Below are 121,896 nucleotides of genomic sequence, written 5' to 3'. Positions count from 1 at the left end.
AAGATATTCCCATCTGAATGCAGAGTTCCAAAGAATAGCAAGGAGAGATTAAAAAAGCCTTCCTCAGCGATCAGTGCAAAGAAATAGAGGAAAACAACAGAATGGGAAAGACTAGAGATCTCTTCAAGAAAATTAGAGATACCAAGGGAACATTTCATGCAAAGATGGGCTCGATAAAGGACAGAAATGGTATGGACCTAACAGAAGCAGAAGATATTAAGAAGAGGTTGCAAGAATACAAAGAGGAACTGTACAAAAAAGATCTTCATGACCCAGATGATCATGATGGTGTGATTACTCACCTAGAGCCAGACATCCTGGGATGTGAAGTCAAGTGGGCCTTAGGAAGCATCACTGCGATCAAAGCTAGTGGAGGTGATGGAATTCCAGTTGAGCTATTTCAAATCCTGAAAGATGATGATGTCAAAGTGCTGCACTCAATATGCCAGCAAATTTGGAAAACTCAGCAGTGGCCACAGGACTGGAAAAGGTCAGTTTTCATTCCAATCCCAAAGAAAGGCAATGCCAAAGAATGCTCAAACTACTGCACAATTGCACTCATTTCACACGCTAGTAAAGTAATGCTTAAAATTCTCCAAGCCAGGCTTCAGCAATACGTGAACCGAAAACTTCCAGATGTTCAAGCTGGTTTTAGAAAAGGCAGAGGAACCAGAGATCAAATTGCCAACATCCGCTGGATCATTGAAAAAGCAAGAGTTCCAGAAAAACATCTATTTCTGCTTTATTGACTATGCCAAAGCCGAATGTGTGGATCACAATAAACTGTGGAAAATTCTGAAAGTGATGGGAATACCAGACCACCTGACCTGCCTCTTGAGAAACCTATATGCAGGTCAAGAAGCAACAGTTAGTACTGGACATGGAACAACAGACTGGTTCCAAATAGGAAAAGGAGTACATCAAGGCTGTATATTGCCACCATGCTTATTTAACTTATATGCAGAGTACATCATGAGAAATGCTGGGCTGGATGAAGCACAAGCTGGAATCCAGATTGCTGGGAGAAATATCAATAACCTCAGATATGCAGACGACACCACCCATATGGCAGAAAGTGAAGAACTAAAAAGCCTGTTGATGAAAGTGAAGGAGGAGAGCTAAAAGTTGGCTTAAAGCTCAACATTAAGAAAACTAAGATCATGGCATCTGGTCCCATCTCTTCATGGCAAATAGATGCGGAAACAGTGGAAATAGTGCCAGACTATTTTGGGGGGCTCCAAAATCACTGCAGATGGTGATTGCAGCCATGAAATTAAAAGACGCTTACTCCTTGGAAGGAAAGTTATGACCAACGTAGACAGCATGTTTAAAAGTAGAGACATTACTTTGCCAACAAAGGTCCATCTAGTTAAGGCTATGGTTTTTCCAGTAGTCATGTATGGATGTGAGAGTTGGACTGTGAAGAAAGCTGAGTGCCAAAGAATTGATGCTTTTGAACTGTGGTGTTGGAGAAGACTCTTGAGAGTCCCTTGGACTGCAAGGAGATCCAACCAGTCCATCCTAAAGGAGATCAGTCCTGGGTGTGCTTTGGAAGGACTGATGTTGAAGCTGAAACTCCAATACTTTGGCTACCTCATGCAAAGAGTTGACTCATTGGAAAAGACCCTAATGTTGGGAAGGACTGGTGGAGGAGGAGAAGGAGACGACAGATGATGAGATGATTGGATGGCATCACTGACTCGATGGACATGGGTTTGGGTAGACTCTGGGAGTTGGTGATGGACAGGGAGGCCTGGCATGCTGCAATTCATGGGGTCACAAAGAGTCGGACACGACTGAGCGACTGAACTGAACCGAAGTTTTCTTAACTAGTCACATAGTAAAAACGTTCTCTTTTACTTGAGAATGGGAACAAAGATTCCTAAGAACTGTCTTAAAACTGTAATGGTGGATCCATTTTTGAATTCTTGTTTCCTCCCTTCATAAGTTCCACACAAGTGATGTGAAAGTGTGATGCAGGCACAGGTAGGGAGATGTGGCTGAAGCCTCTTTGACCTGGGACTAAGCGGCACTTTAGTATGAAATTTTCCTTGTCATGGATGCTTGAAACAAATGCCTTCATTCTTGGCCCTTTCTGCTACAAGACCATGGCTATAAGGACTGTAATAGCCATCTGGCCCAGATATCTTGTTGGATGTTCCTTATGGCCAGTCTATGCCAACTGCAACAATCTTTCTAGGAAGGAGATTCCACAGAGGCTGAGGAATACTGTTTCAAATGACTAACAGCCCATATTTAAAGAAAATTTCATTTCCTCTATTTTGCAGAAATGAAAAATCATGGGAAAGGATATGGCATGCTCAAAGTAGTTTCAGCCAAAGAGGCTTTTATCTGCCTACAGCTCTGTTATTAAGTTTGGATCATGGACAGGTCCCTCTAAGGTCCTTACTTCTTCTTCTTCTTTTCATTTTTTAAAATATTTATTCATTTGGTTGTAACGGGTCATAGTTGTGGCAAGCAGGATCTTCAGTCTTTGTTGTGGCTTGCAGGATCTTTAATTGCAGCATGTAACTCTCAGGTGTGGCCTGTGGGATCAAACCTAGACCCACCTGCGTTGGAAGCTTAAGTCTTAGCCACTAGACCACCAGGGAAGTCCCAGGCCCTCCCTTCTTATATTTCATTTTCTCTCTACTGATGGAGAAGAGAAGTGCCTGGTCCTCACAACTGACTGTGACTCAGTTGTGTGTTCTCCTGTCTCCAAATAGACTGGGAGATTTGGGATAGCAGAGACCACACTGTGTGTAGCTCAGCCACTAACTTGTTGGGTAATTCTTCTTCTTTTTCTTTATTTTTTAATTTGAGTAATTCTTTAAAATTAAGGCTGCTAGAAGATAGGCTAGAGAAATGTTGTGACCACAAAATTTCAGCCAAATCTCTTATAATAGCCTTTCAAATATTGGAGTATGAGCTGGGTGAGGTACTCCATCATGCCAGAGGATTCTGATTGATGGGATCTATGTGAGTCCAGAGGGAAGACTCTATCAGGCTCTGTCCTGGTCAGAATTTTGTCCATGAATTGGATGAGTACAGATGACAACCTGATGAATCTGCAGTGGACATGAAACCAAACTGGTGTAGTTCATGAAACCTACATATTAAACAATTTTTTGATAATTATTATTTTTGCTTGTTTAATTTATTTAGCTGTGCCAGGTCCTAGTTGTGGCATGTGGGATCTTAGCTGTGGCATATGGGATCTAGTTCCCCAATCAGGGACTGAACCTGGGCCCCCTGCATTGGGAGTGCGGAGTCTTAGCCTCTGAACCACCAGGAAAGATACACTTTTTTGAAATAGTGGTGAACATTTAAGACTTGAGGGGCTTTCACATTAAAGCTCATATTTCTGGCTTCTCTTAGAAGATTTGGCTTCACTGAGCCTTTCTGGCAAGAGTTTGTTGGAATGGAGTAGTACACGTCTCTTAAGATGGAGCATGTACTCTCCACTTACTATCCCCACCTGGCCTACTGCATTCATTTATCTGACCCTGTCCTGTGTCTATGACTCTTGTCAACTAAACAAACCAAAAAAAAAGAAAGAAAGGAACCTGTTACTCTCTACTCTGCAGAGTCATCACAAAATTCCCCCTTAATAGCAAGATACATACAATTACAAGTGTGATATTTTCTTTGCCTTTTGTTCAACCAGCAAAGCCTATATCATGTTTGGCTCTTTGGATCTTGATGAAAAACTGAGCATGAAACAGTATGTTGCCCTGAGAAAGGATCATAGAAGCCTGAAGACCTTGGGCTTGGGAGGACTGGATACAGATTAGAGGACTACCTGACCTTGGCCTCTGGAAGCCTGACCAGACACTTCAAATAATTAGCAGCTTGGCCTGCCAACAGTACTGCTTTGGCAATGGGGTACCTTAAATTGCCGAGAACAACCAGGAATCGTTGCTGCAATCCCTCCAGGATTGAAAGCGCGTCGAATCAGACAGCTGGAATGACTGAGGACACTGTCTCTCTGCTATGCTTGAGATGAACTGATACTATTGGACTGTGGTCTTTGTGAAATGCCTTTACCTGTTCTGTTCTGAGAACAGATGAGAACTTGGTTTAAGCTCTGATCAATTAAAATCTAAAACTGAATGGTTCAGAAGAGCTAAAATAGGTTTTGTTGCAGGTGAAAGTCATGGACAACTCTAATTGCCATTAAAAGTACAGCTTATGACGAAGCTAGAGTTGCTTTGGAAGATGGAAAGAAGGAGCAGAATGTCCCTGATGCTGCTGAGCAACTTCTCACAAGGTTGTGTGGTTGCCCAGGACTACTTGAAAATCTGTAGACACCTCAGGGGAGAAGAAAGGAACAACTAGGAGAGGACTCACTTGCCTTTTTCTGGGCAAATGAGAGTCAGGAAATCAAGAAATGCAAACAGGTGGTAAAAGATCCATCACTTAACTCTCTCAGACATTTCAGGAAGAAGACATCCTTGCTGGAAGTTTCTCTCTGTATGTTATGGCTTGCAAGACCTGGCAGTGGAGCCAGGTGTCATTTTTCTACTTAAAATCCAGCAATGAGTGGGCACAGACGTTTTCCTGAGAACCTAATTCAGGTAAGAGTATACTTAGGTCCAAAAGAAGCTAAGTCTAGAAAGAATGTCATTCTATATTAGACAATCTAAATCTCCTCATGTAATTAATTCCTTTGCTTAGAATCATTCAGTGACACTTCTTGTGTTTAGGAAAAAGTCTAAATTCCTTGGCGTGGCATATGATCCCTCTCTGCCTCCCTAGACTCATGTTCTGTTATACTCCTTTTGAGACCTGGCCATCCTGGCCTTTAAGTTTCTCATATCTCTTCTTTCTCATCTTTGAACATGTTTTTCCTTCTGCCCAGGATATTGCCTCACTCTGTCCTCAACTCACGCTTCTAGTTTTAAGCTTAAATATCACTTTTCTCAAGAAGGCTTCTCTGATTGCTCCAATAGGTTAAAAAACCACCCATACACCCACAAACCTATTTCTCCTCAGGCTCCATACTGTATCTATCTTGACACTTCTCACACTTATTTTTTTGTTTAAGATCTGTCTTAAACAGATCTTAATGTTTTTGTTTAAGATCTGTCTTCCTAGCTCTATACATAGACTTTGAATCCAGAAACTATGTCTTATTTATGGTTGTTACCTTTGCAACTAGTAGAAACCTAGCATTTAATTCATGTGCAATAAATACTTGTTCAGTTAATGACTACAGTGAAGGCTTTCAAAGAAGAAATAAGAAACAGTATTCATTGGCTTTGAAAATCTGAGATCATCTTATCTCCTTTTCTCTAGGTAGACTTCAAGTCAAAAAATAAGGAAAAGGAGAAATCATAACTCCCTTGATAGTTCATCTTTGGGCTTCATGTAGGCAACCTTTGAATAAATCTGACAATTACATTCTCTCCATAATCTTACCTTTTCATACTGACTATGCATGTTACCAAACCTAGCCCTTTGCCCGTAAACTTATTATAGAAAGTGACTTTCTACATCACTAATCAGTTGATCTTGCCTCTTTGTTCCCACCCCAGATAGCCATTTTCCATTTCCTGAACAACAAGCAACTCTTCATTGAAACATTCTACTCTACTAGTTTGATATTTAAAAAAATGAAAGTAATTATCAGCAGAGTGCTGGTGGCTTATGCGCAAAATCAGGATTTGATCTCCAGGCCCTGTGTGAGTGACAACCTCATGTGCTATTTATCTATTTTACTCACATTAGTGCATGCTAAGTCTATTTAGTCATGTTTTTCCCCAACCCCGCAGACTGCAACCCACCCGGCTCCTCTATTCATGGTATTCTCCAGGCAAGAATACTGGAGTGGGTTGCCATGCTCTCCTTCAGGGAATCTTCCCAACCTAGGGATGGAACTGTGTCTTTTTTGTCTCCTGAATTTGCAAATGGGTTCTTTACCACTAGCACCACCTGGGAAGCTATATCACAGTAGGTAATCTGCCCTGGAGGTGCTCACAGCCTGGGGTAGTGGTGGGATTGAAAAAGTTCTTAAATGAAAGATATTACTTCTGTTCTTGCTTATCAAAGATTTACATAAAAAATTACATGTAAATGCAAACATAGCTGCACAGAGACCTTAAGTGTAGAATCCATAATAGTTATTCAGACTAAAAGACTGAAGAAAAAAAGGAAGACTGAAAAAGACAAAAAAAAGAGGGCAAAACCATCAAATAAGCAATCCACTATCCACTTAGCCAAAGCAGGTCCAATTCCCTGTTGCCCCAGGCCTGTCATCAACGGGCTGATAACACTGGGAGTTCACTCAGTCCTGTCCAACTCTTTTGACCCCATGGACTGCAGCACACCGGGCTTCCCTGTCCATCACCAACTCCCAAAGCTTGCTCAAACTCATGCCATCCAGCCATCTCATCCTTTTATCCCCTTCTCCTCCTGCCTTCACTCTTGCCCAGCATCAGGGTATTTTCCAATGAGTCAGTTCTTCCCATCAGGTGGCCAAAGTATTGGAGCTTCAACTTCAGCATCAGTCCATCCAATGAATATTCAGGACTGACTTCCTTTAGAATTGACTGGTTTTATCACTTTGCAGTCCAAGGGACTCTCAAGAGTCTTCTGCAACACCACAGTTCAAAAGCATCAATTCTTTGGCGCTCAGCTTTCTTTATGATCCAACTCTCACATGCATACATGACTACTTTGACTAGACGGACCTTTGTTGGCAAAGTCTCTGCTTTTTAATATGCTGTCTAGGTTGGTCATAGCTTTTCTTCCAAGGAGTAAGCGTCTTTTAATTTCATGGCTGCAGTCACCATCTGCAGTGATTTTGGAGTCCAAGAAAATAAAGTGTGTCACTGTTCCCATTGTTTCTCCATCCATTTGCCATGAAGTGATTGGACCGGATGCCATGATCTTAGTTTTCTGAATGTTGAGTTTTAAGCCAATTTTTTCACTGTCTTCTTTCACTTTCATCAAGAGGCCTGTTGTACCCGGATCGTGGAATCCCACCAAACACCACAGGAGCCTGCGGATGGATACAAAAACAGTGAGGAACTTTATTACAAGCTGGAGCAGGCACTCTCTTCACACAACGGCGAAGGAGCCCCGAGTGAAAGCGGGGAATCTTTTTTATACTGTATAGCAGGGGAAGCGGGAAGGGAAGCTTAAGGGGATTGGTTAACTCTTCAACTAAGGATGTCTCGTTAGCTACTGATTGGTGGGTTAGAGTAAGGGGTGGGGGGGGGTGGAGTGAGAGACTTTCCTGTCCTCCCCTGATTGGTTCGTTGAGTTTTTTTCTCTCCTCGGGAGGGGGTTTTACTCAAAATGGGGGTGCTATCCTAAAATGGAGTCGTTTGGGTTTCACATTTCACAGGCCCTTTAGTTCTTCTTCACTTTCTGCCATAAGGGTGGTGTCATCTGTGTTTCTGAGGTTATTGATATTTCTTCTGGTAATCTTGATTCCAGCTTGTGCTTCATTCAACCTGGCATTTTGTGTGATGTGCTCTGCATATAAGTTAAATAAGCAGGGTGACAATATGCAGCCTTGACATATTCCTTTTCCTATTTGGAATCAGTCTATTGTTTCATATCTGGTTCTAACTGTTTCTTCCTGACCTGCATACAGATTTCTCAAGAGAGAGGTCAGATGGTCTGGTATTCCCATTTCTTTCAGAATTTTCCACAGTTTATTGTGATCCCTACAATCAAAGGCTTTGGCATAGTCAATAAAGCAGATGTTTTTCTGGAATGCTTCTGATTTTTCTGTGATCCAACAGATGTTGGCAATTTGATCTCTGGTTCCCCTGCCTTTTCTAAATCCAGCCTGAATATTTGGAAGTTCACAGTTCACATATTGCTGAAGCCTGGCTTGGAGAATTTTGAGCATTACTTTGCAAGTGTGTGAGATGAGTGCAATTGTGCGGTAGTTTGAGCATTCTTTGACATTGCCTTTCTTTGGGATTAGAAAGAAAACCGACCTTTTCCAGGTCGGTTTTCTGATACCCCTAACTCCCTTCTTGTTGCATGCTTTCTACTACTTCACCTCTCTGAGTCTCCTCTCATAGATGGGAAAGAGATTGAACTAAGTTCGTTTGTAACAGGGTACTAGTATGGGAGTCCTTAGGATCCCCCCTCTCCCAGACAAGAGAGCATCTCTCCAGGGCAGTGCTGGGCCACTCAGTGAGCAAAGTAGGTAGCTGCTTGGCTTTCAGTAAAGCTCTGCTCTTCCAAGTCTTTCCAGAGTTTGCTGGGGAAATCCAAACTTTGTTGGACTCCTTTTCATTTGTTTCACATGTTGGTATTAGTTTTATTTGGAATCACATATGAGAAACACCATCTTTTCAATGCTTAGGGCCTTGAAGTTGCAACTCCGTCCCTGATAGGGGCTTTATGGGCATATCTGAGGCCTTGATCCTAACATCATCATCCAGGGAAGCTACTTTTATGGTAAGAATTCTGAGCTGTGCAGAATCAGAGGAGGTTGTAGGGATAGATGATGCTAAAACTTGCAAAATAAGGTGAATTTAATCTGGGTGGGTTTCCTCATAAAATTCTACTTGCTTTCTAGGGGTATCACCAATCTATAAACTTCGTGGACATCTGGGAGATGTTCTATGTAAAAGGAGTTCTATGGCCAAATAATTTGGGGGAAATAGTGCACTTTCTGTCTCCCTTTAAAAAATATATGATGTACATTAATATATTAGATCCTCCAAGAAGTCCTGCAATAAAGGAACTGGTATAAGTTAAATGTATATAATCACAGCAAGAAAAAATTTAAATCAAGTAACACCTGTTAATATCCTGCAATATTGTGTGGCACACGTATTGAAAAATGCTACCCAAGTATTTGTTTCTTTTGTGGGGGGGGAGGTTGGTGGGTGACACAGTATTTTCAAAAGAGACTTTTGCACATATCCAGTCAGGTAAATCAATGTTCTCTTGTCAACTGGGCAAAATGAAATGCCAACCCACTCCAGTGTTCTTGCTTGGGAAATCTCATGGACAGAGGAGCCTAGCAGGCTACAGTTCATGGGGTCACAAAAAGTCACACATGACTGAGCGACTGACACTTTCCTTTCTTTCTTGTCAACTGACTTATTTGATGGGAACAATAAATTTATGTGCTGATCCCCAGAATATACACCCATGTGATTTCATGATAAAGCGTTAGTTGGCATGCTTTAAAACATCAGTTAGCATTTCTTTCTCTCCCTTCCCAGGGTATTCATCAGTAGATGATGGCAAGGTCAAGTGACTTCTGTTGACGGTGCATTTTTATGGGCTTCTGTCAGCAAAACATTACCTGTACTAGCCAATGAGTCTAAAAATGGACAAGCTGAACACATCATATTGAAAGAACATATGTTCTCACTTTATAACACAGCTTGAAGAGCTAATTTTACTGTCTACTGGTTATTTAAAAAAAAAAAAACTTTCAGGTTCAATAAGGATTCAGGGGAGAGGTACTGGGAGAAGCAAAAAAAGGGAGGGGAAAAAAAAAAGTCATCTTACCAAGACTGATCACTGCTCCACTCTTTCTTCCCCAAACAAAATCTCTGAGTGTGTCTGCTTCTTTAACTCCCACCAGGAGCTTGCCAGGGGAATGTTTCCACTTTAATGCTCCCTACTTAGAGCCCTTCATCAGAATCACCCCCATTGGACTGGGAAACTGATAAAGATTTCAGTCTAAGCTGGAGGCAGGGAGGATGGGGCTCCTGGTTAATCAAAACTCTGTTTCACCAAAGTAGTAGTAACATCTGTTGTGAACGTGAACATTATGTCCTCTCAGAATTGCTCTTTTTTTCTCTTTTCCTTCCTTCATTAATATGTGTGTGTGTGTGTGTGTGTGTGTATACATATACTTCTTTATTTGGCTGCATCTGGTCTTAGTTGAGGTGTGTGGGATCTAGTTCCCTGATCAGGGATGGAGCTTAGGCCCCATGTGCTTTAGGAGTGCAGAGTCTTAGCCACTGGGTCACCAGGGAAGTCCCCTTCATTTTTAAAGAAACAGAAATTTCGGGTCCACAGCCTTATTCTCACAGTGGCTCTCATGGGATTATTACTGCTCCCTGTTCCTCTGCTCCCCAATCCCCTCCTATCCTGTTTCTCTGAGGCCTGTCAATCTCCTTATTCCAGCTGCTGAAGCTGCCACAGCCAGCTGCGGGCTCAAGGAAAAAGAAGGCCTCCTGTACTTCTGGGAAATAAATTACCCTTCCCTCCGCTGCACACCAGGGTGAGAGAAAAAATGTGGCCAGCATTGGTTCAGTGCTTACTAGGTGCCAGGCCCTGTGCTAATAAGCACTTTCTGTATATTTTCTTATTTCATCCTATTTCGATTTTATAGATGAGGAAACTCAGGTTCACAAAGGTAGTAACTTGCCCAAGATTACATGCTGTAAGTGACAAAGCCAAGATTTGAAGGCTGATGCCAATTTTGTATTCCTAACCACTGTTGTAAATTCATTCATTCAACAAATGTTCCAGGCAGTGTTCCAGTACTGGGGATGCAGAGGTGGGAAAAAAAGAATTGACTCTTTCCTCATGCAGCATACATTTTAATGAGCAGACAGAAAATGCACAACAGAACATATAATTTTAGGTGCTTGTAAGAAAATGAAAGCAGGGTAAAAGGCTGGAAAAATGGAGAGGGGCTGCTGCTCTGTACCGACTGAGTGGTCAAGGAAGGCCTCTGTGAGGGGGTGACACTGAAGCAGGGATCACCTGGTGCACCTGCCTTTTCACCCAGACACCCACAAGCTGGTGATTCCAGGTAATGTCCTTAGGAGTATTCATCTACGTACCCTGACAAGTCTCTTTTGATACTTCTGGAAAACTTCATTTCAGCTGGGAGACAAAGTTGGTATTCTCCCATAGAAATATTTGGATGTCTTCAGAAATATGCTGGTTCGTGTGTCTTCAGAGCTGTCCAGGAGATAGGTGCCCTCGCCAAACAAAGTCATTCACTGTATTTGGCAAGGAAACCCTATTCTTATAGTAACAATGGCTAACAGTTGCTAAGCACTTACCAAGTCATGTGTCAGATTTTGCATGTGTCATTTCATTTAATGCTGATAACCACTCAAAAGGGAGATTGTCTTAACTTCAGCTGTCATAACAAAATATAGTATCTGAAAGTTAGAGGTCCAAGCTCAAACTCACCAGTTTCTGGTGAGAACTGTCTTCATGGCCTGTAGATGGCCTCTTTCTCCCTGTGTCTTCACACAGGAGTCGGAGGCAGGCGGGTGAGGAGTGGGGACAGAGAGAAAGCATTCTGGTGTGTCTTCTTAAAAAGGTGCTAATCTCATCATGTGGAGAGGGCAATGGCAACCCACTCCAGTATTCTTGCCAGGAAAATCCCATGGACGGAGGAGCCTGGTAGGCTGCAGTCTATGGGGTCACTAAGAGTCAGACATGACTGAGCGACTTCACTTTCACTTTTCACTTTCACGCATTGGAGAAGGAAATGGCAACCCACTCCAGTGTTCTTGCCTGGAGAGTCCCAGGGATAGCGGAGCCTGGTGGGCTGCCGTCTATGGGGTCGCACAGAGTCGGACACGACTGAAGCGACTTAGCAGCAGCAGCAGCAGCAGTCTCATCATGGGGACACCAAGCTAATGACCTCATCAAAACCTAATTAACTCATAAGGTTCCTTCTCTACACATTGACAATTAGATGAATTTTCAGGAGGCACAATTTAATCCATAGCAGAAAGGTTATTACTCCCATTTTCAGGCAAGGAACAAGTACAAAGAATTTAGGTAACTCACCCAATATCACATGCATGCAATCAGTAGTCAATCATGGTCAGTCTGACATATAAGCACATGTTCTTGACCACTTTCCACGTACAAGGATGCACTGTTCCATCATCACCCACCTGGAATCAGGGGAATGTACCTTAAACTCTTCAAAAAGATGAACATATCCTTCTTTGAAGGCATTTTAAAAAGTGCCTTTCTTTATCTTCTTTGTTCAGATCATATGCCCTCTTTTCTCCTTAGACATTAAATGAAAGTCAGACTCAAACCCTATTGTACAACAACAAAAAATTTTTGCTCAAAAAATAATAAAACACATATGAATCAACTCTCCTGGTTCTGATTCCATGAGCATCATGTAACCTTCTGTTAATAATGTAGCTTATCCCATTGATTGTCTTTCATAGAAAGTGCTGATACCAAACTTGAGTACTTTGTACTGTATTTTTCATTGTTAAATAACACATCTTTCCAGTTGCTACACATCCATTTGTTGTTCATTTGGTTAGCCTGGGCTAGTCCCCAAGTCTCATCACCATTGGAAGCAACAACAAAATAGTTTATGGGTCTCAAAAGTTGAAACCTTTTCCAGACTCCCGTGCTCCTGCTCAGTCTCCATGTTGTCCCTTATTCTTGTTGCTGCATATATTAGCATTCCATTTCTTTAATGGCCAAGTAATATTGCATTGTGTGGATATACCACATTTTACATTTCCACTATCAGAGTATGAGGATTCTAATTTCGCCACATCCCTCATCAACACTGGTTGGCTTATTCTCTATCTTTTAGATATGTATATATTTTTTCGGCCACACTGCACAGCTTATAGGATCTTAGTTCCCCAACCAGGGATTAAACCTGTACCCTTGGCAGTGAAAGCATGGAGTTCTAACCACTGAACTGCCAGAGATGTCCCTCATTGTGTGTGTTTAATATTGTTTTATTTTATCTGTTTATTCACTGATGGTTGCACTGGTTCTTTGTTGCTGTGCACAGGCTTTCTCCAGATGTGGTGAAAGGCTTTCTCCAGATGTGGTGAGAAGAGGCTACCCTCTGCGGTGCACCAGTTTCCTATTGTGGTGGCTTCTCTTACTGTGGAGCACAGACCCGAGGCACTCGGGCTTCAGCAGTGGTGGCTGGGCTGCTCTAAAGCACAGACTTAGCTGTTGTGGTGCATAGGCTTAGTTGCCCTCTGGCATGTGGGATCTTCCTGCACCAGTGATCGAACTAGTGTCCCTTGCATTGCAAGGTGGCTTCTTATCCATTGGACCACAAGGGAAGCCCTGCTCACTGTGGTTATGATCTGTTTCCTTGGTTAGTAACGATGTTGAGAGCTTCTTAATGTAGTTATTGATAATTGCTATATCTTCTTTGAATAAATGTTCCATTGCTTTGTCCATTTAAAAATATGGTTATTTGTATTTTTATTAATGAGTTGTAAGAGCTCTTTGTATATTCTGGATATAAGTCCCTTATATATATGGTTTGTAGATATTTCCCCCCCATTTTGTGGGTTGCCTTTTTACTTCCTTGATGGTATTGTTTGCAAAACAAATGTTTTTAATTTTCATGAAGTCCAATCTATTTTTTCTTTCGTCACTTATGCTTTGATGTTGTAGTCAAAAGGCTTTGCCCGACCTCCGGTTGTGGAGATTTACACCTTATTTTCATTTAAGAGTGTTAATATTTTAGCTTTTACATTTGTGTCTTTGATACATTTTGAGTTAACTTTTGTATATTGTGTGTAGGGTCCAATTTTATTCTTTTGTATGTGAATATCCAGTGTTCTAGGACCATCTGCTGAAAAGACTAGAGAAATGGTTTAAAAACATAAGGCAAATCACAATCCTCCTTTATTAAAAGTTTCAGTGACTTTCCATTGCATTTAAAATCCAAATTTCTCTGCCTATCTCTTCACTTTCACTTCACACCACTTTTTATTCACTGAGATCCAGGGTCCCAGGTCTCTCATTTCCCAAAATAAGTAAAGCTTGCTTTCCCCTTAGCTTCCTCCCCTTTCTTTATTCTCTCACTTTAAATGCCACCTCGTCATAGATGACTTTTCCTCAATTGTTCTTCCTAAAAGTAAGTTCTCTATTCCATCGTGCTTATTTTCTACATCAGCTCCTTTTATTTTCTTCATGGCTTTAATTATCTGTATAACTATATCTATATTACTACTTCATTTACTTTTTTGCTTTGAGACATCACCAGATGGTCAATACTGAAATCAGATTGATTATGTTCTTTGCAGCCAAAGATGGAGGAGCTTTATACAGTTAGAAAAGCAATACCTGGAGCTGACTGTGGCTCAGATCATGACTTCCTTATTGCAAAATTCAGGCTTAAGTTGAAGAAAGTAGGGAAAGCCACTAGGTCATTCAGGTATGACCTAAATCAAATCCCTTATGATTATACAGTGGAGCTGATGAATGAATTAAGGGATCAGATCTGGTAGACAAGAGTGCCTGAAGAACTATGGGTGGAGGTTTATAACAGTGTACAGAAGGCAGTGACCAAAATCATCCCAAAGAAAAAGAAATGCAAGAAGGCAAAGTGGTTGTCTGAGGAGGCTTTACAAATAGCTGAGGAAAGAAGAGACATGAAAGGCAAGGGAGAAAGTGAGTTATACCCAACTGAATGCAGAGTTCCAGAGAATAGCTAGGAGAGGTAAAAAGGCCTTCTTGAAAGAACAATGCAGGGAAATAGAAGAAAACAATAGAATGGGAAAGACTAGAGATCTCTTCAAGAAAATTGGAGATACAAGGGAACATTTCATGCAAAGATGGGCACAATACAGGACAGAAACTGTAAGGACCTAACAGAAGTAGAAGAGATTAAGACGTGGCAAGAATTCACAGAAGAACTATACAAGAAAGGTCTTAATGACCCAGATAACCATGATGGAGTGACCACTCATACAGTACTGGGAAACCTGGAGTGTGAAGTCAAGTGGGCCTTAGGAAGCATTACTACAAACAAAGCTAGTGGAGGTGATGGAATTCCAGCTGAGCTATTTCAAATCCTAAAAGATGATGCTGTTAAAGTGCTGCACTCAACATGCCAGCAAATTTGGAAAACTCAGCAGTGGACACAGGACTGGAAAAGTCACTTTTCATTCCAATCCCAAAGAAGAGCAATGACAAAGAATGTTCAAAGTACTGTACAATTGCACTCATTTCACATGCTAGCAAGGTTATACTGAAAATCTTTCAAGCTAGGCTTCAATAATACATGAACTGAAAACTTCCAGATGTACAAGCTGGGTTTTGAAGAGGCAGAGGACCCACAGATCAAATTGCCAACATTTGTTGGATAATGGAGAAAGCAAGGGAATTCCAGAAAAATATCTGTTTCACTATGATAAGACTTTGTGTGCATCAAAACAAACTGTGGAAAGAGATGGGAGTACAAGACCACCTTATTTGTCTCCTTAGATACCTTTATGCAGGTCAAGAAGCAACAGTTAGAACTGGACCTGGGACAGCAGACTGGTTCAAAATTGGGAAAGGAGTATGACAAGTTTTTTGTCATACCGTATATGTCACTCTGCTTATTTAATGTATATGCAGAGTACACCATGTGAAATGCCAGGTTGGATGAAGCACAAGCTGGAATCAAGCTTGCTGGGAGAAATCATCAACATCATATATGCAGATGATACCACTCCATTGGCAGAAAGCAAAGAGGATCTAAAGAGCCTCTTGATGACGGTGAAAGAGGAGAGTGAAAAAGCTGGCTTGAAACTCAACATTCAAAAAACTAAGACCATTGCTGAAGCTGAAGCTCCAATACTTTGGCCACCTGATATGAAGAGCTAACTCATTGGAAAAGACCCTGATGCTGGGAATGATTGAAAGCAACAGAAGAAGACATCAGAGGAATGAAGATAACTTAACCGACTCAATGGACATGAATTTGAGCAAACTGTGGGAGATAGTGGAGTATAGAGGAGCCTAGAGTGCTGCAGTCCATGGGGTGGCAAAGAGTCGGAGACAACTTAGCAACTGAACAACAACAATACTTCTAGTGTTTCACACATGGTATACATTCAAAAGTGATGTTAGAAACTGGAATTTACAATTAGAAAGAAAGGAAAATTTAGTTGCTCAGTCATGTCTGACTCTTTGGGAACCCATGGACTGTAGCCTACAAGGTTCCTCTGTCCATGGGATTTTCCAGGCAAGAGTATTGGAGTGGGTGGCCATTTCCTTCTCCAGAGGATCTTCCCAGCCCAGGGACCGAACGCGGGTCTCCCACATTGTAAGCAGACGCTTTACCGTCTGAGCCACCAGGGAAGTCCTAGAAAGGACTTTATAAATCACCTAAACATTCTGATTTCACAGGTACAAAAGTCTAGGCCTAAGGAGGGTGAAAGAATTGTCTGAGGTCAGAAAAAACAGTGTCCTTAGTCCCTAAGTTGTGTCTGACTGGACTCTTTTGAGATCCCATGGACTGTAGCCTGCCAGGCTCCTCTGTCCAGGGGATTTCCCAGGCAAGAATACTGGAGCGGGCTGCCATTTCCTACTCAAGGCAGCCTTGGAGACCCAGGGATCAAAGCAGCATCTCCTGCATTGGCAGGCGTATTCCTTACTGCTGAGCCACCAGGGCAGATCCTCAGAATAACTAGTTTTGATTCTGAGAGCTCTAATTTACATGATAATTTCTTTTTCATTTATAATACTGATTTGCCTTATGCCAATACGGCTTTTTTTTTTTTTTTTTTACTAAAATGAATTATTTTTTAAAAATTCCTTACAGAAATGACATTTTTCTAAGCTTTCTTCCTAAAATGCCTGGAATGGGCCCTCAGATAGAAGGCCCTTGCCGGGGATAGGAAGGTCGCAAGACACCTTCATTAGGGCGCTAACTCCTTTTTTTCTGCCTTGTGGCTGACCCACCGCTCCTCCCTCCGCTGCCTGCCCCCTCCCTTTCCTCGGAGTCCACCGCCCCAGCACCTCGATCCCTGAGGCTCCGCCCCGTTCAGGGCCGCGCGCCCTTCTCCAAGATGGCGCCAGTGGCCTCTCCTCTGGGGGAAGTGAGCTCACGCTACTCCGGAAGGGAAGGCGGGGAGAGAGCGAGCGGGCGGGTGACCGGCTGTGGGGCTCTAGGGCTGTGGGTGGGGCGGTGGCCGCAGTTGAGGGTTTCACGTTTGGGCTGTAGCGAGGGTAAGGGACTCGTCCGCCTCTGGGAACCGGGTCGAGGGCCCAGGGCCGGGGGCGTTGGAGGAAATCGCCCCAAGCTGTTCGCCTCTGACTGGAGGCGAGGCGACCCTGGGAGCCGGCGTCCCGCCCCCGGCGGCCTCCTTCCCCGACCCTCCTCCCGGGCTGAGCTCGAGCCGCTCCAGCTCTGCCTCGAGAGCTGCTGTGGGAACCGCCGAGCGGGCTGGACTGAACCTTCCCGCTGAGGACCAGCTTGAGAAGAGGGAGCGAGGCGGGTCAGTCCGTCAGCCCAGAGGTCAGGCCGCGGGTTCCGTCAGAGCTCCGTACTTCGCCCAGCCCTCCTGGCTAGGGTCGCGACCTCCTCACGCTGTTTCTGCTCCTCCTTTGAGCATGCCACCAGGTCCTCTGGCAGGGTGATTTTTTTTTTTCTTTCCCTCCTTGCTTTTGCCCGGAAGGAGATATATATATTTAAAGGACATCTGCCCTCATCGCTGTCCTTCTCCTTTTAAAAGTTTCCTTCGGGGGAATGCTTGTATTCCTTCCCTGGACTGTTTGATGATTACTGCTCCAGCCACCGGCTGGTTTAGCAATTGGGAGCCCTTTCAGATCAGATCTTAAATCTTATCACTTACAAAACTACTCTACAGAGTTGTTTCTCCCGCCCAAGAAGGGCAGATGGACTTTGGCGTTAAGATGCAGGGGGGTGAACCAGTGTCAGCAATGAAAGTCTCAGAGAGCGAAGGAAGGCTGGAGGGCCTGGCCACCGCGGTGACCCCGAACAAGAGCAGCAGCAGCAGCAGCTGTGGGGGTGGAATCAGCAGCAGCAGCAGCAGTAGCAGCCGAGGCGGCAGTGCCAAAGGCTGGCAGTACAGGTATGGCCCTTTCTCCAAGGTGGTTTCCTGAGGAGGGGGTGAGTATGCTGAAGTCTGCATTCCTGCAGTTGTTGAAGGGTTAGGTTTATGCAGTAACTTCAGAAGTAGCTAATACGTTTCATTTGGACCTGGGGGGTCTCAACTTTCATTAGCAAGATTTAATACGTTTATTTGTCCATTCAACAGGTATTTATTGAAGGCCTTTTGGAGAACACATAAATGTATCCCTTAACTCCCTGTACAACCGTAGAGTTAATTTTTCCTGTGATTTGAGTCTATACTCACTTTTTTTTTTTTTTTGCCTATATTGTAATTTGTTGACAATAAGTCTGCCTCCCTTTCTTGCTTGTTGAAGGTGGGGAACTGTTTAACTCCACTCTCTCCAGAGGCTAGCAAAATGCTTGGTGCTGAGAACTTGTTTGTCCAGTGATGGAATCATTCAATCAGAAAAGATTCTCGTCCTCATAGTATTTGTGATTTAGAAAAAGAGATGTACCTAAATAATTTAAATACAGAGTGTGTGCTTGCTCAGTCGTGTCTGTCTTTGTGACCCCATGGACTGTAGCCTGCCAGGCTCCTCTGTCCATGGAATTCTCCAGGCAAGAATACTGGAGTGGGTTGCCATTCCCGTCTCTAGGGGATCTTCCTGATCCAGGGATCGAACTCAGGTCTCGGCAAAAGTACTCTAAACTAGTGAGATGTTTCAGTTTGAGTTGATTAGGCCACTCACACCCCTCTGTCTTTGAGAGATTCTACATTTATTAATTTTCATTGATATGAATGAAAAACTGAAGGAACAGGAAGTGAGTGCTGGCGAAGTAATGGTAGTTTTTTGTTTTTGATAATGTATAGGATAGGTGAGCATAGCCATCCAGAATCTTTTTTTTTTTAATTGAGAAATATTTGACATATAACATTATATTAGGTTCAGGTGTACAATGTAAAGATTTGATATTTGTATGTATTGTGGAATGATCACCATAATAGATCTAGTTAATGTGTGTCCCCACACAGAGTTAATTTTTTTTTTTAATGAGAACTCTCTTAGCAACTTTCAAATGTGTGATACAGTATTATCAACTATAGTTGTGATGCTGCACATTACGTTTCCATGACTTATTTATAACTGGAAGTTTGTACCTTTTGATCACCTTCCTCCATTTTACCCACCCCTGCCTCTGGCTGCCCTCAGTCTGTTCTCTGTATTTATGAGTTTCGTTTTGTTTTTTAGATTCTACATATAAGAAGGATTGTCCTGTATTTGTCTTTTCTCTTTCTGACTTTTCTCACTTAGCATAATGCCCTCAAAAAGTACATCCACCTTATTGCAAATGGCAATATTTCCTTTTTTATGGCTGAATAATATTCTGCTGTGTGTATATATACCATATTTTATTTATCTTATTTATCTACTCATCATTGTACATTTGATGGCCTCTTTGGTTGCGTCCATGTTTTGGCTTTTGTAAATAATGCTGCAGTGAACATGAAGGTTCCTATGTATTTTCAAATTAGTGTTTTCCTTTCCTTCAGATGAATACCCAGAAGTGAAATTGCTGGATTATTCAGAACCTTAAGAATGAATGAATGAAATTGTAATATCCTGTGTTATTGGAATTATAGGAATGAATTCTTAAATTTTGGTCAAATGATTGCCTTATGCCTAGCTCTAGTCCTTTTTAGCCTTTGTGATGTTTCTAGTTGTGAAATTTGTATGAAATTTGGAAGAGATTAAAATCAAGATTTTGTGAAGGCTATACATTTATCATGAATAGTATCCATATATGTGAAATACGCTTGGCTGTATTTACATACAGAAAAGTGGAAGATTATAACTTTTTATTGGTAAGTGATCATACAAAAGGAAAGTATAGTTACTGCGAAATGTCTAGGCTCAGTTTTGGAATGCATGATGCTTTTGTGTGTGTGTGTAGTTTAAGACTAACCATATAAAATTATCAATAACTTAGCAGGGTTATTTTGCTATAACTTAAGGAAGCAAGATAAAGTAATATTTCATGTAGCCAGAGGTCAGTCTTCTGACATCCTCAACTGTTTGAAACCCAATCTTTAATTGAATTGAAAAGTGAAACAGGTTTTTTAACACTGTCATAAAGCCATATACTTTATTCCTATACTTTGATTCAGGACTCTATTATCCCTTACTTAGGGTATTATTTAATGGTTATATAATTTTAAAACTAGAATCTGTTGAAAGCACAAAGGAAAAAAGTTATCAGGAAATGGCAACTGACAACATAGAACAGTCAAAGACTTGAAAAATTAACATGCAGATTCAGCTATATTACTTCCTATTAATATAATTATAGTTACAATGACCTTGTCATCCAGGAAAGTACAATATGTTTAAGAACGCAGAGAACTGTATCATACTATGGTGAACAATTTCAAGGAAAATGACTAAACTAAAAAAAATGGCTTAAGTGTTGGGTAATTCAGTTATGTGGAACTCTTCCCCAGTGATACAGATATATAGCGCATTACTGTATTTACATACTGACATATACTTTTACTTACATGAGGCTTGTTCAAAGCTAATCTTTCAGCCTGTCTCTCAGTTGAATTTATCCCTTTATCCTGTAGGACATTAGTCAGACAGTTTCCTTCATTGTCTTGTGTTACTTCTTCCCAGGCTTCTTCCTCTGAGGCCCTAAGTCTCTATATTTAAAAAACAAAAACAATAATGAAAACTAATCTCAACCTTTCCTCTTAAAAACAGTTTACACTCAACTGCTTCCATTTCCATAACCCTTATTTATTGCTCAACCCATGACAATTGGCTCTGTCCTTATCAAGGATATGAGTAAAAAATGATGAATATTTTTAGATTCTTATTCCAACTTTATAAGATATATGATATCTTTATAAGTGTATCTGTTACTATTCTTTTCTTGCCTTTTTTGACATTACTTTCTCTTAATTTCTCCTTTATTGCTCTAAGAAAAAGCACCAAGTCATGTCCGACTCTTGTGACCCCATGGACTGTAGCCTGCTAGGCTCCTCTGTCCATGGGATTCTCCAGTCAAGAATACTGGAGTGGGTTGCCATTTCCTTCTCCAGGGCATCTTCCGGACCCAGGAATCAAACCCAGGTCTCCCGAATTGCAGGCAGATTCTTTACTGACTGCTATACTGGGAGCCCCTTTATTGCTCTAACTTTTGTCTAATTGCTCCTTTCTCACTTCTTTGGTTGGCTCTTTTACTTTAGAAGCTAATATGTTGCTTCATCATCTCCTCTTAAGCTCATGATTTCTGTTTGCTGTCTCATTCTCTTCCATGGCCTCACCAGTCCCCATCTGGAATTTTAGAGCCATAAATACAACTGTGCTTACCTGTAACTTGCTACTATCGCATTTTAAAAAATGGAGATTTCAGGTTATGTCCTAGGGAGTGGTTGAAATTTAGTAAAGACTGTGTGATTCAGTGGCTTCCCAGGTGGCACAGTGCTAAAGAATCCACCTGCCAGTGCAGGAGACACAGAGATGTGGGCTCTATCCCAGGATCCGGAAGATCCCCTAGAATAGAAATGGTAAAATGCTCCAGTATTCTTGCCTGGAAATTTCCAGGGACAGAGGAGCCTGGCGGGCTATAGTCTGTGCTCACGACTGAGCAGCTGAGCACATGCACTGTGGTTCAGACACTGGGCTTTGGCTTTGCAGACTTAGAAGATGAATTGGCATAATGCTTTCACGAGTCATATATATTGTAGCATATATTGTTACTTTATTCCTTTTTGTGGCTGAATAATATTCCATTTATGAATACACCATGTTTTGCTAATATGTTCATCAGTTTCCATGTTGTATATTATGAATAATGCTGCTTTGAACATTTGTGTTCAAGTTTTATGTGGACATAGGTTTTCATTTCTCTTGGATATATACCTAGGAGTAGAATTGTTGGGTCATAAGGTAATTGTTTAACTGGTCAACTGTTTATGAACCTGTTAGACCATTTTCCAAAACTGCTGCACCATCTTATCTTCTTATCAGCAGTATCTTAAGGTTTTAATTTCTTGATATTCTCATCAACACTTGTTACTGTCTGTCTTTTTGGTTTTAGCCATCCTAGTGGGTATGAAATGGCATCTCATTGTGGTTTTTGAATTGCATTTCCTTGATGACTGATAATGTTAAGTATCTTCATGTACTTACTGGTTATTTGTCTGTCTTCTTTGGAGAAATGTGTATTCAGATCTTTTGGCCACTTTAAAAAAATTGAACTGGATAGTTGGTTTACAATATTGTGCTAGTCTCAAGTGTACAGCAAAGTGTCAGATTCTTTTCCATTGTAGGTTATTACAAGATACTGAATATAGTTCCCTGTGCTATGCAGCAGGTCCTTGCTGTTTATCTATTTTATATACAGCAATTTGTATCTGTTAATCCCAAACTCCTAATTTATCCCTTACCCCCTTTTTCCTTTGATAATCATAAATTTGTTTTCAATGTCTGCGAGTCTGTTTGTATCTTGTAAATAAGTTCCTTTGTGTCTTTTTTTTAGATTCCACATATAAGTGATATATGATATTTGTCTTTTTCTGACTTATTTCACTTACTATGTTAAAGTCTAGGTACATCCATGTTGCTGCAAATGGCATTATTCTTTTTTTGCTGAGTAGTATTCTTTTGTGTGTGTGTGTGTGTGTATTACATCTTCTTTACCTATTCATCTATATCAGTGGACATTTAGGTTTCTTCCATGTCTTGATTATTATAAATAGTGCTTCTGTGAACATTGGGGTGCATCTGTCTTTTCGAGTTAGAGTGTTCAACTTTTCCAGATATATGCCCAGGAGTGAGATTGCTGGATCATATGGTAACTCTATTTTTAGTTTTTTAAGGAACCTCCATACTGTTTTCCAGAGTGGCTGTACCAGTTTGTATCCTTACCAACAGTGTAGGAGGATTCCTTTTTCTTCACAGCCTCTCCAGCATTTATTATTTGTAGACTTTTTGTTGATATCTTTGGCCATTTTAAAATTGGATTATTTGTCTTTTTATTATTGAGTTGTAAGAGTTCTTTGTGTATTCTGTGAACAGTTCTCTTATCAGAAGGTGAAGGTGAAGTCGCTCAGTTGTGTCCGACTCTTTGCGGCCCCATGGACTGTAGCTCACCAGGCTCCTCAGTCCATGGGATTTTCCAAGCAAGAGTACTGGAGTGGGTTGCCATTTCCTTCTCCAGGGGATCTTCCCGACCCAGGGACCGAACCTGGGTCTCCCGCATTGCGGACAGACGCTTTACCTTCTGAGCCACCAGGGAAGCCCTCTCTTAGCAGATATTGATTTGCAAATATTTTTTCCCACTTGTGGGTTGTCTTTTCACTTTTTTTTTTTTGCCAAGCCACAGGGCTTGTGGGATCTTAGTTCCCCAACCAGGGATTGAATTTAGGCCCACGGCAGTGAAAGCCCAGAGTCCTAACCACTGGACCACCAGGGAATTCTGGTCTTTTCACTTTTTTGATGAAATTTTTTGTAGCACAGAAGCTTTTAATTTTCATGAAGCCCCATCTGTTTTTTCTTTTGCTTATTACTTGGGGCCCCTGGATCAGAGACCCTCAATATGAGGATTGGGAGAATATGCTGCCTCAACAATTTAGGGACAATGCCCCTTCCCAGAAAGTAGTCTAAATAAGTTGGCAAAGGTTATATAGCTGGTAAATGAGAGAAATTTTATTCCCAGGGAGCTGTTTGCCTAAAGATATTAAAAGTAGATGAGCTCTCTAAAGGAATGAATAATTATTGATGAAGAATTAGTTAGAACATGGAAGCTTCTTGCTTTCTTGCCTTTTCATACTGCTCATGGGGTTCTCGTAGCAAGAATACTGGAGTGATTTGCCATTCCCTTTTAGAGTGGACCACATTTTGTCAGAACTCTCTACTATGACCTGTCTGTCTTCGGTGGACCTTTACGGCATAGCTCATAGCTTCGAGTTATGCAAGCCCCTTCGCCATGACAGGGCTGTGACCATGATGCAAAGAACTACTCATTGGAAAAGACCCTGATGCCAGGAAAGTTTGAAGTCAAAAGGAGAATAGGGCAGCAGAGGATGAGATAACTGGTTCGGTAGCATCACCGACTTAATGGACATGAATTTGAGCAAACTCTGGGAGATACTGAAGGAAGGACAGGGAAGCCTGGCTTACTGCAGTCCATGGGGTTACAAAGAGGTGGATATGATTAGCGATTGAACAACAAAAGTTTCATCATTTACTAGTGTTGTAACTCATGCAGCAAATACTTTTGAGTCTTTTCCATGTGTGAAGCTCTCTGTTAGTTAATTCTAAAATAATGTATGCTCTCAGAACAGTGGAAGTAGGGACCCCAAGACTTATTTTGGGAGGATCATGAAAAAGGATCACTAAAGGGAAGAGCTTTGACTATATTTGCAAAATATTAATGTATCATGATGAACTTTTTTAAAACCAAAGCTGAGAGTGTGTTTATTAGTCTTAAATTTTCTTTCCAGAGTAATTTATACTCACATGATTTATATTCACTATTTAAAATGAAAATAGATTTCTTAATTCTAGATCTTTCCTTCCTTTTTCATAGTAAATGTTCAGTTTATAAAATGTGCATGTTTCCACTATTTTTCTTTTGTCAGCTTTCAGAAAAATTTACAAATCTGCAAATCTGCCACTTTTTTATTTAAAATGGAGAGAAGAGAACTACCCAGAGGAGGAACTGAAAAGCAAATTGGGGCATATGATAGGCCTGCTTTTTCTTATTTTGGCGTCTGTGCTAGCTAACCACTGTTAACAAACAGATCTCTTTGTTAGAAAACAGTATGCTAACATTAGCAAATAGTATACATTTCAGTAGATTGGGTAGAAGTCTGCAAATACATAGAAATAATTTTTGTGGTCAGACCTAGTGTCTTCCACTTTAAATACTCTGTTACAGGGAAAAGTACCCATTTGCAAATAGGGAAATGACATTTGCCTAAATATAGCCTAGTATTTGCTGTCTTTGAGATTTTTACCACTTTTGGGGTTGATTTGAAGAAAAAGTTGTTAACGTTTGCTTTTTTTCTCTAAAGGTTAAAGGAAAGTTGAATATGTATTTCTGTACCCTAGCTTTTGTTTTGTTTTGTTTTCTTTGTCTTAAGTCTGCTACAGCTGATAACAAGGGGAAGACAACTTATAGGCATAAAACTGAGAACAATAATTATACTGTTGCAGAAATCTAGTGAGAATTCTACCAAGCCTTGAACAAGATTTGGTTATAGTATACTGTGATTTCTTATATTTTTGCTTTATGAGTTTAAGTATAGTCTATTTGAGTTCATATTTCTCAAGAAGTTATATTTATTAAAACTATACAAACAACTTAATGTTAGAACACACAAATTTAGTCTTTTTAGTATTTTCTAAATGTCATGTAATTTAGGTCCCAGAGGTAACTGCCTGTTAAATAGACTTGTGGGAAATTATGTCTTTTGTTTTTGCTTTTGAAAATACTAGAGATAACAGGCCTCATGGTGTAATGGTTAGCACTCTGCACTCTGAAAATAGTGGTGAATATTCTTAATGTAAGTTATACTACTTTGAGAGAGGGAACATCTTTCTTAGCTAAGAATCTTCCACTGTACTGATTTTGTTTAATCAAATAATTTGTGTTCAGACTTGTTCAGGTTTAACTTAAAACTAAATTGCCTAATTAAAAAGTTCCATTAGCGTTTTGACAATATCTGGGTTTTAGGAAAATTTTAAAGCAGTTTAGTTTCTGGTGAAAAAAAGATTTTCTTTTTGGTTAATTAGGTATTGTAACAAAGCATCATTTCCTACTCAGAGTCTCTGCATACTTGAGTTCCCCTGCTTTTGCAATTTGCTTCCATTACTATTCTTGAGGTTGGCTGGAAAGTCCCTGGAGGGGTAGACTGAAGCCTATGGTTGCTACTGGCTATAGCTGGAAACCCTAGTGAGAGGGATAGAAGGAAGAGAAAATTAGAAATGGAACAAGATGTAAAACAGGGATGAAAAAAGGACATAGGAAAGAAAGATAGACAGAGGGAGAAAGAGGGAGGGACAGAAGAAAGGGACAGAATGAAAATGATGTAAGTGATGAGATGAAATGCCACCAACAGTTGCTTCTGAAACAGGTTTCCTATCCTTGATACAAGAGGCCTTTTTAATGTAGTGCCTGAGCCTGTACTCTCAATTCTATAAAGAATAAGTTGTTTATCAATTTTGTAGATATTTCATGTATTTATAACTAACATAAATGAAAAATATTCTAAATCTAATTTTGGAGAATAGGTAATATGTTCACTTGATCCAGAAGGAAAAAAAGATTTGTGATGAAAATCTTTCCACCTGATCTCCACCTGCTCAGGACTCCTCTCACCTAAAAATAGAGGGTAAACACTTGGTTTTTTGTGTACTTTCAGAGATTTTTTTTTTTTAAGAATTAAGTAAATATAATATACATTTGCTCCACTTTTAATTTTACCACAAATGGTATCAAACTATATATATGTATGTAGTCTTAGCTTAGGCTTTCATAACAAAAATGCTGTACTCTGAATGGCTTAAACAACATAAATTTAATTTCTCACAACTATGAAGGTAGGAAGTTTTGAGATCAGGGTGCCAGCATTGTCAGGTTCTGCTGAGGGCTCTTTTCCAGGTTTCCAGGTGATCTTCTCACTGTGTGCTCACATGTTAGAGACAGAGGGATGGGAGAGAGCTCTCTGGTGTTTGTTTTAAAGGCACAAATCTCATTATAGGGGTCCCAATCTATACCTGAGTATCTCCCAAAGGCCCCATCTCTAAAAACCATCACAGTGGGGGTTAGGACTTTATCATATGAATTTTGGAGAGACACAATTCAGTCTACCTTTAATAAGTTCCCTATTGATGGACATTTGTTTTCCAAAATTTTGTTATTATAGTGTTGTAGTTAATAACCTTCCACACATGTCATCTTACAAGCATGTGAATATATCTGTGGGAAAAATACCTAGAGGTTGGACTTACTGAATCAGCTTGTAATTTTGATAATAGTTATTATATTTCTCCTCATTGGGGTGTATGGTGGCAGTGATCGAGTGCTTGTTTCCCATCAGCCTTATCAGTGTAATGTGTTATTCAGTTCAGTCGCTCAGTCGTGTCCGACTCTTTGTGACCCCATCAATCGCAGCACGCCAGGCCTCCCTGTCCATCACCAACTCCCGGAGTTTATTCAAACTCATGTCCATCGAGTCGGTGATGCCATCCAGCCGTCTCATCCTCTGTCGTCCCCTTTTCCTCCTGCCCCCAATCCCTCCCAGCATCAGGGTCTTTTCCAGTGAGTCAGCTCTTCGCATCAGGTGACCAAGGTATTGGAGTTTCAGCTTCAGCATCAGTCCTTCCAGTGAACACCCAGGACTGATCTTTAGGATGGACTGGTTGGTTCTCCTTGCAGTCCAAGGGACTCTCAAGAGTCTTCTCCAACACCACAGTTCAAAAACATCAATTTTTCGGCACTTAGACTGGCAAAAATTTAAAAGTTTAATAGATTAAAAAATGATATTTCAGGATAGTTTTAATTTGATTCTTTTTTATTATGAGTGAAATTTTAGCATGAAATTCTGAGTGGGATTTTATTCTGTTTTGGTCTCATTGTAAATAGTGAATCAATTTATTAATAGATCAGCAGTTGGGAGAATTCTGTACAAAATATACTTATGCCTTTGACATAATTTTGTTTTTATTATTATATTCTTGGTAACCAGAGGCATGGTTTCATTTTAGAGTATACCTTGTATATTTTGAAGTTATATTTTTAAAATTTCACATGGTTTTATAGCTATACAAGATATGGAATCATTTGATTATGCAAATTTGTAATTGGAGGTGATCCACTTCCTAGAAATAGGAAACTTGAAGATTTGCCACCAAAAATTATGATGAAACTATTATTTAAAAAAAAAAAAAAGATTTCTTTTTTTTGCCTCTCCATGAGTCATGTGGAATCTTAGTTCCCCGACCAGGGATCAAATCTGACCCCTTGACAGTAAGCATGTGGAGTCCTAACCACTGGACCACCAGAGAATTCCCAGATGTTTCTTTTATTTCAGTACTAGAGTGAGCTTTTAAATTTTTCTGTGTTGTTTTTTGAATAACTTACAGGTTCTTTAAGGCAAAAAAACTTGAGAGTTTGAATTTGTCGTTAAGTAATGTAAAATTTTCAAAAGAGTCAACTCTTTAGTCAGGTTATATATATATATATATATATATATATATGAAAACTTTGCTTGGAGCTTCTTGTGTGGTTATCACCTTTTTTCTCCTTTTTTTTCCATTTATTTTTATTAGTTGGAGGCTAATTACTTTACAATATTGTAGTGGTTTTTGTCATACATTGACATGAATCAGCCATGGATTTACATATATTCCCCATCCCGATCCCCCCTCCCACCTCCCTCTCCACCTGATCCCTCTGGGTCTTCCCAGTGCACCAGCCACGAGCACTTTTCTCATGCATCCAACCTGGGCTGGTGATCTGTTTCACCCTTGATAATATACATGTTTCGATGCTGTTCTCTCTAAACATCCCACCCTCGCCTTCTCCCACAGAGTCCAAAATCTGTTCTATGCATCTGTGTCTCTTTTTCTGTTTTGCATATTGGGTTATCGTTACCATCTTTCTAAATTCCATATATATTTTTTTCTCCTTTTTAATTCAAATATGGAGGAAGGGAAATGCTTTTCTGTTATTTCTTTTTACATTCAATTTAGAAAGAATTAGCACAAGGGAAGAATGTATTCTTTCTTGAATTATGCTGTACAGGCAAAATTTAAATGTTACTGTAAGTGTGTTTTTGGAACTAAGTATGGTTTAAAGCTAGAGAGAGGTACATAACAAAAGTAGAGAGAATAGACATTCAGATAGGGAGAGGATAGCAGGGACTTTTAGTATCCTGCTGTCCTCTTGTTCTGTGGTGTCCAAGTCTTATTGAAATGGCTATTATGAAGACTTTTTGAGAGTATATGGGGTATAAGTAAATGCTACTATGTGAACAAGATATTGTACTAGAAAAATATGTCTACTTTTCTGTAAAAATTTTAAATGTGAAATATGTTGCTCTTACATGCAAACTTTACTTTTGAAATAACAATTTTCTGTTGAGGAAAACCTTTGGAATTTTGAGTGATGAGTAATGTACACACATTTTAGATTGAAAAGGTCATCTAACTAACACATGAGAGAACTGAAAGAGAATTTAAGTGATTTGGCCAACGTCACACGTGGCATTAGTCGGTGGGAAAGTCAAAACTTGATCATGTATCCCTTTCAGGTGTGCATTCCACAGTATATACTACCTCACGCTTAAGCTTTAGAAACTTAATTTTGAACATAGAGTTATTGAAGATCCTACTAGTAATGTCTGAAAGTCCTGTTTATAAGTAAAGACTTCACCCTGTTTTTGTTGGCAGTGGTGCTGTAGGTTGGTGTGAGGAAACTGGCCGTTTTTGTATTGAAAGGTGGGAGTTAACATTGGTTGCAGTCTCCTTAGAGAGCACATTGACAATATATAAAAATTAAAAATGCATATACATTTCAAGAACAAATCTGAGTCAGTTGAAGTGAGGTGGATGAACCTAGAGCTTGTTATGCAGAGTGAAGTCAGTCAGAAAGAGAAAAACAAATATTGTATATTAATGCATATATGTAGAATCTAGAAAAATGATGCTGATGAACCTATTTGCAGAGGGTTTGACGAAGTTGAGAGAGTAGCATCAACGCAAATACACTACCATGTCTAAAATAGCTAGCTAGGGGGAAATTGCTGTTGGACACAGGGAGCCTAGCCTGGCGCTCTGATGGCCTAGGCGGGGGGGGGGGCCGGAGAGTCAGAAGGAAGCGGGTACATGCATACGTGTAGCTGATTCACATGTTGTACAGCAAAAACCAACACAGCATCATAAAGCAGTTATCCTCTATTAAAAACGAATTTTAAAATGCATATCCTTCTCTCCTAGGGATTTCACTTTTAGCTAATATATACAAAGATGTGTATAACTTAGTTTGTTATAGTATTGTTTGTAATAATAAAAGCCTGGAAGCAAATGTCCATCACTAGGAGGACTAGTTAAATATATCGTAATACTGCTGTGCAGTGGATTTCTATGCAGATGCTAAGAATGAATTAAATCCATATGTGTCAAAATGAAATCATCCATAAGAAAATTATGAAAGAAGCAAGGTACAGTGTATGTAGTAGCAACCATTTAAAAAAAATTTAGTGAGTGCACACAGTGCACACACATACTTGTAGGTACACAGACTGTCTCTTGAAGAGATGGTAAAAAGTTGAGGGAAGTGCTTATCTCTGAGGAGGGGAACTGTTGGCTGGAAGACAAGATTGGAAAGAGACTTTTCACTGTATATATATGTAGTTAGGGAACAGTTATTAGGAAAAAAGTTTTTATGAGTTGCTCATATTTCTGCTTCCCTTGTGAGTTGAGGTACTGACTCTCCTTTGTTCTTTACTGTTTTTTTCAAAAAATATTTGTATAGCAAAAAGTCTCAGAGGGTAGAGATAATATCTCCCTCCTGAGCAAAAGTCAGGTTTGTTTTTTTTGTTTGTTTTTTAAAAGTCAGGTTTGTTTACTGTCCAATATAATAAAGATAATGTCTCCTTGCCATGGAGGTCAGATAGACTTACTGTTCTTAAAAGATTTGGGTTCCCGCCACTCAAGGTTCCTTGTCTGTACGGCCACCTACCACATGTGCAGGCATCTCCTGCCCTCTGCATTGCCCCATGTGACTGGGCTGATAATCTACTGCTATTGCTGTGACTACTGAAGCCTTTGGTCTCTGATACAGGAGTTTAATGTATTCTGCCAGCATCCAGGAAACTGTGGCAAGCTAATTTGTTGGCTTGCAAATAGGGAAAGTGGAAACAGTGGCAGATTTGATTTTCTTGGGCTCCAAAATCACTGCAGACGGTGACTGCAGCCATGAAATTGAAAGATGCTTACTTCTAGGAAGAAAAACTACGACAAACCTAGATAGCATATTAAAAAGCAGAGACATCACTTTGCCGACAAAGATCCGTATAGTCAAAGCGATGGTTTTTCCAGTATGGATGTAAGAGTTGGACCATAAAGAAGGCTGAGCACCAAAGAATTGATGCCTTCAAATTGTGGTGACTGGAGAAGACTCTTGAAAGTCCGTTGTACTGCATGGAGATCAAATCCGTCAATCCTAAAGGAAATCAATCTTCAATATTCATCAGAAGGAGTGTTGCTGAAGCTGAACTTCCAAACTTTGGCCTCCTGATGCGAAGGGCCGACTCATTGGAAAAGACCCTGATGCTGGGAAAGATAGAAGGCAAAAGAAGAATATGACAGAGGATGAGGTGAGGTGGTTGGATGGCATCACCAACTCAATGGACATGAGTTTGAGCAAACTCTGGGAGACAGTGAAGAACAGGGAAGCCTGGCGCGCTACAGTCCATAGGGTCGCAGAGTTGGACATGATTGAGTGACCGAACAACAACAAAATAGGATGATGTCTCAGACCCTTCATAGTTCTTGACAAGATACCTAGTGGACAAAAAAATTACTTTTTTCAAATAAAAGAAGTGGGAGACTCAGCTTTTTAGATCCCATCATTCTGACTTGAAAATGTCAATCTAACAAAGTAAGACAGATCTAGAGAACTGATCTAGAAAATGAGCCTTTGTCTGCAGAGGAATCGACTCCCTTGAGTGGGAGAAGACCAGTGTTTCCTGGGCATTCACCATATTGAAGTGCACTTCAAATATATTTGGATTGAAATATCTCTTCTTCATTCCTCATTATAAATCTGAAGTTCAGTTTTTTTATTCACATTTACAGGTAAAGACACAGGACCAGATGTGTTACTTGCCTAAGATCGCACTGGGATTCAAACTTGTGTTTGTCTGGGTTAAGCTCCTGCTCTTCACATTATAATAAACAACTTCCTAACTTTCTGTAAGTGTTAGAGTTGACTTTCTACCCTTTCATGTATAAGTTTCTTTTTTCCCATCTTCAGATGGCTGGTTACCTGCATGAGGGATTTAGTTGTCTGTAACTATCAGATTATATATTGAATTTTTCTTTCTGTTTCCAGTCTGTATAGGCAAATGTTTTACAGCTGTGTTGCTCTAACTTCCTTTATGAAAACTCTCTTAATTATGTAAGACAGTCAGTGCAGTTTGTGATTTAAAGGAGCCCATGGCTGATGTAACTTTATGATCTTCAAAATTCACGAGGATTTATATTCTACCCTGTAATATATCTGTTACTGGGTTTTTCAGAGGTCAGTAAATAACACCATGAGTTCAGGGCCAGTTGAGAGGACATACGGATCAGATAGGATGCAGTCAAATTGTCAGATTATTTTTTTATTGTGGTAAAATGTACATATCATAAAATTTGTGACTTTAACCATTTGTAAGTATTTATAAGTTCAGTGACCTTAAATATATTCACATTGTTATACAGCCGTCTCCACTATTCATTCCAGAATTTTTTATCATCCCAAACTAAAACTCTGTAACTATTAAATAACTCCTTATATCAGGCCCCGCCCCAACCACTGTTCTACCTTCTGTCTCTGATTTTGACAAATCTAAGTACCTCATGTAAGTGGAATCATAAAATACTTGTCATTTTGTGATTAGCTTATTTCATTTAGCAGTGTCCTCAAGATTTATCCGTGTTGTATCATGTGTCAGAATTTCCTTCTTTTTCTTTTAAGGCTGAATAAATATTCCCTGTATATATATATACACCACATTTTATTTATCCATTCATCTGATGGATATCTGAATTGTTTCTGCCTTAAAAAAATTTTTTTAATTAAAGTATTGTTGATTTACAATGTTGTGTTTAATTTTTGCTCTACAGCAAAGTGACTCAGATATATGTATTTTCTTTTTCATATTCTTTTCCATTATGGTTTATCACAGGATATTAAATATAGTTCCTGGTGCTAGACAGTAGGACTTGTTTATCCATCCTATGTATAATAGTTTGCCTCTGCTAATCCCAAATGCCCAATCCTTCCCTCCCCTACCCCTATTCCCCCTTGGCAATCACAAGTCTGTTCTCTGTATTTGTGGGTCTGTTTTTGTTTCATAGATGTTCATTTATGTTGTATTTTAGATTCCACATACAAGTGGTATCACATGGTATTTGTCTTTCTCTTTCTGCCTTAACTTCGCTTAGGGTGAACCTAGAGGTCCTTGCATGTTGCTGCAAATGGCATTATTTCACTCTTTTAAACAGCTGAGCAATATTTCATTTGTGTGTGTGTATGTGTGTATACGTATGTATGTGTACCACAGCTTCTTCATCCATTCATCTGTCGATGGACATTTTGGTTGTTTCTGTGTCTTGTCTATTGTAAATAGTGCTGCTATGAATGTAGGGGTACATGTATCTTATTTTGTTTTTGTTTTTTTTTTTATAATAAGTTTTAACATACTGGAGAACAATTACTGAATAATTTTAAAATAAGTAAAGGTTATTAATGTCAGCTTAAAATAAAATTTTGAGTAACGTTTATCTGTCACTAGATAATTCTCTAATAATTAGCATCTTTTCTTGTCCCTGTTGGCCATCTATGTGTCATCTTTGGAGAAATGTCTATTTAGGTCTCCTGCACTTTTTTTGCTTGGGTTGTTTGTTTTTGTTATTGAATTGTAGAAGCTGTTTGTTTGTTTTGGAAATTGAACCCTTGTTGGTTGCATCATTTGCAAATATTTTCTCCCACTCTGTAGGCTGTCTTTTCAGTTTGTTTATTGTTTCCCTTGCTGTGCAAAAGCTTGTAAATTTGATTAGGTCCCATTTGTGTGATTTTGCTTTTATTCCTTGGGAGACTGACCTAAGAAAATATCGGTACTGTTTATGTCAGAAGATTTTGCCTATGTTCTTTGTGGGAGTTTTGTGGTGTCTTATCTTATATTTAAGTCTTTAAATCATTTTGAGTTTATTTTTGTGTATGATGTGAGGGTATGTTCTGGCTTCATTGATTTACATGGGACTGTCCAGAGTTATTTGTACCTTTTGGCTGTTGTGAATAATGTTGCTATAAATATTTGTGTGCAAATATCTGTTGGAGTTCTTTGTTTTATTCTTTTGTGTATCTACCCAGAAGTGAAATTGCTGGATCATATAGTAATTCTATATTTAACTTTTTGAGAAATGATTATACTGTTCGCCACGGTGGCTACACCATTTTATAGTCCCACCAGCAATGCACAAGTGTTCTAATTTCTCTACATTCTTACCAACACTTGTTGTTTTCTGTTTTGTTTGGTTTTATTTATTTATATTTTTGGCTGCACCACACAACATGTGGGATCTTAGATCCCTGACCAGGAATCAAACTCGTGCTCCCTGCAGTGGAAGCACAGAGTCTCAACCACTGGACCATCAGAGAAGTCCCTTGGTTTTGGTTTTGATAATAGTGATAACTAATGGGTAAGGTCTTCCCTGGTGGTGCAGTGGTAAAGAATCTGCCTGCCAAGGCAGGAGGCACAGGACACTTGGCTTTGATCCCTGGGTTGGCAAGATCCCTTGGAGTAGGAAATTGCAACCCACTGCAGTATTCTTGCCTGGAGAATCCCATGGACAGAGGAGCCTGGTGGTTTATAGTCTGTAGGGTCTCAAAAGTATCAGACACGGCTGAGCACTTACACACATGCACGCACGCACACATCCACCTCATTACATTCTAAGCAGCTTAGAATATCCAGGTCCTATCTCTGTCAGAGCAAATGAGAGTATGTTCTCTGGGTAGATAGTCTAGGATACAAAGAAGAGTGCCCAGAAGGGAGTGAGCTATTCATGCCTAGCTATGGAAAGAGTGAAGGGAAAGGGGAAGGCTGGGAGAGGAGGACAGGAGCTCTCTGGTGAAGTCATCCTCATGAAAATATGTGAGCAGGGAGCAAGTTTCTTAACATTTATGTGAGTTTTAACATTAAAAATGCTTTAATTTCTTACAGTCAAGTAAATTTGCTCTAGAAATATAGCCTTGTTTTACCCTGTTCTCCTAACCAACTAGCCCAGTTTTGGGTATGTGTGACCTAATTTGGGGCTTCCCTGGTGGCTCAGATGGTAAAGCATCTGCCTGCAATGTGGGAGACCCGGGTTCAATCCCTGGGTCGGGAAGATCCCCTGGAGAAGGAAATGGCAACCCACTCCAGTACTCTTGCCTGGAAAATTCCATAGATGAAGGAGCCTGGTAGGCTACAGTCCATGGGGTTGCAAAGAGTCGGACACGACTGAGCGACTTCACTAAGTCACTAACCTAATTTGAGAATTAAAGGCTTATAGGAACATAGTTTTACATCCCAAAAAAGCAATGCTCATAGGGTCACATTGGAAAGTTTCAAAAAATTTAATCCATACCTATATTAATAAGTATAAATAGCTCTGTGTCTGGACTGTCCCATCTAGTCAATATGATAGAACATTTTAAAATGTTTTCCTTGATTATAAAAATAATGTATTAAGATTGAAAAATGTGAAACAGTAAAGGAAGCAAATTAAATCATCCATAATTCTTCTATCCAGTGATAACCACACTTAAAATTTTGTGTACTTTTGTTCTGTGCATGTATTTTACACACTATATAAAATTCTGTAACCTGCAATTTTAGTGCTCTTGATAAGTGTTTCCCCATGTTAAAAGCTCATAAACATTTTAACTGGTGAATACTATTCTATATTAGTTAATCATTTTCTTAATTTCATTTGTTTAATTTGTTTTTCTTTCCTCTTCACTTCCTTTTTTTCCCATTTTATAGTTTTTACTATTATAAATAGTGCTACAATGGACATGTTTGCATATTATGTTTGTCTACATTTCTATTGTCTGTCAGGATACCTAGAAGTGAAATTCTTACGCCAAAGAGCATTAACATTTTTAAGAATCTTTAGCAAAAAGGTGAGAGTTTCCTTTGACTGTATACTTTTTGGTATAGATTAAGATAGTTGCAATTAGAATCTGTTTTATCTGGGATTTATTTCAGTATACAGGCTATGAATTAAAATTTTTTCTTTCTTTTTTTTTTTGCAAGCTTCTCAGTTGTCTTGTGCTTTTATAGGAAAATTCCCCTTCTGTCTTCTCATTGCTTAATTCGTTCAACAGAGATGTAGTGAACACCTGCTTATATCCCTGACTATGCACTAGGTGCTGCAAGGACTGTAGGATGAGTAAGAAGCAGTCACTGCTCTGTGGAATATCTTTTTACAGCAGAAGGAGGTACATGTGTTGCAATCATTCCCATCTGTTGTCAGTGGCTTTTTCCTCAACTAAGAAGGCGGCTCCCTCCGTTCATGCTATTTATATTATCAAGGGAATGAACCAAAATTCAGCCTTTTTGAAGGACAATTTTTGCCTAGTAGAAAGTAGGAATATTGAACTGTGGCTGAATGGCACTTTCTTTACTACAGCTTGCATAAATTTCTGCCTATAATTAAGTGCCCTAAGGTATCTGATGCTAGTTCCTCTACCTGCGCTCTGGAGCCCACCTCTGCCTCATTTCCATCCCTCTTCTGAGTTGTGAGCCTTTTTCTCTTTACTGTGAAGTGAAGTCGCTCAGTCGTGTCCGACTCTTTGCGACCCCATGGTCTCCTTCGTCCATAGGATTTTCCAGGCAAGAATACTGGAGTGGGCTGCCATTTCCTTCTCCAGGGGGTCTTCCCGACTCAGGGATTGAACCCGGGTCTCCCGCATTGCAGGCGGACGCTTTACCATCTAAGCCACCAGGGAAGCCCTTCTCTTTACTGTATCCTATCCATTAGGCACTTTGAACTGCCCCTGCCTCAAGCCCACATTGCCTTAACCACTTTTCTTTCTCCCAGTCTTTCTTCAGTTCATTGCCAGCTAGCTCTGCCTTCATCATTACATTGAATTATTATCTCTTGGTTGTTAAATCTTTTTTTTTTTTTTGGTCATGTGTCGTGGCTTTTGGGATCCTAGTTCCCTTATCAGGGATTGAACAGGCCCATACAAGTGAAAGCACTGATTCCCAACCACTGGACCACCCTTGGTTTCCCTTGGTTGGATTCCCTTGGTTGTTAAATCTAATAGAAATTTCTCGATCTTCATCTTCTTTTACCCTCAAATAGTATTAACATTCTTGACCAAAAACTTACTTGAAATACTCCTGGTTTTCGTCCTACTATTCAGCCACTTCTTATCTCCTCTCTGTATTCCTCTTGCCTTTAAAACTTTTCTCTAGGGTTCTCTCTTAGAATCTGCCCCTTGTCATTTTTTAAAAAAATTATTTATTTTTAATTGAAGGATAATTAACAGTATTGTGTTGGTTTCTGCCATACTTCAACATGGATCAGCCATAGGTATACATATCTCCCCTCTCTCCTGAGCCTCCTTCCCACCTCCCACCCCTTGTCATTTTATATAATTCCTAGGTGATTTGCCCTTATGATTTCAAATACCAGTTATATGCTTATGTGCTGATTACCACCAAAATCTGTGTGTTCAATCCAAATCATTACTACCACATTGGATATCTCTTTGTGTTATGTCTCATAGGTCCCTTAAAATCACCATGGTAATTTGGAACAAACCCAAAACTTCTTTTATGATCCCCAGTTCAGTGAAGGTGTTCATATCTACACAGTAGTGCCAGCTGGAAATCTGGGTTTTTGCCTTTGTCCGTTCTGTCTTACTCTTACTCTCACTCTCATTCCACATCTGATAAGTCCTGTCACTTCAACCTAATCACCATTGAACGCTGTGTCTTTGTTTAATGAATACTGTATCTTTAACGAACTATCCTTTTCATTTGTATGACAGCTAAAAACAGAGTCTCTGTGGGTCATTGTCTTTTTCTTCAAGAAGATCTTTTTCTTATATTTGGTAATGAATTTGGGATGGAGAAGTATAGCCTTCTTTATTTCCCTATCCTTTTCAGTGGATTTTCAGAGTGCTTTATATTTAGAAGGTACTGAACAATTGTGTTGAGCTGAAATAAAAGAATTTGAAACTGTTTAAAAAGTAGCTTAATTTAGAAGCTTCTACATGTTTTCCTTAAGTCTGATGAAGAAGAATTAAGAAATCTGTGTTATAATAATGGAGAATTAGAAGTTGAAACAGTCATTATTAAGATACTTGGGAGGTGGTGAACAGCAAATTAAATAGAATTTGCTTGACATATAGTTCAGTTCATCAACTGTGTTTAGAGACTATCAGCTTCTAGCTTGATTTCAATAAAATGTTAACAAGATCAGAATGTACCCAATTTGAGTGGTGGAGTTGCTGAGGATTGAAGAAGAAATTAACTTTTTTATTGCTTATTTTTCAGTGTATTAATCTTTTGGACCATCATATCTACTTCATAGGAAAAATATTAATATGCTATAATCAAATATGTGGTATATTCCCACTTTAACAACTAGGTTTTATTCATATTGACAAGTTAAATGCACATATTTTAATTGGGAGCAAACCATGAGTGTTAGAGGTACTACATAATAACTCAATTACAAGGAAGTAGAAGAAAGGAGAGCGAACAAAGGACTTGCACTCAGAGAGCTTTTTATGCGGGCCACCAGATGGCGCAGTGGTTCCACATCCGCTGGTTGCACTGACAGAGAAGGGGAAGGATGAGGGAGGGACAGTGTCACCAGCTGTTCAGGGATGGGATGTTCTTAAGTCGGTTCTTTGTAACCTCAGATGTCTGTTTTCTGTAGTAAAAGCAGGCCAGCAGCTTATAATTGCATGTTTGAATTTGTTTCTTTTGAAGTTGACTTTATGCTGCTACCAAATGAACCCTGTCAGTATCCCTATTGTGATTTTTGTGAGAAGGTTAACTTTCTGGATACAAGAATCAAAAATACTAAAAACATTAAAAGTTGAACGTAAAACATTATTATGCAGTATGAAGATAAACTTTTGTTGTTTAGTGAACAATGCTACTGAAATTATATTCTAAAAAATTCATTGATAGTCATTAAATGATTAATATAAATAACTTATGACCCAAATAAGGAATACCTTTAATAATATGAGGGACTGAACAAAGGTAAGGAACATGAGCCCTCATTGCTTTGAAATGAAGAGTTTTGTTTTTCTTAGTTGTGGATAGTTTATTTGAAGTTTTAAGACAGATTTTCTGCACAGTTCATATATCCATTTGAAGAATATATGTAATCCTAGAACCAGAGGAAGTGAACTATAATTGCATTGTAATATTTTTATTGCATACTAATAGCTATGAAATGATGCTTATTTAATAATGAAAGTTTGGTGTAGAGAACCTAGATTAAAATGGAAAATAAAAAATGGTGAATTATGGACTATCTAGGTACTTTAGGGAAATATTTAATTCTGGTTGTGTGACACCTTAGTCCTCTTCTGGGTTGTTACAGGATGTAATTAAATAAATATTGAGGTTATAAAGCCACAAGAATAGGCAGAGAATAAGGTTTTTTAAAAATTTGGATATAATTGTCATGTAACATTACTTTTAAGTGTACAGTGATTTTTTTTATATGTTGCAAAATGATCACAAGTCTAGTTAATATCTATCACTACACAGTTACACTTTTTTTTTCTTATGATGAGAACTTTTAAGATCTATACTTAGCAACTTTCAAATACACAATATAGTATTATTAATTATAGTCACCATGTTATAAATAACATCCCTAGGACTTACTTATTTTATAACTGCAATTTGTGTCTTTTGATCACCTTCACCCATTTTGTTCACCAGTCACCTCTGGCAGCCACTAATCTCTTCTATCTATGAGTTTTGGGTTGTTTTTTTTTTGGTGGGGGGACATTATTAGATTCCATATTTAAGTGAAGGAATAAGTTTTGAGGATGAGAACTATTCAAGACGGCTAAGCTATATGTGAAATATCAAAAACAGACGAGGAACTTTTTGTGAAATTATTTTTGGGCAGAGTCCGGGGGCATTGGGACTCACTGTGGCCCCAAAAAGCTGTTTGAAGCCTGGGAAAAATTTGAGAGCCAGACTAGAGGAGTATCTCTCTGCCTTTTCAAGTACCAGTGTAACTGAAAGAAGTACCTTTGCTGTGACCTAAGGATGGAAATAGGGCAAAAATCTAACAGGTTGAGTTTTCATAGAATCCTTCCTTTAGATATGGGATTTAGAAAATCCTGAAATGAGAATTCAGATGGTACTGTCAGTCTTAACATGACAGAGTACATATATAATTATTATAACTTTGGGCTGGCATTTTAGAAGTTGACAGCCTTTACCTTCTTGAGATTACTGACCTTATAAAACCAAAAGGGCTTGAGCAGTTTCATTTAATGTTAGTGGAAAAAAACGGTGTTTTTTGCTAACCTTGGATTGGAAGAAAAATATAGAAAAAAATAATATATTTTTTGAACTGGGATCAGTTCTTTACTTTCAGATTTGATCTTTATTTCCAAGCACTCTGAAGAAATGAGGTTAGAAAGGCACCCAACACTGAGTTTATCCCTGAGGCATCCTCCTACTTGATCTCCAGTAATAAAAACTCCTAGAATCTTATAGTTATTTTGTTATGTGTTTACGAGAGAGAGTGTCTTTATCTTCATCTCTTTTCATTTGTCATTCAGATCAATCTAAATCTTTTAAAAATTCTGTTCTGTTGGTTGTGTCAGCTCTCTCTTGATTTCACTTTTGATGTCCATGTTTTAAAGGTTGTCAGTTATCTGATATTTTCCATTTCCTAAATGCTGGTTAGCTGAACTTTTACCAAATAAGCTCTGCAATTCAGGGATAGTAGAGAAAATAAATGTTTAATATAAGTTGCATTTTATAGTGTAAAGTTAAAACTTTAGATGAGTTTAAAAGGAATTCTTAATGTAAATTACAAAATAAAAAATGAAGCCTGTATGTCAAAAAGATATATCAATGTAGTTGTAGCTTTGATATCTTTTCATAAGTATAGGGAACCTTAAAATATTGGAAAAGAAGTAGTGAGATACTGCATTTTCTGTGAATCACTATAACAGAATATATCTATTAAATAGAAAAGGGGGGCAGAAGTAAAGAAACTCAGTAGTAGTAAGGCTAATGATACAGGTTCCAAATAAATCTTTCCAGTGGCAAGATTTGCAGTGAGCACTTTGCCTCATGCCTGTCTGGGATGGGGGAGTGGGAGTGAGGTATCACAGACATCAAGAACAGGATCTTCATTTTGGAAGCCCAAAGATTCAGAGACATAATGTGTCCCACCAGAGTGAGGAAGCACTATTCAGCCTAGAGATGTTTTTTTAGTTTGTTCTGGAACCATAAAACTGGGTTGTCTTTGTTTAGTGTTGAATTAGGTTATTAAATGCTTTTATTTATATTTACAGTATATTTGTTTCATATTTATGTAATTTTATACTTATATAATGATTTTATGTTTGAAATACACAATGATTTGATTACACTTATTTTGAAGAACTGTGATAAAATATATAGTCCTATTAATATGAAATATGGGGGATTAAATAAATAGCTCTATTTGTTAACCTGTGAATTTTACTTCTGAAGTAAGCTTGAGACATTTATAGAAAAAAGTATGTCTCTAAAGCTATTTTTTCAACTGTACAGTTAACTTCCTGGAATTTCTTCTAATTTTCACTGACTTTGGCACTTTCTGATCTTTTGAAACAGTGACCACATGGAAAATGTGTATGGCTACCTAATGAAGTACACCAACCTTGTCACTGGGTGGCAGTACAGGTAAGTGTGATTCTCCTGTCACTTCTCTCTCTCTCTCTCTCTCCCCCAAGAGAACAGAAATGGGCCTGATAATTTTATAATCTGATGTTACATGGCTGGGAAACATGTTAGAGAAAGATTTACCATGTTTTCCAAAAGTCTAATGACTTTGTTTTTCTATTTTTAGGAGGTAAGAGGAGTTAACATTGTCCAAATTGCAGCCTCCAAATACGTCAGAAGTTACTGTTACGTTAAGATTAGTATCATTTATCAACTCGCCTTGGGCTTCTTATGTGTACTTCCAGTGGTTAGGCTTTTAGGATGGTTTGGAGACAGCAAAGAGATTTGTGTTAGGTGCCTGTTGAAGATTCTTGCTTCTTTTCGTTGTTGAGGATTCTTAAACTCTTTTGGGACCTTGAAAAGTTTAAATAACCAACCTGAGGTCAAACAAGCAGTCAAGAAGTAGCACAGCCAACTATCTTAAATACTTTGTGGAATTGATATTTGTGGGGCAGGGGACTAAACTTTTAATTTTTTATTGTGGTAAAATATAACATAAAATTTACCATTTTAAATATTTTTTGATATGCAGTTCAGTGATATTAAATACATTCACATTTTTGTGCAACCATCACCCCCATTCATCTCAGAACTCTTTGCACCTTCTCAGACTAAAACTATACCTATCAAACAATAATTTCACATTTTCCTCTCCCCTTGAGTCCTTAAGCAACCACAGTTCTACTCTCTGTCTCTATGAATTTGATTACTCTAGGTACCTTATATAAGTGGAATCATATATTTGTCCTTTTGTGATTGACTTATTTCATTTAGTGTAATGTCCTCAAAGTTCATCCATGTAGTGTGTGTCAGAATTCTCTACCTTTTGAGGGCTGAAAAACAGTCCCTTGTACGTATATACCACATTTATTTATTTATTTTTTTTATACCACATTTATTTATCCAGTTATCAATCAGTGGACATTTGGGTTGCTTCCATCTTTTGGCTATTGTGAATAATGCTGCTTTGAGCATTGGTATACATAATATCGGAGTCACTGCTCTCATTCGTGTGTGTGTATACCCAGAAGTGGAATTGCTGAATCACATTGTAATTCTATGTTTAATTTTGGGGGGAATCTCCATACTGTTTTCCATAGCACTGTTTTACATTCCCACCAGCAGTGTACAAGGATTCCAGTTTCTCTACATCTTCTCAACACTTGTTACTTTCTGTTGTGTCTATGTGTGTGTGTATAATAGCCATCTTAATGGGTATTGAGTGTTAATCTCATTGTGGTTTTTTAAAACTATTTAAAAAAGTGATAAAGCTAGAATCTGAACCCAAATAGTTCTGACTCCCAGGTTGGTATTTTCATTATAAATACTGCTTCTTATTCACATGTCATTTGGAGATCTCTGATTTTGGTTAAATGGAATGATAAGCTGATTCTGCCTTTCTACCTTAAACAGTTAGAAAATGGTACATAGTATATGAAAGAATGTTTTTCAAAATTCAAAAAATAGTTGAAGCATTGTAATGAACATGTGATTGCCTAAAAGAGAAGACAGTTTGGGATATGTTTAACTGAAGTAACAGTAGGGCTTTCACATAAAAGTGATAGCTAGAAGTTGGAAGCCATATGAGAGGTCAAAGCTGGATATGAAATTATAGAAGAGAATCTTTCCTGTTAAAGTGAAAAGGATAGTTCTCTAAGGTTCCCACCCTTAATTTTTTTTAAGAAAGAACAAAGTCTTTTTTCATTTTGCATTTTCTCACCTCAGTTTTTATGTAATTATTTGAAGGCTTATACATTTAAATGATATATAAAACATAAAAAAAAAATTTTATGTCCCTTTGCTTTTAGCACTGTTTTGTGTTCTCTTTTTAAAAAGGAAAATAGGTTAACTTTTCTCGCCCATGACATTCAACGAATTTCATTCATGTTATATTATTGAATATTACTGAGAAGTTCTCAGAAGTGGAACAGAGTAGGAAAGCTCCAAAGTATACCCAAGCATATAAGATTTAGTATATGTTAAACATGGCATTTCAGGTCAGTGGTGACTTGAGGCCATGGGAAGAAGGGCCATGTGTTTGTATCTTTGTGTGGGGGAGCATACTAAAAAGATCCATTGGCCACTGGTTGCCCAGGGAGTTAGCTAAGAGATCCAAGCAAAGTTCTAGCATAGGGAAGGGCACTGCTTCTGCCCTTGCGATTCTTCTAGCTGTCCTAGAGGCCAGTTTTAGCAGTAAGGGAAGTGTGGGAATGACTATAGCTCATCCCCATTTGCCACTGAGAACACAACCTTTACCCGTTTGTCCCATCAGAGAGGTCTCAGGTTGTCAACTGGTTTGCTGCAAGCTCATTTCCCTTTTCTGCCAGACTGCCTGGAGGCTTGTGGCACAGCAGTGATATCCTGGGTTACCAGCATGAATTGCAGATTGAATGATAAAAGAGGAACAGAAAGGTTCGATTCAGTTCAGTCTGTCAGTCGTGTCCGACTCTTTGCGACCCCATGAACTGCAGCACGCGAGGCCTCCCTGTCTATCACCAACTCTCAGAGTTTACCCAAACTCATGTCCATTGAGTTGGTGATGCCATCCAACCATCTTATCCTCTGTCGTTCCCTTGTCTTCCTGCAATTAGTCTTTCCCAGCATCAGGGTCTTTTCAAATGAGTCAGCTTTTCACATCAGGTGGCAAACTACTGAAGTTTCAGCTTTAACATCAGTCCTTCAAATGAACACCCAGGATCGATAGGATGGACTGGTTGGATCACTTTGCAGTCCAAGGGACTCTCAAGAGTCTTCTCCAACACCACAGTTCAAAAGCATCAATTATTCTGCGCTCAGCTTTCTTTATAGTCCAACTCTCACATCCATACATGACCACTGGAAAAACCATAGCTTTGACTAGACAGACCTTTGTTGACAAAGTAATGTCTCTGCTTTTTAATATGCTGTCTAGGTTGGTCATAACTTTCCTTCAAGAGTAAGTGTCTTTTAATTTCATGGCTGCAGTCACCATCTGCAGTGATTTTGGAGCCCCAAGAAATAAAGTCAGCCACTGTTTCCCCATCTATTTGCCATGAAGTGATGGGACCAGATGCTATGATCTTAGTTTTCTGAATGTTGAGCTTTAAGCCAACTTTTTCACTCCTCTTTCACTTTCATCAAGAGGCTGTTTAGTTCTTCTTCACTTTCTGCCATAAGGGTGGTGTCGTCTGCATATCTGAGGTTATTGATATTTCTCCCAGCAATCTGGATTCCAGCTTGTGCTTCTTCCAGCCCAGCGTTTCTCACGATGTACTCTGCATATAAGTTAAATAAGCAGGGTGACAATATACAGCCTTGACGTACTCCTTTTCCTATTTGGAACCAGTCTGCTGTTCCATGTCCAGTCCTAACTGTTGTTTCCTGACCTGCATACAGATTTCTCAAGAGGCAGGTCAAGGTGGTCTGGTATTCCCATCTCTTTCAGAATTTTCCACAGTTTATTGTGATCCACAGTCGAAGGCTTTGGCGTAGTCAATAAAGCAGAAATGTTTATCTGGAACTCTCTTGCTTTTTTGATGATCCAGCGAATGTTGGCAATTTGATCTCTGGTTCCTCTGCCTTTTCTAAAACCAACTTGAACATCTGGAAGTTCATCATTCACGTATTGCTGAAGCCTGGCTTGGAGAATTTTGAGGATTACTATACTAGCGTGTGAGATGAGTGCAATTGTGTGGTAGTTTGAGCATTCTTTGGCATTGCCTCTCTTTGGGATTGGAATGAAAACTGACCTTTTCCAGTCCTGTGGCCACTACTGAGTTTTCCAAATTTGCTGGCATATTGAGTGCAGTACTTTCACAGTATCATCTTTTAGAATTTGAAATAGCTTATCTGGAAATCCATCACGTCCACTAGCTTTGTTTGTAGTGATACTTCCTAAGGCCCTCTTGACTTCACATTCCAGGATGTCTGGCTCTAGGTGAGTGATCACACCATTGTGATTATCTGGGTCATGAAGATCTTTTTTGTATGGTTCTTCTGTGTATTTTTGCCACTTCTTATATCTTCTGCTTCTGTTAGGTCCATACCATTTCTGTCCTTTATTGCGCCCATCTTTGCATGAAATGTTCCCTTGATATCTCTAATTTTCTTGAAGAGATCTCTAGTCTTTCCTATTCTGTTGTTTTCCTCTATTTCTTTGCCTTGATCACTGAGGAAGGCTTTCTTATCTCTCCTTGCTATTCTTTGGAACTCTGCATTCAGATGGGAATATCTTATCCTTTTCTCCTTTGTTTTTCATTTCTCTTCTTTTCACAGCTATTTGTAAGGCCTCCTCAGATAGCCATTTTGCTTTTTTGCATTTCTTTTTCTTGGGGATGGTCTTGATCCCTGTCTCCTGTACAGTGTCACGAACCTCCGTCCATAGTTCATCAGCCACTCTGTCTATCAGATCTAGTCCCTTTAATCTATTTCACACTTCCACTGTATAATCATAAGGGATTTGATTTAGGTCATACCTGAATGGTCTGATGGTTTCTCCCACTTTCTTCAATTTAAGTCTGAATTTGGCAATAAGGAGTTCATGATCTGAGCCACAGTCAGCTCCCGGTCTTGTTTTTGATGACTGTATAGAGCTTCTCCATCTTTGGCTGCAAAGAATATAATCAATCTGATTTCGGTGTTGATGATCACCTAGTCATCATCATCTGGTGATGTCCATGTGTAGAGTCTTCTCTTGTGTTGTTGGAAGAGGGTATTTGCTATGACCAGTGTGTTCTCTTGGCAAAACTCTATTAGCCTTTGCCCTGTTTCATTGTGTACTCCAAGGCCAAATTTGCCTGTTACTCCAGGTATTTCCTGACTTCCTACTTTTGCATTTCAGTCCCCTATAATGAAAAGGACATCTTTTCTGGGTGTTAGTTCTAAAAGATCTTGTAGGTCTTCATAGAACCTTTCAACTTCAGCTTCTTCAGCATTACTAGTCGGGGCATAGACTTGGATTACTGTGATATTGAATGGTTTGCCTTGGAAACGAACAGAGATCATTCTGTCATTTTTGAGATTGCATCCAAGTACTGCATTTCAGACTCTTGTTGACCATAATGGCTACTCCATTTCTTCTAAGGGATTCCTGCCCACAGTAGTAGATATAATGGCCGTCTGAGTTAAATTCACCCATTCTAGTCCACCTTAGTTTGCTGATTCCTAAAATGTCAACGTTCCCTCTTGCCACTTCCTGTTTGACCACTTCCAATTATTCTGGGTTCCTATGCAATATTGCTCTTTACAGCATCGGACCTTGCTTCTATCACCAATCACATCCACAACTGGGTGTTGTTTTTGCTTTGGCTCCACCCCTTCTTTCTGGAGTTATTTCTCCACTGATCTCCAGTAGCATATTGGATACCTACAGAAAGGTTAAGACCATGTTAAAGGAACTTAGGCTTAGAGCTCAGTTCCTTTGGTAGGCCTAGCCACTTGGTCCCTGAGCTGTGGCTAAAGCTTAAGTAACAAAAGCACTGTACCTGTGCCAAGTATTCAAGGTGGTTTGCTGGCAATCTATTTCTGTTTGACTAAGGGCAACTTAGAGAAGCTTGGAGAAATCCAGGATGAGCATACTCTGTAAATAATAAACTGCTTGTTAAATGTGGTGCCCTTGGAAAGAGTAAGACCCTCTCTTGAATGTGCTTCCTTTCTCTTTCAATTAGCATTCATGAAGAGATTTCTTCCTACTTCCTACTTAGAAGTTCTGTACATGCTCAGCACTTAAGCCTAGAATGGTCAGCACAAAGCATATGTGTGCTTTCCATCCAAAATCTTCCCTGAAGTTGATTTTTGCTATCATAAGACATACTTCCAAGTCAGAATATTTTTTAAAGTTCCATTCTAAAATACTTCATTTTAAGTTGTCAGCTATTCTGAAGATTAGTCATTTTCTCAAACTTGCAGTCTTTATTTTGAAACTGCACAAAATAAATAATTATTTAATTTTTCCTTTTAACAATGTAATGACTTTTCATCATATAAAGATAGATGCTGAATCTTAAGCCTTTTTTTCTGTATTTCTTTAGCTTCTAGGTTAGACCACCTTGCTAAGAATACTATAATCAAGAGTCTAGTCCCCTTCTGGGCAAAATAGCTTTCAGTTTCCTTACTATGTGAATTGTCTTTCTATCTCCAATCTGCACATCTTGTACATCTCCAGAGAAAGAGTGAACGAAGAACATTTGGGTTAATTCATGTATGATGAAAGACAGCCTACAGTGCGTTATTGGTGCCACTGGGTCCATAGCATCATCTTGGTATTAGGTAATCGGTTATTGACTCAATTCTATCATTTTACCAGTTCCTCCTCAGTGTTACTTTTGTATATCTAGGCGAGTGCTTCCCATGTTGTAGATTTGTGGTAATGCTTTTGGGATAAGAAATACATGTTCCCAGTAACTTGAGATTTCCAATGTTGTTTTCTGAATTTTCTTTGAATTGACTTCTTAGAAGAGACCAGTCTTTTTTCTTTGTTTGAAATAACTGGGCTTATTGCTTAGGCTAGTAGAAAGAGATTTCTTTCCTTATTTCCTTCATTCATTCCTTTCTTTGTTTCTTGTTTGTCTGCTTGTTCAGATTCTTTACTGTTTGAACCACCAGGGAAGCCCGTTTAAGAGTCATGAGCATGCTAAAAGATGAATGAGAAAAACAATAGTCTTGCTTTCCCAGCTCCCTTTTCAGATAGCTGCTTTCAATTTCTCTTATTTGCTTCTCATTATTTCTTTTTCTTTCCCTTAATAAAAGGCTGATTACATTCCCTCCCAGTTTGGTATGATTGATATAGTTGCCAGGTTGCTTAAGACAGTATCTTCTAAGAACTTGAACTGGATCAAATTGTCTGTCTGGATGTATTACAGAATATATTAACATGTAGAATACCAAATTGCTCTAAACCCAAACATTAATTTTTTGGAATAAAAACTTTTTAGATTTTTTTCCTAAAGAAAAGATACTACTTAAATTGGAATCCAAGTTAATATATTTCCCAAAGTAGTTAATCTAAAACCAAATCAGAACATCAAATTCTTTTCCAACGTGTATCATTATTTCATCATTTAGTTTCAAGTTCCTATGGTTCTGCATCTCCAGTTGCAGCCTTTTCATTTTTAAACAGGATAAGTAATCTTTAGTTGTGACCTGTTTAATAATATGTTCACAAAGTCTTGCTACTTTGGCATTATTCATATTGTTTATTTCACTGGTTAAATCTTAAATCATATTCATTTTTTACCTAGTATTTGTTAATCCCGGAGCTCATGCTTTGATTTGTTCCCAGTGAATTTTAAATAAAAACTCTCCCTACCATTGTCTATGGGAACTTAACCCTCCCTGTTAATGAATTCTGGAGGGAAATCTTCCTCTGAAGGATACTGTGTCTTTGTTTCCTTTCTGCATTGTCTTGTATGCCTCTTCCCTATTAAATGCCTCTTTCACAGCTGAAGATTTTATATCTTTTATTAAACTCATTCAATTCTTTAGTAACATTTACTACTAGGAAATTCAGTCTAGTGTTTCTAAGTACTTCTTGAGATGCTTTTGAATTTTATTTTTTTAATAGCAAAAACTCAAAAGTATGTGATTAAAATTTGGATTGCTTTAGTTTGACTAGGGGAAATACTTTAACAGTATGACCTTTTTTAAAATCATTGCAGGTTTTTTGTTCTAAACAATGAAGCTGGGCTGTTGGAGTATTTTGTGAATGAACAGTCTAGAAATCAAAAACCCAGAGGTACTTTGCAGCTTGCAGGAGCTGTAATATCGCCCAGTGATGAGGACTCTCACACCTTCACTGTAAATGCTGCCAGTGGGGAACAGTATAAACTCAGAGGTATGACTGAAATATAAGTATTAATAGTGTGATTTGCTTCTTCCTTGAGAAGCTGGTATCCTTACCTCCCTTCATTTAGGTTTTGGAAATAGAAACTGTTATCATTGATGATACAGAAACAGTATTCTACACCTTGGAATTGCTTTAAGGATTTGTGAGAGCTGTTTTAATTAATGACTTTTAAGGTGCACAGTGAGCAAGTCTGTTTAAAATTGACCTTCTGAGAAATTTGTATAGACGAAATACTGAGAAATCTAAAAACATAGACTTGTTTAAAATTTTTTTGTCTTCCACAGATTTGTATTTTACTTCTTTCTTGATTTAGTTATGTTCTCTTTGTGTTTTTTGATGATTAATGTACATAATTGGGATTTATGAAAATGCTTGTATTCAGGTATAACTTTTTTTAGATGAATTTAATTTGTATAGAGGTTTCTATTTTTAATTAATACACATAAAGTATGATGTTAATCCTAATTGATCATGTTAGAGATCTGAAAGAATATATTGAGTACATACCAAATGCTTAATAAAGGGTATTTATTTGAAGAAGAGCATATCTTTAAGAGAAAGTTAAGACATGTCAAGTTCCATATACCCACCTAGCTATATGTAATTTATCCTCCTTAGGAAATATCCACATCCAGCTATGGTGTTACCTAACAAGGTTGATGCTTTGGCCTTTTTCCAACCTTGCTCTGGTCAGGGAGAGTAGGAAAATGCCCTGATTTTCAGTGATCTGTTCTTCATGCTATAGACAATTAATTGTATTCTAAAAATAAATGAAAAAGTAAATAACTTATAGATACTTTTTATCAGCCACAGATGCTAAAGAGCGACAACATTGGGTTAGCAGACTTCAGATATGTACACAACACCACACTGAAGCTATTGGCAAGGTATGTGGATTCATGTATGATATTAATGCACGGAAATGGGGAAAGATCTTTTTAACTTTATTTTTTTGCATTTTAAAATTGAGATTCACATACCATAAAATTGATCCTTTTAAAGTGTACAGTTTCATGGTTTTTATTAGTATAGTCATAAGATTATGTAGTTGTTGCAACTGTCTAATTCCTGAACATTTTCATCACCTTCGAAAAAACCCGTATCTGTTTAACAGTCACTCCCTATTCAAATCTCTCTTCTCAGTCCCCAGGCAAACACTAACCTATAATTTCTGTTTCAATAGATTTGTCTATTCTGGGCATTTGATGTAAATGGAATCATACAGTATGTGGCGTTTGTTTGTTTGTTTGTTTTTGTCTGGCTTCTTACAATAAGCGTAACGTTTTAAAGGTTCATCCATGTCATTGCATGGATCATACTTTATTCCTTTTTAAGACTGAATAATCCTGTTTTATGGTTATACCACATTATGTTTATGCATGTATCAGCTGATAGGCATGTGGATTGCTTACATGTTGTGGCTGTTATGAATAATACTTCTATGAACATTCATGTTCAAATTTTTGTATGAACACATGATTTCAGTTTTCTAGGTTATCCCTAGGAGTGGAATTACTGGGTTTTATGGTAGTTGTTTGTTTAACTATTGAGGAACTGCCAAACTGTTTTTGAAACTGGCCAAATTATTTCCCATTCTCACCAGCAATACACGAAGGTTCCAGTTTCTCTACATTCTTATCGATACTGTTACTGTCCTTTTTTACAATTACTATGGCCATCCTCATGGTTATGAAGTAGAATTTCATTGTGGTTTTGATTTCATTTCTCTAATGGCTAATAAGGTTGAGTGTCTTTTCATGTGCTTATAGATAATTTCTGTATCTCATTTGGAGTGTTTTCTTTTTTAAGATGAGAAAGAGGGTCTTAGTACTTGAAATCTGAGGTCAGAAATGTCTAAAAATGAATATATGGGAAGCAGAGTTAAAGGATTTCCATACCTACTTTTTTGTCTTCTTCCTAGTGTTCTTTCCCCATAGCTAACTTTTTTAAAGTTGTGATTTAGGCCTGCAGTCTTTAAGAAATCCAGCAAAAAACTTTATTCTCGCTGCAAGATTCTAATCGTTGGCAGTGACCAGAAAGTGCTAGTTTGTTTCAAAGATACTTGAATGTTACACTAGAAAAATTACTATTTTGAGTATTGCTGAATATATTTTTTGCTTCAATCATGATGTTTAAATATCTAAAATTAGAAATTTCTTGTTATTCTAATATATGTCTAATATAAAAAAAGAATTCTTGACAGCACACACCTGGAATTAATTTTCTGAGTAAATTACCAGTTTACTATGGGATGTGTGAAATTCTTAGACTTTGAAGGTCTTAAATTTTTCCATCTTCAGAACTATTCTTGTAGTTAATTCTGAGGTTAACTTTATTTTTAAAACTGCTTGTGTGTAAGATTCCAGTATATTATAGGTTGAGAGTTTACCTAAATTTTTAAAAAGGAATTATTTTCTTTGTCTAATAGAATAATCCTCCTCTGAAATCACGGAGCTTCTCACTTGCATCTAGTGGTAATTCTCCTATATCCCAGAGGAGACCAAGTCAAAATACCATTTCCTTTTTTAATGTTGGACATTCCAAACTACAATCAGTGAGCAAAAGAGCTAACTTACCTCCAGACCATCTTGTGGAAGTCAGAGAAGTAAGTATGAATTGAAATCAAGTTAAAATGCATAAAATAATATTACCAGCTTGATTTTGTCCCCCCAAAATTTTAAATCCTGTTTGTGTGTTCTGGGGGCCTCAATGTTTAGGTCATAACAATTCCCTGATTTTTTAGGTGTCCTAAGTTTCCTCAAGTCTGAGCTAGGTTCTGTGCACACTCATGTTTCAAAAATCTGTATCTTTTGTTTCTCAAGAAAAAGTATAGACTCCTTTAATGTAAAATTTATGATAAAAGGGTTATTAAGCTTAGTGGAAAGACTGTGTGATCAAACAAGTGACTTTTTGTTTACTGATACATGTAAATAGAGAATTTCAAACACACAAAAATAGAATAGTTAAATCCTTGATGTTCCTTTATCTCACCATTTTCCTTATTCTCTTTGAAACTAAGTACCAAATAATTCTAGTTAATAAAGAATGCAGTTAGGTTAATAATCCAGGTGTTGTTTACTGAGTTAATTTTGGTAGAGCTCATAGATACCTATGTAGTGGATTATGAAAATAATATTATAAAATCACACCCAAATGATTTAAGGCAGGAAGCTGGGGAGAATGTTCCCTCTATCAGGTTATTTTGGGTTGTATTTATAGGTGAAGAAATTGAGGTTTAAAGAGGTAAAATAATTTGCTTGAGATGAGTAATAGCTTTTAACTCACTTTTTAATCATGTTAAAAATGAATGACAATTACAAATACCTTTTTTAATAAAATAATTTTTAGTATTTATGTTGATGGTATTCAATCTATTGATAGGTGTTTATATCTTTAGGAAATCAAGGTTCTGATATATTAATCTACAGTGAAGGAAATGGAAATATTAAAAGTGGTTAAGATAATCAGGGATGGAATAAAGAAAAACATTTAGGAATATGCTTGTATCATGGTGTGTTCCTTCACCCCTAAAAATTAGGCTGTCATGAAACTTTGGAACTCTTTGATCATGGCTGGTGATGGGAGCTTGAGGGTTCTTCAGAGTGCTGGTGGCATTCTGTTTCTTGATCTGGGTGTTGATTACATGATGTGTTTGGTGTATGAAAATTTGTCAACCCTATATACTGTTGAGAAATGTACTTCCCTATCTGTAATATTATATGTCAGTCTGTATACTTCAGTAAAAGGTTAAAAACAAGCAAAAAGCATATAGTTGAAATTGCCATGAATCGTGCACATTTTCGATGAAAAAGGAACCTTTTTGTATTTGAGATTTTAGCCATCTGTGGAGGCCTCTGCTTGGTTGTGCTTGGATCTTTATGACCTGCTGTACTGAGAACACTGTCATATCTCTCTTAGCTTCTTTTCTACTGTGACTTTAATCCCCTACTCTTCTCTTTCCTGCTCTAATGGTTCTTTTGTTATTCTCACACCCAGGGGTAATTTCTTGCAATATCCACACTGTAATTTTCTGGACTTTAAATATACCCTTTCATATTATTGTGACAGCATGTTAATATTTAGCATATAACTCTGACATTTGTATGTAGAGAGTATGTGGTGTCCCCAAAGTTTCACAGCTGCCTCTTGAGGAAGGATAAGTATTTACTTATACAGCTCACTAATTTAATGGCAGCCTTCTTGAATTATGGCACCAGTAATTATTCTAGGATTTGAGTGTTGACCATTGTTTGGCAGTCTCTGCCAATGCCACCTACAAAAAAGTTTTAGTTGAGTGTCTTTGTCTTCACTAAGTTTATGTTTTTGTTTTTAAGAACTCAGTAGGTCAAACTATAAAATTATAGTTATTTGATTTCTAACATTTTATGTAAATGTTCTATTAGGAACATTTCTGTATTCCAATGGAATAATTGCTCACAAATAGTGCATTTGGAGAGTTCACTGGAACTATGTTTTCCTTTAAAAGTTAGCTTATTTCCTTTTACTTAAAATTATCATAATCTGGTCTGTAGATGCATATTGTTTTCTAACTTTGCTTATGATGCCATGCATTAAAGAATCTTGTTTCAGTTTTGTGGCTTGGATGTATTTCATTGTGGGAGCTCTAAATGCTTTATGAAAGCATGGTCCACAGAAAGTTTCTGAGCCTTTTTTTTAATCCAAGACAATGACTGAAAAGATTTGTGTTAAGGTAAAACCAAAGCTAACAGTTTTCACAAGCTGAGAACACTTTTTAGAAGCTTCTTATTTGGGGGCTTCCCTGCTAGTGTAGGAGATACAGATTCGATCCCTGATTTGGGAAGATCCCACATGCTGTGAAGCAACTAAGCCTTTGCTCTAGTTAGAGCCTGGGAGCCACTACTGAGCACAGTGAAACCTGCTCACTCTAGAGCCCGAGTGACAAAAAGAGAAGCCACAGCAGTGAGAACCCCGTGCACGGCGACTAGAGAGTAGCCCCTGCTCGCGGCAACCAGAGAAAAGCCTGAACAGCAGCAAAGACCCAGCACAGCCTCCCCCCGCCAAGAAAAAAGCTTCTTATTTTGCAGTAATTTTAAATTTACAGAAAAGTTGCAAAAGTAATGCAGGATTTCTAAGTGTCCCTCACTCAACTTTCTGCAATGTTACTATCTTTCATAACAGTATCAAAACCAGGAAATTATATAACTGTAATACTGTTAACTATAGTTCTTATTCAAATTTTAGTAGTGTTTCCACTAACATTCTTTTTTCTGTTTTAGGATCCTGTCCTAAAATGATGCATTTAACTGTTATTATTACTACTTTGTCTCCTTCTGTCTGTAATTGTTGCTCAGTCTTTATCTTTCCTGGCATTGATACCTATGAAGATCCAGTTTTGTTTAATGTTCCCAGATTTGCATTTGTCTGATATTTTCTTATTATTTGAGTGAAATTATACATTTCTGGGAAAGATACCCTTGAAGATATGTATTGTCAGTACCTATATCAAGGAGTAGACTCCGGGAGTTGGTGATGGACAGGGAGGCCTGGCGTGCTGTGATTCATGGGGTTGCAAAGAGTTGGACACAACTGAGCAACTGAACTGATATCAAGGAGTTCATGATATCAGTATGTCATATTACTGGTGATGTTCACCTTGATCGTGTGGTTAAGGTAGCTTCTGCTTGGTTAAAGTAGCTTTTCTCCACTGTAAAGTTGCTGTCTTTTCCTCTGTAGCTAATAAATATCTGGGGAGTTTCTTTGAGACTATGTAGATATTTTTTCTTTTCAAAGACATTGAGAGAACTTTTGTTGACATACTGACTATGGTTCCCAGTAGGCGTTCTCAGGCTTTTTGTGGTCTTGGTATCTGTTTCACTCTTAAAAATTATTGAGTACCTCAAAGAATTTTTGCTTTATATAGGTTACATTTACCAATATTTACCTTAGAAATTGAAACAGGTATTTTTAAAATGCTTGTTTTTAAAATTTACTTTTAAATTTTAGATGTTTTATTATTTTAAAATAAAAATTAATAAATTCATACATGTTAACCTAGATAACATATTTTTATGTCAAACAGCTATTTTTCCCCCCCAAACAAAATAATTACACTCAATTTATTGCAAATATGTAGTTTTAGTTGAATTATATGAAAAAAAACTTTGTGGTTGGGAAAAAAAGAATGTTTTAAAATAGCTTTTTAAGGTAAATGAGGCTCTTCTTTGATACTCCAGTAAAACTGGACAGTGGCAGTTTCTTAAGTGTTTGATGCAGTGTGGAATCTAATATATATCAGTGAACTTTTCATGTTTCTGTTTCATGAAAATACATTGGTTTACCTTGCACTTTGAGTGGATCTTTAACTTATGCATGATTTTGTAACACTGCATTAGTCATTTGGAAAATGTTAGTTCAGAATTAGGCAGCCCTCTCAGATATTGGTATACAATATCAAAAATTCACATTCATTAACATCTGTACCAACTTCATCAGAAAAGGCTTTCAATATTGGGAAACTGCCAAGCTTATGGTGACTGACAGAGGTTTTCCAAAATTGTAATTTCATTTTAAAGCTCAGATTTTATAATTGGCAACAAATACTGTTAGTTGTTTTTCTTGAAATGACAAATCATTTTCTTTAATTTTGAAAAGATGTCTACCACATACTCCCAAGCCTGAAGAGCTTTAGTTGTTAGTAATCATTCTGTCAGGGAAAAACAACACTTGTGTTTCTCCTCTATTCTACTATAACACCCCATACTTCTGTACTCCAATCACCAAATGTACGGGGGTTTCCTTCACACTAGGTAATTCTCTGATTCTTGGCAGACTCCAGCTAGGTGTTCTACAATTTAATTCCTTTCTGACACCATTTAGCTGAGATAGTATCAGATCCCACTGCCCTCATTTCAGATGCCATTCCCAGGTCCAGGTTGTCACATGTGTTTCTGAACAACCAATATATATCACATTCTTTCACGTCAGGTGGTGATCTGTGAAAATAAACTGCTAGTTCAACCTGTAACTCAGTCTCACAGGTGCTTTTCCTTGGGCAACCACAGTGCTTTGGCATGCAACAGCAGTGTGCTTTTTTTTTTTTTTAATATACAGCAGAAGTGTGCTTCTCATTTCTCATATAGACAGTTTTAAATATGTTTACTCAACAGTCAAGATATAGTAAAACTAATAAATTTTACTGATTTTTCAAAAATATTCTTAAATAAAATTGGCTGTCTTTTCCCCAGTCCCCATTGCCTACTCCGTGAGTCCCCGTGAGTCCCCATGCACCTACTCCGTGAGTGCATGGCAGTGAAGAATACAGTCATGACACTGTTGTATCAACTGCCTTGATTCTAAGACACCAACAGTTTTACCCACCATTGCTTTTGCACCATCAGTGCAAATGCCATTAAGTGAAGAAGGCAAATTAATTTCCTAGAATTATTGTGAAAATAATCTTGACTCCATCAACCCCCTGAAAAGAGCCCCATAAGAATCTGGAGAGCACTGTTTGAAAATTGCTATTCTAGAGTGGTCTAGCTCCAGTTGGTTATAATGCAAAGATGTAATTCAAAGTGAGTTTGAAAGGAGTATTTTAATCAAAGTCCATAAGTCCAGCAATAAATGAAGTAACAGTTGGCAAAAGCAACTGACTGTTGAAAATCAAGTCATATTGTGACTCTATGGATTTGTTACTTAAGTGTTAAAGTGATCTATTTTAGTATTTACTAATTACAATTAATTACTAATTTACAGTTCATCAATCACTCCATTAATCAGTGCGTGCTTCATGTAGGTTACTATGCTGTGCCTTGGGAGAAGCTAACATCACCAGTCTAGTAAGGGAGAAACATTTAAAATACAAGCGATAAAATCATGATTCTCATCTGATTTTCAGACAAACTCGATGCCACATAAGTGATGTTCATTATCACCGTATTTGTCATACCTAGCTGCAAAACACAGCTTAAGCAAGTTTTCAGCTTTCATGATGGTTTTTCATTCTTAAGGAACCAGTTTTACTAATGTCAGGAACAGTCACTAAAACAGCTTCGCAGAATCAGTTCTATTTCATTGTAAATATATGGTCAGCCCATTTGTTTGCTTTGGAAAGACCCATAACCAAATTTTATTCTTTGGCAGGAGGAGGGGGGCATGCCATGCAGCTTCTGGGATCCAACTGGTACCCCTTGTAGTGGAAGCACAGAGTCCTAATGAATAGACCACCAGGGAATTTTTAGATTTTAACATTTGCGCTCTAATTATAATTTAAAGTTTATTTTTTTCCAGTCAAGAGCATCACTTTCTTAAGCCTCTTCACTTTTTTATTTTAATTTTTAAAAATAATTTGTTTATTTTATTTTTTGGTTGTGCTGGGTCTTCATTGCTGCCTGCAGGCTTTCTCTAATTGTGAATATGGGGACTCCTCTCTAGTTGTGGTGTGGGGGCTTCTCATTGTGGTAGTTTTTCTTGTTGTAGAGCATGGGCTTCAGTGGTTACAGCATGCAGGCTTAGTGGCTTGAGAGCCCTAGAGCTGACTCAGTAGTTGTGCAAGGATTAGTTGCTCTGCAGTATGTGGAATCTTTGCAGACCAGAGATCGAACCCATGTCTCCTGCATTGGCTGGCTGATTCTTAACCACTGGACCACTAGGGAAGTCCTTAGGCCTCTTCACTTATAATATCAACACTAGCAAGTGGCTTTTTTGGGCCATTTGTACAAAGAAACACTTTTCTTCTCTTAAATGTTATATTGTGAGAGCTGATTATTCATATTGTCAATATCCTGCTTATGATTTTTTCCTTTATTAAACTTTTATTGGCTTATAACATAATATAGAAAAGTATGCAGATCATAAATGTACATCCTTTTTTCCTTTGTGTTCTCTGAAGAGTGTATTCAAGTGAATAGGTGTTTTTTTAATTTGAATGTCCAGTTTTTCAAATGTGTTTCTTGTTGTGAGAATAAGAAGTTGTATTCTCTTGAGTTCAAAAAAGAAAGTGAAAAACAATCTCTTGTTTGGCTCTAGATCGACTCTATTAGCCGGTAACGTGGAGCCTGTTTAACCAGCTCACTTCAATCATTAACAACTTTGTTTGAATATGCTTCCTTCTGAATGTTAGACAGTCCCTAAAGGCCATACTTCCTCCATGCTATTACTTTTGCTGTAAAGTCAACCCATCCTTGAATGTTGTATGTCCCCAAGAAGTTTACATAAGATTAGCTGTTTGATTTGTTCTGGAAGGACATTTTTCCCTTGCCTGGAAAGTAATAAATTCATCTTGGTTCAGATATACTTGAGTAGTAATTTTTTCCCTCAGCATTACTAGCACTTGTGACTTGTTTAAGAAATCTGACAAGTATAAAACTTAGTATTTGCTTATAACATTGCTAGAAGCAGAGGAGAAGAGCAATTATAGTTAGAACCCCTAGACCAGTGGGAGATGCAAAAGAGGCATACTATAAACATCCCATTTCTAATTTCATGCCAAGAAGTTCTTGTAAAATGAAGAAATAGGGTAAGTATATAACTTGGCCTTCAAGCTGTAACAGGTTTAGACATAATTACAGCAGGACTGTAAGCATGAATGGGGATTGTCTCTGAAAATCTGGGGCTTATGTATCAACTAATTGTAGAATTTTGTCTATAATTTCTTATCTGGCCTTCTGTTCTGTTTAATCATGGAAGTTCTTTTCATTAGACCAGTGGTAAACCTAATGGATCTGTTTGGCCCCCTTCCCTTGGTCTCCATCCCAGTTCTTAATTAACCTTCTAAGCATGTATCCTTGTATAAAAGAACCTGATATGTAAGTGTGCATCTTGTAATTTTAATGTAACTACCTCCTGGATCAAAAAATTAAATACTGGGGGACTCTTTAACCCCCTCAGTGTCTTCACTGAGAGCTTTATACTTTCCTCCTCTCTAATAAATCGTATTCGCTTGCTACCAAAAATAAATAAATAAATATTACCAGTACCCTAGAGGACCCTCTGATGCCTCTTCATCATTATACTCTCTTCACTATCCTGACTTCTAATGTGTAGGGGTTTCCTCACCTATAAACCAAAGATTTATTGTGCCTGTGTTTGAAATTTCTGAACTGAATGAAATATGTGCTTCTCTGGGTATGGCTTCTTTTTAGTCAGCATATGTTGGAGATTTACTTACGTGTTATCATCTTTTGAGTAGCACTATTAAATGCTTATTGGGAATAGCCAAACAAATTTAAAATAGATTTCTAGGCTAAATATATCCTAAAAATGACAATTGTATGTTACATGTTATACAGAATATGGTGATTAAAGTGGCAACTATATGTATACATGCTATACAGAGATTGAGTGAGAAACATGGAACTGTTATTTTCCTTAGATGATGTCTCATGCTGAAGGACAACAAAGAGACTTAATTAGAGGAATTGAATGCCTTCCTGCTTCTGGCCATCTTAGTTCCTTGGACCAGGATCTCTTAATGCTCAAGGCTACTTCCATGGCAACTATGAACTGCTTAAATGACTGCTTTCATATTCTCCAGTTACAGCATGCATCACATCAGAAGGGCTCATTGCCTTCAGGTAAGTTATTGCTTAAAGGTAGGACTGAACATTACAGGTCAAAACATGGAAATAATAACTGCATTCTTTGTAATTCTGCTCAAGAAAATCTTAATCAAAGCAAGACAAATAGAAAACCAACTAGCCTCTTGGTTTTTATTATCGTACTAATGTTACACAAAGTCTCGTTTACTGTGTCCTTTTTCAAATCTAAAACCATTTTAGGTCTCATATAATTAAATATTCCTTTAGAGACCTCAAATTAAACTTGTCAAAAACTGAATTAAAAATTCGTGTCTTCTGTATTTCTGTTGAAGTTGATGGCATTACTCTATCCAGTCAATCAAAGTAGAAACATTGGAATCATTCCTTGGTTGCTTTAGTCCACTAGTCACTATTTCCGTGTTGAGATACATATATATAAAAGTCTATCAGTCACCTTTCAGTTTGGAAAATAAGATATACATCTAGTATTCGAGAGCACCTATTTGTTGAAATTATTTTATTGGAAAAAACAATGTTATTGCATTATTTGTTATTGCATAACAAAAAATGAAATTTTCTATTAAATGAGATTAATAAACTCGTTTAAAAATTGAGATATAACTGACATATAGTACATATAAAATGACATTGTATATAATTGACATGCAAGTTTAAAGTGTTGGTTAAATACATTTATATATTTATACGCCACCAGAGTGTTAACTAATGTCCCAATCGTATCACATAATTGTCATTTCTTTTTTTCTCTGCCCCTTTGGAACTAAGGAATTCCCTGTTCTGTAATGAGAACATTTAGGATCTAGTCTCTTAGCAACTTTGAAATATTTACTGTAGTACTGTTGACTCCATTCACTGTGCTGTATATTAGATCTCCAGGACTTATTCATCTTCTAGTTGCAAGTCTGTACCCTTTAACAACATCACCCCAATTTCCCCACCCCCATCACAATGAATTAATAGTAGTAACTTAGTATTTCCCAGCACTCATTGTTTTCTTATTCAATGAACTCCTCTTGCTTGTGAAAGAAAGATATTTTAGAAAGAACTGATCTAGAAGGACCCTGAGACCAGACGATTTGTTTGATAAAGACTTTTGTTATGATTTATCTGTGAATAATCTCTTAAATCTCTTAAATTCAGTGTTTATGTGCATCCTATTTCAAGAAGTAGGGGAATCTAGATGCTGATATTAAAAATAAACATATCAAGGTAGGAACAAAGAGCTTTCATTTCTTTGAAATTTTGAAACAGGCCCCATGAACTTATCCAGGGCATTCCCCCAATTGTGAATCCCCCTCAGTGAATCCAAACTAAGTGCCAAGGCAAGATGCTCTGGTAGCCTCATAGGTACTTTGTAATTTATTCCTCTACTGAAGTCTAGGATTTTGTTATAGACTAAGTAAATTCCATACTCCTTTTAAATTTCTGGTATAGTAGTCTGAGTATCCCTTAATGTAACACTGTATAACCAAGCTTCTGTGAAACCTAGATCAGCCTCTGAAATCAAATGGAACATTTTCCATTATTGATTAGGCATAGAATCCACTTTGTTAAACTAGTTGAGGGTAATAAGAGACATTTGAGTCATTAACTGAGAAGATGACAAGTCTCTAAATGTGACCACTGTTTTTCATTAGGTCAGCTATTATTTATTCAGTAGAAGAACCTTTCAGTTTAAAAGTATATGGAGCCTTTTTATATGATTGGAAAAAAAAACATAATGGACATGCACCTGCAATTCTTAAATTAGATTGTGGAATTATCTTGATTGGTTAGAAAATTGGTACTGAGAATAAGGTTCAACCCCAAATTGAAGTAGATTTTACTGTTTCACAATCCCAGGCAGTTCCTATAATTGTGATTCCCTCAAATCTAACTGCATAGTGCTTATCACTAGAGGGTCAAGATTCATGCAGAAAGGTCAACTATTGGGGTGAGAATACACTTAGATTCACAGATTTGCCCAGGAAGTGAGTTCACTCCTATTCAGGGTTGATTCACTTAAGTGGTATCTGATTTCAAGTTGGAGGTTGCTCTGTTGTAAAATAACCAATCGTCATGCTCATGCTAATGAGATACAAGTCGCTGTCTTGCAGAGTCTCTTATCTGGCTGAATTGCTTTTAGCCTTGTAGATGCAAAACAAAATCATTTAATAAAATCCACATTTGCTGAACTTCCCAGATTATGAGCAAGTTTCAGCGAAAGTTTTCTCTTACTTCATCAGGAACGACAATCGAATGGTTAGAACCAAAGATACCATTATCAAACCACTATAAAAATGGAGCCGACCAACCCTTTGCAACTGAGCAAAGTAAGCCAGTGGCAGTCCCAGAAGAGCAGTGTGTTGCAGAATCTGGACTATTAGCAAGGGTAAGGTAATACAAAAATACAGTTTTGGAGTAAAAATTTGGAATCGCTGAAAAGCACCTTTTCATTGTCAGGATGTGCATACTCAGAGAGCTCACTCTAAGTGTTGTTCTACTTTGAACTGCATTGGCTTTGGAAGGGCTCTATTGCATAAAACTTGTACATATTGTGTTTCTAGGTTAAATTATATGTCCTTCTTAGTTTTAGTTTACTTTTGCTTTATATAAATGTATTTAAAATTTACATGTTTTTCTTTTTCTGGAAAACAGCTTTTCTAATGGAAGATTATTTGCATGATATTTATCTCATAGATTTCTTAATTTAACATTATTTAGTAGGTGTTTGCTATTAAGTTTCTAAGTTTAAAGGTTTACTGTTAAGGTTTTTTTTGATAGTAAGCACTGTACCACACCAATTTTTAAAAGTGTTAGTCTACTTAAAATAACACACAGTCTTATGTATTTAATATTTTTGTAAAGTAATGTTCGTTACACATTTCCCAGAAGCTAAACAGGGCTCTCTTCTATTCTTAGTTCTACCTCTGTAACATATCATACTGTTTTTTTGCCTCTTGAGTTTACATCTTTTATTTTTATGGTTATCATAATTACATAGATAGTTTTGTTTTAAGCTCTTTTTACTTGATACTTCTCGTAAGTGTTTTTATATGTTATTCTGGGCTATATAATTAAAATTTTTAAAGGGTGAAGTAGGCTGTTGAATGTCTAGGTTGTTATTTTTTTTTTTTGTTCGTATAAATAATGCTGTATCATTTTGTCTACTGTTTTATTTTTTTTTCTCCCCTTTATTTAGATTATTTCTTAAGTTATTGCCAACTAAAGTTTTTGAGTCAGGAGTAAGGCATGGTTTCTGGCTATGTGTAAGTTAGTAAATTGCTCCTTGAAAGAAACATACCACAGGGACTCCCAAAGCGGGCAGAGGTCTGGCTCAGTGAGGCAGGCAGGACCGAGGGCGGGGGAGGAGGAGGAAAAGCCTCTTGTTCTTACAGTTTCTTAACTAATTCATTTGTGGAGTCACGCAGTTAGTAAGTATTCATTAAGTTATCTTAGTATATGACAAGTCCAATGTTAAGAGTTAGAGGAGACACAAAAATAGAAGACAGTTCTTTCACTGGAGAGACTTAAAATCATTTAGAGTCCCCAATTACTGTGAGGCTCTAAAAAAGGTGGGCTCGATAAAGGCCAGAAATTGTAGGGACCTAACAGAAGCAGAAGATATTAAGAAGAGGTGGCAAGAATACACAGAAAAACTGTACAAAAAAGATCTTCATGACCCAGATAATCACAATGGTGTGATCACTCACCTAGAGCCAGACATCCTGGGATGTGAGGTCAAGTGGGCCTTAGGAAGCATCACTACGAACAAAGCTAGTGGAGGTGATGGAATTCCAGTTGAACTATTTCAACCTTTGATAGATGATGCTGTGAAAGTGCTGCACTCAATATGCCAGCAAATTTGGAAAACTCAGCAGTGGCCACAGGACTGGAAAAGGTCAGTTTTCATTCCAATCCCAAAGAAAGGCAATGCCAAAGAATGCTCAAACTACCGCACAATTGCATTCATCTCAACACGCTAGTAAAGTAATGCTTAAAATTCTCCAGGCCACGCTTCAGCAATACATGAACCATGAACTTCCAGATGTTCAAGCTGGTTTTAGAAAAGGCAGAGGAATCAGAGATCAAAAATTGCCAACATCCGATGGATCATCAAAAAGCAAGAGAGTTCCAGAAAAACATCTGTTTCTGCTTTATTGCCTATGCCAAAGCCTTTGACTGTGTGGATCACAATAAACTGTGGAAAATTCTGAAAGTGATGGGAATACCAGACCACCTGACCTGCCTCTTGAGAAACCTGTATGCAGGTCAGGAAACAACAGTTAGAACTGGACATGGAACAGCAGACTGGTTCCAAATAGGAAAAGGAGTATGTCAAGGCTGTATATTGTCACCCTGCTTATTTAACTTATATGCAGAGTACATCATGAGAAACGCTGGGCTGGAAGAAGCACAAGCTGGAATCAAGATTGCTGGGAGAAATATCAATAACCTCAGATATGCAGATGATACTACTCTTATGGCAGACAGTGAAGAAGAACTAAAGAGCCTCTTGATGAAAGTGAAAGAGGAGAGTGAAAAAGTTGGCTGAAAGCTCAACATTCAAAAAAACTAAGATCATGGCATCTGGTCCCATCACTTCATGGGAAATAGATGGGGAAATAGTGGCTGACTCTATTTTTCTGGGCTCCAAAATCATTGCAGATGGTGACTGCAGCCATGAAATTAAAAGACGCTTACTCCTTGGAAGGAAAGTTATGACCAACCTAAATAGCATATTGAAAAGCAGAAGCATTACTTTGTCAACAAAGGTCCGTCTAGTCAAGGCTATGGTTTTTCCAGTGGTCATGTATGGATGTGAGAGTTGGACTATAAAGAAAGCTGAGTGCAGAAGAATTGATGCTTTTGAACTGTGGTGTTGGAGAAGACTCTTGAGAGTCCCTTGCACTGCAAGGAGATCCAACCAGTCCATCCTAAAGGAAATCAGTCCTGAGCATTCATTGGAAGGACTTATGTTGAAGCTGAAACTCCAGTACTTTGGCCACCTGATGCAAAGAGCTGACTCATTTGAAAAGACCCTGATTCTGGGAAAGATTGAGGGCAGGAGTAGAAGGGAACGACAGAGGTTGAGATGGTTGAATGGCATCACCCACTCAATGGACATGGGTTTGGGTAAACTCCACGAGTTGGTGATGGACACAAGGCCTGGCATGCTGCAGTTCGTGGGGTGGCAAAGAGTCAGACACAACTGAGTGACTGAACTGAACTGAACTTACTGTGGGGAAGGCTTGCCTGATGATGTTGAACCCAGGTCCTGTCATCTCCTAATATGTGGGCCAACTCATTAATCATGCTTAACTTTCTCATTTGTAAAGTAGGGGTAATAATACATTATAAGTTGTTATTAAGATAAAGTAAATTTAGCAGAGCACCTAGTTTATGGAAAATGACCCCAGTGTTGTTGGATTTTACAAATCCAAATGGCCATTCATGTCGTATTCTTTGTGGAATGATTATTCCTGGAGCACTGCTGCACAGAATACAGTGTAAACTCAGGCAGAAAACTTTAGTCTTTTTTTTTTTTTCCCATTTATTTTTATTAGTTGGAGGCTAATTACTTTACAATATTGTAGTGATTTTTGTCATACACTGACATGAATCAGCCATGGATTTACATGTATTCCCCATCCTGGAAAACTTTAGTCTTAATGTGACAGATACTGAGATCATGAGCGTGAGAAGGGATGCAAAATGTATAAAAAGATGGGTATATCATATGACTTGTAATTGAAGTGTGGATAGAAGTCTGTGGAAGTAGGAATGAAGACATGAACAGGGAATGTGCATTTCAAATGAAAAATCAGTTGAACTTGTGATTGACTGGATATAGGGTTGGGTAACAAATGACTTCCAAGTTTTTGATTGATTTAATCTCAGTCTAAAATTGAGATTAAAATTAGGGTCCCATTCACAAACCTAGCAAAATTAGAAAGAAAGCTTTTTAAGAGAAGGTTTAGAGTAGTTTATAAACATGTTGAATTTTATGTGGGAAGAGGATGTATGATTGTTAATGTACATGAAAAACAGTTTGGAAATGATGAAACCAAAGCTTTGCAGAGATCAGGACTATAATTTTTTGTGAAAAATTATAAACAATAGATAATACACTCCATCATAACATTTTCATTCTTCTAAATGAGAATACAAAACATGTTGGAGATCAGGATAGAGACATATGGTAGAGATGAGACACAGAGATGTGGGGGAGAGGATTGTTGAATTTCTAAACTTTCTGAAATGAGTAGCCTAGTGTATGACCCAGTGCAAGCAGAAAAAACTCTTTAAGTGCATAGATTCTTTTTGTTCAATTAACAAAAGATTTTAGACTCCACTCAAGCTTTCCTGGTGGCTCAGCTGGTAAAGAATCTGACTGCAATGCAGGAAACCTGGGTTTGATCCCTGAGTTGGGAAGATCCCCTGGAGAAGGGAAAGGCTACCCACTCCAGTATTCTGGCCTGGAGAATTCCATGGACTGTATAGTCCATGGGGTCACAAAGAGTCAGACACAACTGAGCAACTTTCACTTTCAAGCATACAAGAATAGACCTGAATTGTTTGAAAATTTCACATATGCCTTTTTTGGAATTTAAGTGTCAATGCAGGCTGAAAACATGTATTACAGTGGTGGAAATGTTGCTGTCAGGTGATAGAGAAGATAAACGCTAGAGACTAGAATGAAGCCCAGAGTTTCTTAGTGCCCAAGTCAGAAATCAGGAAGACAAAAAATGGGGTTGGTATGAGTTTTGTGGAATTTCCCTTTGCCATGCAATCGCCAGATATTATGAATTCCTAGAAACTCAACTGCTTTTGTCACTGCATTTACTAGTCATTCTGAGTTTGTAGGGATTTTATACATTTGAGCAGTTTGTTTGAATTTTGGTAATGCTTTTTTTTTTTTAAACTTATCTTTAAGAAAGGCATGATCTCTAAGAAGAGGCGTTTCAAAAAGAAAAGAGAGCTTCCAGAATCTTCCATTCATATTACACTTTAGAATCAGTATTTATTCATGAATGGAATTCTTTTTTTTTCTATTTTATTAAGTGGTTTGACTATTTTTATAAAGATAACAAAAATATGTTCTTTAGCTTTTCTATCAAATTTGTTTATCTCTTTAGTTTAATACTATTTTCATTAGAGTTAACTACACAATAAACTTTGTGTATAATTGTGTATAATAATGTTAAGGCTATATTTGCATTATTAATCTGTGTCCTAGGTTCTGACCTCAAATGTAATAGTACCTTTCAGAAGCTGAAGGACATTATTTAATCAAGATCTGTATTTTCCCCCTCAACATTTCTCAAATGAAAAATTGTTATATTTGGTATTGTATATAGAAAGAGGAATGATCTGCTTTTCCCTCTGATTTATAATGAGTATACGTTCACAAATAAACTATATTATGCAACTGACTTAGGGTGGATTACAGGAAGTACTTCCTGACAGACTTACTAGCCATAGAAAAGGGAAATTGAGAAATTCGCCTTTGGGAATCTCTCCTTAAGGTCATAAAAACAAATAATTGTGGTATATACAAACAGTTGGTGTATTTGGTCTCTGAAAAAATGAATTGGACTCAGTTCAGTTCAGTTCAGTTGCTCGTCATGTCTGACTCTTTGTGACCCCATGGACTGTGTCACACCAGGCTTCCCTGTCCGTCACCAACTCCTGAAGCTCGCTCAAACTCATGTCCATTGAGTTGGTGATGCCGTCCAGCCATATTATTCTTTATCATCCCCTTCTCCTCCTGCCTTCAGTCTTTCCCAGCATCAGGGTTTTTTCCAATGAGTCAGTTCTTCACTTCAGGTGGCCAGAGTATTGGGATCTGCTTCAGCATCAGTCCTTCCAAAGAATATTCAGGACTGCTTTCCTTTAGGATTGATTGGTTTGATCTCCTTGCAGTCCAAAGGACTCTAAAGAGTCTTCTCCAACATCACAGTTCAAAAGCACCAATTCTTCGGCATTCAGCTTTCTTTATAGCCAACTCTCACATCCACATGTGTGACACTGGAAAAACCATAACTTTGACTAGATGGACCTTTGTTGGCAGAGTAATGTCTCTTCTTTTTAATATGCTGTCTAGGTTGGTCATAGCTTTTCTTCCAAGGAGCAAGCATCTTTTAATTTCATGGCTGCAGTCACCATTTGCAGTGATTTTGGAGGCCCAAAAAATAAAGTCTGGCAGTTTCCATTGTTTCCCCATCTATTTGCCATAAAGTGATGGGACTGGATGCCATGATCTTCGTTTTCTGAATGTTGAGTTTTAAGCCAACTTTTTCACTCTCCTCTTTCACTTTCATCAAGAGGCTCTTTAGTTCTTTGCTTTCTGAACTGGACTATTAATTGATTTATCAGAATTTGAGCTAATAAAGACTTTATTGATAGAAGTGATGATAGAAGGGAAGAAGAAAAAAGCAGAACAAAGGCAAAAGAATGACCAGAAATTCATTATTTTTCATCTCTATCACCATGTTTTGTATTTTGTTTTTAATATTTTAAGAATATTAAGTTCTTGATTTTATGCCTGATTAGGGTTGGTTTTCTTTGTCTAGCTACAGAGAACAGATGGGCTTCTTGTTTGATAGGATTTGCTTATGGGAAGAGAAAACTAAAGGCAGAGACATTAACAGAATCATTTCTTTTTTAAAACCCTCATAACTTAAATTTTAACACATTAGCAAAGATAATATACTCATGAAAGCTCTCTTGCACGAAGGTAATGAAAAGAGGTACTCCTGAGAAAGATCGTATTCCATCCCCACATAAACATGAAAAGTGACATCCAATAAGATTATTTAGAATTTTGGGATTTGAAACTGTTACTTGTTTAAATAAAAATAAGAAATTAGATTTCTCTGACTTGCCCAGTGGTCAGTCCAGTGGTAAAGAATCCATCTACCAAAACAGGGAACACAAGTTTGATCCCTGGTCCAGGAAGATTCCACATGCCACAGAGCAGTTAAGCCTTTGCGCCACAACTACTGAGCCAGTGAGCTGCACCTACTGAGCCAGCGAGCTGCAACTGCTGAAGCCCACGTCCTCTTGAGCCTGTGCTCTGGAACAAGATAAGACACTGAAATGAGAAACTCGTGCACCACAAATAGAGGGTAACCTCCTCTTGCCACAACTAAAGAAAGCCCATGTGCAGCAACAAAGACTCAGCACAGCCAAAATTAATGAATAAATCTAATTTTAAAAAGGAAATGAAATTAGAGTTCTTTTAAGCAGTTATTTGGAGCTAAGACCTTTCTAAGAGGAGGGTAAACATTTTTGGCTTTTCTAGGGGTTGTTTTATTGATTGATTGAAAAACTGTGTAGAGAACCTTTTGTGGTCTTAAGACTGCATAACCAACTACAGGGTTTCCATACCTGCACCTAGAATTTTCTTCATCCCCAAAGTTTCTTCCTGACAATTCCAAGGATGAGTAAATATCTAAATACAGATTACAGAAGTTAGACTGGATATGTACAGTCACTTTAAAATTTTACTTTTACAGTGTAAGCTTAAAAATAGGGCAAATATTTAATTCTCAAAGCATCTTGAATTATAGATAGTAGTAGGGTCCCTAGGCAGGTGGAGAAAGCCTTCAAAGCCTAAGTTTCAGATGAGACATTTTTTCACTCTTCCTGAAAAATCCTATTTTCACAAAATATATGTATTTTATGTGTGATGCTTATGACAAAACAACAGTATGTTCAATGTCAGTGATAATGCGTTCATTGAAGGAAATCTATTCCATGGCCAAATGATGTAAGTTGTATTTTCAGAAAGATTTTTGTCTGCTCTCAGTTTTGTTTAGGCCTAATATGTCTTCATCTGATGTTTATACTTTTATTCTTAGTGCATATTAACACGCACTTATAACAACAGACTTTTGCTTTATTTTGCATCAAGGAACCTGAAGAAATAAATGCAGACGATGAGGTGGAGGATACTTGTGACAATAAGGAGGATGACCTGGGAGCTGTGGAAGAGCAACGCAGTGTTATCCTACATCTCTTATCACAGCTCAAGCTGGGCATGGACTTAACAAGAGTAAGTAATGGGATAGACAGTCTATGAAGATCATTTGGTCAGGACTGTACCTATAATTGTTAATGCTGTCAGGGCTTTTTAATCTTTATGAGTTTGTTTCTTTTTCTCTTGATCAGCATTTCTTATTTTCATTAAAAATGTGATGGTTTTTTTGGTGCAGATTAAGTCACATGGCAACTAAAGACCTGTAATCTTGTTTCTGTGCAAAATAAAAGAGTCCATTGGGATACAGAATTGGAAAATGTAAAGAAAAGGATTTAATCCCATAAAACCATTAAAGTCATTGATCCTTCTGCTTTATTCTTACTTCCCATGTTTGATAGTACATTTTAGGTATTCTCTGTAACAGAGGTCAGCAAACATTTTCTGTAAAGGATCAGATAGTAGATGTTTTTTGCTATGTGGGCATAGATCTCTGTTGTAACTATAGTTGATACATAGTTGTAACTATATATATAGGGGTTAGGGACACCAGCCCCTCATGTAGTTGAAAATCCGCATGTAATTTTTGATTCTGTCAAAACTTAGGTACTAATTTATTTTCTGGGAGCCTTACCAATAACATAAATACTCAGCACAACTTTTGTTTATATGTGTTACTAATAGTAGACATCAAAAATGAAAAGAACGTGAAAAACATTCATGTTTATTTACAGGTATAATAATTTATGCATTGATAATGATGAAACAGCAACATGATTGTTTTATTGTATCCTAGTGCAGTAAGCTTCATGGTAGCCTAGCCTATATACTAATGAATAAATTGTTATAAAATTTTTGTGACATAAGGTATTACAGTCATATTCATGATATAGGAAACATTACATTTTTAAAAAATCCAACATACCTGTGATAATACAGTTTCTTGCAGTATGAGAGAGGTGTGATAGTTATGGTAATATAGTTCTTTGAAAGCAAAGTTATGAAACAGTAAGAAAACTAACATATTCATTTTATATTATGTATTACTCCTCTTAAGCCTGTGTAAGTGTAGACTATCCACCTCAATACAAGTCTTGCACATGATGTTCTGCATATATATTTTTGTATATTTATTGGAAAAAAAATCCATGTATTTTGACCTGCATTTCAAACCCATATTGTTTAAGGATCAGCAGTATTCAACCCAGCCTGTGAAGTGTAAAAGCAGCTGTGGATAATACTGGGTTGACCAAAAAGTTCATTTGGGTTTTTCTGGGTAATACCTTACAGAACAAACCCTTTGGCCAGCCCAATATGTTGGATTGGATGGATGTATTTCAGCAAAACTATATTACACAAACAGGAAGCCAGATTTGACCTGAAGGCCATAGTTTGCATACCCCTGGTCTGCAGGCTTGCTACTTTAAAAATGTGGCCTGAATTAATTTGATGGTGGGAGTCCTTTTACTGTGTGCTGTGCTTATGCTCAGTCGTGTCCGACTCTCTGCGACCCCATGGACTGTAGCCTGCAAGGCTCCTCTGTCCATGGGGATTCTCCAGGCAAGAATACTGGAGTGGGTTGCCGTGCCCTCCTCCAAGGGATCTTCCTAACCAGAGATTGAACCCAGGTCTCCCACATTGCAGGCAAATTCTTTACCATCTGAGCCACCAGGGAAGCCCAAGAATGACTGGAGTGGGTAGCCTACCCTTCTTCAGGGGAACTTCCTAACCCAGGAATCAAACCAGGATCTCCTGCACTGCAGGTGAATTCTTTACCAGCTGAGCTACCAGGGAAGCCCCCTTTCACTATATATGTGTATATCAAATCACTACAATGTACACTTTAAATAACTTATGGTTTTATTTGTCAGTTATGCCTTATAACTGAAAGAAGAAATAAATCTGAAAGTCAGTATCATCACCATCACCTGAGAACTTGTTAGAAATGTATAATCTTGGCCCCAATCTCAAAGTTAGAGAAACAGAATCTGCGTTTCAGGAAATACATACATATGCATTAAAGTTTGAGAAGCACTGATGTATAGTTTTTAATTTTAGGCCCATCTTCTCCTTTCCCAGTTTATCTAATGAGTGTGCCTTAATTTGTTTTAACAATTAACCCATGACATTGATTTAGAAAGCCAATAAGGTTCAAAACTTATGTATGTTAGACATTTACTACTGTGGAATTACATATTTTGAATCACTACTGACACTACTTTGCGTTAGTGTGGAATTTCAAAATTGACTTCAGGATATATATTTTGAATTGAGGTTTTCAATGCCTGTGAGGTAGTAAAAGTGTAATTTAAAAGGTTGTTTGATTCCAGTGAATTACTTACCTGAAAATGTAACTTAAATAAAAAGCATTTTGCCTTTAGCATTCACTTTGAAGCATTTCAAAATAAAAAAATATATTTCTTTACTTCGACTTATAGTAATTATAAGAGAGTTTGTAAGTAAGTTGATTCAATTAATAACCTACTAAGAAGCAGATATTTTAGGAATAGATAAAGAAAGCCATTCTAACAATTCATCTTTCATCTAATCTTAGTATTTCAACTGGGTATCATTTTTATTCTAGAAATATTTTCGTATTAGTGGTTCAGAAAAGACTAGTTTTAAAATTGGTTAAAATGAGCATTAGGTATAGATTTATTTGGTTATTGTGGTATTTGCTGTCTTCTAGTAAATTTAGGTTTTAAGTCATAAGAACAATGTTGGGGTTTATGAGGCATTAGAACATTTGAAAAGAATGTGCTGTAGTAATAATCCAGATGATACATTCTCTTTTAACATAGATGATGAATTCAATGTAGTTTGTCCACATTTGTGCATTGTTAATTGAAAAAATATATATTTTATTTATATATAAAATCATTAACTGATCACAAATTATAGTCCATGGGGTGGCAAAGAGTTGGACATGACTGAAGTGACTTAGCACACATATAATATTTATTTTTTATTTTTAAAATTTTATATTTATGTATTTTTAATCGGAGGATAACTGCTTTACAATGTTGTGTTGGTTTCTGCCATACATCAACATAAATCAGCCATAGGTATATGGCTTCCCTTCCACCTCCCACCCCATTGTAACTCTCAGAGTTGTCACAGAGCACTGGGTTGAGCTCCCTGTGTCCCACTTGCTATCTGTTTTACATACAGAAATGTGTATGTTTCAATGCTACTTTCTCAATTCATCCCATACTCTCCTTCCCCTCTGTGTCCACAAGTCTATTCTCTATGTCTGTATCTCTATCGCTGCCCTACAAATAGGTTCGTCAGTACCATCTTTCTAGGTTCTATATATATGAGTTAATATTCAATATTTGTTTTTGTCTTCCTTACTTCACTCTGTGTCATAGGCTCTAGGTTCATCCACCTCACTAGAGCTGACTCAATTTCATTCCTTTTTATGGCTAATATTCCATTGTGTATATGTACCACAACTTCTTTATTCATCTGTTGATGGACATGTAGGTCGCTTCCATGTCCTGACTATTGTAAATAGTGCCCCAGTGAACATTGAGGTACTTGTGTCTTTTAGAATTTATATACGTTTAAAAGAATGGTACTTTTTGAACAACGTTAAAGAACCTGGTAACTGAACTGCAGTCACGTACACCTCCTATCTAACAGTGACACTGAGACAGCAAAGAGTTATCGAGCCACCTTATATTCCAGACACTGTTAGGTATTGTGACTACAGCCACAAAGAAGGCCCTTACTTGCATATTGTGAATAAGTAATAGCCATTTTTCCCATTATTTTGTTCTTTTAAAAATAGTGTCATGAATTTAGTATAAACTTTTCAAAGAAAGTTTTTGAAAAATAAAAGGAAAAAAATCTATAATTCTACCATCCTAACAACACAGATGTTACTTATTGTGATTTCCTTCCAGTTTTTCTTTATATAATTATATTTTATATCCAATTTTACAATATTTCCCTTTTTTTCAGTTAATATCTTTTTTTTCGTGAAGTGTACTGTACACACAGAAGACTGACTAGAGTGCATAGAAAGAGTTCAGAAAACACTGGTAAAATAAATACCTGTGTACCCACCTCTGATTAAGTTACAGAACATTGCCAGATCTTGGAAGCTCTCTGAGTGCCCTTTCCAGTTGTAGTCTTCTGTTTTTTCCTAGATATAACCACTTAACTTGTCTTTTGTGTTAATCATCCCCCTACTTTCATTTATAGTTTTACCACCTATATATGTATCCCGTAACAGTGTTACTTAGAGGAAAGTGAATAGTGAGTACAATCTTGGCTGTATATTTTCTTTATATTTCTTATGAGAGGTATTCTTAGAGATCTGGTGTTTCTTGGATTTCCCCTCATGTTTAAGTATAAGTTCAGTTCAGTCGCTCAGTCGTGTCTGACTCTTTGCAACCCCATGAACCACAGCACGCCAGGCCTCCCTGTCCATCACCAACTCCCGGAGTTTACCCAAACCCATGTCCATAGAGTCAGTGATGCCATCCAACCATCTCAACCTCTGTTGTGCCCTTCTCCTCCCGCCCTCAATTTTTCCCAGCATCAGGGTCTTTTCAAGTGAGTTAGCTCTTCACATCAGGTGGCCAAAGTATTGGAGTTTCAGCTTCAACATCAGTCCCTCCAATGAACACCCAGGACTGATCTCCTTTAGGTTGGATCTCCTTGCAGTCCAAGGGACTCTCAAGAGTCTTCTCCAACACCACAGTTCAAAAGCATCAATTCTTCTACATTCAGCTTTCTTTATAGTCCAACTCTCACATCCATACATGACCACCGGAAAAACCATAGCCTTGACTAGATGGACCTTTGTTGGCAAAGTAATGTCTCTGCTTTTTAATATGCTGTCTAGGTTGGTCATAACTTTCCTTCCAAGGAGTAAGCATCTTTTAATTTCATGGCTGCAGTCCCCATCTGCAGTGATTTTGGAGCCCAGAAAAATAAAATCAGCCATTGTTTCCACTGTTTCCCCATCTATTTGCCATGAAGTGATGGGACCAGGGGAACTAAAAACCTAATTTTAAGTTTTGAACATGTGAGTGGAGCCTGTGCTTTTCAACACAGTAATCTGAATTGTTGGGGAACCTGATGTTAGTATCATTTAGATTTTTCCTCTAGGGTTAATCGAATTCCCCCAGAAGAAAATTCTTCTAACTCTTGCTTGATAGGTAAAGCAAGTAGGAGTTAGGGAGGAAAAGAGGGCTAGATTGGAAAGTGTCTTAGTATCAATCATTTAATTTATAGAGGGTTACTTCGTACCCCTTTATCATGTCATTTAACTAGACCCAGAGTATTCTTGGGCCTCCCTGTAGCTCAGCTAGTCAAGAATCTGCTTGCAATGTGGGAGACCTGGGTTCGATCCCTGGGCTGGGAAGATCTCCTGGAGAAGGGCATAGCTTCTTCTCCAAACCCATTCCATTATTCTTGCCTGGAGAAATCCCTATAGATAGAAGAGTCTGGTGGGCTATATTCCACAGGGTTGCAAAGAGTTGGACACAATTGAACACAGTACAGAGTTAAAAACGTAGACTGTTTTAATTTTATTTTCACATTTCCCTCTTTCATTTGTATTACTTCCTAAGACAAGATTCTTGGAAGAATCATTACTAAGCTAAATGGATATGAAATCTTCAGGCTCTTGAAAAAATGTTGCCAGATTGTTTTGTCACAGAGTTGAGCCAGTTTCAGTGCTTCTCCAATTCTGCTTTAAATAAAATGTTTAATCTTCCTTCTATTTAATGGCTTTAAGGATCAAAAGCTCTTTTCTTAGAATTAGTCTTCTTGTGCTTAAAATTAAATGTAAATTACCATTCTCTTCCCTTATGTCTTTCCCCTTATGATACTTTTATCCAATCTAGGAATTTGAAGTGGTTGGTTTTTTTTAGTTGACCCTTTTGAAGTCCTGAATTGATTGTTTGACCTTAACAGTTTGGAAAGGCTATTTCCTTTTAAGCATGCTTATATTTTTTAATTAACTTATTTTTAATTGAAGGATAATTGATTCATAACATTGCCCTTGTTCCTGCCATACTTTAACATGAGTCAGTCGTAGGTACACATAATGTTCCCTCCCTCTTGAACCTCCCTCCCACCTCCCTCCCCACCCCACCCCTCTAGGTCGTTACAGAGCCCTGGTTTGAGCTCCCTGGGTCACACAGCAGATTCCCCTTGACTGACTGGTAGTGTATATGTTTCCATGCTATTCTCTCCATTAGTCCCACCCTCTTCTTCCATTCTGTGTCCATGAGTCTCTTCTTTATGTCTGCATGCCCACTGCTGCCCCGTGACTAGGTTCACCAGTACCATCTTTCTAGATTCCATGTATATGCATTAATATACCGTGTTTTTCTCTTTCTGACTTACTTCACTCTGTATAATAAGCTCCGGGTTCGTCTGCCTCATTAGAACTGACTCAGATGCACCCCTTTTTATGGCTGAGTAATATTCCATTGTATATATGTACCACAACTTCTTTATCCATTCATCTGTTGATAGACATCTAGGTTGCATCCATGTCCTAGCTCTTGTAAATGGTGTTGCAATGCACATTGGGGTACATGTGTCTTTTTCAATTTTGGTTTCCTCAAAGTATAGCAGGCTTATTTTTTACTGAGACAAATTACTTTTCTTTTGTGACTCTGCTTTTAATACCCATCTAGAATGAAATATTTTCTGGGAAATAAGAATCATTCTCTACAGATGTATCAGGTCTTTGAGAAGATCTCTAATTAGGAATATAAAGAACAAAATAAAGAAACAGACTTGAAAGAAGCAGAAATCTCTTAGAATAGAGGACCAGACCAGGAAGGTCCTCACCTTTATCTTCTAACCCTTCTCTTAAATTTTAATTTTTCCTATCATGTTCTAATTTTTTCTGAATTTTCTTTTTCAAAAAGCATTCTTGTTTCATGTGTATAATATCATCTCAATTCTCTGAAAGTATTTATTACTGTTTTTTTGTACTGCCCTCTTTGGTTGATTTGTTGTTGTTATTGTTGTTGTTTTAGGTGGTGCTTCCTACATTTATCCTAGAGAAGCGTTCCTTGTTGGAAATGTATGCAGACTTTATGTCTCATCCAGACCTATTTATAGCCATCACTAATGGAACTACAGCTGAGGACAGGATGATTCGTTTTGTTGAGTACTACCTTACCTCATTTCACGAAGGCCGTAAGGGAGCCATTGCTAAGAAACCATACAATCCTATCATTGGAGAAACGTTTCACTGTTCCTGGAGGATGCCCAAAAGCGAGGTAGCATCCAGTGTCATTAACAGCTCTTCTACCCAGGCCATCACAAATCATGCACCTCCATCAGAGGAGGCTTTGAACCAGATGGGTTCAGACTGTTACATGGTCAGATTTGTTGCCGAGCAGGTTTCCCATCATCCTCCAGTCTCAGGATTTTATGCAGAATGTGCAGAGAGGAAGATGTGTGTAAATGCACACGTCTGGACTAAGAGCAAATTCTTAGGCATGTCAATAGGCGTGACAATGGTTGGGGAAGGTAAGTAGAAAAAATTATTATCCAATTTTTCATATCAAACCATAACCTTAAATTGGGGGAAGCTAGATAAATATCAACTGTAAATTTGAACTGTATGTGTACTACTTTTCCCCCTAATTCCTAGTATGTTTCAGAATGTTGGTAGAGGGGAGAGGGTGAATCTATCAAATAAAAATTTTTTGGCAATTTTTTTCCTGATTTTAAATGTAAATTATTTTTATTATAGAAAATTTAGTAAACTTAGAAAAGTGTCAAGGAGAAAATGTATGTCTAATCCCTCCATTCAGAGATAGATAAATTTAGCTAGTATTTTGTATTTTTTCTGTGTGTGTATGTTCATACTTTCAGTTTTATAAAATTAGGATTCTCTCTATGTAGTTGTGTCCTCCTTTTTTGCAGTGAATATTTTCTCAAGTTTTTGATAATGCTTTAAAACATAAAACATGTTTTTCTTATAAATAGCACTCAAGAAATATTTTCTAGGCAAATGTGTGTCTGTGTCTTTTATATATCATAGGAAATATTCATAAAATATTTTAAAATATACTGCCAACCTTTAAATCTACTCCAGCACAAATTATTATAACAATTAAATACAGTGTTTTTTGGCTAAGAATACAAAAAACAGATTAACAACAACAGACAACTCTCCACAGAAATCTTTTCAGAGTTAATGAAAATATAATGGCAGGAAAAAACTCTGCCATTTTAATGTCAGAGGAACACTTGTGTGATATAAGCTGACACTGTAAGCATGGTGTAGTTAAGCCTGGGACCCTAATATTTTGAGACTGTGGTGTTTTAGCCCTGAAGAAAATATTTTATTCCCTTTACAGGCATTCCTCATCTTTAACACCTATTGTGCTATGAGTCAGTTTCCAAGTAATATTTCAAACTAATTAAATTTTTTATAACCTAGTAAGATATTGTATTAGTTTAAAAAAAAAAAGAGTTGGCTCACTCCAGGTATAAGGTATATCACATTAACCTTAGGCTCTTCACAAAGCAGTTTACTTGTTTTAGAGATGAAAAACCTGAAGTCTGGTAGTGATGGAATGTGTCCAGAATCATAGAAATTAAGGCATAGTCAGATTTAGACCCTCATTCTTTGACACACTCTCCCCAAGGGCAGTTACTCTTACCAGTTCATGAGACAGAAAGTATCTCGTAGCTTCTCCCACTCTAAGAAAGGAAATACCTCAAGAAATGAGGAAAAGCATTAATATCTTAACCACATGTTAAATGAGAAGGTGGTATGATATTTTTTTTATTATTATTTAAGTGCTGGTTATATATTCATAGATTTGCCTTTTTAAAATTAAATTACCTTTGGCACCCTCAACAGAAGGTAAATTAAATCAGAGAATGGAACTTCTGACAGTTTATTTTGCTCCTGTTAGTAGCTCTGATTTTCTTTAAAGTAGGAGGAAAATGTGTTTAATTATTAGATAAATGAGATTTTAGAATTCTTTGAATTTCAGTTATCCTAGCTAGTCTTATTTTCCTATTCACTAATTACATATTTCTTGGAGCTTAAATTCCATAATGAATGTTAACTCTTGCTAACTATATTCCTAGAAATAAAAGATCCTGAATCCAGTTTGTAAGGCCAAATGTTTTTAGAAAAGAACATGATATCCTTTCCAACTTAGAATTAATCCAGTTATTGTCAAATACTTGAATAACCAAGTATGTTATAGTATGTCTCTGATAGCTCCCATTATATATAAATATATACAAAACCATGTTTCTTTTCCTATGGCTCAATTTATTATTGCCCTGTGCAAAAACTACTAAGAACAATACAAAAAGTAGTTGCTGTTGCTTTATGTAGACTGCTTTAGAACTCAGTCTATTTGTGTGTCCTAAAATTTTGACTGTATGAAAATATAATTTTTGCCCTTTTTTGTGAACATTAAGAACACAGTACTTCATGAGCATTTATTAAGAGAGAGATACCCTCAGAGTTCAAACTAGCAGTACATATCCAGTTTGGTGTTTATTTTGATGGTGAACTAGGTAATGAGCTTAGGTTAGTAATGTAATTAGCTCAAGTCTCCTCAGTGTCTCTTAATCATCTGTGATAGATTGATTATTCATTAATGTAATTCCCTTTTTTTGCCTGTAGCTCTCTTTATATGTTTTTTAAAGTCATCTTTTAATATACTATCATTTAATATAGAACAAGCCCCATTAGAATATTGTTTGAAAACTGCCATTTCTAACTCTTGTAGCTTTGCCTTAAATATTTCAGAATTTGGCAAGCAAAATTATTATGATGACATTAGTTTATATCATAAAATAACTTTTTTCTATCTTAATATGCATAGAATAGAATGAAGAACTCCCCCCATGTCGTTTGAGATTAAGGTCTGTGTTATGTTAGATATTTAGTTATTCTAAAAGCTACTTTGAAAGTTATTAATACTAGCTAAAGATCAGGTCTTATGATGATACAGTCTAGCATGGACTTAAATTCTGACTTGAAGTTTTATTTTATTTTTAGGAGCATTAGAGGGAATTTTGTTCCTTGAACCCCAAAGGGATGCTAAAGTCATAGTGAAAGTAACCTTGATTAACTGTTACCATGAATTGTTGTCAAATGTAATTGTAAATGAAGCCAATTTCATGCAAAGTGAAAAGAAAATTAAGCAAAATTATGATGTTCTTTTACCAGGCAGAAAAAAATCCTAATACGGATTTTACATAGCTATCTTTTTTTGTTGCTTTTTAAACGTATTATCCACCTTCATGTTTTCACATTCAGGTATCCTCAGTCTGCTGGAGCACGGAGAAGAGTATACGTTTTCTCTGCCTTGTGCATATGCCCGGTCAATTTTAACTGTTCCTTGGGTAGAACTGGGTGGCAAAGTCAATGTCAACTGTGCAAAAACTGGGTACTCTGCCAGCATCACTTTTCATACTAAGCCATTTTATGGTGGCAAACTGCACCGGTAAGAATATTTTAGTGATATCTGGCTCTTAGGCTGTCAGTTTAATCTTGTATTATAACTCATTCATTTTCTTCTTTGTTTTTTGTGAAATGGGGTTGGATTTCTATTCATGTTTTTTTTTTTTTTAATATATTTCATCTTTGAAGGAATTCTGAAAATTATGATCTGATTTTAAAAATAGTAACAGATCTATCTACTCTAATAAACTAGAACTCCTAACAAATGGTATGTTGCTTCTGGTCCAATTTCTGCTTTTAAAGGGATTCAGACTTGGACCGAGACTTCAGTAGAGGTAATATTGCTACAAATTAGGAAGAAAATATATCTACTAATCTATAAAGAATAATTCAAGAAGCACAATGATGGAAGTCAATATCTTCAAGCACCAATACTGAATAATGGCTTTGTTCTGATTCCATTTAGGAATGGGCCAGTTATTATACTCCTTTAATGGCTTGTTGGTCTCTTTAGCACTCGTCCAGATCATCCAACTTCATGAAGACAAGTTTTCTAACAGGATCCTCAAAAGAATATTCTTTGTTTTAGCTTTTGATGTCTATTCTGATTATTCTGAAGTACAGATAGTTTTCTTTTTCTACAGTTTGTATTGAACAATAATATATAAAAGTATGTAAGATGATTTTGGGCCATTTCAAATAGAACATTAGTGAATGCATGAATTTATGTTTGATAGATATCTAGGAGTGGAATTGTTGGATTGTAAGGAATGAAAATTTGACTTTATTATTGCAAAAAATTTTCTTACATGGATATACCAGAATGCACTAGCTTCGGTCATGTGTAAATTTTCAGTGTGTATTAGCTGTTTTACTTCTTCACCAGACAGCTGGGACTGAACAGTCTTAGAAGTGGAAAGATTTATTGATTCCCAGGCATTGAATGGGCCTTAAAAAATACAAATTTCAAAATACTGAAGCACAGAATTAAAAAGAAAAAAAAAAAATCACTCAAACAGAACCACTGGAGATTATCAGAATAGTTGTCCTTTATCCTCAGAGAAGGTATTATTGTGGTTCACATTTTGTGGATGATTTCCTGCCTTTCCTGTATGTTTACTGGTGAGCTTTCCCCTTCATAACTTCCCTGGTGGCTCAGCTAGTAAAGAATCCACCTGCAATGTGGGAGACCTGGGTTCGATCCCTGGGTTGGGAAGATCCCATGGAGAAGGGGACGGCTACCCACTCCAGTATTCTGGCCTGGAGAAGCCCGTGGTCTGTATAGTCCATGGGGTCGCAAAGAGTTGGACACGACTGAGTGACTTTCACTTTCACTTTCCCATTCATAATTTTTTTTGTTTGTTTCTAGTTGTAGCCTTTTCTTTTCTGCCTAGAGAAGTTCCTTCAGCAATTATTGTAAAGCTGATTTGGTGGTGCTGAATACTCTTAGCCTTTGCTTTTCTGTAAAGCTCTGAACAAGAGCCTTGCTAGGTAGAGTTTTCTTGGCTGTAGGTTTTTCCTTCTCATCACTTTAATGTATTGTGCCTGCAGAGGTACAATATATCCTGGCTTGCAGAGCTTCTACTGGAAAAAATTTGCTGATAAACATATTGAGATTCCCTTGAATGTTATTTGTTGCTTTTCTCTTGTTGCTTTTCATATTTTCTCTTTGTCTTTAATTTTTGTCAGTTTGATTAATATGTATCTCAGTGTGTTCCTCCTTGGGTTTATCCTGTATGGGACTCTCTCTGCTTCCTGGACTTGGGTGGCTATTTCCTTTCCCACATTAGGGAAGTATTCAACTGTAATCTCTTCAAGTATTTTCTCAGGCCTTTTCTCTCTCTTCTCCTTCTGTGTTGTGCTGTGTTTAGTCCCTGTTGTGTCCGACTCTTTGTGACCCCACCAGGCTCCTCTGTCCCCAGGGATTCTCCAGGCAAGAATACTGGAGTGGATTGCCATGCCCTCCTCCAGGGAATCTTCCCAACCCAGGGATCGAACCCAGGTCTCCTGTATTGCAGGCAGATTCTTTACTGTCTGAACCACCAGGGAAGCCCTGTTCTCTTCTGGGACCCTTCTCCTTCTGGGACCTCTATTATGTGAATGTTGGTGCATGTAATGTTGTCCAGAGGTCTCTTAAACTGCCTTCATTTCTTTTCATTATTTTATCTTTATTCTGTTCTGCAGCAGTGATTTCCACTACTCTGTCTTCCAGCTCACTTATCTGTGCTTCTGCCTCATTTGTTCTGCTATTGAGTCCTTCTAGTGTATTTTTCATTTCAGTTACTGTGGTGTTCAACTCTGTTAGTCCTTTATATCTTCCAGTTCTTTGTTAAACATTTCTTCTGTCTTCTTAGTCTGTGCCTCTCTTCTTTTTCTGAGGTCTTGGGTCATCTTTACTGTCCTTACTTTGAATTCTTTTTTCAGTAGATTGCCTGTCTCCACTTCACTTAGGTATTCTTCTGGGGTTTTTTTGTTTGTGTTTCTTTGGATACTTGGAGACTTTCTGATATGATAGTGATTCTGACAAGGGTGAGGTAATATCTTACTGTTTTTTGATTTGCATTTCTCTAATGGTTAGCAGTATTGAGCATCTTTTCATGTTCATATTAGCCATCTATATGCCATCTTTGGAAAACTGTCTATTTAGGTGTTTTGCCCATTTTTTGGTTGGGTTGTTTGGCTTTTTTTGATACTGAGTTGTATGAGGTGTTTGTGTATTTTGGATGTTAACCCCCCCTCCTTTTTTATTGGAGGCTAATTGCTATACAGTGTTGTGGTGTCAACCCCTTATTGATCAAATCACTTTCAGATATTTTCTCACATTCCATAGTTTTTCTTTTCATTTTGTTGATGGTTTCATTTGTTGTGCAAAAGCTTTTAAATTTAATTAGTTCCCATTCATTTATTTTTGCTTCTGTTTCTTGTACTAATCCAAGAAAATATTGCTACAAGTTATGTTAAAAAGTGTTTCTCCTATGTTCTTCTCTAGAAGTTTTATGGCTTTAGGTCTTTAAGTCATTTTGAGTTTATTTTTGTATATAATGTGAGAGAAATATAGTAAGTGTGAGTTTCTTTCTTCTTAAAGATACAGTTTTGCCCACCCTGTCAGATTATATAGCTTTTCCCAATGATGTTTTGATCTGCTACTGGTTAACTTCTATATGAGTCCTCGGACTTGATATTTTTGGAGCTTTGTACAATTGATACTCCCTTTTTCCTCTAGGATAACCTTTCAGAAGTTTAAAAACAGCTGTTGTGCACTCTTTTCATGTTTAATAAATTGAGAGTTACACCTACACATTGACTGTATGCATAGAATTCCTCCAGGGAGAGATATTTAATATTATAAGGTTTTTAATAGATAGTTATTGAAAACTTTCTTTTATTCATATTATTCGAACTGTTGTTCTTCAGTGAATTCTCACGTTTTACAAGTGTTGCTCAATGAATAAAGAATTTCCCACATTCATTTAATTGAACTTGTATCTGCTCTATGAATTCTCTGGTACTCAAGAGTCTCCTGTTAAAGACTTCTTCCCATTCGTTATGTATGCAGGATCACTCCCCAATATGGGTTGTCTTCTGTACATTGAGGCCAGAGCTCCAGCTAAAGGGTCTCCTACACTGATTTCAAAAATAGCATTTCCTCCTAAGAGTTCTTTGATGTCAGTTAAGGTAGAGCTTTGGCTAAACTCTACATTTACTGGCCATTTACTACAATTACTACATTTGTAGGGTCCTTCTCCAGTGTAAATTATCTTGTATTACCTGAGTCAAGTAGTGATGAAAGACTTTCCCACACAGATCGCATTCATACAGGGTTTTGGTATGGACTCTTTTGTGTGGTTTAAGGAGTGAATGATTATAGAGAGTTGCTTCATAGCATTTGTATTCATATAATTTTCCTCTTTTTCGTTTTCTCTTGTGCCATTTAACATATGAATGACTAATAAAGGTTTTTCTCCAGGGTGAGTTCTCCCATGTCTATAATGAGTAGATAATGACTGTGGACTTCTTTTGAAATAATTATTTATCATAAGGCTTCTCTGCTCTGTGAACTCTAACACTCAGCAATACCCACGCTTCCTGATGAAGCCCATAATCATGTCCTTTGACTTCCTGTATCTGCATTTTTAAAAACTCAGCTGTTGTCTGTCTCACTCAGTATTCCCTGCTAGGAGCAGGCAGTAAACACGCAAAGCAGAGATGTGCTGACAAACCTGACGCCCACCAATGGCTGAATCTCCAAGGGCAGCTCCAGAGAGCAAATCTACGGGATTGACATTCAGGTTGGCAAGTGGGAGGAAAGGTGGCCAATTTTATAGTTCCTTTTTTCTCTATATGTAGTTTTCATAGACCTTCTACACAAAAAATAGTTTCATTTATTTAACTACTTTGTAGCCACAATTTTGTTGATACAAAATCTATTTTAAAAGTTAGAGGGGAAAAAAAAAAAAAAAAAAAAAGTTAGAGGGACTTTAAAAGATAGGGCACATTCAAGCTTCCTTTTATGATTTAAAATTCCTATCATATTATCTTTAGTGATATTTTTGTTGACAAATTCAATATTTGTTCTGAAGGCAGTGGGAGCCAATGAAACTTTCAAACATTTAATGATACATTTTGTTTATTTTACTTATTTTTATCTTTTCTTTTGTAATCACTTCAAACCCACAAAAGACTTATAAAAATTCTCATGTCCCCTTTGCCTACATTTCCAGTTGGTAACATTTTGTTACAACAGCCTTGTCAAAATCTCTGTATATTTATACACACATACTTTATTGTCATTGTTGTTTTATTATTATTATTATTCCTGAAACATTTGAGAGTGAAAAACATCATGACACTTTACCCCATGTATTTTAGCCAGAGTTTCCCAAGAACAGGAAAATGCTCTTACATAATCACTGTGCCATGATATTCTCCAGGCAAGAATACTGGACTGGGTAGCCATTCCCTTCTCCAGGGGATCTTCACAACCCAGGGATTGAACCTGGGTGTCCTGCATCGCAGGCAGATTCTTTACTGTCTAACCACCAGGGAAACCAACATAACTATGAATGTTGTCAAATTCAGGAAATGTAAATTGATACAATACCATTATCTAATGTATAATCTGTATTAAATTTTTTTTAATTGGCCTGATAATTAGCGATGTATTCTCTCCTGACCCAGGATCATGCATTACATTTTCTTGTTACATCCCTTTAGTCTCACTTAATTGGCAATATTTCTTCAGCCTTTCTTTGTCACTTATGACATTGACATTTTTGAACAATACAGGCCGGTTTTATAAAATGCCTTTCTTTAATTTGGGTTTGTTTTTTATTTTAGGTTCAGGTTATACATTTTTTGTTAAGAATCCAATATGAGCAATGTTGTATCTGGAAGTGATATGCTTCCCATCAATAAAGATCAATTTGGTGGCAGATAAAGATTAGATTAGGGGTGTGTGAGGGGACATTAGAAGTTGGGAGACCAGTTAGGCATTCAGAATGGACAGACTTCAAGGAGTAACTGACTGGTACAGGGGAAGCCAGTATATCTAAGATAACTTTGGATGATGGCCTAGTTATCTATCGCTTGTAATAAACCTCTCTAAAATTTAGTGCTTAAACAGCGATTTATTATTATCTTTACAGTTCTGCGGGTTGGCTGTGCTCAGTTAGGTGATTCTCACATGGCATCTTTCATGTGGTTGTAGTTGGGTCTTGATTGTGGCTTCAGTTACCTACAGGCTTGAACCAGCTGAGTATCGAAAGCAGCTCAGTCACATGGGAAGCAGGAGAGCTGGCTGTTGACCAGGGCCTCAGCTGGGGCTGTAATTCAGGGGGACTGCATGTGGCCTTTCCACATTACTAGAGCTTCTCTTATCTTGACATCTGGGTTCCTAAGAGGGACGGAGTATCCAAAACCAAGAATTTCAAAAGCCTTACTGGCTTTTGATACCTGGTGTTCATACTTTGACTTTTTAAAGATTTCTAATAATTTTAGGTAAATATCCTTGGTTTGTTAATGATCAGTCATTTATTTGCCATCTTATTTCTTTTAATTTTTTACTTAAGTTGGCTTCTCTTCTCCTTTCATACCTTTTAATGGGTCCACAAGGCCATAAGCATTGGGTCTTTTTGTTACCTAGAAGTATACTTTTGGTTGACTCTAGAGTTTCCTCATTTTTTTCCACTGTGATTTCCCTTAAAACCAATGATTTCACTTAATTTCTCATTTAAAAGATTAATATTAAAAACAGGTTTCTCTATTTTGATATCTTTTCTTCTTTGATTTTACAGAATATTTTAACTTAGGCTCTCTTTTGTATTAGCCATGCTTCCCTCCTCAGACATAGCCTAGTTTTTTACTGCTCTCTGCAATCAAGCAGACACATTATCTGCTATCTGCATTTGGTATAAATATATTGTCTTCCACTTGCCTTTCCTTACTTCCTCATTTTCCACAGCTATCTCTGATGAAGCCAAGCAGGCCTAGTTAACTGTTCCTCATGCCCTTGTCCATATCCTGATCCTATTTTCCATTTTTAAATATATGTAGTGGTATAATGTCATTAAGATTGTGTCAGCTAACTGCTCAGTGGCACACTGAAGATATAGAAAAGATAAAAAACTCTTGCCTTCAAGAAGCTTTTGTTTTTCAGTTGCTAAGTTGTGTCTGGCTCTTTGTGGCCCCATGAACTGTAGCACACCAGGCTTTCCTGTCCTTCTCTGTCTCCCAGGGTTTCCTCAAACTTGTCCATTGAGTTGGTGATGCCATCTAACTATCTCATCCTCTGTACCCTTCTCCTCTTGCCCTCAGTCTTTCCCAGCACCAGGGTCTTTTCCAACAAGTTGGCTTTTCACATCAGGTGGCCAAAGTATTGGAACTTCAGCTTCAGCATCAGTCCTTCCAGTGAATACTCAGGGTTGGTTTCTGTTAGGATTGACTTCTTTGATCTCCTTGCTGTCCAGGGGATTCTAAAGAGTCTTCTCCAGCCTCACAGTTTGAAAGCATCAATTCTTCAGTACTCAGTCTTCTTTATGGTCCAACTCTCATGTCCGTACATGACTACAGAAAAACCATAGCTTTGACTACACTTCCACAGTCCATATATGGACCTTTGTCATCAAAGTGAGGTCTCTGCTTTTTAATACACTGTCTAGGTTATCATAGCTTTTCTTCCAAGGAGTGAGCATCTTTTAATTTCATGGCTGCAGTCACAGTCCACAGTGATTTTGGAGCCCAAGAAAATAAAATCTGTCACTGTTTCCACTTTTCCCCATCTGTTTGCCATGAAGTTTTGGGACCATATGCCATGATCTTAGCTATTTAAATGTTGAGTTTTAAGCCAATTTTTTCATTTCATTCTTTCACCCTCATCAAGAGGCTCTTTAGTTCCTCTTTGCTTTCTACCATTAGAGTGGTATCACCTGCATATCTAAGGTTGTTGATATTTCTCCCAGCCACCTTGATTCCAGCTTGTGAGTCATCCAGCCTGGGATTTCACATGATGTACTCTGCATATAAGTTACATAAGCAAGGTGACAGTATACGACCTTGACATTCTCCTTTCTCAATTTGGAACCAGTCTATTGTTCCATGTCCAGTTCTAACTGTTGCTTCTTGTCCTGCATACAAGTTTCTCAGGAGACAGGTAAGGTGGTCTGGTATTTGAATCTCTTTCAGAATTTTCCACAGTTTGTTGTGATCCATGCTGTCAGAGGCTTTAGTGTAGTCAAATGAAGCAGATGGTTTTTTTTTAATTCCCTTGCTTTTTCTATGATCTAAAGGATGTTGGCAATTTAATTTCTGGTCCTGCTGCCTTTTCTAAATCCAACTTGTACATCTGCAAGTTCTCTGTTTACATATTGTTGAAGCCTACCTTGAGGAATTTTGAGCATTATCTTGCTGGCATGTGAAATGAGCGCAATTGTATTGTAGTTTGAACATTCTTTGGCATTGCCCTTCTTTGGGATTGGAATGAAAACTGACTGTTTCCAGTCCTGTGGCCCGCAAATTTGGAAAACTCACAGTGGCACTCAATATGTCAAGAAGCTTAGACATTCTGGTATTAGAATTCAGGACCCTATCTTTGGAAAGCATTTGTAAGGCTTTTAGGAAAAACTTATGTATAACAGACAGTTAAAAATAAAGTCTGTTATTATAATAAGTATGGTGATGGGAAAGGATGAGTATTCTCATGTAGTAGCATTGAATAACATGATAGGACAACGTGTCCTGTAGTTGTTCTGCATAAAATATAATTATCTTTCATGTGGTGTTTCTTATATACGTATCAATAAAACCCAAAGCTGAAGTTTTGACTTTCAGTCTTTAAATAAAAGTTTCCTGTATGAAGCCAAGTTAATATATCCAGTGATTTTCTAGTATTCTATGGGCTTCCCAGTTGGCGCTAGTGGTAAAGAACCCACCTGCCAATGTAGGAGACATAAGAGACAGGTTCAATCCCTGGGTTGGGAAGATTTCCCTGGAGGAGGGCATGGCAACCCACTTCAGTATTCTTGCTTGGAGAATCCCCTGGACAGAGGAGCCTGGCAGGCTGACGTCCATAGAGCTGCACAGAGTAGGGCACAACTGAAGCGACTTAGCATGCATGCATGCATGACCTATCTCTATCATGTACAGTTCTTGTTTCCTGCCCCATTTCTTGTCATGATGATCTTGCAGTAACTGCAGTAAGCAGCAAAGACTCCGTGTAACCCAGCACGCTTAAATAGGGACCTAGGGCTTGTTATGTTTTAAGTGGAAAGGCTTGTGACAGAGATAATGATAACTTGAGGGATTGTGGCAATAAAAGAAAGATCAAGTGAGAAATGGATTATTACCCCTCAGTTTGCAGAATATAGTTTTGGGTGTGTCTGATTGTAAGATGGAAGAGGTAAGTGTTTAGTGCCATCTCTTTATATCCTGTTTGGTTAGATATACATTTTCAAGGAAGGAAACAATGTTGGCTGGTAGGATCAGAGAAGAAACATGGATGTCACAAAAATCAGGGAAAACCCCTTAGCAGCATAGTTATTTAAGTTCATATGCTTTGAATTATAACCCAGAGTTCCCACTAATGCTGTAATCTAGCAGAGTTGGTGTTCTTTGTGTCTAATTAGCTATAATTATGCCTAAGTTTTTATTTTTTTCTAACTTTTGATTTTTGATGTTTGGTCTGCTTTTAGATTCCAAACCCCTAGTACACCTTCATCTCTAAGATCTGGTTCATTTGCTTATTGGCTCCTGTGCTGTTGTTGATGTTGTTGTCGTTTAGTCACGGAGTTGTGTCTGACCCTTTTGCCCCCCGCCTTGAACCCCGTGGATCCTGGCAGGCTCCTCTCCACGAGATTTCCTAGGTGACAGTGCTGGAATGGGTTGCCATTTCCTTCTCCAGGGGATCTTCCTGACCCAGAGATCGACTCAGTGTCTTCTGTACTGCAAGCAGGTACTTGATCACTGAGCCATCAGGAAGCCCATTGGCTCCTGTACCTCTGCCTCAAGTTTTGAATTTGTAGGCCATTCACTTCTCCTGATTAAAAGCTATGGATTCCCTAAATTCAACCATATCCTTCTGGTTCCCAGGCCCTTGACTTATATCTGACAAATGCTACTTTGGGTTCCTGAGCTATCACCTGAACATGGCCTTGGGTCCTTTAGATTCCCTTTTGAATCCAGATAAACCATAATCCCTGGTACACTGACCAGACCCTAGTATTTGCCCACTATTCTTTGCGTTCTCAATCTTTGTCTCAATCTCAATCTCAATCTTTGTCTAATTGTACCCTGTTGTTTGTGTCCAACAGTGAACATAGAGTACTTCATTAAAAAAATTAGACCTGTTTTCTATCCCAACCTTCATTTGAGCTGCATCCTATCTTTCTGTTGATAAACCAGCCAGATAACCCTTCATTAAACTTTCAACAGTAGTGCTTGAGCACTCTTAGAGTTTTGTGTTGCTGGCAATAATTTTTGTATGCCAGTGTTCTTTTTAAGAGAATTATAAAAATTTTAATATATCTTATTTTTTCTATCTCTTATTATCTGATTTCTGTATTTAACTTAAAATTAAGCTTATGTGATTTTATATAGAATTTATATATCCAGAATTCAAATTTTCTGAACTTTTTTTAATTTAAAAATTAGTTATTCATTTATTTATTTTTGGATGCGCTGGGTCTTCATTGCTTTGTGTGTGTTTTTTCCTAGTTGCAACAAGTTGGGACTACTCTTCGTTGTGGTGCATAGTCTCCTCATTTCAGCAGCTTCTGTTGTTGCAGAGCACAGGCTCTAGGGCCCATAGGTTTTAGGAGTTGTGGTGCACAAGCTTAGTCGCTCTGTGGCATGTGGAATCTTCCTGGACCAGAGGTTGAAGCTATGTCTCCTGCATCAGCAGACGGATTTTTATCCACTGCACTACCAGGGAAATCTAGGGACTTTAATTTTTTAAATAAATAGGACTAGTTTTTTTTTTTTTAAATGTTGAATAAGCTATAGTGTTGTAACGTTTTTACCCTGCCCCTAGTGTTTTAACATTTTTGACTGTAATAAAAAAAGAATGTCATTATTTTTCATATTCCTGCTTAGTTTTAATGTTATAATAGTTGTTTGTAGCAGAAATTAAAATATCGTACTTTGTGATCATTTATGGTAAGTCTCTAGTTTGATTCCCAGTATTCTTTCTAAAATTAAATTAATATATTTGAAAAAATTATCTCGGAAACTATCATGGATTTACAGAGACTCTCACTTTGGCACCAACAGACTGAAGTGAATTGTGTAACTGTTTTAAAGAGAATTCACAAAGTACATTCTTGGGGTTTTAAAATCCCTAAGAAACAAGCACAGTATTACTTATTAAAGCTTTTTTTTTTTCCCTGCCTGTTTCTAGGGTTACAGGTGAAGTAAAGCACAACATCACCAACACTGTTGTATGCAGAGTACAAGGGGAATGGAATAGCATTCTTGAGTTTGCTTACAGCAGTGGAGAGACAAAATACGTGGATTTGACTAAGTTGGCAGTGACGAAGAAAAGAGTAAGACCTTTGGAGAAGCAGGATCCATTTGAATCCAGGTGTGTCATCCTTGCATCCATCAGGAAAGAGTCAGAAAGCCTAGATCTTAATTTAAACCTTTTCACTAATTTCTAACCCTTGGCAAGTCACTTCACCACTTTAGATAAGCTTCCTCATCTGTAAATTGAAAGTGTTGGCCTGATCTCATGTTTGTAAACACTGTAAACACTGTACCAGCTATGACATTATGTATACATAGTCACATTTTAGTAAAAATAAAACATTTGTAAACTAGACAAAAATATTAACTTTTAGTGGTTAAAGCATCACTGTCTTTGTCATACAAGCTCTTACAAGTTATTAATAAAAAGATGGGTACCCTAGTAGGAAAATGGGCAAAGACATAAAGAGGTAGTTCACAAAAATAGAAGAAAACAATACCCACTAAGAAAATGAAAAATTGTTCATTATAATTAGAATTCAAAGAAATACAAAAATTTTTTTAAATGGTATCTCTTTTGGGGAAAAGTGAATAGACATTTTCATATTGTTGGTTAGAGAGGTAAACTGATACAATCTTCCTAGAAGGTATTTTGGAAATATATGTCATAGACCTTTAAATGAAATGGGGGACTTCCCTGGTGGTTCAGTGACTCCATGCTCCAAATGCAGGGGCCTCGGTTCAGTCCCCAGTCAGGGAACTAGATCCCACATGCCACAACTGAGAGTTCACATGCCACAACTAAGATCAAAGATCCAATGTGCTGCAACAAAGACCCGTCACACCAACTAAATAAATAAATAAAAATACATATTAAGAAAAAAAGAAAAAGATAAATGAAATGGGGCTTCCCTGATTGCTCAGTGGCAAAAAATCTTCCTGCCAGTGCAGGAGATAATAGGTTCAATCCCTGGTCTGTGAAGATCTCACATTCTGCAGAGCAACTGAGTCCATGGGCCAGAACTATTGAGTCTGCACTGGAGAGCCCAGGAGCCACAAATACCGAAGCCCGCGTGCTCTAGAGCCCATACTCCACAACAAGAGAAGCCACGGCAATGAGAATCCTGGGCACCACAACTAGAGAGTAGCTCTCGCTTGCCGCACCTAGAGAAAAGCCCATGCAGCGATTATATAATTTTTTTTTAAAGTAAATGAAGTGGCTCTATATGTGTTAATAAGGTAGTCTCCAGAATGTATTGGCAGTAGTTGCTTCCAAAGAGGAATACTGGGGTCTAGGCTTTCCAGGTGGTGCAACGGTGAAGAATCTGCCTGCCAATGAAGGAGATGCAGGAGATGTAGGAGCTCCTTGGGAGACCCAAGGAGATCCTTGGGTCAGGAAGATTCTCTGGAGGAGGAAATGGCAACCCAATCCAGTATTCTTGCCTGGAAAATTCCGTGGACAAAGGAGTCAGGTAGGCTGCAGTCCCTGGGGTCACAAAGAGTCAGACACAACTGAACCACTTATTCATCTCTCTGATAAGAAACAGACTTACTCTTCACAGAATGCCCTTTTGTACTGTTTAAATTTTATATCACATGTAAGTATTACTGTATCAAATATAAGGAAGCATTAACCATCTTAAGGTCACATAAATGGAACCAAACCATTTATAAGCAGATGTGTAAAGAGATTTAGTACCTATTAAGCAAAAACTCAGGTTGGGTCAAAAAATAAAACAGTAGTGACTGAAAAAAAAATTCTTATTTATGATTATTTAGAATTTATTTAGGAGCATGCATCAAGGTTTGGTTTGTGGACCCCTGGTGCCCTTGATATTTGTACCAGGGGTTTGCAAGTTGAGAAAGCTTTCTTAATAATGCTAAAATACTATTTGCCTTTTTCATTCTGTTTTCACTTGCATTCGTGGTACAAAAGCAGTGGTGGGTAGCACTGCTGGGCCTTAGCACCGTTCAAGGCAGTGATATCAAACTGTAAAAGTAATCATGTGTTCCTTACTGCCCTGCAGTTTTTTTTCTTTTCTACATGGCAATTTTTTCAAAGCCATTTTCTTTTTAAAATGTCCTTTAAAAGCAGTACAGATTATTAGTTTTTTTAGATCTGGAACATTGACTACCTGTCTTTTTAAAAAATATTCTGCATGATACATTTGGAGTATACATAAAGCATTTGTGCTAGATGATAAAGTACACTGATTATCTGAAGGAAGAGAACTTGTGCAACTGATGGAGTTACAAGCAGATTACCCTTTCTTGAAGCACCATTTTTACTTAGGTGATTGACAGACAAACTAAGACTGTTATCATTTTAATATTGGGCAGACATTTTTCTTGTAAATGAATGCTGTGAACATGGCACTTAAAGGAAAACAATTGGCAATAATTTTTTTGCTAATAATAAAATTTAAATGGAAACAACCTAACCATCCATTGACAGATAAATGGATAAGCAAGTTGTGATGTGTATTTATAATGGAATATTATTCAGTCCTAAAAAGGAAAGGAATCCCATCATTTGTGATAACATGGATGGACTTTGAGGACATTATATGAAGTGTCAAGAGAAAGAGCAAATACTCAATGGTCTCATTTATACAATTGGTAGTATTTTTTTTATTGTATAATAATACTCCCAGTATTTTTATAATTGGGAGTAGTATTCAACCATAAAAAGAAGGAAATCTTGCCATTTGAGACAACATAAGTGGATCTTGAGAACATTATGCCAAGTGAAATGTCAGATATGTAAAGACAAATACTGTATGATCTTACTTATATGTGGAATCTTAAAAAAAAAATAGCTCACAGATACAGAAAACAGCGATTGGCATTATTGCCAAAATGCCAGAGGTGGGCACCTGGGCAGTGAGTGAAATGAATGAAGTAGGTCAAAAGGTACAAATTCCAGTTTTAAAATAAATGTCATGAGGACATAATGTACAGCATAATGAAGTTGCTCAGTCGTGTCTGACTCTGCGACCCTGTGGACTGTAGGCTACCAGGCTCTTCCGTCCACAGGATTCTCCAGGCAAGAATACTGGAGTGGGTTGCTATTTCCTTCTCCAGCATAGTGGCTATAGTTAATTATAGCTGTATTGGATAATTGAAAGTTGCTAAGAAAGTAGTTCTTAAAAGTCTTCATCACAAGAAGAAAATGTTTTTGGTAATTATGTATGGTGATGGAGGTTGACTAGACTTATTGTGGTGACCATTCGTAGTAATACAAATACTAAATTATTATGTTGTATACCTGAAACTAACACAATGTTATATATCAACTATATATTTCAACAAAACTTTTTAAAAAAATTCATAGAAAGGAAGCCAGATTGTGGTTACCAGAAATGTGGGGTAGGGAGTGAAGGAATTGGATGAAGGTAGTCAAAACATACAAACCTCCAGTTATAAGATAAATAAGTACTGGGGATGTAACGTACCTCATGATGATTCTGGTTAACACTGCTGTTAGGTATATTTGAAATTGGTTGAGAGAATAGATCCTAAGAGTTCTCATCACAAGGAAGAAAAAAAAATTGTTTCTCTGCTTTTGTTTCTATATGAGAGGATGAATCTTAACTTATTGTGGTAATCATTTCACAATATATGTAAATCACATCATTATGCTATACTCTTAAAACTTATACAGAGCTGTATGTCGATTGTATCTTAGTAAAACTTGAGGAAAAAAATGAAGCTTTTAAAGGCAAATATCAAAATTTTAGAAAACTTTCATCTGTCACAATGAATTGAAAGCTTCCCTAGTAAACCCATGATGAAATTGGTGGTGAAACTAATGAAGGTGATTTTTAAAAATATGACGTCATAAAATATGTCAACATCTGGAAGATAATTTTTTCAGATGATCACTGCATGATATTTTCCAGTGATATTTTGTATGATATTACAAAATTATGCATGGATAAAAATTCCATTGAAGGTACAAATTAGACCAATGGATTTTCATGTATTAGAGTATGAAAAATTCATTGACATTTTTCAGTTTCCACATTGCAACTAATCTTTTAAGAACTACCACTTTCTGAATCTTAATATAATAATAAAGAATTGAGTTATTTGGAATAGCTATTAAAATCCCTTCTCTTTACTAACTATATATCTGTGTGAGGCCATATTTTCTTTATATACTTTGACTAAAACAATGCTTATCACAATAGATTGAATGTAGAAGCAGATATAAGAATCTGGCTATTATTGAACCAGGTGTTTAAGAGATTCTCTTTGCTAAACTTGTATAATAGATTTTTTTTGTCTGCATTCCTGGGGGCTATTGGCCTTTTGTTTTCTTTGGGAGAAAATTTTTAACCATAAATTTAATATCTTTAGTACCTAGGGCTATTGAGGTTATCTACTTCATGAGCAAACTTTGGTATTTTTTTTTTTTTCCAGTGGGTTTTGTCATACATTCTTTCAAAGAGTTGGTTCAATTTTTCAAATTTATTGACATGTATTTTATAATATGTGCTTATTTTTTAATGTTTGTAGGCTCTATAGTGGTGATGTCACACTCATTCCTTGTATTCATGATTCTTTTCCTGATTAATGTGATTAAAGGTTCATTAATTTTACTCAAAGAACTAGTTTTTGGTTTCATTGATGTCTCTCTATATTTCTGTTTTCTTTTTAATTGATTTCTGCTCTTATTTCCTTTTTTATGTTTATTTTGTGCATCATTTGCTCTTTTTATAGTTTCTTAAAATAGAAGTTAGAAGGGTCAGCAAACTTCTTTTGTTAAAGGCTCTGTTCAGTTCAGTCACTGAGTCGTGTCCAACTCTTTGTGACCCCATGGACTGCAGCATGCCAGGCTTCCCTGTCCATCACCAACTCCTGGAGCTTCTCAAACTCAGGTCCATCAAGTTGGTAACACCATCCAACCATCACATCCTCTGTCATCCCCTTCTCTTACCTTCAGTCTTTCCCAGCATCAGGCTCTTTTCCAGTGAGTCAGTTCTTTGCATCAGGTGGCCAAAGTACTGCAGCTTCAACTTCAGCATCAGTCCTTCCAATGAATTTTCAGGATTGATTTCTTTTAGGATTGACTGGTTTGATCTCAGAATGAATATCTTAAGCTTGATGGACTAGATAGGCTCTACCACAGCTCAGTTCAGCTGTTGTAGCATTAAAATAGCCATAGACAAAAACAGATAGATGTTGCTATATTAAAACAAAAGTCTGCTTATAAAAATGAGCATTAAACCATTGTTTTACTCCTGGTTTGGCTTCTGGGATAGCTGAAATGGTAAAGAATGTGCCTGCAATGTGGGAGACCTGGGTTTGATCCCTGGGTTGGGAAGATCCCCTGGAGAAGGGCATGGCAACCCGCTCCAGTATTCTTGGCTGGAGAATCCCATGGACAGAAGACCTTGGCGGGCTACAGTCCATGGGTCACAGAGAGATAGGACTGAAGCGACTTAGCATGCACACACCACTGTGAACATTCTTGTGCAAATCTTTTGTGGACATGTTTTCATGTCTCTCGGGTAAAACACCTCAGAGTGGAATTGCTGGTTTGTGTGGGTTTTATGTCTAACTTTTCACATAACTGCCTAACTATTTTCCAAAATGGCTGCACCATTTTCCATTTCTGCTGGGAACATATGAGGGTTCCAGTTCTCATCCTCATCAACATTTGTTATTGCCTATCTTATTTAATGTACCCATTTGAGCTGGTCTGAAATAGTATCTCATTGTGATTTTAATTTGTATTTCCTTAATGGCTAATGATGTTGAACATGTCTTTATGTGCTAGTTAGCCCTTTGTATATCTTTTTTGTTGAAATGTGTACTTATAAAATTTGCCCATTTTTTAAATTGAACTGTTTGTTGTCTTATTGTGTTATAGGAGTTCTTTGTAAATTCTAGACACAATTCCTTTGTTGGGTATATGTTTCGTAAATATTGTCTCCTTATCTATTGCTCGTCTTTCCATTTTCTTAATGGTGTTTTTTTCAGTAATAAGTTTTTATTTTGATGAGGTGAGACTATCAGTGTTTTCTTTTATAGATTATGGTTTTGGTGTTGTAGTTAAGAAATCTTTGCCTAACCCAAAGTCTCAAAGATTTTCTCATATCTTCTTAGTTTCGTTGTGACATGAGAGTCTAAGGTCACATTTTTGCACATGGATATCCAGTTTTTTCAGCACCATTTGTTGAACAGACTATACTTTCCCCAAGAATTGTCTTGGCAGTTTTCTTTTGCTTGGAGTCTGTTGAGTTTCCCCTTCCCTGTGCTGTGCCTGCAAATGCTCTCTAACTAGTTGGAGCACTCCTAGGGTTCCCCTCATTTGTTTGCCTGCTCTCAGGAATCACTGTCCTGTGCTGCCTTTTGTTCAGTATCTGAAAACCATTGTTTATATATTTTTGTCTAGTTTCCTAGCTGATTAAAAGTGGGAGGGTAGATCTGGTGCCCCTTATTTCATCATGTCCAGAAGCAGAAATGGTGTCTTCTGTTTCAGTTTTTTAAATATATATTTCTCTTTTTGCTTCTTATTTCCTAAGTTTCTTTAAAATAAAATCTTGGTTATATAACTTGGGAAAAAATACATTATTTTTAATTTAAAAAGAAGCAGAAACAGCAGCATCTTGGACATTAACATCAGCAACACAGGATGTATTCTTATAACTCATGTGTGAAATTATAGATATGATTCAAGAAATGTAATTTATTAAAATTACTGTTAATTTTGAGGGTATCCATTCTGTTTTTTGTTTCTTTTTTTGAAGAATGTTTGTAAAGCATGTGGCTTTCTGTTTTCAGGCGATTGTGGAAAAATGTGACAGACTCTCTGAGGGACTCCGAAATCGATAAAGCCACAGAGCATAAACGTACCCTGGAAGAACGTCAGAGGACTGAAGAAAGGCATCGTACTGAAACAGGCACACCTTGGAAAACCAAATATTTTATTAAAGAGGTATATGTCCTATATGCCTTCAGACTAAAACTCATTATCTACATAATGAGAACTTTACCTTAGTAGGCTTTTTTGACTTGTTAACACTTACATATCTTTGTTTCTGAAAATAGTCCAGCTTAACCATGAGCTTTTTGTGACTTTTTGACAATTTGTCAAATAGAATAGTTTACCAGCAGTTCAGAAATAGATTTGGGGATTTAAATTCACCACAAAATACTAATATTAATCTTTAATCTCAATAATGAATACACAATTAAAAGTTTGTTGCCATTGTGCCACAACAGTGAAACTTTTTTCACTTCCAAAGATCACATTTTAAGGGATACATGAAAAACTTAATTGGCCACACAGAGGATAGTGAAGTGGCTAGAATCTTTACAATGCTTAAGAATAAAAGAATGAAATGGTGAGTGTTTAGACTGAAAACAGAAAATTGGGGCTGTTCATTATAGCTTTCTTCAAGTATAAATAGGCTTTCACATGGAAGTTTTTTGTCAACTTGGATAGCAGACTAGAGCTAGGCCTAAATCTACGAAGCACATTTTGAGCTTGACATAAGAAAGAATTGTTTATCAATAAAAATACCCAATAATAACAAATGTACATTTTATAGTAATGTGTTCCTATCACTAAGCTCATATAAGAGACCAAAGCTTATATAGAAGAGTTCAGTTCACTGGTTTTGCAGTTAAGACTAAATGATTTCTTAAGTCTTTTCTAAATTTAAAGGTTTTATTTTATTTTGTTTATTACTTTCTGGTAGAACTCAGAGTAAGGTGAATAATGGACCAGAGCCAATGCCAAAAAAAGTTTTCTTAAAAAAAAAAAAGTTTTCTTGTCCACAGCCAAGTCTAAGGAAACTCATTGAATTTCATTTGGTCTGTCAAGAGAAACTCTGGAAAAATCATTTGAATGTGACTTTTGGATAGCTACTACTCTAAAAAGCACATAGTTTATTATAGTAATTTCATTGCTTTAATTTTTCTCATCTTTGGATATCTGATATAAATACCAACTGTTTTCATGGATAGGAATTGAAGGGAAAGTCCTTTCTGTATCTTTTTATATGGAAAAATAAAACCATTGTAATTACTCTGCAAAATTAAAGTTTGGTAACCTTGGATTTTTTTCATTTCAAGCTCACTAAGAAAGCAGATATACCAAACACAGGAAAAATTTTCTAAGGGAAGACTTCTATTAATCATTAAAAATGAACTCTATTGGCTAAGAGCAAGAAATTGTAATGGTAAAAGATGCAACCAAATTTAAAAGACAGGCCCTCCTGTATCTTTCAACTAACATGACATGGAAACATGCTACTTCTCATTCATTCTTTATTTGACAGATTATTATTAAGAGCCTACCACTTAATACCTTTATTACATTTTGTAATGTTGAATAGACAGGTGTAGAAAGTGGTAGCAAGATACAGCAATTTCCAGTAAAATACTGATTTTCTTTCCACCTAAGTAATCTTAACTAGCTGCCTGATGGAACAGTAGATTGGAGATGCTGACTCATATTTGGGCCCCTTTAGGTGGTAAGATATAAGATGACTTTCTAAATGGTGTGCCATGGCACAGTGGTACAAAATAGATAGGTAAGATTTTATGACAAATATTGATTGCCTAAGCTCATGGAGAAGAAGAGAAGTGAAAGCAAAGGAGAAAAGGAAAGGTATACCCATCTGAATGCAGAGTTCCAAAGAATAGCGAGGGGCATAGTAAAGGACAGAAATGGTATGGACCTAACAGAAGTAGAAGATATTAAGAAGAGGTGGCAAGAGTACACAGAAAAACTAAACAAAAAAGGTCTTCACAACCCAGATAATCACGATGGTGTGATCACTCACCTAGAGCCAGGCATCCTAGAATGCGAAGTCAAGTGGGCCTTAGGAAGCATCACTACGAACAAAGCTAGTGGAGGTGATGGAATTCCAGTTGAGCTCTTTCAGATCCGCAAAGATGATGCTGTGAAAGTGCTGCACTCAGTATGCCAGCAAATTTGGAAAACTCAGCAGTGGCCACAGGACTGGAAAGGTCAGTTTTCATTCCAATCCCAAAGAAATGCAATGCCAAAGAATGTTTAACTACCACACAATTGCACTCATCCCACATGCTAGTAAAGTAATGCTCAAAATTCTCCAAGCCAGGCCTCAACAGTATGTGAACCATGAACTTCCAGATGTTCAAGCTGGTTTTAGAAAAGGCAGAGGAACCCAAAATCAAATTGCCAACATCCATTGGATCATTGAAACAACAAGAGAGTTCCAGAAAAACACCTACTTCTACTTTATTGACTATGCCAAAGCCTTTGACTGTGTGGATTACAACAAGCTGTGGAAGATTCTTAAAGAGATAGGAATATCGACCATCTGACTTTCCTCCTGAGAAATCTGTATGCTGGTCAAGAAGCAACAGCTAGAACGAGACATGGAATGACAGACTGGTTCCAAATAGGAAAAGGAGTACATCAAGGCTGTATTTTGTCACCCTGCTTATTTAACTTATATGCAGAGTACATCATGAGAAATGCTGAACTGGATGAAGCACAAGCTGGAATCAAGATTGCCAGGAGAAATATCAATAACCACAGATTTGCAGATGACACCACCCTTATGGCAGAAAGGAATGAAGAACTAAAGAGCCTCTTGATGAAAGTGAAAGAGGAGAGTGAAAAAGTTGGCTTAAAGCTCAACATTCAGAAAACTAAGATCATGGCATCTGGTCCCATCTCTTCATGGCAAATAGATGGGGATACAGTGACAGACTATTTTTTGGGGCTCCAAAATCACTGCAGATGGTGACTGCAGCCATAAAATTAAAAGATGCTTACTCCTTGGAAGGAAAGTTATGACCAACCTAGACAGCATATTAAAAAGCAGAGACATTACTTTGCCAACAAAGGTCTGTCTGTTCAAAACTGTGGTTTTTCCAGTGGTCATGTATGGATGTGAGAGTTGGACTATAAAGAAAGCTGAATGTAGAAGAATTGATGCTTTTGAACTGTGGTGTTGGAGAAGACTCTTGAGAGTCCCTTGGACTGCAAGGAAATCCAACCAGTCCATCTGAAAGGAAATCAGTCCTGAATATTCATTGGAAGTACTGATATTGAAGCTGAAACTCCAATACTTTGACCACCTTTTGCGAAGAGCTGACTCATTTGAAAAGACCCTGATGCTGGGAAAGATTGAAGGTGGGAGGAGAAGGGGACGACACAGGATGAGATGGTTGGATGGCATCACTGACTCAATGGACATGAATTTGAGTAAACTCCGAAAGTTGGTGGTGGACAGGGAGATCTGGCGTGCTGCAGTCCATGGGGTTGCAAAGAGTCAGACATGACTGAGCGACTGAACTGAGCTGAACTGAATCTCATGGAACAGTCAAGTCACATCCTGTGTGTGACAGGACCATGGCTTGTGCTGTAAGAAGCACTGCAGAGTCAAATGAGGCTGATGAGATAGCTGAAGCTGGTACCCCAAGGTTCATAACAACTTTGGAGCTCTTGCCTTCAGGTATGGCTCTTTGCTAAGAAAAGTCATGTTACTGAAAAGCCTATTTTGTCTTCCTGTGGTCCTAGGCAGAATGCTAGATACATAGTAGGTGTTTCATCCATATTGTTATGAGTAACAAGAGCTTTTTCATTTGTTTGGTACTTTCATTATTGCTGTGAGACCAATTACAGACCAGTTTGAAATTGGCTTTAGATGGAGTATGGAAGAGTCTTTTGGTATAGAACAAGGAGAGAGAGTAACCTGAGAAATTATAGGTGAAACTTAAGTGTTTCTAGAATCATTTGGTAATACCCACCCTCTTTTCCTAACCATTTCTCATTGACATTTAGTTTACTAGATCTTCTTTGTCATTGTTTAGTTGCTTAGTCATGTCCAACTCTTTGTGACCCTATGGACTGCAGCACAGAAGGCTTCCCTATCCTTTACTGTCTCTTGGAGTGTGCTCAAATTCATGTCCATTGAATCAGTGATGCCATCCAACCATCTCGTCCTCTGTTGTCCCCTTCTCCTCCTGCCCTCAATCTTTTCCAGCATCAGGGTCTTTTCTATGAGTCAGCTCTTCACAACAGGTGGCCAAAGTATTGGAGCTTTAGCTTCAGCATCAGTCCTTCCAATGAATATTCAGGACTGATTTCCTTTAGAATTGACTGGTTTTTATCTCTTTGCTGTCCAAGGGACTCTCAAGAGTCTTCTCCAGCACAACAGTTTAAGAGCATCAATTCTTTGGTGCTCAGCCTTCTTTTATGGTCCAACTCTCATATCTGTACATGACTACTGGAAAAACCATAGCTTTGACTCTATGGACCTTTGTTGGCAAAGTGATGTCTCTGCTTTTTTTTTTTTTTTCCAACTCTTTGTGATGCCATGGACTATAGCCCATTATGCTCCTCTGTCTGTGGGATTTTCCAGCCAAGAATACTGGAGTGGGTTGCCATTCCCTTCTCCAGGGATGTCTCTGCTTTTTAATATGCTGTCTAGGTTTGTCATAGCTTATCTTCCAAGGAGCAAGCATTTTTTTATTTCATGGCAGCAGGCACTGTCTGCAGTGATTTTCAAGCCCAAGAAAATAAATTAGATCTGTTTCCTCCCTTCTGTGATTTTACACATCCATCAGGATCTGTTGGTTGTATCCTCTTAAATGGATGTTTAAAATTTCTTGAGATGTGTATAAATGCAAGCAGGAAGGCTTTTACAGAATAGTGGGCCACACTGGAGTCAGATGTCTAAGTTTCTACCGCAGCTCATACCTTGGATAGTTTATTTACCGTTTCTCACTTCAGTTTCCTCATCTGTAAAATGTAGGCAGGTGCTAAACTTCCGTGGTGGCTCAGTGGTAAAGAATCCACCTGCCAATGCAGGAGACACAGGTTCTATCTCTGATCTGGGAAGATCCCACATGTCACAGAGCAGCTTAGCCTGTGCACCACAGCCGTTGAGCCTGTGCTCGAGAGCCTGGGAACCACAGCTGCTGAGCCCACGTGCTGCAACTACTGAAGTCCACGCATCCTAGACCCCGAATGCCACAGCAAGAGAAGCCACCACAATCAGAAGCCTGTGCACCACAATTGGGGAAAAGCCCATGTAGCAACAAAGACCTATCACAGCCAAAAATAAATAAATAAATAAAAGTATTATTTTTTAAGTGTAGGTAGATATACAGAAGTTGTACTGGAAAGAACTCTGTCCCTTCCTGGGTGAAGTTGGGCTGCCCATTTCACTTCTCAGAGCCTCCATTTTTTCTTTGAAATGAGATGATCAGATGGCACAGGTTAACTTGTAAACCTAGCATTCTGTAATGTGATTAAATGACATCAGAATATTGCAATAATCAGTTCTAATGAGATGGATAAAACTGGAACCCATTATACAGAGTGAAGTAAGCCAGAAAGATAAACATCAATACAGTATACTAACGCATATATATGGAATTTAGAAAGATGGTAACAATAACCCTATATGCAAGACAGAGAAAGAGACACAGGTGTATAGAACAGACTTTTGTACTCTATGGGAGAAGGCGAGGGTGGGATGATCTGAAAGAACAGCATCGAAACATGTATATTATCAAGTGTGAAACAGATCGCCAGTCCAGGTTGGATGCATGAGACAAGTGCTCAGGACTGGTGCACTGGGAAGACCCAGAGGGATGGGATGGGGAAGGAGGTGGGAGGGGGGTTCAGGATGGGGAACACATGTAAATCCATGGCTGATTCATGTCAATGTATGGCAAAAACCACTACAATATTGTAAAGTAATTAACCTCCAACTAATAAAAAATAAGTGGAAAAATAAAAAATTTAAAAAATAGAAAAATTAAAGAATATTGCAATAGAGGAGAAAGATTGAATTCAATGCTGAATATGGGGTAAGTAGGAGTTTATAGCGAGCATGTAGGATGAGGGAGTAGATGGAAAATTACCAGGAGGCCTTGGTCAGATGTCAGTGATGATGGATCGAGGGAGGCCCGTGATTAGTTAGAAGGTGGGAGGAGAGGAACTTCATTGGATATCAAAAATGAGAGGATTCTTGATAAACTGGTTCATCGGGATTTTTTTGGCTAAAACTGAGTTCAGCAGGCCTAGAAGGCTTAGGCAAAACTAGAGACAAAAGAGTCTTAACTTTTAAAGTTTAGTCAAGGAGAGAGTCTTGTCAGTATGAGCCACATAATTGCTGACCATAAGTCATTTTTGGAACAGGGTATTGTAAATATATTTTTTAAAATTTAATGCAAATATATTGAAGTCGATATAGGGATTATGGACAGAGGTTCAAATCTGACTGACTTAATAACCTCATTGCAGAAGCACTAAATTTCAGTCTTAGCTACTGTGACCTCAACTTTTACCCCTCAACTTTTACCCCTCAACTTTTACTCAGCTTGGCTTTTACCCCAGTATTCTGCTTCATGCATTCTTGACATCACTTTTTCCCTCACTTGGTCTTCTCCTGTCTTTAGTAAACTCTTTGACTAACTTTATCTCCTTTTGGTAACCTTCTGTTCACAGGAACCAGGGAAAGCTAAGGGATAGAGTCAGGAAAGAACTAGAAAACAATACTCAGCTACTAGATGCCATTTGCCATGTAGAGAACAGTTAGTATGTTGGTGGCCGTTTTCCGTGTTCCACATGCTACCTGTCACTCTGTGGGTGAGGCTCAGTTTGAAGCATCTTGGCAAAAGTAGCAGAGTTGCTACAGATGACTTCCACATGGAGCACAAACTAGGTCTTTCCAGACCAGAACTTCTCACCTAATCCTAGCTAAACCACACATACTTTTTGATGTCTTAAGCAAAAGAGATCTTTTCTTTAAAAACTCTTGTGTTTAAATGTGAAAATAGAATTCCATTTCAATAAAAGCATGGCATCTAGTTTTGGTTACTGATTCTGAAAATACTAGAGGAATGGTCCTTTAATTTGTTTTTCTGCTTGTTTCAGGGAGATGGCTGGGTTTATCACAAACCCCTTTGGAAAATAATTCCAACAACACAACCAGCAGAGTGACACATACTATCTAAGACTCAACTAAATGAACTTCTCTGTTTACCCTAAACCCTCCCAGTATGGAGTCATTGCACTGAGTGAACTGCTTCCTGATTGCACAGACTGAAACTAATTACACACGAATGTACCGATTAGGGCACCATAGAACTGTAGCAAGACCAAAGTGTGGAAGAAGCACGATGGACTTCTCACCAAGCTGTTCATGTGACGTGAGCAATATCATCTGAAAACCTTTCACCTGAATTATTAGATGAATAATCTCTTATCCAGTTTCTGCTCCAGAAGCTAAGTTTGAATCCCCTGTTTTTGCATGGGGGCAGCAGATAAACACAATGAGAACTCAGTGATTTTAATTTCTTTATAGTGAAAATTGAAGTCTCTTTTAGAGTTTGTGCTTTGCTTTCTGTTAGTAGCTGAAGTATTCGCTACTCTTAGAACAAACCAAGAGGAGGAAGAAGATGACCCAGAAGTGGCTTCAGCCATTGTGCCTGAAATCAGTGTTAAAAAAAAAAAATCAACCAGGTTGTCATAACAAGGCATTCTGTTCCTTCAAAGAGACTGTGTGCCTGTGTCTGAGGAACTTATCCATTATCCACCTCTGTTGGAACTCTCTTTTAAAAAGTATATTTATAAATTGATTAGAATTATAACCATGGAGAATTTTTTCTTCTGAGCATTTTAATATACTTGAAAACAACATTGACTTGAAAAATTGCAGAACATTTTTCAATACCTAGTTTTATTAAATATTATACTTGAGAGACAATTTTTTTAAATGTGTTCATGTCAATATGATGAGATTTTGGCCTTTCTCAAGAACTGAGGCATTAAAGAACCTAGCAAATATTTAAAAATAAAGCTGTTACTGTTTTCCTTACCTTTTTTTTCATTTGTAGGTTAATATCCAGTATTATGTGCTATCCCTCTGGATAAGTATGCTTTATTTTACCTCCGTTCACTCAAAATTTAAAATAACTATTCCTATTTGTCAGTAATTCAGAATTTGAATATGTGACTAAATGTATGTATAGTATGGTTTTGTTTTCTTTTCAAGGAAACTCAAATGCTAACGAAAGAGTATGAAATAAAAAAGATACCAGGAAAAAAGGTATCAGGAAGTTGTATTCAGGTACAGATCTTTTTTTTTTAAGTATTTTATTGAGGTTGAAGAATTACTGACAAAAGAATAGTGCTAATTATGGCTTTCATCATTCATTCAAGTATTTATTGAGCACCTACTTATGGTACTCAACAGTTGTTTTACTGCAAGCTACCTTAATTTTCCAAGAGTGGTGCCTTACTCTGTTTCTCCTGATGTGGTCTTCCAATCAGTGTGTGTAACATATACCTATTATTCATCAGCCGTTGTAGGTGGCTGTATCTGTTGCATCAACATAAGATGTTTAAGCTTTGTGCGCTGATAAATTGTGTTTTATTGAAGGGGGTTAATAGGATGAAAACAGTAAAATAATTTTTTCAACAAATTGTAAATTGTAAGAAAATAATTGGTTTATGTACAACCATTTTAATGATTCCCTTGTTCATTTTTGCTGTGAAATGCACTGAAAAAAATCTCAAAATGAATTAAAGTTCATGTGTTGGAAAGATTAAAAAATAATAAAACTGGACAACAGTGATGCCTTTGTCTATTTTATGAGTGGAGAGAAATAGAAAGTTGGAGTTATTTCTCCATTCATTTGAGAAGGGCATTTATTTTTTAATTTATTTTTACACAAAACTTCTAGTATTTTATTAATTTTTCATAGTTTTACAGTACTAGTAAAAATAATGGTCATTAAGTATAAAATGGAAGTTGAAGAAAAAATAACCTGTCTTCCTTGACTCCCACCCTCCCCCAAAGAAACTAGCTAGGATATGGCAAATATCCTTTTCACATGTTATCTTTAGGCATATATTCACTTTGTGGTAGTAGTAGATGGTTTAGTCGCTAAGTTGTGTCTGACTCTTGCAATGCCATGGACTGTAGCCTGCCAGGCTCCTCTGTCCATAGCGTTTTCCAGGCAAGATTACTGGGGTGGGTTGCCATTTCCTTCTCCATATTTTATTTTTTTATTGGAATTAGTTGTTTTACAGTGTTTCTGCTGTACAGCAAAATGAGTCAGCTGTATGTATATATGTGTATATATACACACACGTGTATAATGATGTTGATTTTTATTTTTTCAATAATTTATTTATTTTTGTCTGTCCTGGATCTTCATTGCTGCATGGGTTTTTCACTAGTTGCAGAGAGCAGGGGTTACTCTCTAGTCGTGGTTTGCAGTGGCCTCTCTTGTTGCAGAGCACGGGCGTTAGGGTGTCCAGGCTTCAGTGGTTGCAGCTCCCAGGCTCTAATGCAGGCGCAAAGTTGTGGCACAGGGGCTTAGTTGCTTCACGGCGTGTGGGATCTTCCCGAATCAGGGATCAAACCCACATCTCCTACATTGGCAGGTAGATTCTTTACTACTGAGCCACCAAGGAAGCCCAGGACATTGATTTGAAATCCTTACCTTCAGGAATCTTTTGGGAAGATAAGGGAGTAAACTTAGTTGTGTTTTTATTTTTAATGAAATATTTTAATTTTACTACTTAAGTAAATTGGAATAGAAGTTTTTGTTTTGTTCTTTGAACCATTTGAATGCTCATTTATTTCTTTGAATTTTTGAACCATTTTAAGAATTAATGAAATAGGATTTTTAAAATTCTTGTTCAAAATACATTTAAAGTAACTGAAATCTCCCCATGTTGACAGAAGTGAAGTAATACCACTTTAGGCTAACTGTTTTACCTTGTCCTTTTAAAAAAATAATAATAACCTATGAGTCCCTTTTAAAAATATTTATTTATTTATTTATTTTTGGTTTCTCTCAATCTTCATGGCTGTGCATGAACTTTCTCTCCTTGGGGCAAGTGGGGGCTACTACTCATTTTGATGCCTGGGCTTCTCATTGCAGTGACTTCTCTTGTTGCAGAGCACAGGCTCTAGATGCATGGTCCTCAGTAGTTGAGCATGTGGGCTGCTGCTTGTGGGCTCTGGAGCTCAGACTCAGTGGTTGTGGCACAGAAGCTTAGTTGTTCTGCAGGATGTAGGATCTTCCCAGACCAGGGATCAAACCCGTGTCCCCTGCATCGCCAGGCAGATTCTTATCCACTGTACCAGGAGTTAAGTCCCTGTCCTTTTCTTGACATATACTGCAGCTTACTCACCTAACAAGAGGTAGAGGCCTTTTTTGGTTTTTGTTTTGTTCTTTTAGTCTATGCCTTGTTAATTGGCCAGGGGAGCAGTTTTTGTAGCAATTGTGTCTATCTTTTGGGCCAAAGTTTTAAATGTACACAATGTACACTTTCCTTCTGGCTATGAGAAATTGTATGTTAAGAAGTCCAAGACTGGAAGTGACAAAAAGTAGGTATTCTTACTTTTAGGTTGTGTATTGGGTGAGGTATGGCAGTTGTATATTGATTCACTGAACTCTGCAAGTTGTAACCATCAACTTTATTTATTTATTTTTTTCCTATGGTTTTTCCGGTAGTCATGTAGTAACCATCAACTTTAATACCTACTTGTCACTAAAAATAAGAAAAAAAGTATTGAGTTCCTCACTCCATAATCCTCATATGTTACTCTTACTGTAAATATCTGGTACTTGATGAACCAACTTCTACAGATGGATTCTTCAGTTTAGTTCAGTCGCTCAGTCGTTTCTGACTCTTTGCGACTCCATGAACTGTGGCACGCCAGGCCTCCCTGTCTATCACGAACTCCCGGAGTTTACTCAAATTCATGTCCATTGAGTCGGTGATGCCATCCAACCATCTCATCCTCTGTCGTCTCCTTCTCCTCCTGCCCTCAATCTTTCCCGGCATCAGGGTCTTTTCAAATGAGTCAGCTCTTCGCATCAGGTGACCAAGGTATTGGAGTTTCAGCTTCAGCATCAGACCTTCCAATGAATATTCAGGACTGATTTCCTTTCGGATGGACTGGTTGGATCTCCTTGCAGTCCAAGGGACTCTCAAGAGTCTTCTCCAACACCACAGTTCAAAAGCATCAGTTCTTTGACGCTCAGCTTTCTTTATAGTTCAACTCTCACATCCATACATGACCACTGGAAAAACCATAGCCTTAACTGGATGGACCTTTGTTGGCAAAGTAATGTCTCTGCTTTTTGATATGCTGTCTAGATGGATTCTTAAGATTTACTAATTAATTTGGTAAGTCTGAAATTTTGTTAAAAATATTGCCTTAAGATGAAAGCTAACTTCTATTCAATGTGTTCCCGTAGAAAGGCAAATTGGTGTGATTATTCCATAATCTACACGTCGGAGGGATTCTTTTTAGCTGCTACAGTGACTGGAAACTGAGTGATGATTCACCAGAGATAGTAGAAAAGTGAATATAAGATGATTCTACCATGTGTGTGTTAGTCACTCAGTCATGTTCGACTCTGCGACCCCATGGACTACAGCCCGCCAGGCTTCTCTGTCCATGGAATTTTGCAGGCAAGAATACTGGAGTGGACTGCCATTCCCTTCTCCAGATTCTACCATATGGGGGATAAAAAAGACAAAGCTCATACACATGAAAATTTTAATAAATATATTCTAGTGGCATAAACAGCAGCAACAACAACAAAAATCCCAATTTGGTCCAAAAACCAAATTGCAAAGGAAATTCTTACAAAGCATCTTCACTTAATGTTCAAACAACCCTGTGAAGTTGGAAACTCAGGGATGGGTGTTCATACTGTAGAGATGAAGAAATTATTGCTCAGAAAGTTTGGTGCTCACTTCAGGTCACTTAGCTAGAGTTTCATTCATTCAACAAACACCTGCTGAGTATTCCTTTTAGAGCTGCTTGATGCACTGGACTCAGATGTGGCAAAACTCTCTGTATCCTCACAGACTTAGATGAGGGAAGAAACTAAAACTTAATTCCTGAAAATGGTATGAAGACACAGGCAAGGCTATGTATTGGTCTTTCCAAATCCCAGAAGAGCATCACTGATACCTCGGTAATATGGAAGGCAGAGTTGAGCATTGAGACGAAATCAAGAAGGTTGATTCAAAAAAAAAAAAAGAAGGTTGGTTCAAAGTCTGCATAAAAAGCTCTGAACAATGCATCCAGGTGACTTACCCTTGTTCCACCCTACAAAAGACTCGGAGAGATTTAACCAGAGAGGTTCCCAATTCAAGAACACAAATAAACTATTAAACTGAAAAAACAGGGAACAAGTTAAAGTCTATAGACTTAAAAGTGAGACCTTTCAGCCCCTTCCTCTATCCCACTCCCAAAATATTGGCAGTCAGACTTAAACCCTTAGGTGAGAGATTAAAAGATACATTTTCTGGAGTAAAACTCCAGAAAACAAAAAGTCCTATGATAAATTTAAAGGGTCCACCAACAAAAAGCTCAGCTGACAACTCTGTTAGTAAAGCCAAGTCACCAACTCCTTCAACTTAATTCTCTACCCTCTCTCCAACACACTATACACATCTGTGTTCCTCCACACTGTATATATACCAACTCCTTCAACATAATTCTCTACCCTCTCTCCAACACACTACACACATCTGTGTTTCCCCACACTGTGTATGTATATATATATACATATATATATATATATATACACACACACACACACACACAACATCACACTTCATTTTAATAGCTAAGGTTCAGCTCACATTTCAGGAAAGCTTCCAACATAAATAAAAAAGAGATCAAAGCAAACAGGAGAAGAGAAATTAGAGGAAGGTGATAATTTAGGAAGTTTGGGGAAATAACTTCAGAAAAAATTAAATCTTTGGACAGATGATTTTGCTTCTATGAAACATGAACAAAATGCTATTTTTAAAATGGATTGTTCAGAGAACAGGCACTGGTCTTGGAAATTTAAAATATGATAGTTCAAATTAACCACTCAATAGATGTTCTAAAAGATAAGTGAGAAAAAACTCTCAGCAAATAGAACAAAAGGACAGATAATGGACAATAGGAAAGAAATAATATGAAAATGGGAGATGCAGTCTAGGAAGTCTAATATGTAACTAGTGGGGATTCCAGGGAAAGAAAACCAATGGCAAGGATGATATTTAAAAATTTCCCAGAAGTAAATGATGTGAATTCATTTGAAAATGCCATGAATACCCTGCACAATAGGGAAAAAACAAAAGCCCAAACCAAAGCACACTGTGAAATTTCATTAAGGATACAGAGGGCGTCCTAGGTGGTGCTAGTGGTAAAGAACTTGCCTGCCAATGCAGGAGACATAAGAGATGCGGGTTCCAACATCCCTGGGTCGGGAAGATCCCCTGAAGGAGGGCATGGCAACCCACTCATGTATTCTTGTTTTTTGTTTTTTCCCCACTCCAGTATCCTTGCCTGGAGAATCCAACAAACAGAGGAGCCTGGCAGGCACAGTCCTTACAGTTGCTCAAAGTCAGACATGACTGAAGCAACTTAGCACACATGGAGGCAAGGATAGAGAGATTCTAAAAAGAGAATAGTACCAGCCTTCTCAATAACATCACTTAAAGCTAAAAGGCAAAAGAGTAATGCCTCCAATTTTGCCTAGAATTTTACTCCCAGCCAAAAGACAAATCTGACATTCAAGATTTCAGAATTTCTATTTTACTAACACTCTAGGAAGAATCTTGTTCTACAGTGATCAACAGAAGCATAAATATTAATAGCTGTTCTCTCCATTGCTTATTCTGAATCTAGAATGTGAACATTGAAGCCTTGTTAAAGTACAAGTTATCATAATGTCTTATAAAAAAAAAAAGATTTCAAAATTTTATGCCAGCATTTCCTTTTCTGGAAACTTTTATTAAAGTATATGCTCCAGCAAAACAAGAGGGAAAAAACAAGAGGAATTGGAGAGGATAAAAAATCATGAAAAACATAAGATCAAACACAAGTCAGAGAGGCTTCCACTCTATGATCTTGAGACACATTGTTGTTCTTCTTTAGTCGCTAAGTTGCGTCTGGCTCATTCACAACCTCATGGGCTAGCCTACCAGGCTCCTCTGTCCATCTAGACAGGTAGCCTCCCACTAACTAGCTCCTCCAACCACTATCATATCTGTGGACAGGTACTGACTTTAGGAAGTTATTTGAACCAAAATCTGTCTCACTACAAGGATATCATTGATCTCGAGTCTGATGAAGTTCATATAAGATGAGAATGTTTTAACTTGTATGTCACAATACTTAATATATTTGATTACTTTTGATTATTATTTGATTACTTAATATATTTGATTACTATTTGTATTTATATGTATGTTCATTCTCCCAATTTTAATATTCTGGTGTTATTTAGCTGTTCTTCATATGATGGTACTTTTCTCTCATAATCAATTTCCTGAGAATGCACCATATATCAATGTTACTTCCAAAAAGCCAAAATATTGCAAGTGGAGTCTCATTTTGGATCCATGGATCTTTCATCTTTTTAACAGTTCTGTTAATGTATAATGGACTTAAAGTATACAATTTGATAAGTTTTGACATACGTCTCCATCCATGAAACAGTATCACAGTCATGATAATGAAAATATTTATCATTCCTGAAAGTAGACTCTAATTCTTTGTAATCTTTCCTTTCCACCTCTCCCCATCTTCTTTCCTGTTTCCAGGGAACTTCTTATATCGGTGTATTGTATTGTAAGGACACTTGACATTGAATTTAAGGCCCACCAGGATAATTCAGGATGGTGAACTCATCTCAGGATCCTTTATTACACCTGCAAAGACCTTTTATTAAGTAAGGTAACATTCACAGGTTCCAGGAATTGGGATATGGACATATCATTTTGGAGGTTATCATTCAACCCATTACATCACTAACTGCTTTGTATCACAGGTTTGTTAACAGAATCAAACAGTATGGTCTTTTGCTGGGGGTGGGGGGTCTGACTTATTCCATTCAGCATAATTATCTGCTATTTATCCATGTTGATTTGTATATTCTTTTTTATTGCTGAATTGTTTGGAATATACCACAATTTATTCATTTATTCACTGGTGTTGATAGATAGCTGTGGTTGTCTTCCCAGCACCTCATTCTGACTCAAGTGGAAGAGAAAAAACTTCTCCTCCATCCCTCCAGACAAGGAAATGGCTTACTTTGGCCTTTAGAAGAAGCTAAGCCAGGCACTCTCTGCCCCTCAATCAGAGTTTAGGGCCAGTGAGCTCTATCCCAACCACCTTCTGCTATTAGCTGGTTGTTAATGCTGACAATGGGCTTCTCTGGTGGCTCTCAATAAAGAATCTGTCTGCAAAGCAGGAGACTGGGTTTGATCCCTGGGTCAGGAATATCCCATGGAGAAGAGAATAGCTACCCACTCCAGTATTCTTGCCTGAAGAATTCTATGGACAGAGGAGCCTGGTGCGCTACAGTCCATGGGGTTGCAAAGAGTCGGGCATGACTGAGCGACCAACACCACTACTACTACTAGTGAGGAATATGTGTAAGTCTAACTGGCTCTCTGGGCTTCCTGGCCCTCATCAGAAAAATGAAGGGGTTGATTAGAGGATCTCTCAGATAATACCTTACCGATGATCTCCAGTTTGGGTTATTTATATAGGAAAAAAAAATCCCCTCCTCTCCCATTCCCCTTAGGGCTGAAGTTGGTGGTTTCTGGAACCAGTCAGCTGACTCAGATCTCTGCCATGTCACTGTTTTTCCTGCCTAACAAAGGGGAGAAGTGAGGATGGTAAGGCTGCTCAGAGTCACTCCCTGGTAGAAGCAGAGCTCTGACTTTAGGGCCCAGACGTATAAAGGGACATGGTAACTCTGCTTTGTGCCTCTCCATCTCAAGGAAAAGATTCTCAGGAACCAAGCTGGGGTCCTCACAGGACCAGGCCCATGGGGCAGGGGCTAGGGAGGAGGGCCCATCTTGGGACTGGGGAAGGGATATGGAAGGAGGCAGCACTGGCCACCATTCCACCATCACCATTTTTACCTACTTCCTTCCTTGCAGTTTTAGGGAGAATTCGGGTATGAGGAAATGCCTACATGGGCTGGAGGAGGAAGGACTTTCTTTTGGCCTGACTGGTACAATGAGAGGTAGGGTGGGCAGGAGACCTACCTGGCTTTAATAAGCAAAAGTGTGGTTTCTTATTATTTGTTTGCTTGTTTGGTCTTGTATGCTCTGTCCCACCCCCCACTCATTTATTAATTCAGGAGACCTATATGCTGAGTGCTGGGGACATAGAGATGTGAGACACTCCCCACTCCCCCATTAGCCTAGAAGAGGAGACAGTATGTTAGTAAACCAGGGGAGACATGCCAGAACAGAAAAAAGCCAGCCTTCAATGAAAGGGGTTAATGAGTATGTGAGAAAAAATCATCAAAAAATTCATGAAAAAAATATCATCAAGAAAACAACCAGTCTAAACACAGGGCAGAAAGGGAGAGAAGATGGTGGAGGAATAGGACGGGAAGACCACCTTCTCCCCAATAAAGGTATCAAAATATCATCTGCATGTGGAACAGTTCCCACAGAACACCTTTGGAACGCTGCCAGAAGACCCCAGATTTACAGAAAGGCAAGCCAATCTCCTCGGAATGAGGTAGGGCAAAAGATAAAAGACAAAAAAGGAGACAAAGAATTTGGGATGGGGGCCTGCATCCTGGGGACAGAGTCATGAAGGAGAAAAGGTTTCTGTATACTAGGAAAACCCCTCACAAGCAAGGTCAGGTGAGGGGAGCTTCAGAACCTCAGAGGGAAGCACAGCGAGACAGATGCGCCGAAGGCAAAATGGAGAAACTTCATCACTGAGATCGCACGTGGCTCTCACGCTTGTGGCAAGCAGGGGCTGGGGGTGGAGATTCAGGCCTCGGGATTGGTCCTTAGTGAGAGGAACGGGGGTTGACTGCCATGAAGGTACTCTGAGGGGGCTAATATGACACAAAGGAAGCAGACCAGGGAAAACCCTGGGACCACCAGTGTTTGTTAGTCGCTCAGTTGTATCCAACTCTGCGACCCCATGGAATGCAGCCCACCAGGCTCCTCTGTCCATGGGATTCTCCAGGCAAGAATACTGGAGTGGCTTGCCATTCCCTTCTCTAGGGGATCTCGAACCTGGGTCTCCTGCATTGCAGACAAATTCTTTACCATCTGAGCCACCAGGAAAGCCCTGAAATGTGTAGGACATATTCAGTTTCTTAAGGGGGAGATATGTGGGACCACCAGAGAAGCAAAAGATTATTCCATGGGAAATCTCTAATGCCCCCATGCTCTAACTCCATGTGCTCACAGAACAAAGGACTCTGATCTATCGATCTAAGGTCCCAGAGGCAGAGAAGCAGGCATGAGTGCCAGGGGCAGGAGCTCTTCAGTACTGACCCCACAGATCACAACTACCATCAAGCTGTGAACACATGCCCGTCGCTACCCACATCTTCCTGAGAGCCTGAGTGGCTTGGCTCTGCCAAGGATGTCACAACCTGGAACCAACTCCCCTGGGGAAGCACATGACCCACCCCAGACTGGGCAACCTCCCTCAGGGCCCAGCCATGACAAGCACTCCGTACACACCCCAGCAGTATCTGCTGTACCCCTCCCTCTTCCCAGCACAACTGAGCAAGTGAGTCCTAATAAGTGGCTACTTTCGCCCCCTCGTGTCGTGTCTGGGCAGAGAACAGACACTGGAGAGAGACTTAGAAGAAGAGGCAACCCCCAAACCAAAGTGGAACACCAAGGTCTGTGAGCAAAGGAAAGAAGAGGAAACCGCCCCAGAAGTGGCAAGTGCAGAGGTTTAAATGCCTGCAATTAATCTGAGGTTGTGTGCTTTAGGGGCAACTGTAGACTTTGAGAGCCAAGTACAAGCTTGAGCAAGGGAAGATCTGAGTCTAAGCTGACCCCACACCACCCACAACAGGTTCAGAGACCTTCCAAGATATATTGGAAGACTTTCTGAATAGGCAGATGGACTGCAGCAGGAAAACAAGAATCACTTGAACATTCCTCTCACTGCCACTCTCTGTATTCTGCACCCCCCTGCTTTTTCCCTCTTCTTCTCATATTGGCCTAATACAGTTCTTTATTACTCCTTTAATTTTTATTTTTTGTAACCTATTTTTTCTTAAAAAATAAAAACACCTTATCTTTTAAACAAATTACATATTTTTTGTTTTTGATGTTTTTGATTTTATAATTTTGAGAGTTTAATTTTTTTCCATGTTTTTGATTTTTGTTTTTAATTTTGTATCTTTGAGAGTCTAATTTTTAGTACCTGTTTTCACTTAGGAGTTAGGTTATTGACTTGATTGCGCTCTTTTCTTTTGATCTTTTTTCCCCCTTTTTTCTCCTTCTTCGCTCTTCTCTGCTTTGTTTAAGTGTGTGAATCTTTTTGGGTGATCTTGGATGTTGAGAATTGTTTCACCATTAGTCTAGGTGTTTTGTCTTCTGTGCTGTGTGCCCTGTGAAGTCTTGATGCTGCTGTAAGGGGTTGAGCCTGAACCCCAGAGGCAGGAGAGTCAACTCCAGGACTTTGGACCACCAGGGAACTCCTAACTGCATGGAAAATTAATAGGCAAGAGCCCTCCCAAAGGCCTCCATCTCAACACTAAGACCATGTTCCACCCAAAATCCAGCAAACTCCAGTGCTGGATGCCCACACCAATCCTTCAGCAAAGCAGAATCACAACCCTGCAGATTAGCAGACAGGCTGCCCAAAGCCATATTGAACCCATAGACACCCCAAAACACACTACTGGCCATGGCACTGCCTTCCAGAGAGATGAAATCCAGCCCCATCCATCAGAACATGGGCACAAGTCCCCCCAAAACAAGAAGCCTTCACAAGGCACTAGTCCAACCCCACCCATGGCAGGCAGACAATTCAGAGCAACTATGACCTTCCAGTCTGCAGAAAGGAGACCCCAAACACAGTAAATTAAACAAAATGGAAAGACAGAGAAATATGCAGCAGATGAAGGAAAATGGTAAAAACCCATAAGACCAAACAAATGAAGAGGAAATAGGCAGTCTACCTGAAAAAGAATTCAAAGTAATGATACTAAAGATGACCCAAAATCTAGAAGATAAATGGAGGCATGGATCAGGAAGACACAGGTCTTGTTTAACAAGGACCTAGAAAAATTAAAACAACAATCAACAACACAATAACTGAGATTAAAAATACACTGGTGGGAATCAACAGCAGAGTAAGTGAGGCAGAACAGTTACATGAGCTGGAAGATAGACTGGTGGAAATAACTGAAGCAGAACACAATAAAGGAAAAAGAATAAAGACAGGGCAAAGTACATTCAGTATAAATTTACTTATTTAAAATTATTTCTAGTATTCAGGAAGTCCCCTGTTTTTCTATAGATGTCCATAAAAAGGGCAAAATAGTTTAGGAGAAAACAACTGAAGAGCTCTCCACAGGTTATCAGTCACAACAACTGTTTCTTGCCTGTTTCTTGTTCACCTTTCTGACACGCTGCTTCTCAGGCAGAGGTTAAGATCCCAGATACTGTTCTCTTTCCTGCGTCCTGCCCTCACTTCATTCTATTCCTGGGTGTTCTCATTCACAGCATGGCTTTCCCTTTGCTTTGCTGCCCTGGGAACCACTGCTTTTTGAGGGTGATTGGCTGAAGAAGGATAGGATCCCCCTCAGGAGGGTGGTACCTCTGATTAGTGACTTAAAGTGTTCCCCTGTGGCAGTCCACACAGCAAGGGGCAAATGATACCAGAAGTTCCAAGTAGAAGATTCTATCTAAGACATTAATGTTTTAAACTGATTCATGGTAATTTAAATTTTCTCACAAATGCAGCCTTCCTCCCCGCTCCCCTCTCCCACTTATACTGTCTATATGAAACACTTTAAAGACACAGATAGGTTGAAGATAACAAAATGGAAAAAGATCTACCATGCAAACAAAACAATAAGCATCACATAGCTGGTGTGGCCATATGGATATCAGATAAAATGGGCCTTAATGCACAGAGTATCAGTAGACAGAAAGAGACACTTCTCCATGATAAAAGATCAATTCCACTAGAAATACACAACAGTCATAAGTTTGTATGTGCCTAATATACATCTTCAGAATACATGAAGCAGATGTCACCCACAATGACACTAAAATGAGAGATGGGAGGGGTTGGGGTTGGTTGCTGGTCAAGGAGAAGAAGAGTATAGTTTCAGAGGAAGAAGAACATGACCTTCACAGACCCTGAGAGGTTGGCCAGACACAGGAGGAGAATCCTGGGGAGGGGAGCACAGAACCTCCCTGATGATGGGAGAACCAGATGATGGGGAGCAAGAATGGGTGTTTAATGGGGTTCCTAGGCTAACAGCAGAGCTCAATAAATATTTGTTAAACCCATGACAAAATGGGAGCTTAAATCTCACTATTCAGATGTAAGAAACTGAAGTTCCACTGGCTCTACGAGGTGGGGAGTGTGTCCACATAGAAGGTGACTACCCCACCCTAGATAACCCTGCTCCTGAGATTTTCCCATTCAGGCCCTCCCTGAGGGAAGTGCTGGGATAGATATCCCCCTATCTGAATCAGAAGAATGGAGGACACCTGTATCTGAAATCTCCACCAAGCTAGTCTTGGGCTCTTCTAGACTTTAGCCAGTGTAGTGACTTTACCTTCATAAAAAGGAAAGGTACCTCAGGTCACTTATGCTAGCCCCATGTCATCAAACGGGACTTAATATTTAACTTCATTACAGTTTCAGCTCTTCCCAAAATGGAATCAAACTTGTCAATCAGGAATTACTTGGTCAGCACTAGTGAGGTAATTTGTTCTTTAGACACTACTATCCTGCTTATTTAACTTATTTGCAGAGTACATCATGAGAAATGCTGGGCTGGAAGAAGCATAAGCTGGAATCAAGATTGCCGGGAGAAATATCAATAACCTCAGATATGCAGATGACACCACGCTTATGGCAGAAAGTGAAGAGGAACTAAAAAGCCTCTTGATGAAAGTGAAAGAGGAGAGTGAAAAAGTTGGCTTAAAGCTCAGCATTCAGAAAACTAAGATCATGGCATCTGGTCCCATCACTCTATGGGAAATAGATGGGGAAACAATGGAAGCAGTGTCAGACTTTGTTTTTTGGGGCTCCAAAATCACTGTGGATGGTGACTGCAGCCATGAAATTAAAAGACGCTTACTCCTTGGAAGGAAAGTTATGACCAACCTAGATAGCGTATTAAAAAGCAGAGACGTTACTTTGCCAACAAGGTCCATCTAGTCAAGGCTATGGTTTTTCCAGTGGTCATGTATGGATGTGAGAGTTGGACTGTGAAGAAAGCTGAGCACCAAAATATTGATGCTTTTGAACTGTGGTGTTGGAGAAGACTCTTGAGAGTCCCTTGGACTGCAAGGAGATCCAACCAGTCCATCCTAAAGGAGATCAGTCCTGGGTGTTCATTGGAAGGACTGATGCTGAAGCTGAAACTCCAATACTTTGGCCACCTGATGTGAAGAGTTGACTCATTGGAAAAGACCCTGATGCTGGGAGGGATTGGGAGCAGGAGGAGAAGGGACGACAGAGGATGAGATGGCTGGATGGCATCACCGACTCGATGGACATGAGTTTGAATAAACTCTGGGAGTTGGTGATGGACAGGGAGGCCTGGCGTGCTGTGATTCATGGGGTCGCAAAGAGTTGGACACGACTGAGCGACTGAACTGAACTGATCCTCGAAAGGAAGGTGTCCTTACCACAAACAATTCAGTTTTTGCTGGTATAACTTCCTTGCCCTTGTTCCCTCCTAAGTCTTCCACTTTGTACAGCTCATTGGAGTGCCTATCCCTGCTTAGATGGGATGATGCCTGATCCATGAATTGTTGAATAAAGCCAAAAAGATCCTCAAAGTTTGTTGTTGTTCAGTCATTCAGTCGTGTCTGACTCTTTGTGACCCCATGGACTGCAGCACGCCAGGCTTCCCTGTCCTTAACCATCTCCTGGAGCTTGCTCAAACTCATGTCCATTGAGTCGGTGATGCCATCCAACCATCTCATCCTCTGTCCTCCACTTCTCCTGCCTTTGATCTTTCCCAGCATCAGGCTCTTTTCCAGTGAGTCAGCTCTTTGCATCACATGGTCAAAGTATTGGAGCTTCAGCACCAGTCCTTCCAATGAATATTCAGGGTTAATTTCTTTCAGGATTTGATCTGATTGATCTGGTTTGATCTCCTTGCTGTCCAAGAGACTCACAAGAGTCTTCTCCAACACCACACTTCAAAAGCATCAATTCTCTGGGCTTGACTTTCGAAGTTTACTCAGTTGAATTAGGGTTTTTTAACACTATTCACTGCAAGGTGAGATGCTCAAGTCATCAGCCCAGAGCAATTATCTCAATGGCTCTAGGACTTACTTTCCTGGGTATCTCAAAACTGGGAAAAGGGCACAGTGTAACAGATACAGACAAAGGTCCATATAATCAAAGCTATGTTTTTTCCAATAGTAACATATGGTGTGAGAGTTGGACCATAAAGAAGGCTGAGCACCAAAGAACTGATGCTTTTTGTGGTGCTAGAGTAGACACTTGAGAGTCCTTTGGACAGCAAGGAGATCAAATCAGTCAATCCTAAAGGAAATTAACTCTGTATATTCATTGAAAGAATTGATGCTGAAGCTGAAGCTCCAATACTTTGGCCACCTGATGAGAAGATCTGACTCATTAGAAAAGACCCTGGAGAGACTGAAGGAAAAAGAAGGGGGCAGCAGACAATGAGATGGTTAGATAGCAACACTGACTCAATGGACATGAATCTGAGCAAATTTCTGGAGACAGTGAAGGACAGAAGAGCCTGGCATGCTGCAGTCGGCGGGGTCTCAGTCGAACACCACTTAGCGACTGAACAACAAAAATTAACAGATACAAATCTGTCCCTGAAAATATATCTATTTCTCCTATAATAAATTAATAAAGTCTTCTGATTTAAAAATGGTTCCTGGAAATTTCTTGGTGGTCCAGTGGTTAGGACTCAACACTCTCACTGTGAAGGGCTAGGGTTGTTCAACCCTTGGTGGAGAAATTAAGGTTCCACAAGTCACACAGTGAAGCCACAAAAAAAAAAAAAAAAAAAATAGAAGCTAAGAACATGCCTAGCCTGGATATTCCCTGAAAAACTGTTTAAATGCCTTGAAACATTAAAGCTTTGCTTATTTATTTGGCTGTAGTGGGTCCCTGTTGCTGCACATGGGCTTTCTCTCCTTGTGGTGCCCAGGTTTCTCATTAGTGGCTTCTCTTGTTGTTCATCAAGGCTCTAGGCACATGGGCTTCAGTAGTTGCAGCACAGAGGCTCTGTTGCTCACTGGCATGTGGGATATTCCTGGATCAGGGATTGGATTTGTGTCCCTTGCATTGCAAGGTGGATTCTTAACCACTGGACCACCAGGGAAGTCCTAAATGCCTTTAAACATTTATTGGTAAATGTCCTAGGCTTGGTAAGAGAGAAAAAATAATAAAATAAGGTCCTGCTTTAAAGGAGTCTGAAGTCCAATTGGGGCAGACAGACATAAATAAATAATTGTAAAGAAGTATGAGAAAGGTCATAACTGATTTATGGACAAAGTGACATCAGCACTTGGACATAACTTGAGGTTTTAGGGATGAATGGGAAAAATCGCTACCATGCCAAAAGAAGTATCAGGAGGAGGAGGAAATTGCGTGTCACCGCTTCGAACAGCTAAGTTATTTAGACAGAAAGATCAGTTTCTCTCCTTGAAAAAC

The 121,896-nt window shown here is 38.1% G+C and overlaps 1 protein-coding gene across 1 annotated transcript; it reads left to right on the top strand.

Moving 5' to 3' along the window:
* Positions 1-16,814: 16,814 nt before the first annotated feature.
* Positions 16,815-106,819, top strand: OSBPL11 (oxysterol binding protein like 11). Its single transcript, XM_043473211.1, has 13 exons — positions 16,815-17,774; positions 41,412-41,480; positions 49,154-49,329; positions 50,149-50,228; positions 51,770-51,946; positions 59,696-59,897; positions 62,108-62,253; positions 69,781-69,921; positions 76,854-77,352; positions 80,120-80,306; positions 91,152-91,334; positions 98,009-98,162; positions 105,117-106,819. Exons 1-13 carry the CDS (start codon positions 17,578-17,580, stop codon positions 105,180-105,182), a joined length of 2,277 nt encoding a protein of 758 aa, XP_043329146.1. The 5' UTR covers positions 16,815-17,577; the 3' UTR covers positions 105,183-106,819.
* The last annotated feature ends 15,077 nt before the right edge of the window (positions 106,820-121,896 follow it).

The sequence above is a fragment of the Cervus canadensis genome, chromosome 7 (genome assembly GCF_019320065.1).
Source record: "Cervus canadensis isolate Bull #8, Minnesota chromosome 7, ASM1932006v1, whole genome shotgun sequence".
Lineage (NCBI taxonomy): Eukaryota > Metazoa > Chordata > Mammalia > Artiodactyla > Cervidae > Cervus > Cervus canadensis.
This window is presented reverse-complemented; position numbering and strand designations above follow the sequence as displayed.

Bases quoted from the DNA above. Each gene is read 5' to 3' on its own strand.
- OSBPL11 (XM_043473211.1), top strand. From the start codon at position 17,578: ATGGACTTTGGCGTTAAGATGCAGGGGGGTGAACCAGTGTCAGCAATG. The intron at 49,330-50,148 runs GTATGACTGAAA...ACTTTTTATCAG, and splicing joins GGAACAGTATAAACTCAGAG to CCACAGATGCTAAAGAGCGA. The intron at 98,163-105,116 runs GTATATGTCCTA...TGCTTGTTTCAG, and splicing joins CCAAATATTTTATTAAAGAG to GGAGATGGCTGGGTTTATCA.